The 144,179-nt window shown below is 39.8% G+C and overlaps 8 protein-coding genes across 10 annotated transcripts; 6 read left to right on the forward strand and 2 right to left on the reverse strand.

Moving 5' to 3' along the window:
* Positions 1 to 27,369: 27,369 nt before the first annotated feature.
* Positions 27,370 to 35,062, reverse strand: lnpa (limb and neural patterns a). Of its 3 annotated transcripts, none has more exons than XM_088416116.1 (13): positions 34,832 to 35,062; positions 34,255 to 34,340; positions 33,978 to 34,019; positions 32,604 to 32,791; positions 32,457 to 32,515; positions 32,339 to 32,379; positions 31,375 to 31,458; positions 31,246 to 31,297; positions 30,934 to 31,152; positions 29,192 to 29,282; positions 29,007 to 29,077; positions 28,554 to 28,706; positions 27,370 to 28,126 (listed from the first exon to the last, which is right to left on the reverse strand). In XM_088416116.1, exons 2-13 carry the CDS (start codon positions 34,279 to 34,281, stop codon positions 27,984 to 27,986), a joined length of 1,170 nt encoding a protein of 389 aa, XP_088272242.1. In that variant the 5' UTR covers positions 34,282 to 34,340; positions 34,832 to 35,062; the 3' UTR covers positions 27,370 to 27,983. The 3 variants fall into 3 exon arrangements, with proteins under 3 accessions (XP_088272242.1, XP_088272241.1, XP_088272240.1); XM_088416115.1 differs by having other exon boundaries at positions 27,370 to 28,123; positions 29,192 to 29,297; XM_088416114.1 differs by having other exon boundaries at positions 29,192 to 29,297; positions 34,832 to 35,059.
* Positions 35,063 to 41,785: 6,723 nt separating this feature from the next.
* On the reverse strand, positions 41,786 to 44,605 carry evx2 (even-skipped homeobox 2). Its single transcript, XM_088415700.1, has 3 exons — positions 44,215 to 44,605; positions 43,883 to 44,121; positions 41,786 to 42,633 (listed from the first exon to the last, which is right to left on the reverse strand). Exons 1-3 carry the CDS (start codon positions 44,603 to 44,605, stop codon positions 42,004 to 42,006), a joined length of 1,260 nt encoding a protein of 419 aa, XP_088271826.1. The 3' UTR covers positions 41,786 to 42,003.
* Positions 44,606 to 52,782: 8,177 nt separating this feature from the next.
* hoxd12a (homeobox D12a) lies at positions 52,783 to 55,085 on the forward strand. Its single transcript, XM_088415651.1, has 2 exons — positions 52,783 to 53,266; positions 54,844 to 55,085. Exons 1-2 carry the CDS (start codon positions 52,783 to 52,785, stop codon positions 55,083 to 55,085), a joined length of 726 nt encoding a protein of 241 aa, XP_088271777.1.
* Positions 55,086 to 59,618: 4,533 nt separating this feature from the next.
* Positions 59,619 to 62,408, forward strand: hoxd11a (homeobox D11a). The gene is made up of 2 exons (XM_088415540.1): positions 59,619 to 60,168; positions 62,173 to 62,408. The coding sequence occupies exons 1-2, from the start codon at positions 59,619 to 59,621 to the stop codon at positions 62,406 to 62,408; spliced, it is 786 nt and encodes a 261-aa protein (XP_088271666.1).
* Positions 62,409 to 64,779: 2,371 nt separating this feature from the next.
* Positions 64,780 to 70,138, forward strand: hoxd10a (homeobox D10a). Its single transcript, XM_088415468.1, has 2 exons — positions 64,780 to 65,440; positions 67,956 to 70,138. The coding sequence occupies exons 1-2, from the start codon at positions 64,780 to 64,782 to the stop codon at positions 68,228 to 68,230; spliced, it is 936 nt and encodes a 311-aa protein (XP_088271594.1). The 3' UTR covers positions 68,231 to 70,138.
* A 1,062-nt stretch (positions 70,139 to 71,200) lies between these two features.
* hoxd9a (homeobox D9a) lies at positions 71,201 to 72,429 on the forward strand. Its single transcript, XM_088415518.1, has 2 exons — positions 71,201 to 71,763; positions 72,030 to 72,429. The coding sequence occupies exons 1-2, from the start codon at positions 71,247 to 71,249 to the stop codon at positions 72,275 to 72,277; spliced, it is 765 nt and encodes a 254-aa protein (XP_088271644.1). The 5' UTR covers positions 71,201 to 71,246; the 3' UTR covers positions 72,278 to 72,429.
* A 10,608-nt stretch (positions 72,430 to 83,037) lies between these two features.
* hoxd4a (homeobox D4a) lies at positions 83,038 to 86,158 on the forward strand. The gene is made up of 2 exons (XM_088415427.1): positions 83,038 to 84,445; positions 84,678 to 86,158. The coding sequence occupies exons 1-2, from the start codon at positions 84,088 to 84,090 to the stop codon at positions 84,974 to 84,976; spliced, it is 657 nt and encodes a 218-aa protein (XP_088271553.1). The 5' UTR covers positions 83,038 to 84,087; the 3' UTR covers positions 84,977 to 86,158.
* Positions 86,159 to 89,300: 3,142 nt separating this feature from the next.
* hoxd3a (homeobox D3a) lies at positions 89,301 to 94,847 on the forward strand. Its single transcript, XM_088415425.1, has 4 exons — positions 89,301 to 89,585; positions 90,609 to 90,668; positions 92,486 to 93,064; positions 93,970 to 94,847. The coding sequence occupies exons 3-4, from the start codon at positions 92,608 to 92,610 to the stop codon at positions 94,713 to 94,715; spliced, it is 1,203 nt and encodes a 400-aa protein (XP_088271551.1). The 5' UTR covers positions 89,301 to 89,585; positions 90,609 to 90,668; positions 92,486 to 92,607; the 3' UTR covers positions 94,716 to 94,847.
* Positions 94,848 to 144,179: the final 49,332 nt, after the last annotated feature.

Genomic DNA, 144,179 nt, shown 5'->3' on the forward strand with positions numbered 1-144,179 from the left:
GCGAATGGCGCCTTTCCTTCATGAGGCTCAAGCGTAACTATCTCCAGGAAAATAAGGACGCCGTGACATTAACTTTCATTACAAAAGTCATCCGGCCTGCCAGAGCCAAAGGGAGCTCGGCTCAGTTTGCGGGAGAAGGTATGATACACAAACCTGCGCAGGTAACAATAGGCTTGTCACCATTATGGTGCGATAAAACCACAGCAATAATAAGGCCCTCACCATTCCAGACGCTAGCGCAATAAAACTCCAGCCCGCATTGATTTTCCGGCAAGAGAGCACCATTAAAAATATTATATGGAATGAGTTTTAGCTGCAACTTTAGATTTAGTAAGCTAGTTATTTTCAAAATGCTAGTACCACAAAAGCTTCCGCTTGGACTACGCAAAAGATTTGCTAAATTCTAACAGTGTTTACGCCTCTATCCCATTAAAATTTGCAGATTTTGACATGGGGGTAAACGCGCCTTCACGAGAGGGATTTATCATGGGTCATTCGAGGTCAAAATAATTCTGAAAGCAAATTCTGAAAGTCTTCCAAATTTACTTGCCACCTGAAAAACAATGAAACAATTTCAGAACAACTAAAACTGTTTCAGAATGTCTTAAGAACAATTGCGACCTTGAACGAAACCTGAAGAGAATAAAAGAGCGACTACCGTCACTAACCTTTTGTTCGAAACTTCCTTGCGACAAGAAAAACAATCAAAGGACCTATCCCACTGAGGGGCAAACAACAAGTGTCCGTGAAGATCAGTCTTCACCAAAATATACCAAACATATCGCCGGAGCTTGCCAAATGTTCGCCGATAAATTTTCTTGCGACCCACAGGAAAGAAAAAATTAAACTTTGGAGAAATTTTGGCAAATGTTGACGACCTTGAAAGAATCCTGACAGATCACAAGCTGTTTTGGTCATATAGACTTGAACATTTTCAATGAACATTTTGACATATTAAAAATCGCATCGTGAAATGAAAAACCAAACTGTTTCACAGCAATTGAGACTCTTTCGGAATGTCTTTAGAGCAACTGCGACCTTGAGGGAAATCTGATGAGATCAAAAAAAACTCTGAACAAAGCGACTTCGTTTTGGGTTAACGGCGAGTGGCAAAATGGCCGCCTCCTGAGATGATCGAAAACAGGTGGATTTTGTTGCTTAGGTCATTTTCCACAAACATAAAATTAATCTGAATACAATGTGGAGGTGCATAAAACATATTGTAAGAAAAATGTTGGGTTGACTTCTCAACCTTATCAAAACCTAAAGCAAAAATGTTTTGATTGTTTACGTTTTAGGAACTTTTTAGCCTACATCTATTATAATTCCATTTTAATGGGACTTGAACATGAAAGCATTCTTTGGTATAAAAAGTAGGGCCTGATATCGATTTTTTTTTTTTTAGGCTGATGCCAGTTTTTGGCAGAAAAAAATACAGTTCTCTGCTTAATCGATTGATTAATTTTAAAAATTAGAATGAACATTTGTTTCAGTGCATTTGAATAGATGTTAATTATATGCAAATGCTCACTATTTTTGTCAGCAATAAAAATGGTTAAAAAAATATATCATTTTAGGTTCACACCATATAATCCGTGGCGCAAATGATAAGCAATTATGATATTAATACTTGTCATTAGTGTTTTTGTTAGCAGTAGTTGAATGGTTTTCCTATTTAACACAATTTAGCTTAGTTTATGTTGTGCTAAGTATCTTATGATTTTTTTAGACTGTCTCTAGGTTTAGTCTAATGGCATCCAGGTTACTCCTAGTTCCTCATCTCATTCTTGCTGGCTAAAAGTAACATTTGATTTGTTTTGAATGCAGAATTAGATCCGTTTAATAAAGGTGTATGTATGTCTGTCACTTGTATAAAACTGCTGCAAAAGGGTAGAGTAAACAACGGTATACGGTTAAAATAATGGGCGAATATTTGCCGAATGCTCCATTATTTTCGGCCAATGTTTGAAGGACCATAATCGGTCGGGCCCTAATAAAAACTTTGCGCGCCGCAGCCTTAAACGATTTCCAGGAGGCGAGGAAGGGAAAGCGCGCCCAGTGTGGCTGCATCGATTCCGCAGTAATTGATCTGATGGGTCCTTGTGATAATTGACAATTATCCCTGATTAGCAGACAGGGGCTTAAAATCCGTTTAAGAAAATGACCAACATTACGGGATGCTGTACGCCGGCTGAACAAAGATAAATCGATAGACCGCAGAAAGAAGAGGAGACGAGACGAGCGCATGGCGCCCTGCCAATAAAGGGCACAGTTCATGGTACACATAAGACAACGCTCAACAAGGGTCTGTAATGAGCACGGTAATCATTTAAGATTAACACGCCGACTAATGGAGATAGTTGTAAATGGAAGCTTGTTTGGGAGCGAGGGCATTTATCCGCCGCAAAAGCGCCGCGTCTGCACGCCGGCGTGTCCCCGCGCGTCTATATTTCTCCATTACTACGCGCGTGACCCCGGCCGATTGCTCCTCTCGATTCCGCCAGACAGATGCAACTCATCGCGGCTTAATAAATATAGGGCCCCCGGGGAGCTGGGCTAAACAGTTCTATTAAGTTGGAAACATGTCCGCCGATATAAAAAGCAGCCTGACCCCGAGAAAGGTCAGCTGTGACACGCATGTTTACCCCGGGAAAACAAAAGCGGGGCTGGAAGGTCTGCTTTTGTCGGATGTCTTCATACGTGAGGGGGTGGGCGGGTGGCAAATTGTTGGTTTTCAGGCGGTGTCCTTGAAAGAACGACATAAATAGATGGATGAAAATGCCGGTATGTTTAATAAGCACATCAAAACATTGATGCGGGGAAATTTCCACGCTTGCTGAGCATATTAGAGAGTCGCCGCATTAAATAGCATTGATGAACTGTTTGCTTATGCCGTAATAATTAACTTACATTACATTACTTTGTGTGATTACTCTCTTAATTGGCTGAATTATGCATCAATTTAATATCTAATAACCAGTCTTCGAGTGTTGAGACACAAATTGCGCGTAGTTTCCGAGCTTTAATTAAACACTCCAGAATAAATGGAACGATGTGGGATGGATGTCTTGCAGTGATTTCCTGGGTGCTTAAATATGCTATTTATTATGAAGGGCGTATAAAAATTCACTTTCTCCTCAGGAAAGCAAACCGCAAGATGCCAATTATGGTATGCAAGTTGCTTTGCCGGGGCTTTTTCGGAATGGGGGCTAATAAATTTGCTGCGTGGGACTCGTTATTATATAATACAAATACATTACTATGCCATTTTTCAAGTTTCAAATTTTGTGTGCAGAGCAAAATAAGGCCCCTAAAGATTACTTTAATTACATAGCACAGTGTGCTTTTTTTGGTTGTTGTTATTGCAATGGGCTGAAGAATGAGTGAGCTGGCACAATAAGTGAGGATTCGTTGCAGGTATTCAAATTACTCAATTAAAAGCAGCGATTAAATATGGCCAAATTGTGGAAGTGCAGAGAGAGAGAGAGAGAGCGAGAGAGAGAGAGAGAGAGACCTTGTCATGAATATAAATTTTAGAGGAATTTTGAACCACATATATTGATTATTTTTGCAATTAATTGTCATTTTAAAAATGGAACATTTGAAAGTTGGCTACATTGTGAAATCGAGGTTTTGCATAATAATTCATAATGTTTATTAGGTACTTTACTTGATTGTGGCATTTAAGTAGGATATCCGCTATTTTGCTATGAATACGTTTAGGTTAAAACTGATTTTAAATCAATATACATTATTGATTGAACATTTTGCACATGGCTTAAAAGCTATTTCTAATCAATCAAACCTTCCTTAGATATACTTGTTGGTTTTATTACTTTGATTATAATCAAAATGGGGATTTTATTTTGGGGTCCATATCGCACAGCCTTATATGAGCATGACTTGGGGTGCACAGTGAGATTTATTAATAATAAGAGACCGAAGAAAAGGCAAAAACTCAAAAATAATCTTTTGCAAAAGAGGGAAAGGGCAGCAAACAAGGCGGTTGCAAGTTTCACAGTAATACCATATAACTTTTTCAGTATGATTTTATATTCATTTATTATCAGTAACATGAAAATTGCACGTAGTAAAATCAGCATGAAAATGACGTGGACAACGTATTAATGGTTGAAAATGTTGTCGTATTTCGACGGGGGTGGTTGTAACACGGTTCAGCAGATCAACAGTATGCTAATCCAGGTGAGTGTTGTTGGAACCTGGGCAGGATCATTAGCCCGCTTTTAAAATGATTTCCAAGGTTGGACAGAAACCCACGGCAGCGCGCGGATGCTTCGCAGACCTCGTGATAGTTTCCGTCTGTCACTTACATTTTAGTCTTTTACGTCTGACTGGTCGCGTCATGTCAGCTACCGCAAGAAAGCGACCCCCCCCCCCCCCCCCCCCCCCCTCCCCTCGCCGTTGGCATGCAGTTTGGTAAACCATTAATTCTTTGCTTGGCTACCTTTAGGTGAAGCTTGCCCTCCCATCAACGAGAGATCAGCTCACCTGCTTGCTATTATACATGCCCGCGTACTTCCCGAGAAGCTGGCAGAGGCGCGTCAATTTCGCATCTCATTTGACTAACGGCATTAAAAGCAAGCACTTGAGGATTTAAAAATCTACAAGAAGGGCTTGTGAATAATTGCATGATGAATATTTGAAATGTTTTCCAGTTACCTTGAAGTATTCGACATCTGTCAGCATTAGTTAACGCGGCATGCTAAATAATGTTACGGCCTTTCAGGACTAATCAACGGACGAAACGCTGAAAGCCAAGCCGGGAGGCACCTCCGGTGAATTTTCCTACACAACATACAAATTCCTTTCACAACAGTTAAGTCTCAAAGCGGGAAGACGCCCATTTATCATAGCGCAAGCCATGAATCAAGTCACACCGTAAAATCGAACATTGATTCACCTTATTCCCTTGTTTTTCCATCTGAGCCACATAATGATCATTAAACTGACCGCGACACGTCCAAAAAATGGATTTATAATACACCCGGCTCAGCTTGAAACAAGAATGGGATCCCGAGGAGGGGGCACAGATGCGGCTCTAACAAAAGCAACATTTATTTAGCGGTTATTAGTAGCGAAGCAGGAGAAAGAAAGGGGCTCAGGACCACTTGGCTCCAGTCCATCTTGATGCCATGTGCTGGTGAGCCTAGCCTAGATGAGCGCGCTTTAATGGGACTGCTTAGCCCCATCATGACCCAATGAGTGCCGGCTGTGGAGTGGACGTGCTCTGTGTATGTGTTCCCAGCAGGGAGACCGTGTCTTATGAAGGTCACAACTGCAGCAGTCAGGGCTCTCTAAGTGAACTCTGGAGAGAATAACAAGCCACATCCGGCATTCTCTCTTTGCGCTGCCGCCGCCACGACACGCCAAACGGGACAAGCTCAAACGCAGAATCCCGAAACTACGCAACTGCCGATGCGGGATAAACCTTGTCGGCTTGCAAAAATGTTCAAACGTATTGCAAATACAATCAGAATTATTTACGGGAAAGAATGCAACATGAGGTCATTTAGCTTACAAGTACGTGAAAAATTCTTTGCTTGTATTTTTGAACATCCGTCCATCCATTTTCTAGAGCCGCTTTTCCTCACAAGGATCGCAGGCTTGCTGGTGCCTATCCCAGCTGGCTTCGAGCAGTAGAGACACCCTGAACCGGTTGCCAGCCAATCGCAGGGAACACAGACACCAACAACCACACAATCACACCTAAGGACAATTTAGTACGTCCGATACTACATGTAAGTTCTTGAAGTCTGGGACGAAGGCAGAGTGCCCGGACAGAACCCACGCAGGCTAGGGGAGAACATGCAAACTCCAAACAGGAAGGCCGGAGCCAGCTGGATTCGAACTCGGGTCCCTTTAACTGTGAGGCGGACCGAGTCGCCACCGAGTCGCCCCGATATGCTCTTGAATATATGATGTTTGAAATATGTGCGAGTGTACTTGTAAATAAATTCAAATTGTAAGCTAAATAATAACAAATCTTAGCGTTCTTTCCTATAATGCCACAGGGATTTAAATCGTGCGTTCTTAAGTTAAAAAAATTCTTTTTAGCAGACTTATTTTGTAATAACTTTGGCAGCAACTTGGCAGTTCCACGCTTCCATACGAAACACGCGTTCCTCAAACAAAGAAAAGAAAATGCCAATTCCAATTACCAAGGCGTGTCAACGTCATCAGTATGCAATCCAATCGAGAAACGTAGCGTTTTGTAAAGCAATTCGGAGCGTCGGGCAAAACGGGAAATTAGCCTCGATGGAATTTGAGTCCAAACCCAGTGTGTGACAGCATTGGGCAGTGTTATGGTCGCCTAATGGACAACGTAGCATTAATTCAGCTTCAGATGAACAGTCGGGGCAGCCGAATCACAAATGAGGAGGGGGCCCAAGGTGTATGAATTATGCATATTACATTACCATAACCCTACTATACGCTGCGCGGCTAAACAATGCCGTATAAATTGGATTTCGACTGAGATATTGAACAATTTCCTACATGGTTCTTGCCTACCTCGCTCGTGAAATTGTATTTGGCTTCCCCGGCAGTGGCAGAGCCCATATGAGATTTGTATGTCCGGCCCCAACGCCATGTAAACAAGTCAGCGATAATTGAAAAGAAAGTCTCTTGACTGCTTTCCTTTAGACCTATCATTCAAATAGATGGGAATTTGCTTAAAACGAAGGAGAGGAATTACTTTTCCCATTGATTTTCCTTCAAACATTAAAGGCACATAAATGAAATGGAGCAATTTACTTTGTCGGTTGCTGAAATTGTGTTCGGCAAAACATGTCAGAAACTATTATATGCAATCATGCTGCTCTTATTAATCCCGCGGAAATCCGATGGATGAAATTTCAACCGGTGCTACAAAGCAGTTTTTCTACTTTGTATTGTGACACAGTCGCATGAACAGTTATTGGGTGAAAACTGACTTGCAACTTGTAAATAAGCGTGAAAATTGATTTGGTTCTTTAGAGCAATGTTCACACATTTTGTTCACAAACTATAAACGAGGAACCAATGGCATTTTGGTGGACTACTCATATAATATTGCAGATATATTTTCAAAAAAATTTGTCGTCTTTCTTATGTCGTGAGGATATAAAATGTCTATACGTCCCTGTTTAAAAATGTCAGGTTTTTATGCGGTGAAAAAAAAATTGATAGAATTATCGAAACCTATAGCCAGCACAACGATATTTGAGATGAGGGTACTACTACGAATAACATAAATATGATAAGAATGAATAACTTTATAACTTCATTAACTGTGCCACACAATGCATTTCGTAAACTGAAAAGTTTTTCTTTTTTTTTATGCCAATATATTAACTGATGACCTCTTCTATTTGTGGGGAATTGATACCAGACCAGTCTGTGAATAGTGAAAATCCATATATAACTAATAACTATAACTAATAAGACTTGTTTTCATTATATTTTTTTAATGAATATGCCGGTCAATAAACAGTATTTTTTTTCAGCCTAAAAAAAATGGTCATCAATCATCAATTAAATGGCATACACCCCCAAAAATGCTTATCTGCTTCAAGAGCTACTTGGAAGATCATTTTGACCATAATATTTAAAAGGAAATTCAGATCTGTAGAACAAGATAAACAAAACTATCCCTTTGTTTTTCAATGGCATTAATTTAATGCTGAGAGCACACTTCTGATTTGGAGATGGTATCTGCAGTTCGGTTTGCGTTTAACCCCCCTGCACACCCTCGCGGCTAGCTTTGTGAAATGCGGCATGGCTAACTGCCTCTGCTGGAGTCTTGTAATCATTACCTGGCATCTTATTGCCTTTGTGGCTTTTAAAGCCCTTGTTGGACTCCCAGAAAACAGCAGATCTTTTATTAAAACTTTAGGAGAGCGTCACCCAGCCATTCCTCCCCAGCGCGGGGGTGGGGGGGGCGAAGGAGGAGTGGGACAAATTAGTGTTGACAGTAGACACTTAAAGCAGGAAAATCACAGGCCCGCTGGGAGGCGGGAGCCACATGGGGCCCGGCGCTTGTGTAAAGCACACTCCAGATTTCACTTGAGATGCAGTCACCTTTTAACAGAGCAGGGGGAATGTCAAAAGACCCTCTTGAATGAGCCAATAAAGCCACTAAAAGGGGTGGATTAACCAGCTGATATCAAGGACAGCGGTTTGTTTAGGGAGAGGACGCCCCTTTTCTGCCGGAGCACACTGGGCGGAACATTTGCTTTTCTAAGCACGCCGCCGCCCGGCCAAAATTGTATTGACGTCTTAATTCCTATTGTGCTCGCAGCAGTGTTATCCGAATGGCGTTGGTGTTAACATGTAACCGACGGGCTGAATTGCTTTCTCCTGACCTTAGCTTTTGACGGAACAGGAGCCCCTTTGGCCTCCTTTGTACGGTCACGCGCGCTATCATTGCCTTTATGGCCCATTCGTCAGAGAGCGCCGCTGGTGGAAGTGAAGCCGCACAATATGAAACACTTAATTACAAGACATCAGGGGCTTTCAATCTCCTCTTAATTTCCCAGCAGCTGTGATGAAAAACCCTTTATCCAATTAATGCGTCAAAACACGACCCAACAATGTCACGGCCTCCTCGCAACCCCATAAACAGCAGATTAAAAAAAAAAAAAAAAGACAAGGCTTAAAATAGGAGTATTTTAAGCTACAAGGACACCCCTGTATTTTGAAATGCAAGGCAGTGCAGAGCATTATGTTTTGACGTTTGTTATTCTAGCTACATTGTTGCTAAAAAATCCAGTTTGCTCATTGGTTAACGAAAAATATTGTTTCATTTTCAAATTGCCTTTGTTGTTTTTTCACTTTCCTTTCTTGAGGTATAGTAAAGATCATTAAACTCCAGAAAATATATTTCTTTTTTACATATCGCATAGAGTGGTATAGGATCATTTGCCGCTATTAAAACCTCCTCAATTTATGTCTATATTTTGGACTAATTTTCTGACATTGTTGCTAAAAGTCAAGCATGCTAACAAATCAGTGTTTCATTTTCAAAATCACGCCCCCAGCAAATATTTGACAATACTTTTTTTCAACTACTGTGTCCTGTCAGTAAGATCATGAAAATGCTTTAGCATGATTAGCCTTAAATGTTCATACTAATCAATGAATGGATTAATGAAATCAATGAATTCCCGACTGTATGTATATTTCTGTAACAATATGGAGTAGTATTGCACCATTTGCAGATATTAAACCTCAGTTTTTGGCTACATTGGCCTATTTTTTTCTTTATTAGCGTTTGCACTGATTAAAATAGTGCTAGCTAACAAAATCAAGTTTTTTTTAACAAAGACGTTTCATTTGTTTTTTTCTGCTTTTCTTCCTTCGACATAGCAAAGTTTGTTAATCAAATGCCTCTGAGTGATTAGCCTCAACGTGTTATGTTGATCAGTAAACTAGCTGTGTTATATTTCTGTAATTTAACGGCATGAAGTGGTCTTGGATCGTTTGTAGATATTAAAAGCACTCAGTGTGCGTATACATTGGTCTAATTTTAATATTAATTGTCGTTGTACCGCATTTACATCTTGGTGGCTAACAATGCTATGTATGCCCTGCTCTATACAAAAAACAATTTCTAACCCTTCAATTTACCAAAAGCAAGTGAATTGTTTCAAATTTTACATCAGCTTAGTGCACATTTTCTATATTATTGAAACCCCAGCACTCGGGTGGCCTATTAAAATATAGTTTACTGCTTCTTTGTTTCTGCTGGTTAACATTTTACAGTAATGACAATCAAGTATCTTTTATTCCCTTCATTAATTTGTTATAGAGGAACAATGTATATTAATGAACATTTCAAAAATCAAATTTAATCGCACTAATTTGCATGAGTAGTTTCCAAGCCATCAGAAAAATGGCTAAAATAAAGCAAAAAGCAACAATTAAAACACACTAAAAATAAAATGCAAACACATTACATATACAGTTAAAAAGCAACACAATGCACGTTACTAAAAATCCTGCAGGTATTAATGTTGATTAATTTGGTTGACAATTTATACTTTCTTTTTGATTAAATTAACCGTGAGAGATTGAACTGGATTAAACGAAAGATTTTTTTTTAATGTTATTCTTTATGTAAATCTGCGTGTCGTGTTAATTTAATATTGTTAATTCAAGATGATGGTTAGAAGTGTGCTTTTTTTTTTTGTGTAATTTATCACCTTGCCTCCGTGCCACATTGGGTCTCCCATATTATTCGGCCCTAATGCATTTTCAACGTGTCCTAGTGTAGTTACAAGGCATTCAAGGTGAAACTTTGCTCTCTCAAAGTGCTTCCACTTGAGATTTATTTCACGTTGTCACAACACCAACTACTAAGAATTGTTAGTTTATCAGCGACGGTTGTCACATGACGTCCGACGGCGCTTCCGACGTAAGTTATCGTAGCTTCAAGACAGCGGCGGGTAGTTTTCGGAGCGTTTTATTTTGTTGTCTGATATAGTGCTGCTGGGTTATGGCAACGCTAAACCCCTGGTGATAAATCAAACAAGCGGCGGCTGCCTCTGATAACTCAATAAGCACCTGGACTCCTCCTAACATGTCACACCTGCACTTCTGCGGAGAGCGTCTTCCGTCTCGGGCCTCACTTGGGGGCTGGAGACACCTGCCTGGTGGCTTTCAGAAGCCTAGCAGCTGGGAGAGGAGCATCATGCATGCTTAATTAGGAGAAACGGCAACGGAAGGGAGAGCCCGTATTTAACTCATTCAAGCTCAAAGACATATTTTTTTTAAAAAATGTTGAGTCCAGACCTTCAGTCCCAGGTACTTATTGTGATCGGTTTTCACAAAATCAGGCTTAGGTCTCTGAAATTGGAGAGATTGTTTTTTTTTTCTAATTCTACACACTTAACACCCTTTAAAAGTATATATAAAAAAAGGTACAGCAATTTAAATGTTGCCAAGTTGAAATCCCTGGTTTGCAGAAAAACACATCCATTTTTGAATGTCGCGCTTCGTCTACTAATCCCTTATTTTAATTCACTTTGATTACATTTTGAACCTTTTGACTGCTGGAAAATGAGAGAAAAGACCTTAAGGAAGTTGTTTTTGCTGAAACCCCCAAATGGACCTCCAAATCTCAGTTGAAAATTTGTATTTCGGCATGAAATCAAAACTGATCTCTTCAACGTAAGCCCGGTTTTGTGAAAATGCATTACATTTAAATATTGTTTATTATTTTTCAAGTGTTGAGCCAAAGGAGTGTCTAAAAATGGCTGGGACTACTTTGGTATTTAATTACTTTAGTATTTAATTACTTGAGTACCAAGCATACTTAGAACTTGATTTAGCTAAGCGCTCGAGAGAAGAAAAACAAATCCAAGTTCCTCTCTGGATTCATAAAAAAATGTAAACATGTTTTTGGGCTTGAATGTGTCAATGTAGACTAATATAGTATATGTTTATGCAGCTGTTGAACATAAAACGTTTTAAGTATGTAATGGGAATTTCACATTACCGGTAAAATAAAAAGTAAACACGCTTGGTTTGTTTTGTTTTCACTTTTTTTTTGCATTAATTTGGCACGTAACATTTTCTTTATATCGCAGTCGATCATCAACTTGATTTAATGAGCATATTTAACAAGAGCTTGCCAAGAAAGATGCTACATTTTTGCTCAATATTGTACACTTTCTATCCAATCAATGGCCTATATTCCTTTGAGCCACTGTCAAGTGTTTGTTAAAAAAAAATAATTATATACTGATTCTTAAAACCCAAAGGCATTTATTAAGTGATAGAAAAAAAATGACTCCCAATAGCGGAAACTCAGCATATTTTGAAAGCGTTGTTTTATTTACAGCAGGGCATGTTGCTGAAATCTATGCTAGTGCTTTTGCAACTCTTGATAATTGAAAAAAGGCAGCTACTAAACAACGCCGTGACTACCGTCAAGTGTGAAAGAACATGAGTTGCAACGATTAAGCGATTGTGAAGTTAATTAATAAGCATTATTGATAATCGGTTAAGCTCCTACCTCATGAACCTCGTGAACATTTGTGACTGCTGGCGAAATTTCTGAAAAACGTTCAGATATCCTGCAATACTTTTAATGATTATTGTTGTCGTTGAATTCTGCAGCGATAAGAACTTTCACGAACATTTGCGTAGGTAACCAATTTGAGACCAACATTAATTTACATTCTTTCAGGCTCTTACTATTAAATGTTCTCCTAGTTCTGTATTGCTGCAAATATTAGCTATTTACAAATAAAAATCCATTTTCCTGACAAGTTACGGACCAAATTAGAATTAATTGGTGTCTTCTTTTTTATATTTTACTGATTCATCGATCAATTGACATATTAATCAAGAGATAAATATTTGTTAGTTGCAGCCCTAACCATGATGGTTATTTTAAGTTATGGTAGTTATCTAGCGGTCACAAACACACAGCATAAAATTTGCATAAAATTTGGCAGATGGTGTAAACGAGACCCCATTAATGATTATGGCGTGAAGCTAACAATTGTTCGTTTAAAAGTTTGATTTACTAAAAAAATAAAAATGAAAAATAAATAAAAAATTTAAAAAAAAGAATTAACTTAATACAAAACATTCAGACATCATGAATGTATAAAACCAATAAAAATAACTATGCAAAATATAGCTATTAGTAGCTTGTTTAAACGTTACAATTAAGTAGTTAGCGACCATTGTAAACATGTCTCATGCCACTTGTGCAAAACCTTGATTTCACAATTGCGCTAATAATACATCCTACTATAAATACTATAAAACTGAAGTCGCCCGCCTGGTAACACAAAAAAGGAGAACAATGTCTTTGTAAAGGCCTTCAAAATAAAGGCCTTTACTGAAGGCCATGTCTATTGCTTCATTTTTGTCAAACGAGAGAGTGATGGACAAACAAACACGGTCCTCGACTATTTTTTTTTGCTCAACCTTGGCCAAGGAGTACGCGCTTTACATCCAATTCCGAGTCGAGGTCTTCCATCGCCGCGGAGGCTCGAAACCCCATAACAGTATAAGAAAGTACGAAGCGGCACGATAACTCGGGAGCGTCCTTCTATAATTATGGTATTCATGAAAAGATGAAATTGAGTGCCGACTAAATCTGTAGCTCCGGGCAAAATCAACAGCTTCTGACCCCTGACTACCCGGAGAATACAACATACCAAAAACTTTGCTGCTTTCCTTTTTTTTTTTTTCCCCCACCTCATCCCAACAGTCAGGTCCGGGGGAATGAAGTGCATCGATTGCTTGTGATTATTAACTAGACTGAGATAAGCCCTCTCCTTATTATGCAGATTACTGAGGCTCCCCGCTCCAGCATGTTGTACAGATGCACGGGAGCAGATGCTCTTACAGATGGTGGGTACACGGATCTATCATTATGCCTCCATTGTCTTCACTTCAATTGTTTGAGGGACAACAGAACGGCATCAAAGAGGAATCCAACTGCAATGAATTAAGAAAGGGAACCCAACACAATCAGGCAAATTTATACACCGGAGGCCACGGGATGGAAAGGAGCGTGAAGCCGAAAGCCACTTCATACATACGAGCGTGGTGTGGCCCAGTCATGTATACTGCAACCAAATCTGTTGGATGCAGCACTGTGCACCAGACATATGTTGCCTTTTCATTAATAACTGCAAATTAATTCAGGAGAAGCGTATTAAGTGGAATGTGGGAGCTTTTTTTTTTTTTTTTTTTAAAGGTACACACCAAAATCAACAATGTTTTCTTTTTCTCCAAAAGTCAATTTTGATCACACGCTCCAAGGTGCCTTTGAGACGTGTCTCCAATTCACCCCCCAAGAAAAAAGTTTCGATTTTACACTGAATTTAAATTTACCGCATTAAGTGGGTGTTATGTTGGTCAAACCCCCACACTTTTTCTTTTTAATAAATTAGCTGCTATCTTACAATGTACTTGCAATCTTTAAAATATGTGAGCTTGCTGACAGGTTGGACATTTTCAGCTAATGTTAGCATTTACTAAGCATCTTCGCTTATCATCACGCTTCAGTTAGCAAGTTAACTATGTCATGTACATTTTTGAAAGTTGTTCATCTCAATTGTTTTACTTTGACAGAGCAGAGATTAGCATTAAATCATCATTAATTTCCCATGACAGAGTGGACATTAACATCTAATAAGGACAGGGTGGACCCTGACTTTACAACAAGCTTCATTTAGCAAGTTAACTATGTAATGTTTTTTGAATTTTTGAAAGTTGTTCTTCCCAATTGTTTTACAATGACAGAATGGACATTAGCATTTTATAAGCACAAGGTGGACCCTCAAGCTTCATTTAGCAAGTTAACAACTACACAGTTTACTATGATTGTTTTTTTCTTCCCTAATTGTTTTAACTATGACAGAGTGGACACTAGAATTTAATAAGCACAAGGTGGACTCTCGTTTTACAAGAAGCTTCATTATTCAAGTTCACTATGTAATGTTTAACAACTAAATTGTTCATTTCTAAAAGTGGATTTTCCCAATTGTTTCACTATGACAGAGTGGACATTATAATTGAATAAGCAAATGGTGGACCTTTACTTAACAAGCTTTATTCATCAAGTTAAGAACAGAAAGAACATAATATTTGCTGTTGAGAGGCTGAAATTTTGAAGAACTTTATACCAGGTCTTGCAACGATTATCAATGACCAAAAATGATGATACGTGAATTGCATTACCGATTAGGTGTTGTATGGATTAATGAATGGTTGACATTGACATTTAACTACTTCACATTTAACTACAGTATTTTTTTTTTACACACACTGTTCTTTGCAAAACAGTGTGTACAATGAAAAAAACAAAAACAAAATGAAGGCAACATTTTTCAGGAAATGTAATACTGTACAGTAATTTTAGCTCCCGGTACTACTAAAATTACCTGAACGTTTCATTCATTTAGTACATCATCCTTGTGATGGGAGTGGATTTAGGAGTAAAAAATGTTTTACTCAAGTTTTTTTCTCAAACCATTTAATACAATTTCTTAATAAATGTCTGGACAAAACTGTTCGTGACAATTTTGCCCTTAAGGGTGACCTCTTCAGCCCATCTAAGCTGCTTTCACTTACGCACTCCTGAGATGAGGACACGAGTAGCTCCTCTGATCAGACATGACGTTACACTCCGGAGAATTACACGCTTACATTACAAAAAGAGAAGGTCACACGCAGACTTGTAAATCACCATTGAAGTCAAACACTTTCAGATTTACTGCAAGAGCTCGCATGATTTAAAGAAAGAGTGAGCAATGTTAGAGAAGATAAAAAGCTCAGGAGGCAGTGACTCTACAAAATAGTAATTTTTATTAAGGCACGTCCAATGTTTTGTTTGTTTGTTTTTTAGGATGATGCCAATTTTTGGCAGGAAAAAACCTAATTAGCATTTCATGTTAAAAAATGAGTAAATAAAGGTTAAAAAGCTGAAATAATCGACAAACACCAGCCACTGAACGATTACTTTTGGCCGATGTATGAAGGGCCATATTTGGCCGATTTTATTGGCCAGTCGATTAAACAGTAGGGGCCTAAAAGTGACATCACAGTTGCTCATTTTTTGTAGTGAATCAGTGTTGAAATGGCCGACCCTGAGATGGATAAAAATGGGTAGGTTGTGCTCATACTCTCCATATATGCCTCATATTACTTGAACGACCTTCATTCTGTCTATAGTTTGAACTTCAGCCGTTGTTTCTTTTTGTTTTCTTTTTGCCTCATATTCTTCAAATGCAATGTTAATCAGAACACCTTGTTTGGACTCTGGATAGATCGATATTTGGCATTTTGACGATTATTAGCATTAGCCTATTCTACCGTTGTGAGCCCATAAGTTGGCATCTGCGAATGTAGCAAATTTGGGGGTTCAGTAAGGACTTATAAAAATTCGCAGACATGATTGCATACGGTTTTTATTTATCGAAAACATTGAGATTGTTTAGAGTACCGCAGAGAAGATATTACTCGAAAAAAACTTGGGGTTGACTTCCCCTTTAAACCAGGCTTGCGCTAAATGTAAAATATACTGTACGTAGGATTTATGCCGACAAGACAAAGGGTTTTTATTTGTTTTCAGGCAGCGCAAACAATCAGTAAGGCCGGCTGGTTTGGCTTTGGCTGCATTTATTTAGTTGGAAGTCAAACATTGATTACAAAGAGTCAACTCCCTTAGCACCAAGATGCTGGAGCATCCGAACAATAAATATTTTCCTCGCCGTAGTGAAATCAAAAATTCTATTCTGCGCTCATGTGTCATGGGTGGATACATTGAGCTCTTGTCAGAGCACAAAGCTCGGCTCCACGTTGGCCTGTCTGTCGTTAGGACGCGCAGGTCCACATGGGGCCCACATTTGATTGGAAAGCCCAAAGGGAGGCGTTCCACCAGTCACAGGGGCATTGTTAGTGCCTGCAAAATGGCCAGAGAAGAATGACTGATTATGCAACCACAGCCAGGGTTACTAATAAGAATTCTATTTGAATTTCTAACAGAACAGATGTTTGCTGGGCACCTCCACGGAGCGCGCATACACACTTATGCTAATTTACTAGTGTTTCCCCTCAAGTTAGCTCGCAGTCATTAGAGCACACAACTAGCTGGGATCCCTCTGTCAAACTAATAATTGGCCATTATTGATATTAATTAACATTTTTGCTCTCTATGTCCTTTTTGACCCGCTATCTGTTAGTAAATCCAGTTACTGAGGCCTATTAGAGCAATAAAAACCACAGGACTCAGTGGTAGTGGCAAGCCATTTATCAGAAAGAGAACATAAAGCCAATTAGGAAAGGCTGCAGACAGTTGTCTTCATTCTGCACTGACTACTTCTTGATCTCCATTATAAATTGCTAATAGGACAGATACCGGTTTGCAAGGGAGGACGAGTAAAGCGCTGTTACTGTTGCCCCCCCCTCCATGATGACAGGAGAAAGAGATTGGTAATGATACCCTTGTTTGATGAGGCTAAACCATCATCTGCTCCTGTTTTTTTTCCCTTTTGGTCTTTTGTGCTTAGGAAATTCTCAGTCTCAGAGATCATGCGACTGACAAAAATGACCAAACTGCGTGGAAAATATGACACAAAGGTGTATGCGGATGTAACAAAAAAGTGAAGCGTGGAGAATCTCTGCCGCATCCATACACACTCATTTTCAGTGCATTTTACCATAAAAAGGTTAAATGTAGTCCCGAGAGTAAAATTTCAAAGTAAAATCTACACTTGAGAGTAAAATAATCAGTTTAAGTCCAACTGTAAATTTGACTGTAAACTTAGACTAAATATACATACACTTCCAAGAGTAAAATGTGAAATTTGATGTGTAGATCTGGAGCAATAAGCGCTATGAAATCTGTGACCACGGACACATTAAACAAAAAACGATGATAAACGAAATGGAATTAGTTTTAGCTAGCTGTAGCGCAAGGCACTAGTTAGCAAGCAACTGGCCCATTAGCCCGTATACAGTAAACATCAATTATTTGTGAGGGGGCTGGAGACCATGCCCCACCAAAAACAGTGTCAATGATTCACAGATTTTAGTAGCAATTGGCAGACTTTTCTACAGATGCCGGAAAATGGTAGCAAAACACCTCAAATAGAGCAGATCATAAAGCAGACATATCATTGAACTCATGTTAAATTGACAACTGTAATTAAATTCACCACAAACAAACACTTTCACACGAGGCTGCCAAAAGTACAGTACTAGCTTAGCATACTACTCTGAATAAGACTTTAGCAAAAACGTGATATCACACACAGGCATCATCACACTAATGAATTCAACTGACATCATTTCTTTTGAGAATAATCATTTCAAATCTTCCTACACAACTCTGGTCCACCAGTTTCCAACTGCGTTCGACCTTTAAGGTTCTATCGCGTTTCCAGTGTAATGCGGGTCAATCGAATCGATTGTTCTAAAATAACGCTATTTCAGCAAGCCGCTCAAACGTTGGTGGTTCATCTCAGAAAAGTAATAGCCGCTGCTCCCGTTGCTATTATGATGCAATGAGCATCGGAAACACTGTACAGCGCAGCTTTATGGGCTCAGATCAAGAAATCCTAATAGGTGTATATTGACTGGTTTATTTTCCACAAAACTCCAAGGGGACCGGCGCTCGCTGGAAAATATATCAAAGAGGCTATCAACTACACGCGGGTCTTGGGTGTAAAATCAATAGTGAGCCATAGACGGCTTGAGTTTTCACACTTTGCTCTCGTCATTTAAAAAGGGACTATTAAAGGCGATATGATGCCTATGAGAGACCCGTGAGAGCGTTGTGCGTTTTTATGCTCTTAATTCACACGACCTAATGAGAGTTGACGTCGGTGAATACGCAGTAGGCTTTCCGCATGATAACAGGTTATTTGTTGTTGGTAGTTTTATGGAACAAAGAGTGGGAGGACAAAGGAGGAGCGGCGACTTGAAGCTGCCGGGTGCCAAATGTAACCTCAGCAAATTACAACGTTGGTTAGTGCTCCCTAAATCCAGATGCTCCCGCGATGGCGAGAGTTTATGACGAGCGCTATAACAGCAGTACCGTAAATGAGCAACTACTTAACAGCCTAGATTCTAGTGTAAAGGCTTTTCCCCCTGTGATTTGCACCAAGAACCTAATTACCACTTTCATCATCAATCATGAGCATTATTTATTCAGTGAAATGAATTTCTAATTAATAACTGATGAGCATTATGGCCTTGAAGACTGTAAAGCAATTAATTATGGTTGGCAAGGGGGAATATTCCAGTAAAAAGAAAAAAAAAATATCTGGCACAGAGTTGCCATACCTACAGGCTTATCATGTCCACAAAGAGACTTTAGAGGTTTTTTTTTGCATATTCGCTGAAATAATTACTTGTGATGTCCTGATCCCGATCATATTGTCATGAAGAAGGCACAATCACATCGTTTTCAGCCATCGGAATCGGAAGGAAAAGATCGGAGTTAGGAATATTGAATTCCATCTATTTGTTTATTTTTTTAAGGACTAGAAAAATGCAGTCACATTGACAAGAAAAAAAATATTCATGTGTGCTACATGCTAAATCCTGGTTCAGTTATTGTGGCTTCGCTCTATCACAGATTTTCATTTACACACCTAAGTTTTTTTATTGCTATTTTATTTTTGCAATTTCTTTACTTTAAGTCAATCCAGTTTTAAGAATATAAATATGTCATATGTCATATACATTTTATTCATTTAAAAAAAACAACCTCTACTCCATGGATTTTCAATAATGACCATACCAATTGTAGGTTTACTTCTGATTTTTTATTCAAATTTTCCCATATTGATCTTATAATTTGTACTTATTTTAACAGAAGAAAAAAAGTTTTTTTTTTAAAAAGAAACAAAATAGGAATAAACAACAAATAATAGTTCACTTTCTACTTCATGGATTTCTGTTACTGCAGCTGCTCATATTACACATTTCAAAGTGTCATCTTTGAGGTTTCGCACCCTCTTTTTTTTTTTTCTTTTTTTATCTTCACTGATTTGTTGCGCTAGAATTTTGACTTTGCAGACTGCAGGAGAGCCCAGAGAGCAGTTATGGCCTAAATATAGCTATAAATCCTCAATACTATACACTTGGTTTGACTTTTATGTGACGAGCATCACACATTAAAACATCAAGGACACTAGCAAGATTGCCATTTGGGTGGTTTCTGAAGAATTTTCTCCTTGAAATCTAAAAAAAGTGTGTGAGTGTGCTGAGTGCTGTGTCTGCTCCTTGCCAATCATCAAGCTAAAATTGAGCATTAATGACCATATTGTCATCATTCGTTTCAAATGTAAGGCCTGATTGTGTGTCGATCAGAAATATTACAGAGGTGCAAAAATAACTGCAGATAGAAAATGTAGCGAGTAATCATGCAGTTCAAAACAACAATAACAGTGCATAATGAAACAAAACTGGCTTAAGTCATTTGAATGAAATGGAAATTTATTTTATTATTACTGTACATACTTACTGCGTGGAGATATGGAAGAGTACAAATGAAACAAACCCTGTCTGTCTTTATGAAACAAAAAAGCTAAAGAATTATCAACGATTCAAATTCAAATTTAGAACAGCACAAATAAGGTATCAAGGATATAATAAACAATTTTGCCTAAGTATTCTGAAGTTTTTCGATTATAGTTTGAAGTGCACAAAAATACACGAATGATGCTGTGAATTGAGAGTCTGCAGAAATGTTGCAGTTGTTAGGGCGTCTATTTCTGTTTTGTTTTATTGTCGATACATTACGTCATATTACTGTCGACATGATAAAAATGACGTCTGAAAATATAATGGGGTCGGACTCTATACGTTTTTAATTGTGAATTATTCATTTCCTTTTCGTAAAGTGTTCATTGTTTAAAAAAAAATCGAATAAAAATCAAGGAAGTGACGGGTCGTTTCGTAATATAAATTAGCTATTGAGTAAAGTGCATTTTTAGGAATACTTTATTGTACAATTCTTGCGTTACGTGGGGAATTAGCATTTGCTAATGACACACTGCTAGCATACACCTGTGATCTACTTACCTGGCCTGTCGTTTTCAAGGAGTGCGCTTTATTCCTTCAGTGATAAAATGCCGACGTAAGATACATTCTTCACAACCTTGAAGAAGAAACCAAACGTCACATTTTATATCAGTCGACCGTCGTTTTGGGTGTGGTATCCAGGCAATATTTCCTGTTGTTCCCAGGTGGTGACATACCGTTCACGAACTATAAACGCGATGGTTGCTGGGTTTTTGTTTGTTTGTTTGTTTGTTGAAATAATATTACTTTTAAAAAGAGTGATAATAATAATTATAATGTGCTACCAAATAAATACATAGCACTTATTTAATTATTAATTCTAGAATCGAATAGTTCTTAATTGTCATTGTACGAGATTGAAATCATTATTCAATAAATTGTCATTCATAAGTTGATTTATTTAGTTTTATTATTTAATACATTTCATATTGCATTTATATTATTAATCAATGCAAGCACTCGCAAACAATTTTGTATCGATATATTTTCGATCCTTTCTTATTGTTAGCCGCTGAGATAAACTTACATGCATTTTAAATCCGTTTTTTTATGTAGCGTTAGCTGCTAGCTGCTAACATTTCACTTGAAAAACTGAACTTTGAGAAGTCTCTCAAATATCTCAAAACTGATTTTTTTATTGATCAAAGCGCAGTCATTTCTACCCAACTTCATTGTATATGTTTCAGCTATCATGTATCAGGTGTGTCAAAACTACGGCATGGGGGCCATTTGCGGCCCGCCATCCACATTTTGGCAGGCCTTGGCATAAATTTAAAAGTACATTTTGGACATGGCCCGCAATCCTATTAAGAAAAAAAAGTAGCAAAACTGTTTGATGTTAGGCACTAGGAAACAGAAGTTTGGAGAAAAAATAGCGTCTACTGAGAAAAACGTTTGGACACACCTGCATAATTACAATTTAATGAGAAACATCTCTCTTGCAATTTACTACACTATTTGTCAGCTGATATCATCAAATAATCACATTTTATCATTTTTTTAAGGGCTCAGATAAGCTTGTCATAATGGAGTTTGCTACCTGAAAAAAGAAGTGCTCCAGTCAGCAGGTGAGCTTAATATGCATTAATTCTCTCTTTTTGACGCTAGCAATTCGCCACCAAAGCATACAGTGTGTCATCATTCAGCTAAGATGCGGCTCATCCTATCAGCGTCCTTGTGTGCACATCTTCTCAACGTTATCCACACACGCACACACACTGCAAGCTCTCATCTCTCCGTGTGCTAAAGTGCCGTGATTGATTTGTGTTACGGGCTCGCTCTCTTTTCCCTCCCCTTTCCATTTAAGTGAAATAATGTATGGAAGCAATCTGCCAAGAGACATTTTGGAAAATCTATTTGAAATCATTTCAGCTGTAGCCCGGGCACTTTGTCTTCTTATGGCGAGAGGAGCAAAGTATAATTGTCTGCAGTCTAGTAAAAACACAGTATAACTGCCATCACACTTGACTGAGCTTATGACCCGTTCGTCCCATGGCCTCTAGAAGATAGAGCAGTTAATGTTGCCTTTTATTTTAGAGGATATGTCACTTGTATGCCAGATTTATACCATGATACAGCAATTTTGTCCAAACAGATGGATAACAGTGTCGCTGTCGGAAAAAAAATGTGTTATATATATATATATATATATATATATATATATATATATATATATATATATATATATATATATATATATATATATATATATATATATATATATATATATATATATATATATATATATATATATATATGTGCACACGTGGCGTTTGAGAGCATATTGTTGCGATAGCGGGCTGTTTGGAGCAGCTCCGTCTGCGCTTTTCTCTCTTTATCTCTCTAATCTTGCCTGTATTAGATTTGATCATTTTTGTTTGAGGGAGCAAAATGCGCTTGTAATGGCTTCCTAATAGCAAACGCTGGGGATACAAATCCAAGAAAGGCTGCTGTGCAGCGCTTCCATGAGCACCGCTGATTTATCGAGGTCTTTATGACAGAAAGGAAAATGATGTGCTGCAGGTATAAATCAGGTGAGGAGTAGGAAATTGAACTTAGATATCATCTTGTCAGATGCTTAATGCTCTTCCTCCTGTCACATTCGATAGGACCAATTTAGAGAATCCTGCCGAGGTAAAAAGAAGACAATTAACAATGACAGAGTGGTAATAGATGGAGCCATAAAATGAACCTGCTGCCTGCAGGATGCTTTGTATGATTTCCACATGAGCTACTTATGCAGCGCCGCCTTGCCTCGCCTCGCCTCTTCCTTATCCCGCTCATGTTTCTGTAACCCTTTATAGGACACCGAACCATAATGTGTAACCTCAAACTCAAATGGCTGCCACGTGCCTCACTGTGATGCCGTTTAACCCAGCCAATCAATGGACACAGGTAATGATAATTTGATTGTTTTGGGGTCATTTTCCTCCACATCATTCTCTCAGCATTTTAGCCAATAATGGCACACTTCACTTTGTGTGATTACTAAGCAATAACTATCTGGGTGAAATTTCAGCTCGCTGGTCACTTCTTTCAATGCTTCCCTTTGATGTGAAATGCTTGTGTTGTAAAGATCAAAGGATTGGACAAAATACTGTTTAATGATCCAAAAGTGTCAAAAACTCTAGTTTTTATTTTATCATATTGTATGTCATATCATTAATTAATACCTGTGTGCGTTACATATAGTTCTCTGCAATGGTAATTGATCCTGGGTCAGTTTGACCCAAGGTCATGAGAAATTATCATTAACCATTTTGTGCAAAACAAATCTTTTGACCCCGCCCAAGACTAGCAAAAATATTCCTGGGTGATCGTGACCCAGAGGCATGTTTGATTATCCAAAAAGTATCAAAAATGGCTTTTTTGTCAGGAAACACACTCCCAAAGTAACAAGGCAATAATTAATTTATACCTGTGTGTTATCATTATTTCTCTGCAATAATATTACATCCTGGGTCAGTCTGACCCAAGGTTATATCTCATGAACCAAAAGTTTCAGAACGTTTTATTTTGTGTGTAACACTGCAAATGAACAAATCTTGTCACGCCCACCTCCCTTCTCCAGAAACAGCAATAATATGCCTGGGTCAATATGACCCGCAGGTGTGTTTAAAATGGTCAAAAACTCTTTTTTTTTATGCATGGAAACCCACTCACAAAGTAACAAAGGCAATACTTTATTTATACCCCTAGTACAAAAATGTATACTAATACTGTGCCAAGCAAAAATCTTGCACGAAAAAAAGACATTCAACACTTTTATTCACAACTTTTAAATGGGTCAGTTTGATCGACAAGGAAGGTTAAAACAAAAATGAACACTAACTAGAATACAAAACCAAAACAATCACCATGATTGCCAACCAATAAATTGACCTTTGACCTTTAGCAGTCAGCAAGGATGACATAACACACAGCTCAACCCTTTCGTAAAACTACTTTAATGACATTCAAAACCGTGTTGCATTCGGAAGCAACCTTGGATGGAAGCCTCGACGGTCCATTTCACGCAACAACGCTGCCAATGAGTTTGTAATACAAGAGCATCCTCGCAGTTGAGTACATAATTACAATGCGGTGACATATGGTTTACAGTAATAATTGTCAAACAGCGATGTCATCGCTCTTGCGCGGTAATGACCTCAAGACAGGGCAGACAATGACAATGCTCTCTGATCCCTGAATGTCATTCTGCCCTATAACCATTGTTCCATCACGCATTTGTCATTTGACGGATCGAACATTTTTGTTTTTTCAAAATGAATCCAATCCAATCTGCGCACGTCGTATTTAAATGGCTCGACTTTCTCGAGTTAATTTCTCGGAAGAAGCTGATGACCTTTTGCGCCGAGGCTTTTTTTTTTTGTCAAGCGGCAAAGGAGGAGCGAGCGGCACAATAATGGGCCCGGCTGCTCAGAACCATCATCCCTTCAGCGCTCATCAAGGCCGGCTCTCGTGTGCTCTAATGCGATTTTAATGCCGCTCTCAAGGAGATGCTGCTCTTATTACGGTGTAATGATGCTGTTGTCGAGAGCCCGTCGTTACGTCTAATACGGCGAGCGTGTTTACGGCGTCCGTGACACTCATCTCAGCATTTAGCGCCGACGCCTCCATCATGACTTTTGTTGTTTGCTACTTAATGATTGGGAGAATCAGGGCAAATCTTTAAAAGCCTCCTTTGCCTGATATGCTCTTTTTTTCCCCATTCAGTACAGCAGATAGAGCATAACGACGAAGGTCTCTGCAGAGATGAGGGGAGGATTTTTTTCAAGCGCTCTCGCTCGGGGGCAGCAAATGGAAAAGTGACAAGCTTGGCGCGCTTGTCTATTTTACTTATTCGGGGGGCCTCCGTTTCATATTCCGACTCGCACCGCGGGCTTATTTTCCTCCGGGGTTCAGGAGGGCGCGCTCTTTCATTTATTCAGAAAATTGTTTCGCAGGATTTCAATCTTTGGCTGAGAGATATGACAGAACACAATATCAAGAACGCTTATGTTTCTTATCTGCCATTTTTTCTGGGTATAAATAAAAGATCAGTATAAATTTGAGTCAAGTGGCCTCCAATGCACGCGTGAGAGATGGGAGTGAAATAGAACTATGAACCTTGGGACCGCTCCTCCGCGCCTTTTCGTCGCTTGGACAAAATTACCTCGGCACTGGGCTTTTGTCTTTCATCAGTCATTTGTTTCAAGCGGGATTCTGTTCGTGCAGCCGTGACAGAAGTTTTAAGTGCAACTTTTTCCACGATCCCCCGTTAATCACAGATTCTTTCAATGCGTCCGCGTCTAATGTACTAACTTCCAAAAGGACTTTGACCATCTAATATCCAAAAGATTCTGAACACCTTGAAAGACAAGTTCACTTTGTTCCTTGACCACGCTCATAAATCAAAACACATCAAATCATCTCTCCCCATTGAAATGAATAGAAATGTCATTTATTTGTTCCAGCGTCCCCAAAAAGATTTTTGTTGCAATGTTTTTAAGGGGGAAATGGCAGTGTTTCTCAAATAAAGTACAAGAGTATGTACTGTATGTTCAAGCATACTTACAAGTATGTTCAAATGTATTTTCAAATCCATGCACACGTACATGCAAATATGTTTGGACGAACGAGCAAGATATTTGCGAGATACTTGCGAGATACTTGCGAGATACTTGCGAGATTTTTCCATAGTATTATGGTTACAAATGCTACGTTTTTAGCAATTAGCCCCCAAGTAGGTTTGGCTGTATTCACAAGTATGTTTGAATGGATTTGAAAATACATTTGAAAATACGTTAGAACATACTTGTAAATACATTTGAACTTACTTTCAATACATTCGAACGAGTTTGCCTGTGAAAACAGTTTACTCCACCTTGCTTGCTTCACCCCCTTTGTAGAATTCTAAAGGGGTGTTTTATAGACTGTACTGTCTCATTTCACAACACGAATCTGTAGTTTGGAATGAGATGTATAACATTTTTGCAATACTTTTTTTTTTTTACAATGTATCTTATTTGAAAATGCATGATTTGCTGGAGGCAATGACATGGGTAACATCAGACAAATGTAACAGCGAAGCCCAAAACAAAGAATAATTTCAGTCGGTGTCACAGAGCACTAAAGATGACACGCATGCACACGTGCGCATGTGTATGGCGGAACAAGCTCCCAGTGGTGTAAAAACATCCAAACATTGTCCTATTGATGTCCCATTTTTTCCCCCTTTCGAATCCTGTCAGAGGTCAACCCCAAACAGCATGCGGTGGAATCGGGCGTTACTGTGCATGTCACAGTGATGCATTACAAGGCCCCGGAGGTCACATCTCTGTAAACATACATTATCAAAACCCATAGAAGATGCGGCGCCTTGACCTCCCCCCAAGTTTACAGTGCACGTTGAGGGGAAGGGGGTCAGGCGCTGGCAGCAGAGCAACTTTGGAGGCGCGATGACTTTCTGCTTGCAAATGAAGAGGGTCAAGCAATCAAGACTGGTCGGGCTCCATGTCAACGCCATTATGTTACGCTGTCTCAAATGATCAATGAGCGAAAGTAAAATGATCACAAGCTAAAATTGGCCGGCTAATGAAAATGGACCGTTGAAACATTGGCGGGGAGGAGTCCAAACAGGTTAGCAATTTGGAAAGCCTGACACACATTCGGAATGCTATTTACATGCTCCACGTTTTTCTTTTCCCCATTTAATATTTCTTTTAAAACATGGACTCAACAATTGTCTCGCTAGCTAGTAGCGTCGCTCACAGTGTGGCTGTGTTCGGGATCATTCAGTAATGAATCATCGTAAGCTGGTGGACTTTGCGTCAGAAATATACAACAACCATATACTACACTGTTTTAGTATGGAAATTAGCTTTACATCACTTTACTGTCCATGCATACCCACAAACAGGCCTGGACAAAAATGATGGTGCTCCGAGAAAACAAATTTGACCATAGTAACATGCTGAACCAAGTTGGGTCCTCTAATTACCATTGAAAGTTTTTTTTTCATACTTGTAAGCAGTCAGTTGGCCTATTTAAAGAGTGACAAGTAGGCCACTATACTGTTTGGGGATATGGTGTGCATTACATGGACTAGACTAAATGTAGGACGGTATAGAGGGGGGGCATAGTACAGAAACTATCATTTTAGGAGAAAAAAACAATCAGTATTCAAAGATTTTTGTCTGGTATCATGCATCACAATGCTCTACTGACATTTTTTTGGTTTGTTTTTTTTCCAAGCCACAGTGCAATGCATCCTCGAATGTATTAGGGGATTATAGGGATTGGGGATCATTTTAAAAACGACAATAATCATTTACAAATGTTCAAGTTTATTTTAATATTTACACTTAAACGCATTCACAGCAAACACATTCGTACACTTGAGTGAAACCAGTTAAAGGGATTGTCCAAATGTAAATAGGTTGCAAGAAAAATACTCACGCCATTTAAAATGTAAAAGGCACGTGCACCAAGGCGCACAGTACCAACAAATCTCCCTTCCCTGCTTGAAAAAAATAAATACATATTGCGAGTGCTTTCTATTGTATGTACCATTTGTGTAAACATGTTGGTTGTGCCGCTTTGCTACACAATCCTCCTTCACCACCTGCTTAAGGCACAGCAGTAAGTGGACCTTATAAATAAAAACATATTTCAACAATAGTTTCCTATTAAGACATGAAGTCAAATACGGAAGTAAACAAGTACAAACACAGCATAACAAACTACAGAGAATCAAAGGAGTTCTCTTTTGAAACCCGCTTGGTAAGGAGTTTCCCACCAGATGCTAGTATCAAACAATTCATCGCTTACTGTAAAAATACTTGCCAAAGCAAATGGCCGAGTACACGCCAGATCGTGTTAAATGGATTTGATCAAAGTTCCACATGATGTGAAATGTGCTTTTTTTTTTTTTCTTTTTTTTTTTAGTCTATCTCCATGGCGGACAAATCGTGCTCTCTGTCAGATTTCTCTGAAGGCCCGTCTTGTGACTTGGGTGTGCTTTGGTGGTCGGATTCAGAACTGGACCCTGGGGGGGTCGGGGGGGTTGCATGTTGCGTGTCCTCTGCTAATGAAACATGTGCAAGAAATGCGGTCATTAGAAACAACTATTCTATGTGGGTCCCCGGCCGATAAATCGGCATCGTCCCAAAATAATTTGCCAAAATTGGCAGATTTTTACTTTTTACCTTTATTTACTCTAACACTGGTTTTTATTATTTATTACACATACATCATCATTCTACGGACTTGTCTTTCAAAATAAAGCAAATGTTCATTTTTGTGCAACGAACTGACCTGATGTCACTACATAAAACACAACATGAAGTCACGCTTTGTTTGAAACTTTTGTCAAATGAATCATGATACTGGCCGGGTTTTTTTTTCTGCCAGCCAACGCCATTGACAGAAAAAAAAAAAGCCATATTGGTCAGGCCCTAATTGTACATATTTTTCAGCAGAGATACGACTTCAAATTTCTATTCTGTCATCACCTTTATCAGGTTCTGCGGAGTCTTCGTCAGCCCTGGAGGATGAGGCGGGTGCCTCAGAAGACTTGAGGTCACCGGTGATCTCGGGGAGCCTTGGTGCTTGAGGTCTGGTCTTTCTGGCAGGGTTGAGGAAATAACAATATGCGCATCGGAAGGCTGAAACGCAAATAAAAAACCGCACGTGAATGTCATCTCACAAACAGACACATACATGAAGATGAGCCAATTTGGTTTGTTAAAAAAAAAAAAAAAAAAACGGCCCGAGGAGCATAAACACACACAAGATTGATGCGCAGCATCGCTTTGCATATTCCATCTTGGTGTGAATTTGCTCGCAGGGGTCGTCGGTGGCGGCGGAGGCGTTTAAAAGCCACATGATATAGTGCGCTGCCAAGTGCTAGAGGGCAAACGGGAGGTGCAGTATTTGAGGGAGCCGAGTGCTTCGCAAAGTCTTACCGACGTATTCAAATTCCTCTTTTAACGCCATGCCGTTGTGGGACAGGCACTGCTGGCAGATGAGAGCAAATCTGAGGGCGCAATGAAAAAAAGACTGTGAAGAGTGGAAGCTAAAAAAAGTATAAACAAAAACTACTGATGCGTCCAGCAAAAGTGCATAGTGTAAACCCATTTCTGGTATTTACCTGTTTTGTGGGCCATCTCCAACAAGATACTCGATGACTCTGTCCATAGCGCCCCTGTGCCTCGGAAGCAGTGGTCTGGCCAAGGGCGGGCCTGGGGGGTGCATCCCTTTTCAAACAACATTGACGCGGTTGTCAAAACGAAGGAGCGGGAGATTCAGGGGACGAGAAAGAACGAGGTACATTTCATCAAAATCCGTGTTGTTAATGACCGGTATCTCCCTCGCAAAGCACGTCCGGATCCCCCGCGGCGTCGGAGAGTAGTAATTAATATAATCTACCATCAAGAGCAATCATAGGAAGATGACTGGTCATTTCTGTGAGACTTGGCACCGTCTCAGTACCCCGCTGCTTATTAATTCGTCGACATATGGAAACTCTGCGGCGACTCTGTGTATCAAATTGCTTTTCACTTTCAATTTTCAGCAGAAGCAGGTGATATCAAGTCGTGTAAACCATTTGTGAGGTGCTGCCAATGCCAAAGGCAATTTTGCCAAGAAGACATTTACTCAGATTCCAACACCATTGCCCAGAGAACAAACGGCGCTGCGGCTAATTAATCATAGTTAATGTAATCCTGCTTCGTGCATTGCTCACAGTTGGCATTCCACATGGCAATTACGGCTCGCGGCTTCCTCGAGGAGCACATTTCCTTTACTGTTTGCACCCATTTGCTTCTTCTATTGAGTGTTTATAGTCCAGAAATAATTTATATTGAATATGTGCTGCATCTATACGGCTACGCAGATGTCTCCCACACAGGACAACTGTTCCATGGAAACTCTTTCTGTTTCTTCTTTCGTCTTTTAATGCGCCGGCGTTTTTGACGCAAAAAAGCACAATCACAAGGGAAGTCAACCCCAAAATTTTCAGTATATTAAGTTCTATACAGCCCGGACTATGTCTATATAGAATCAAATATCTGTGCAGACAATCGTCAAAATGCCAAATATTGTTGCAGATAATCGTCAAAATGCCAACTATCTCCACCTGTAAATGGGGAAATTGCCGAATGCCGGCACCGATAATGATCAAATTACCAATCACTCATAATGGTCAAACTGCGAAATGGCAAATATATGTAGATGATGGTCAATTTGCCAAATATCAGCTCCAACGATAGTCAAATTGTCAAATACCGGCGTCAGCAATGGTCAAGATGCAAATACTTGTAACGGTCGAAATGCCAAATATCGGCACCAAAAAATGATCAAAATGCCAAATATCAGCAAAAATAATTAGCGTGTCTTTAGAATAAGCATGTGATCACTATTGTGTTTTTAGAGTATGAATCAAACAAAAAACCCCGCTGTTTTTATCCATCTCATTGCGCTCAACTGAAAATGACACGCAGTTAGTGGCTCAACTAACCACCAATCACGCCTCAGCTTGCCATCTTCAGACGACCAAAGTCCGAAAATAGTTGAGCCATGATTGGTCGTTACTATAACGTCATTCTCCATCAACAGCAAAAGACAAAATGGCCGGCATTGACTTTGCTGCTTATTTCACATTTCATGTACGCAAAATTCATGTTTGGACAAATAAGGGCCAACATTTTAGGGTTGACTCCCCCTTTACATTTTTGTGCTTATAATCTGAAGCAATTCATACGACAGCGCCTATTGTTTCGATTGAAGAACTGGTAAAGAGACTGAGCAACTGGGGAAAGAGAACCAGGAAGAGTAAATCAGGCCTTAATTGGCCACATTATGATGCGGTCCCCCTGTGAGCAGGTAACTCACCAAATCCTGGAGCAGGTGTTCCAGGGGTCACGGGCTTCCTCATCAAGCTCTCCTGAGCGCCCGCGGCCGACAGGCCCCTCTCTGGGGGTCCTCCCGGAGCAGAGTGGGATGATCGTCCGGGGTAGGTGGGCCCGCCGGAAAGGGGAGGGAGGTCCGCCACGCTGCTCGTAGACGTCACCGCCGCCGGGGGTTTCGGGTTGACGTGGCGCTGGCGAAGCTCTAAGATACGAAAAAAAAAGTGAACCTGTTGCTAGATGCGCTAACGTAGGAAAGGACCGCATGGTAATCCGAGCTGCGAGAACTCGCTAATACCTTGCCCCGGTTTTGGCGTCGCCTGGGGTGCGAGTGGAGTCGATTCGAGTTCCTTGGTGAAAGAAAAACTGTTAGTTGGGCGAGACAAATGATTCAATGTTACATTTATTTGGCGATTACAACGCTCACCGTTCTTCGCTTGGAATCGGGATCAAATCTTTCCAGAATCATCTTTGCGTTTTTATACGTCTCTGTTTCCATGACTTCTTCGAGCTGAAATGAAGAGTTGCTTGGTGAAAAATACTGTACACTCATTTAATGCTCATCTAATATCTAATTATCTAGCTGTAATAAACTATACCTACCGTGACATTAGAAGTGACAGAAAGCGCCTCATCTACATTTACAGTAAATACCAAAGACTTCTTTCTACGTGTTTACATGTAGTACGAAGAATAATTACGTTCACGACTTCGATAATGGAGATGGTGAAAATCCATCAGCCCTAATTATTGAAAGTTATTAGACCCGACAGAGGATGACAAGTCATTTCTCAGATTTATTTCGTTCCGGTGCTACGTGCCATTAATTACTCTGCCATTAGCGGAGTACTTGAGTGGGTTAAGTCTTCAAACCCATCCGACGCCATCTGCGCAGAACCTTGATTAACAAATACAAAAGACTGATAGGATCGATAAGAGCCATAATGATAGGTCCCAACATGAGAAGTGCGAAACATTCAAGAGAACTGGGATTTTTAGCTGCTCGTGTGCTTTAGAATTATGTGCATACTTTCTGTGGGTTTGCGCAATAATGAACAGTATTTATTTTTATTTTTCTGAGGCCAATGTTGATATTTTTTGGGGTGCGGGAAAAAAAATTGGGATTATTGACCAGGCTCATCATTGCTTGTAAAAAGTAATTTAAAAAAAAAAAAGTACATTTGCTTCGTTTTGAATGACATCCACAGAAGGGCCAAAATTCACGTCATGTATTTAATGATACAATAATATGGATTTATGAGTAGTAAACATCGACATCTGTGTTATTTGTATACAACTGCTGGAATAAAGGTAAAAAGTTGAAATAATCCGCAAATATAGGCCATTTGGACGATTATTTTGGGATGATTTACAAAGGGCCAATAACTTACTATTTTCTTCTTTTGCACTTTGAGAGTCTCTAGTTTTTCATCTGAAAGAGAAAAAAAAATCATGTCGAATCTAATTCAAATTCAAATGACATTGATGAATGAATCAAAATTAGCATACTATTCTTTTCCGTCCTCCGTGAAAATATTACTATCATGAGTTTTCGAAGCAACCACACTCTGGAACAGGAAAAAACGAAAAACGAGATGTTCGTTGGCTTGATCGTTGGCAATATTTGGTGTAGAGCTGACTGAGTACTGCACTTACAGTAAAGGAAATATGACAAAGGGAAGAGCGAGAATAACGCGCCCCATCAGCCGTTCCGGCAGGTACCAGCAATACACCACCGCGCAGGTGATGAGGTAGAGAAGAGCAGAGTACAACAGCAGTCGGCCCAGCCAAATCTTCAGCTGCCTTTGGTATTTTTCACCGTGCTCCTCATAAAGCTGAATGTCCTGGGAAAAAAAAAGAAACAAAACAAAACAAAAAAAACTAACGTTTAGGGACATTCGATACAATAGTTTTTTTAGACCGATACCAGTATGGTTAATCACAGATTGGCTGGCAATGAACGAGTTCAAAACCTACCTATTAAAACATTTTTTCTTCAAAATTAAATAGTAAATTCTATATATTCCTATATAAAATTTCTCTTGTATTCAGTTAATAGTCATTTCCCAATCTTCCAATTTTTAATTCCCTCGCTTGTGATCATAAAATAGCTGTAAGTGATTGGCCAATCAAAGAATCGGCTGGCCATCACGAGTATTGACACATTGAAATTGGAATTGGCCCAGTATTGCTACTTGATATCGTTACTTACTAGTAATGTCCAGATCCCAGTCACATGACAGGAAATCAAACTCAATCATTTTCAGCAAATCCGAATCGGTGAAAACAATCGCATTTTCATCTTTTTTCTATGTATATTTTTAAGTGCTCCAAATCAATAAAATAATCCCGAATCGCACAAAGATTGATGACATTTACATTGTGGCATGAGACATCTACTGGAGCTACTGAAGCCTTTTATAAGCATGTAAAACATTCCTTCATGCACCCCTTAAAAGTATCACTTATCTAATCCACAAATAGCTATTGAGGTCATGTACCCCACTCCAAGCTAACATGTGTGTCTGTCACTCCACAACCAATGCATTACATCCTCCCCATCCGCTGTAGTAACAGGATGATGTTGTGCAACACTCCACAAAAGTTAAAAAATAAAAAGAACAAAATCATCCACAGCAGTAGGAGGTAGAGTGTTTTCGTAAGGCGGATGTTTTGTTGCTACTTGACCTGAGCAGTGTCAAGAGCTCCAAGGAGAGATGGCTGAAAATAGCCAGTAAGCTTAACTGTTGCGGTGCACTAAAGCCCTGTCAGTTCTCAAATGAGGAAGTGTTTTAGATACACAAGGATCCATTTTGACTACATGTCTATTACTGATTTGAGCTTTGTTATGACAGCACCTTAAGCTTGGCAATTGTCATGAAAACTGTCACACCTGATGGCCTGCCCCATAGCGCATGGCTCCCACAGAGCCAATTAGACACCACGCTAAATCTTAAAAGTATTTGATCAATCGGCATGTGGAAAAAGAGCAATCCGCGCCATACAATTGAAAGCAAAGTGTTCCTTTACCTTATCGAGTCCCTCCAAAACCTCCACAGTGGAAGGTTTGGCCTGCAGGGGAAGAAAATGGGAATAAATAACAGTGCCATTAAAAGAGAACATTGAACTTTCTGTTGCAAATTCCTCTTTCTGCATGTGATTTACACATGCCTGTTTTGAAGCCACAATACTGCACTCGCAATGCCAAGAAAACACTTTATAGCGGCACAATTGTTGGTACTTTATGTATCGTTAGATTATGCAAGTGTAGGATGACCTCAACATTTTGTTTAAAACAAACACAAACCCTCCATCGAGAGATGGCAGCCCCCATAATGATGAAAGTAGAAGGTAGCCTCCTCGTCAGTGTTTTCACTCTTTGACGTCTTCCACCTGTGGACAAAATAAAGCATCAATGTTTCACTCAAGTTGTCAAACTACTTGACAGGGAAACACTTAAGCCTGTCACTCCAACGTAAACTGCTTCGAACTCCTCGAAGTGTCAAAATAGTCTAGTCCTAAAGATACCATGTAGATTGTGAACAAAATAGTAAAGGGAAACAGAGCCACATGCTAGCTTCTAGCATACAGCTAGCATAACTCAAAGTGGACATAGTGACTCGATTGGCTTCATTTGGACACTGCAATAAAGTCACATTGTTGTTACAACAGATGCAAACCTAAAACGAGGGATCTGCAAGGATTTTAAATAACTTTAATCTACTTTTCCAACAAGTGTTAGCTCCACTAGCTAACTTTGGCTAGCAAGCGACTCGACGCTAACGTAACGTGTTGCATTAATGTTACGTCTAAAATGCTACTTAAACGGGACTTTGAAACGGGAGTGAAAATGTAGCCGTGTTGAGAGATTTTATAAAACATACCTTGGGTGGAACCGATTTTTTTAACAGCCCTCGGCTTGTACTCTGGTTACTGTCTGCAGCTCTCCTGGTTTAGATAGTGTCAAGATTAGGGGGTGTGTCCCATTGCAACACCCAAAAAGAACATGGAATATTCTTTCTTCGGTCCACTGTTTAAAGCGCTCTTTCTGAATTGGTGTTGAGGAAAAATAGTAAAAGGTTAAGTGGGTCCTTGGTTTAACATAGTGAAGTGAGTTCTGAGTCAGTGGACTTAGCACAATAGGAAGCACTGACCTACTTTTTACGGTTAGTTTTATTGTAGTGTTCCTTCGGTTATCGCTGGGCCACGTCCCCAAAAATACCCGCAAAAAGCAAAATCCGCGAAGTAGATTTTTTTCGTTGATTTCTTTTGTTCAAAGATAAATACATATTTTTTTAACAGCAACGTTATATATATATATATATATATATATACACATGAATTTTTTTTCAGAAAAAAAAGTGGTTCCAACAGTACCGCAAGAAATTGCCTGTTGTTCATAAAACTTTTTGCAAATCCCCAAACATATACCTACATAATACATTTTTTTAAAAACTAAAAATCTAAAGCATAGACGTCATCCCAGGAATCCTAATTTGTTGCAGCGCCATTACCATATGCAGAGCAAAAAACCTCTGGAAGAATTAATCGTTAACCCACTAAAAGCAATTTCCAAAGATAATTGAGAACACGTTTTGATACATATGCATGAAAAAAATCCTGTATGCAACACGCTGGCAGCCTCCAGTAATTGATTGAGGGGATGACCCGTTATATTAAATGTTATTTGAGAAGCATCAAAACGCACAAAATTGCAATTTGCCCAGCTTGTATCAGAATTAAAAGCCCATTCATCATGATTATGACTTGATAAGCTAATTTAACCATTTCGCTCCGTCTTAATGAGCTATAGTTGAATTAATGCCATGTAATATATGAAGGTAACATTTGAACAGAGGCAATGATTTGAGACAAACAGAGCAGAAACTACTTTGGAAGCGTAATGGCGGCATAAATCTCGTTAAGCTCTCGTCTTGCCTTCACGTTTGGGGAACATTTTCAAGCATTAAATGGGATCTTATAGGTGTTGGAAGCTACCTGATGGTCTGAGGCTCCATGGAACAGCTGCAGTGTGCGATTCAAATAGTGAACCAAATGGGAGGGGAAATTATCGGCCTTCGTTGGCTTTGCATGTGATAATATGGAACGATTCAACAAAATTGGTCCTCATTCACCATCTGTATTTCGCAACTCGGTTTTGTTTTAAGTCCCCTTTACAACATTTTGCGTGTGTTCTTAGCATCAAGATAGCTGCTCATTGCCTTTGGTGGAACTTTCACAAGATCTTCTCAAGTCTTTCACAAGAGCGTAGGAGAATTTGACCCTTCTTAAAAAACAAGTTGGAGGGAGCTTAAACTTTACAAGCAGATCTGCAATTTAAGATCTTTTGAAATGAACAAAGTCACACATTTCTTGGCTATTGCTGTTCTCTACCCAACGGTTCTCGAATGGGGGTATGAGTACCCCTGAGGTTATCTGAAGGCACTTCGGGGCTACGTTTTAACGCGGTTTGTGCAAGCATCGGCATATCAAATGCAATGCTTTTAAACGACGTGATAGGAACATTTCAGTTTTCAAATGGAAAGCAAATTAATTGGAAGAGAAATCAACCCATCGCCAACTTGTGTCATTAGTGACACTATTTTCTAGCGGACAAGTCAGAAATAAAACATGATGTGAAACAATTTTCAGAAGTTGTTTGGTTGTTTGGTGTCAAACAAACCAGAAAGTTATGTTAAATACATACAAATACTGGGTTGACCAGTTTTTGACTTATAATTCCTGACACTTTTTGGCAAAACTAGTTAGTTTGTGTGCCATTATCAATAACCCACAGATTCTTAACATATATAGTTCACCTCGTTTTTTTGTTGTTGTTTTTTTTCCAATTTGGGTAAACCAATTTTCCTTTAGAATATTTATCAGTCCTTTGCAGAAAAAAAAAACTTTTATTTGATACTACTGTTTCTGCATGCATTTCACTGGGCATCAGTCGTTACGGGATTTTTTTACTCTGCTAAAATTATCATGTAAAACCCAGTATATACAATATTGACCCTTGTGCAGTATTTTGTCTTTTCCTTTGGTCCTTACATCAAAAGTATTTCACATTAAAGGAAAGCACAAAAAGAAGACAATAGGCTAATATAGTGCAAGAATGATGAGGAAGAAAATGACCCAAAAATGGGCAAAATACTGCACAATTATTCAAACTTCAACGTTTCATTGAGGCGCTTATTTGTCAAAGCGAACAGGAAGTATCACTGCGCATGCGCAACGTGCCAGTGATTTATATTTAAGGAATTAAAGTAACTCCAATTCTTTATTCATATTTAAATGAGTTTAAACAGTAGGTAAACACAGTGGTTTCGTCTTTAAAAGAAACGTAGCCGAACTTCAGGGATCTTAATTTACGCATGCGCAGACTCGTCTGTCAGTGCCTCAGATTTTCCGATCGTATGAAAATCCATTACCAAAAACTGGAAAAAAAACACAAATTTGACTTAATCCACAATATCACTCGCTCGTGTATACGCGACTGTTGTGCCGCTACGTTCCTTCAACGCGTTTTGGCCCCACTTACTCCCTGTAGTTTACCCTCCCCCCCTTACACCCCCCCCCCTCCCTTTTTTGTCCTCCCGCAGCAGCTGTCACCCCGTATTACTCGCAGTCAGCTAAATGAAACATTATTCTAAACATATGCATCGTAATCAGTCCGGTCACACTTACAAGAACACGCGTTAATAAGGCAATCAATCACCGTGGAACAAGCGAGTTGTGCAGTAACAGCTCATAAACAGTGCGTAATGAAGAATTGGAGGTGAGCGTGACACGGCGCTGATCAGATAATCAATGTCAAAGACGCGATGAATGTCAGTAAACGCACTTTTCGCGTCGTTTCTATAAAATCGCTCAATTTACAACAGGCCGTTCAATTACCCTGAAAATACAGGCAATTAAGCGGCGGCCTGATTGGACAGTAGGGGCCGCATCATCGATCCTCGCCTTTTTTTTTTTCTATCTCAGCCGCTGCTGCGCCTGGACATTTAATTTGGCTTTTCTATTAGCACCCAAATAAAGTAGAATATAGCAGAATATTAAACAAGCCGGAGATTTATCCCCGTGCCAAAAAAAACATTCAGTGAAGGTGACAGCCACTCGACGACGACGACTCTTGTCGTTGGATGCAAAACTAATGGCGTTATTGTGGCCGGTGCCCCCTCCCTCCCCTCTTTTTTTTCTTTTTTTTTCCACACCCACCATCTATCTCAATGCAAGGCTCGCTTTAAAGCGCCAGGAAACACGGCGATACATCACACCCATGTTCGCAGCCTCCTAATCCCGCTTCTTTAATGGGCACGTTCAAAAACAGCAACTTATCTTCGGGTCCCGGGGGGCCATTCTGCTGCACGTTGAGCGTATATTTGAACCGGGCGCAATTAGCGACAGGATCAGCCAGTATCATTTAGAGGTAATGTACAAATAATGGTAAATGATATAGCTGGAGTGACCCCTCATCGAAGGCCCCCCTGTTCCAGCATTTGCATGCATTTTTAATTAGCAGCGCGATGGAACTGTGTCACGCCATGCAAACAAATTGAGAGCTACTTATGTCCTCCTGAGACACAGCTTATTCATTTGTGGCCACTGCGGTGGATATTTGTTTTTTTTTTTTTTGGTTATATAGTTTGACTCATTCCTACCCAACTAAGTCCTAGTGTGCTTAATAGAGGACACCCTGGCCTCTCCGGTGACGTCTAATGTGTTTGAGTAGAATTGCTGTTTTACTGAGACAAAATGTCCACTGCAGTTGACACAAATAATCTGCGTCCGCAGGAGGACATGCAGTCTAAGAGGTGGAAATGTGTGAAGATTTTCTATTTATTTTTTTTCCCCAAGAACAAACACGACCAATAAATAACAGCATTTACATTTCATATTGCACATTTTTTTTCCAAGTTAAAATATTTCAAACCATACAGTCATTGATATTTTAAATACAGCGATATTTATAGAGACCCCAGAAGGTAAAAAGTTCAATATTATTTTTCGTCATGTGCTCGTTTAACAGACTTTAAAAAAAAAAACATTGAGTGGCCAAGTTAAAAACAAAATAATCACATATTGTATTTTTATGTTGGGGGACATTACACTGAAAAAATGAGCCAATAATTACACTCCAAAAAATTACTGGGTAAAAAAAAAAACTCAATTGTTGATCAATAAAGGACTCGTCCAATATTTGACCCAAATGGACCCAATTTCCAACCCTTGGTCGTTGGATCAAATTGACCCAAATATCGGGTGTGTATTTTTTTTAACCATAATTGTGTTGCACATATATTAAAAAAAAACAGTTGGGTAAAAAAACAACAACAAAAAAACAGTTTGGCTCAGTATTTGGACCAGTTTGAATTGTTTTGTACAAAGAAAATTGAATTGAAACTGATTTTAATGAGTTATTTTACTCATAAAGGCCCGATTTCGGTTTTATTTTTGAGAGTGTCTAGAGAAAGTAACGCAACTATAGTTGCATCAAATTAGAGTCGTTGGAACAAACTTTATTAACACAACGTTAGAATAGAATTTACAAACATATTCTTTAAGGTAACGTAAAAAGACAATATGTTTGCTCTAACTACTTAATTTGATCCAATTAGGTGCATACATTTTAAAAGTAGTTAGAGGGGCCATTTTTCAGCGTGCAAATAGTTGATTTATTTTTATTTTTTTGTCTGAATTGTCTTTAAAATCCAATCGATTTTTTAACCCCATTTTTTAACTTAAAAATTGCAATCGGTGTTGCTGGCTCACATCCAGTGTATTCAACATTAACAACATTCAGAGTCACACAAATAAAAAATAAAAAAACATCCACATTTATGAGGCATCTCCTCCTCAATAACTTATTTTGCAAAATAGTCCACAATTTACAATTCACATGTTTCAAAATTAACATATCGGTGATGTCCCATATAGGAACGAATTAAATAGCACACGCGGAATTTGTCAGGATGTGCTGAGGAGCTCCTCTACACGGGGAAAAAAAAAAGAAGTGTTTTTGATGCAACGGCCTTGTAAATAAATCAGTTACCGCAATCTTTTCCATCGCGGGCTTTTTGGCCATCCTATTTGCAAGCTTTCACCAGTTGACTTATTAACCATATATACAGAGTTTTCTTTGTCTTCTCCTTGGCTCTTTTGTATGTCTAATGACTTCCCTGCGCGGGTTGTTAGGACTTGACAGCGGGTCTCCAAACGAGCGAGTTCGCCTATTCAAAAGGAAGCTCCATCTAGGGTGCATGATTGGCAATTTTTGTCATCATGCTCGCATTATTAAGAGAGGAATTGACAAGGAAAGAGGCGATGCAAAATGATGCGCGCCTGCAAGCTGATTAGAAAGGTCCCCACAGAGCAGAGGTGCTGCTGCAAACATGCTGTCTGCTGCCAAACGGGGCTTTGGTGGTGTCGACAGAGACGTGGGCTGCGGACCGGGCGCTGCATGTCTTTAAAAAAAAAAAAAAAAAAAGAATAACAAATAAGTAAAACAATCAAAAGAAAAACAAGAGAAATATTAAAACATAATTTAAAAAAAAGGCTTGCAATAGCCTCCTGAGACCCAGTTTAGTTTATTCATTTGTGTCTATAGCAGTGGACATTTTTTTTTTGCTATTGACTCATCTGAGCTATGAAACGAAGACCTATTGTACTCAATGGAGGACATGTTAGTCTTTCTAGTGATTTTTAGGGGGAGTGCAATTCACTTTGCTGAGACAACATGGACACAAAAGTGGACAGCGATGCAAGGGGACTCAAAATGTTGTAGTTTTTTTTTTTAATGCAAAAATTGGGGACGATAGAAATTGAAAATAGGTCATTAATTTTGAAGGCTTAGATATACGTGATTGTTATTTTGAAATAGATTTGGCCTTAAAATGTGCGACTGCCATTTTCGAATTACCCAAATGCAAAATGGGGTCCTTAATGGTAAAATTTCTTGATCTTGCAAAGTAGATCACAGTTGATGAGAATTATATTAATACAAAAATATTAAATATAGTATGTGATTTTTTTTGTTTTAATCTAAAATATCTTAAATGAACAAAAACGGACTTGCATTTTGCAACTCACGATTCAAATTTGACAAATTGGCCATTGAGAGCTAAATACGCATTTTTTTTTAATGCTTTAAGGATGACATTTTGAGTTCAAACACCAGATGAAATGTCACTATTAGGTGACATGGAGTTTTATTGTGGAGTTATTGTTATCACTTATTGTGAATCATTGAAATTGTGGAATGTTGTTAATGAATGACACTGAAATAGATATGATATAAAATCAAATATAACATTATTTCAAAGTAACTCATTAGTGGGCAAATGTCACCTGCAAAAAGGTCAACAATGACTGACAATCTATTTGAATTGCTTTGAGGTTTTCTGTAAAAAAAACAAAAACAAAATAACACTTTTAACGATTTGTTGAGATGCAGTCAGTGTTAACTGAGGTATGCAGCCAGTGTGAGTGTCTGTTTGTGTGGCATTTTTCTTCATGATTTGAACCCGGAAGTGTCTATAAATGGTAATGATTTGCTATTGGTCGAATCATCCATTTTTTTCTGATTTCAGTGAGATTTTCAAAAGATTAAAAAATGCAGCGAGGACTGACACAATTCGCGTGAGGGAATGCAGGGTGAATTAAAAAAAGGAATATTTTGATAATTACTTAAACTGTGGTGTGTTTTTGAAAGGTTAACGACCTACAGTGCGTATTTTTAAGCAGAGAGGCAAACACTTTTTTGTCAACATGAGTACACTGACTGTGTTCTATGTGTTTCATGGCACTGCATTAAAATAAAATAAAAAATTGGCAAGTCACTTGAAGCACGGGACGGTTTGGGGAAAATTGGAAATTGTGTGTTATAAGTTTCACATTGGTCTTAGCTTTTAAACGAGTTCCAGTTTCGATCAATCAAATTTCCAAAACACTTGAAAAAAAATAAGAGACAGGATAAGTTTGTGTGGAAATTAAAGCTGCGCTCGGGAAGAAAAAAAAAAACATAAACAACAAATGTCGGGCCGCTCGTTCACAGTTATCTGTTGAGCGACGTTTCCTCTCGCTGGTCCGGCGATGGCACCGAAGTCTTGCTAAGCACAGCCGCCGAGTAGGGCAAAAATCCACTCTCGGACCTCTGTCCAGAGGCCGTGCACGTGAAGTCGGCGCCGCCGCCGCCGGCACCCGCGGCCCTGGAGCCCAAGGCGCCGGCCGCCTGGCTGCTGTGGCAGCTGAGGCAAGAGCAAGGCGCGCCTGCCGACGGAGCGCCCACCGCCGCCGCCGCCGCAGCCGCGGCCGCGGCCGCAGACGCCGCCGCGGAGCTGTTGAGGCCCGCCGGCGACTGGTAGAGTCCCGGGTGGCGGAAGCTGCACAGCAGCTCCGGCCGGGAGTAAGGATGCGAAAGGGCGCGGAAAGTGTCGAGGGGCCGGATGGAGGTGGCGAAGGGCGACGACGCGGCCCCGGAGGCGGCGGCGGCGGCCGCGGCGGCAGTCACGCCCACGTGCGGGTAGTAGTGCAGGGGCATGTGCGAGTGGAACGGGTACGGGAGGCTCCCCGTAGCCGCAGCGTGGGTCATCATGTAGGTGTAGAAGCTGGGGTCCGCCGGGTGGGGCCACGACATGGCCAACCGCTGCCGCTTGTCCTTCATGCGCCTGTTCTGGAACCACACCTGCGAACGAGGACCGCCAGAACACGCATGCTTCTTATTTCCGTCATAGTATTAATCATCTCTGTCATTTTTAACATCACGTCCTACGAAAAAACTAAACACATTGACAGCATATTTTAGCACCACGAACCGACATTTTTTGCAAGCGTTTAAAAAATACTTTGCAATGCTTACAACCGGGGAAAAAACAAAATCATTACTACTTTCAAATTGTAAGTTGACTACCGTTGAATTGACTACAGAAATCATGCAATAATAGCAACAGTAATGGTAAAGTCCAAGAATATTTGTGCAACCAAAAACAACCATAATAATTATCTTCCGTTTAATTTTTAAATTCGCCACAAATTGACTATTTGCGTGCATGCATTTTTTGCATCAATAGTATATAATATCAATAATAATAATGGTATAGTTAACGATAACTACAATATCCGTGATAATAATATATGTCTAAATAAATAGCACAAATGCAACCTCAAAGCTTTTATTTTGATTCAGCCAAAACATTGTTAAATTGCAAGCATTTCTTGCATTTCATTGTTGCAAATTGTATTTTATAATAGTGTAATAACATTGTATTACAATAACACGATAGTATAGACCACACCCGTTTATTTCGTTTACATTATTACATTTCCTATAAAACAACCTTGTAAATAGGTAGCACCCCTATAAAAAATGTATCCGTTTTTACACTTTTGCAGTGCTAACGATATTAATATAGTTTATGAAAATGCAGTAGCAATACAATTAAAAAATGCTTTAACGAAATACACTACACTTGCAACTATTACTTTTAATTCAGTATGCAATGACTGTGTAAAATAAAAAAAACGGATACTAACCCCAATATACCAAAGTGGATATATTTTTGAAAAATCCTTGAATTAATAATAGTAGAATAGTATATTTATTAATAAAGTAACAACGTATAAGTAACAATAATATAGTAACATATAGTACATACCACGTCACTAACCAAAACGATCACCTTTTAGGTTACGTTTACGATCTATTGACTATTCGTGTAAAAAAAAAAAAAAAAAAAAACTATACGTACAACAAAAATCAATTTCGTTTCTAAAATAATCAAGAATTTCATACAATCATACACACACAAAAAAAAGTAAAGTCGCCAAATTGCTGACGAAAAGTAGAGTATTTAGTGCATTTACAAATTCCACCCCCCCCCCCAAAAATCAGCAATATGATCTTGAAAATTGTGATAAATTTTTAATCCCTTTACCTTGATGGTGGTTTCAGGCAGATTGAGAGCGGCGGCCAGTTCGCATCTCCTCGGCCTGGAGACGTAATTTTCCCGGTAAAACTCCTTCTCCAGCCGGCCGATTTGCTCCCTGGTGAAAGCTGTGCGGTACCTCCTGACTTGATCGGCGTTGGAGTTGTTGTTGGACGCCCCCGTGGAGTTCCCGTTGAGACCGGATAGGGAGCTGGAACTTGTGTTGGACGATCCAGAATCGGAATAACCTGCAAATGTTCGGATGGTTATTTTAACAGACGACACGCGACAGGGCCCCTTCGACAACCTTCTTCTTTTCCAATTTAGCACCGTAAGCTCACCTTTGTTGTTCTCCTTGTGCTGGCTCGGCGAGCGATGCGTGGGGCAGCCCACTTCCACATCACTGTTGATGTCCGATTCCTGGGACACTTCCGAGTACAGGCTCATCTTCTTCCGGCTCTCGGACGACGAAATGTCCGCCGAGGGGCTGTGCTCGTTGCCCTGGTGGGTCCCGAAAAGGCTGTCGATCTCGAACTTGCCTTTGCTTGGCATGTCCGCGAGACTCCCGTGCAGGGACGCGGACGTGATCCTGGGACTGAGTCGTCCTCCGTGCTGGGAGTTCTCCAGGGCCTCCAGCACGGAATTCCCGGCCGAATCCGCGAGCCTCTTGGCGGCCACCGGACTGTGCAGCCCCCTCTCCATCAGTATCATCTCCTTTCTTATCCTCTCCATCACCAAGGGGGGTGAAGGGGAGGAGGGTGAAGAGGAGGAAGAAAAAAAGTGGTCCTGGCGCGGTTCTGGGTGCGGGAGCTGAATCCGCATGCAAGTGTCTCTGCGAGCTCTCTAAAGCTTTTTATAAGCAAGACGCAATAAACGGAAGAAATAGAGGAGAGCGCGCTTCAAAATGTGTCTGGCATCCTCCCCTGCACGCCGGCGATATGTCATTCATCCGAAGGGGGGGAAAAAAATGAAAAATGAAAATAATGCTCTCTGCAGGCTGACGCGGTTCCAATGATCATTTATTGTAACAGGTTTATAAGCGAATAAACAGGAGAGGGCTGTCAGTTGATGATGGAGGCGGCCTTCGGTCAGACGAATAATATCCAAGAGGAGAGGAGTGAAGAGGAGTGAGTGAGGAGTGAGCTCGCAGCTCTTTGGCTTTTTGGCCTCGCGGCTGCCTCACGTTGACAGTCTGATTAATAAAATGAGCGCTGCAACGTTTCCCTCTTCATTTAGGAATATTATTATGCTTTGATTCTCTATTGTTTCCCTCCCCTCGCAGATTCGTCGGCCCTCCCCTCTTCTTGCGAGACTTTATTGCCACCCCCTACCCCACCTAGTTTATTTAGCTTTATTTTGGGGGCTGCCCCATTTTCTTGCATGTGAATTTTGATGCTAATTTCTTTTTTGGAAGTTGGGTGTTTATGTGTTCGCAACTTGAGTTAGCTATACTGCAGCTGCCAGTTTTCAATGCACTAATTCACATCGACTTTCATATTCAAAATATCCATACATTTATCTTGGAATATCAATTTACATGGTTTACATAGTTACTGTCGTCGCCTTACGAAAAAAGAGTCGACGTGACGTCATAACAAGACTTTAAGAGCCACTAAAATGAAGGATTTATGTATGTGGTGTGCATTTCTTTTAGTTAAATAAAAAAATGACAAGCACTGTTTTTTATTTGATGCGAAAAGTATTGTTTGTTTGGCAGAAAACGACAAATAATAACCTCACACACAAAGTACCCGGATGTTTCAGTCCATATGTGTATCAAAAGCATAGTCTTGCAATAATATCCCGTTTCTCCAAGGGACTTTGAAGGCATCACAAGAAAAACTCATTGGGGCCGTCTGACGCCCTCTGCAGGTTTGTTAGTATAGTGGATGGGCCTTGCTATAAAAGTCGTTTGTATCGCAAAAGAGTCCCTTGGCTTAAAATAAAGAAATAAAGAAAAGACAACTTGTATTTTTTTCCGGAAAAAAACGTTTTTAAAGATTAAATATTTGACATTTAACGCAACAATGTTGGTTAGCAGTCAATGAAACAATTGTTTGTTATTATTTTAAAGAGGAAGTCACCAAATTTTCTCACGTAATGAAATCTATCCCCATCAGTTTAAATAGAGCAGTTTGATTAATATTGCATTAGTAGACAGTGAATGAAGCAGGAAAATCCTTTAATTTTTATCGATCTTTTTGGGCGGCCATTTTCTCTCGAGCTGTCAAAATGATATGAGTTGTTCAAGTAACAACCAATCCCAGCTCGCCTATTTTCTGAGTTCGGTCATGTGACACTCACACTCTTAAGTGGTGATTGGTTGTTACCAAGATTTTCAGTTAAAAGCAAAATGGCCGCCATTTGAGATGGATGAGGTCAGGAATTTGCCTCTTAGTTCATCTTTCATAAATGTAGTACAAATCATAATGTTGTGTTTAGAATTTTTAGGCTGTATAGAATATGTTATTGTAAAAAAAGTTTTCCTTTCCTCTTTAAAGTCTTCTCGTTACAACCGATAACAAACAATCTACAGTACAATATGATTATAAAAAGTAGAGCATTCCAATGTGCTCTTACGCTGATTGCAGCGAGCTGAAGGCAACAGGCCCATTTGGCTGAACTTCTGTGGACTTACTTCCATCTAGTGGTCATTACGAGAACTACAAGCTGTCGTGACTTCAAACCTCTTCACTCACGTGTTCAAGTTGGAATTTAGGGTCATTGGTCATGGGGCGTCCGCATTCAAGTTGCCAACCGCTTCGAACTGATTGAAATAAAGTTTCTCACTTCCACTAATATAGTTTGACAAGATTCAAACATGGAAATTCTTAAATCTTTTAACACCTTTACTGAAAGTACTGGAGTAGAATGAATGTTCTGAACTGTACAGCAATACTAATTGTACATAAACCAAGAATGAAAAATGGGTTCACCTCCAACGCTGTTTCCAAACAACTATTACTGTGTGTTGATCAAATTAAAGGTGAAATGTTTTTCTAAGGTGGCAGGCATCAAAATTAAAATGAATGGGTACGAAAATACATCTAAACATTAAATAAATCAACATGAGATTTGATCACTGTATTGTATATTTGTAATTAAAATGAGTGTTGATTAACAGGAAGGTGCAATCACATTCTGTTACTTGCATCTTCTTGGAATTTGTATTATCTAAATTGAGAAAAAGCATGACTAACTCTTCACTGATGGGTGAAGATAAGGACATTTTTGACCTTATGCAAATTTCACGGCCTGCAGGCTCTGGTCAAAAGAATAATTGGATCAAATTTGATTTCGTTTTTTGAAGACACTGCGGGGTTTTGTTTCATATTATGAATGCTTTCTGCCAAGGCGTCTGTGGTCCTGTTTGCTTGCGTTAGCTTACCATCTAGTGTACATTTGCTGAAATTACAGCCACGGCCCATATAATGAACCAGCAGCCTCTAGTGTCGTAATGGTTTCCGCAAATGGTCCCGCATTGCAATTATTACTCCCAAATGGAACACTGTCTTGTTTTTTAATTCACGGTTAAAAATGATTCAAATAATTTATTAAATTCATGATAAATGTCTTAAGATGATATAAATATGGCTTTTCATCTGCAGAAAATGAATATAAAATGTTCTGCTCTGTTGCTAGTTTATTAGTGCTCACTTGCTTAATGGCTACAGCTTGCTAGCCATCCTGCTATTACACCATAGATAGATGGATATAGAGCTTTTTAAAATTCATCATAAATGTCTTTGGTTCAAATAAATATGGATTTTATCAACAGTAAATTAATATATAATTCGCTCGCTACCTAACTTGATAGTACTAACTCGTTATCTAACGAAAACTTTATAGCTATCAAGCTAGCGCAAGCAAGCAATCTTGACATAGATTCAGAGCTTTTTAAAATTGATATAAAATGCCTTAAGATCAAATGAATACAGAATTTTACCTACATTAAATACTCATAAAATGTTCAATTCGCTAGCTAGCTTCATCGGGCATGTTCGCTAGCTAGCTTCATAAAGCTCATTCACTAGCTAGCTTTATGGATGGATGGATGGATGGATGGATGGAAGGATGGATGGATCGACAGACAGACAGACAGACAGACAGACAGACAGACAGACAGACAGACAGACAGACAGATAGATAGATAGATAGATAGATAGATAGATAGATAGATAGATAGATAGATAGATAGATAGATAGATAGATAGATAGATAGATAGATAGATAGATTTCACATCGTCAAGCATGGCCATTATTCATGCTTTCTGGATTGACTGTTAAAAGTGTGAATTACTAGTATCTTAATGGAATACAGGCCAGGGGATACTAAACTGTTATTAATTTAATATGCACAGTTGTGCTGAATACAAATGAATGGCGGCGAGAGAGTTGGCGGTTGCCTATTGGTTGTAATAATAAAGTGCTGACAGGTCATTTTCGGAGCCAGTTAGTAATTGCGTTCGCAGGAGTGCAGAAATTGCTGCCTTCTCCCTTCTCCCTCTTCGTTCTTTCCATGCAGTTGCATACTGAAGAAGTGCTATGTGTCTATGCACCACAAAAATGCACTTTAGAAGTTGTCACAACAGAGCAATTCAATAAAATAATAATAGTTTAAAAAATATGGAACGGAAGGACACTCAGAATTCCTGTAATATGTTTTGTTTTATTTTTACTATTGGTCATGTAGCACGGATGCATCTATAGCCTATTAATTGTTTTAACTTTTGGGTATTTAATTCGACCTAGCTGAATCCCTGCTTTAAAAAAATCCCACTTAATTACACACACTATTATTCGAATGTTAACATGAACATGATGAATATATTCCCAAGACACAATCCGTTTTTAAAGGGGTATTTTGATTCCAAAATTTTGGTCCTATAGGCTTGGACGTGGAGAGGAAACGCATTTGGGTTAATTTAGTTTAGCCATTCGATAGTAACAATGATTCCAACAAAGTGCATTAATCCGATTTAATAATCAGAAAAACGCCGCTTGCTTTTATATGGAACCAGGTTTTTAGTAAAACGGGATGTATCAGACCCAAGTGATTCGAATAAATAAATCTAAAGGGGGGGGAAGCTTTTAAAAAACTGAATGCATAAGAACGGTGAATGAAGTTATACTCAATCCAAGCTGAAAAATAGAAATATAGTTTTTGGTTCGACTGAATTGACATTTCTTTAATTGAAAGTATTTTGCAGAGTAGCCGAAAAAAATACAAACATATGCTCGATTGTATTTTACTGCTAGATGCGTTTAAATATTATTATACAAACTGCATCTCGAAATTTCTACAATTGTACCAGGCCGTCTTGGAAGCAAAAATACGTGCATTAGACGCTCGGCTCTTCGTTCTGCAACAAATAAATCAAATGTCTCGTTTTTAGGTTTTCGCAGTAAGCCTAAATCAAAATATACGTGCTTGCCAAAAAAAAAAAAACATCTTTTTGTTCCTTCTGTGTTTACGTTTGTGTAGTTCCCAGTTAGCTCAAAGTAATCCGCAAAGTAATCTGTCATACATCTTGTATTTTTTTCCGTGCATTCCAAAAAAGGCTCGCTGTTGGACTAAAGATTCGTGATCGTATCACAACTAAAGCTCAGCTCAATTTTGAACGAAAAGCGCGCGATAGGGACGCTTAGAACGAGTGTAGATTTCAACAATACTTTCAACTTTATAGTCTATTAACAGCGTGAATTGCATTTAAACGCGTCACCCTTGTAAGATTAGCCCTTTAAAACAGTCTCAAGTTGGCTTTTGTAAACCCTTTGGAGCACCCCCACACACACCGTCACACACTCAAGTCTGTAAAAAATCTCTGTAAACCATCCTATTAAACCCTTACAACAAAAGATACTTTTTTTGTAGGGTGGGGGAAGGTGTTGATTCATCTGATTAATTTAACGTTACGTTGCACGTTAAACACAAAACGTGAACGCCTATCAGGAGATTTGAAGAGTCGTTCCTTTTTTTTGTTGTTTGTGTGTGTGCTGGGTGTGTTTGTGTGTGTGTGAGAGTTGCAGACAGACGTGCAGAGCAGCAGAGAACTTGAACGAGAGAAGCAGCATGCATGCAGCAAAGCCAAGCAAGTTTATTACCAAGGACAATAGTGCAGGGGAGAGCTTCCTTGCCAGGAAACCACTCAAGCCTCTCACACAAAGAGCCGTAAAACTACCACAACACCTATTTTGCAGCTACCGATTTCAGTTTGGCGAAAAAGAACTTTTACCAATTTGAGAGTGGCTAATTTGGCTACATGAAATAGCGAGTATGTGAAAATATGTGAAAAAAACGCTTTCTTGACAACAAAATCAATAAACATATTTTTAATGAGTTCGACATTCCAGCAGAGACATTTTCTTTTCAATAAAATTCGGTATGTTGAACATGTCGATGGTCGCACGAGACCTTCGTTTATTCGCATTATCGCTTAAAAGAAAAAAAACAACGCGTGCATCTGTTTTTCTGATTAACCTGCCTTTCTTGGCCCTATAAAGAATTTTTATGGCTTCAACCATACAGGATGTGTTTCCAAGTCTTTTTAGCTTTTCATACTGCTCATTTAAAAAAGTAAAATGGTGAATATTTACGCTGTACTTTACACGTTCAGAGCAATGCCCCGCCTCCAATATTAAAATTTTTTATATGATACCTAATATGAAAACAGGGGTGAACTTTACACATTATATCGACTCCGGAGACAAAATTCAGTGCGTCGTCCGAATTTGAAAAAAAAATGAGAAAAATAGAGCAGCTTGTGAAACGTTCTTGGTATATGGTGGAACAAACCAACAATTTAAGCAAATTATTATTTGTTTCTGGTTTTGCGTCACGCAAGTGCAATAAAAGGTGCGTGACCGCATATCTCAAGGCCGAATGGAGCATTGCTGCAGAATAAGTTCATTGTTGCTGATCCGCAAATGGTTCACAAAGGAAAATATGAAAACATGATAAGAATTGTCTAATGTCCTTAGGAGGCACGAACAACGTTTTATAATAAGGTCGACGGTAAAAGAAATAATCATTCTTGGAACGTTCCATTTGCTGGGGCGTTTTGGATTTTGAAATATTTCACGCTTCCCTTTGTGTTTCCCAAGGGTTGCTAGACAAAATTACGTCTTAGTCCCCATTGTGCCTTTTGAGGGGTCGAAAACGATTTTGTAACTTTTACGTTGGTTTAAATGCAACTGCATTCAGATGCTGAATCACAATCAAAGCCAATTGCGAGGGAAATTTGGCGTTAAGCACATTTGTGTGGAGTACAGTTTTGCAAAATACCAATGATCAGGATCGCTTTACACAAAGAAGTTTGCTTATTTTTATTTATTTTTATATATATACGTGGTTATGGGATAGTGTATAAGAGAGCATTCGTGCTATAAATTATCGCGGGAATATATGCCCCAAAACTACCAAAAAGAGTAGCTATTTTTCGGTTTTAGCTTTAAATTTGTATGTTCTTATATTGCTTATGGTTTACTTCACATACTGCACGTGGTTTTAGGAGGGAAAACATGGGAGGCTTTGGAGTTATTTTAAACGTCAACATAGGCAGTGACAGCAAAAATATTCACGATATGCGGTTTTAAAGAAAAACGATTGCGTGATTTTAGAATTATTTACGGCATTATTGTAGGGTACGCTTTAGAACATGAATGTTATTTCCTTAGAAGAGTGACATAGAAGTCACGATAACGTGAAAAAGGAGTCACAACGTGCTGCGCAGACGTACAATCAAAAACTCATCTATTTGGTTACAATTATAACCAGTATATTGCTCAAAATTTGACCAATTTGGTTGGTAACATGATTTTATTGGTTAGAATAAACAACCAATAAAATAGGTTACAGAACATTTTACTCCTTGGTTTGTAACTGGCTAAAATTAGTCAAACTTCTTGTGGTACGAAAGTCGACTGGTCTGCCAATAAAGATAATCTGAATTCAAATCCGAGCTGTTCCCTGGTTTCCTCCCACATTCCTACGAAATACGTAATGTTCGAAACTGAAGGTGTTAATAGCTTCAGGTGTTTTCTGTGTTTTATATATATATATATATATATATATATATATATATATATATATATATATATATATATATATATATATGGATTGTTTTTGTGGGGGTCTGGATTGGTCAAAAACACTATCAGACTGTTATTCTCTTTTAAAGGCAAGGATTGGTCAGACGCGTATACTGCACCAATTACATCAGTCAATTTTACCCAATTCTAGATATATTTTAGAGAGAAGTTGGTTAAAAATACTAAGGGAAACTCCAATCATGCATTTTGTGTTTTAACAGAATAAAAATCAAATCAAAAGTATCCCCAAATAACCTGGGTTGCCTCAATAAAAAGTGGAAAATAAATCAAATATAGGCGTTGCGTTTTGATCGTGCATAATTTTTAAAAATCAATTCATGTTGCGACCTTAACATTTGAGGGCAACTCACATTTCAACTTTTGCAAACGTGAAATGATCGCCGGCTTTCCCATGTCTTCGACTAGGAAAATACAAGTTTACAACTTCTTCCAAGTTAAAGTACCGTTTACATACGCGGAAAAAAATGCAAGTTTGTATTTTTTCCCCGTGAGCAGTATTGCACCAAAGGAAAAGCCCTTGCTCCTGTCATAGAGGCTTTACGGTTTTTTATGCTCATAAATCAGACGAAAGGTGAAAATGGATGAATTCACACACACGCACACGCGCGCACACACACACACACACTGAGCATGGCGGACTGATCAGTCTCGCTCTATTTGGAGGTTCAGCAGGGTGGGGCCGCCGTGCGCACTTTGCATATCACGTGAGCGGCCGTTGACAAATCACCAATTAGCTAGCCGTTAGTCTTGAGAAGTTGCTACGGCGCTCCGGGAGCAGCGTGCGCGCGGCCAGCTCCATGGCAATGTGCGAACGGAACCCTCTCAGCCCACCGGGCTACGTCGGACCTCTGCTCCCCGAGACGCTCTACTTGTCCAACTTGCGGGGCGCCAACGCCGGGGGGCACCACATGCCCCCCCTGCACCACCACCACCATCACCACCACCACCACCTCGCCTACAACAGGAGGCCGGAGCTGTGCACGCTCCCGTGGTCAAGTTCGTGCGCGTCCGGGCCGCCCGCGCAAAGCCGCGCCTTCGGAACCTACTGCCCGACGTTTCGTCCCAACGCCACCGCGCCCGGAACCAACGGCGCCGACCCGGCCAAGTCTCCCATGCGGGACGAGGCGGCGTCGCGGTCCGGGTCGTCTCACGAGCTTTACGCGGACGAGCTGCGGGGGTACTTGGACGGGACCGGATCCGAGTGCGCGCGAAGGCTGCATGTCAACAACAAGCAGCACGAGCCGGCTCGGCCTCCGTCCGCGCTCACGTGTTTCGCTGAAGGTCAAGTCGCTTTTGCTTATTTTTTTTTTTTTTTTGCTTTGCGAAACTACTCCCTGTTGGAAATATCCTGCGATTGTGTCTATTTACAACTTTTTTTGTTGTTGTTTTTAATGACCGCTATCGTATCTGTTGACTGCAGCTACTGCTCCGCTGTAAGAAATGTACCGGAGCACTCGAGATACTTTTCAAGATCAAATTCAAGCACTTTTCAAGCACTTTCAAGGTCACGAACAGAGATAAATGCACTTTCCATTTCGGCTCCTTAAAACTAAACCGTCGCTTGTAGCATGCGCAATATCATGTGCAGACAGTCGATAATCTTATTTGATCTTACGTGAGATTTTCTTTGAAAAAAATCTGTCTAATTAAATGTGTATGAAATAGTCTTACTCGTTTTCAACCGATGTAATGCAACTAATTTCATTTTTTTCTGAAATATATGGTTACCCAAAAGCACTGTAATCTTTATTCTTCTCGTAAATGTTTGGCATAGCTATTCAAGTATAATAGAAGTCACGTGTTTGTTATTACCATACATTGGTTATTGTGAATAGCTCCAAAAAAGAAAAAGAAATTCTTTTAAGACGTGTATGGATGTTAAGTTTAAGCCATTACCAGTATCTCCAAACTGTGTCATTGCTAGTTTCTGGCTTCTTTATTAATATCACAAATGTGATATATGGTCATTTTGTGGCATTCTTCTGCTTCATCAGAAGACCCCCAAAAAACGGACCAAATATCTCATAAGGGTTCAAATAAGTCATCGTGTCACATGTCTTAAATTCCATTCTTGTAGAATATTGTTCTTAAAAACTGGTTTTCAAATGCACGTTTGCTTTCAACTATATTAGGTCTATGTTTTTTTTTTTTGTTTTTTTATCGAACTGCCATACAAGAATAGAAGTAGAGTGGGAACTGTTATATTGTTTATACTCCCTGGAAACTCCCAGGAAAGCAATGTATGTTGCTTTTTAATTTCAACGGATAGCACGTTCCATGTTATATTACTGATTAATAATTTATTTTCCATACCTTTATTATTACATTTGATGATGCTCAGTTGCTACTGCTTCTAAATTGACCTTAGGGGATAAATAAACTATACATCGAATGGCTAGTAACCCCGCTGTATAATGCTAAAGCGCAAACAGTAGAAAATCATCATTAGACATAGTTCCAATAAAATGCACTGAATAACTTATTTATGTTTATATTTGATCTCCTTTCGGCCATTCATGCGCAATTCCTTTTCAATTATTTTTGCTTCTATCATAGAGCTATAGGGATAGATCGCTGCTTAAGCGTCACCTTCACGTCACATGGCAGATAGATATGTACAACATAGAACTTTCTTCATATCAATCGCTTGAATTCCGCGAAATATTTGTTGAAAACGACATAAAGTATAGTATCTGTTTATTTACACTACTCTTAACGGGGTACGCGTTGTTTAAACAAAGTTATAAGACCCATTTTCCAAGCCATTTGTGGCTCTAGCTAGCTAGCTAATGCTACATCAGAAAGCATTATGGCTTCCACCTGGTGTTAATTGCGCATGCGCGCGTTGGTGCTTGCAGGTGGTGCGTGGTGCTCGTCGCAGCAGGTGAGGAGCAGAAAAAAGAGGAAGCCCTACTCCAAGCCTCAGCTGGCTGAGCTGGAGAGCGAGTTCCTGCTCAACGAATTCATCAACAGGCAGAAGCGCAAGGAGCTGTCGGACAGACTGGACCTCAGCGACCAGCAGGTGAAAATCTGGTTCCAGAACCGCAGGATGAAGAAGAAGAGGCTCATGATGAGGGAGCAAGTCTTTGCTCCTTACTGATGGACGAAAAAAAAAAAAAAAGTGGTCCATCAGCGCCACATGTGCTCCTGGCGTGGGCTTTTATTTATAAACGTGTGTGAAATGCTTGCAATCCCCGTCGCGGAAGACATTTCACACTTGGCGGTTGGACGGCCGCAATCTTCACAGTGACTATTTCAACCATGTGCGTTTTTTCGTCTTGTGTGTCGAGAAGCTCAAGTTCACGTTTACGCCCATTCGCTTATATACCTATTATACATATGCATGCTTGTCTTATATTTGATCTCATACATTTTACTGTAAATAAATACGTCTTTTTTTTTTTTTTTTACTCCCAAAACGGGTTGAGGATGTAGGCAGTTCTAATGGTCACCGTTTCGATGTGATTTATTTTTTTAAACACGTGACGTTAGCTTAGCTTAGCTGCCGTAATCATGTTTGAACATTTCATCGAACAAACGCATGACGTTAGCCTATTAGCTTAGTTGCCCAAGACCTGATTGACCTTTCAAAAAATAAAAATAAACAAGACGAGATAATTGAGTCGATGACTCCAAAACGTATAAAAAATACAATTAGTTCCTTGTTCCTTGTTGTGTTAGCAATAGGCTATGTTTGCTTAATAGCATAGTAGCCCTTGAATATTTTTGGAAAGCGAAAGTATGAAGAAAAAAGAATCCGGCGAGTACATTGGGGTTTTTATTGTCGTTTTATTGTGACACAAAGTTAAAAAATGTTTTCATCATCCCTTTTTTTCCAAAAAACTTTCCACTGTGACAACCATGCTCTTGTGGTAAGATTTGGCAGTAAGGTAAACAAAAAAGTTATGCAATTCATCCATTGGCAATTGCTTCCGTCAAAAAATACCAAATGCTTGTTATAATTTATTCTCATTTTCTGAAAATATTCAAGTAAAACATAACTAGGCGATATGCTTTTATGCTAATGTGCTAGCAATTTAAGGACATTGGGCAATTGTGCTACTCCGCTAATGCTAATGTATTCACCACAAAAACGTGATTTTATTTTGATTCTGATGATTAAAAGCAATATAGAATTCAGAGTTTGTGGCAGTTTTAAGTGTGTAAATATGCAGTAATTTCTTATGGAAATACATTATTAGTATCTGTCCGTGACATTTAAATAGTAATAAAATTGAATATTTACCCTATACCAATTTAAAAAAAAAGAACAACTTTTTTTGCCAATCTGTTCACATATGTATTGAAGTGATTCACTATTAACGTACATGTTTTACAGAATGACGTCATGTTTATATATAATAAATACTAGAAGTCAACGAGTATTCACTATGGAGTGTTTTTAAACATTTCCTATTTTTTCTTTCCTTGTTTTCTTTTTTTAAAATTGTGAGCAGGAACGTTATAAGGCAGCTAGCTTTTAAGTGTTACTTAAGTATTTCTTTTACACAACCTTCACGCCACAAACTCGTGCACTTAAGGAAAAAACGCTGCAAAATGGGCGCTTTTGTTTTGCCACCCCCAACACACAAACAGACCCCCCCCCCCCCCACACACACACACACACACACACACAACCTATAGTTGCAACTGCACTGTTGCAAAGTCACTTGAAGGTGACTGCAGCTACATTTAAAGATATTATTTACAAGACCCTTTTTTCGCATCGTTAAAATAGCCCACAGCATTCGAATAATTTATTATGATAAAAAATACAAAGAGATGCAATTAAAAAAAAAATCCACATTTGTTGACGTGAACATTTAATTGTAATAGGAGGCTACAAAGTCTCTTGAGCTGGCTCCATTTGATATTAAATTTAAAACAATTTAAAATATCCCTCTCCCAAGTCATCTTACGCTGTTTTCTTCAGTATTGCCCTCAGGATGCTAAAGAAGACGTTAGAGAAGGCATCTCTTTTTTTTTTTTTTTGGACTTTTTACTGCTGCGGCAAAGGCTCGCTTCCTCTGTGCGACGATTCCGCCCCCCATTTTGTGACTTTATTGCTTTATTGCGGCAAAACGCGGCCAGACAGCGTCATTTAGCTCTGGACACTAAAGACAGTGGGGGTGCCAAAACAAAGTTAAGGTCAAGTTAGTGGACTGTGCAATACAGCTTCCCACGCATTCGAATTTCGTCTTGTCTTAACGATTTTTTTTTTTTTTGGTATTCATTTTCTTTTTCTTTATTATTGTTTTATGTATGCGTCTGTGTGTGTATATGTGTGTGTGTGTGGTGGGGGGTGGACAACATTAGTGAAATAATAAGCATATAAAAAAAAAATAAGCTCGGAACCACATCGATCTTTTGGTAAATAAATGCTGCGGTTGTGAGGACAATCGGCTTTTTATTGTTTTTATAACCAGACAGAGCTGATAAATAGCTGAGTTAATTTCGTCACATTATGACTGAGAGACAATTATTGATCCATACAGACAGGATCTAGTTTTCGAAAAGGACTATTTGAGAAATAATTCCAGGTCATAAACATGCTCAAAAATGTGGGCGAGGCTTTTTAGTAACACTGCAGCAAACTCTATATATTTCTCACATCTTCATTGCCGGGGTTTATTACAAATAACAAATAACTAAAATGGAGAGACGACAAATAAAGCAAACAATGACTAAACTTAGTAAGGGGTAAAGTAAATAAAATAAACACCACACTGTTACACTGTTGCAAACATTTAGGTTAAGAGCAATGTTTATTTTTTTAAATTCATTTGAACCAAATTAGCTTGAAATAATTACAACTATAGTGTAAAAACAAGGCTTTCTAATCGCTTTGCGTTTAAAAAAAAACGTTTTGAGTTTGGAATTAACACATGTAAGACAGCATATTTTTAATATAATAATTGCAAGATATCATCATTTGTCCATTAATGAGTCTGAAAGGAGAACATTGGTAAGCAAAGTTTTACGGGTTGAAGTAAATAATTCAAATGGAATCAAATATATTTTCTCGGCAACTACATTATTGCCTTTTCCATGCTGAGGTTTTTAAACTTAATGTAATTGAACGCCGCGATCTTTAAATGCATAATGTATTTAAAAATGTGTGTGAGTGTGTGTGTGTGTGTTTGTATCGTCACACACAGTGAGCGTGGTGCAGTGAAGGATGAACACAGAGCAGATATCCCCTCAATAACAATAAAAGGCCTCCAGGCACAAGACTCCAACACGTTTCTCCTACTGTTCCCCATTTTGTTACTTTTGCAAAACATTACTTTTTTTTCTTTTATACTGTGCAAAATGACAGCATGTACATGTGACAATAGGCGGTTTATCGCGCTTAATTTTGACTTTTTTTTTTTTTTTTTTTTTACAATTTTACCTATATGTCTGGTAATATTTGCTTTAGCGCATAATACATGGTAAATAAAAATAAAGCGCAGATAGGATACATAGCCTACTTATTGCTTGTTTTATTTGAACAGTTACTCATTTATTGACATGAATGCTGCAGACATTTGTGTGTGTGTGTGTGTGTATGAATGTGTATTAGTTTAAACAAAAACCATTTTATAATAAATCAAACATATGCATATATGCATATATTTAGCCCAATAGAATAAATCAGAGATTGTTTAATGCAAAACGGATTTTTTTTTTGCTTGTGTTAAAAAATACATGGGAAGAAAACCTCGAAAAAAAACATGGTCTCATATGTAATTACCATATACGCACACACACACGCATATATTTAAATATAAATATTTTTTTTTTCAATCCTATTCAATAACTCACTTTTTTAACTCCGCTGAAATACTGCGGTTTCCTTGCGTCCGGGCATCATCTTCATCCTTATTTGAGCACTCATCAAGCGTCTTAATTGCATTTTAAGTGCAAATTCCTCGAGTTAATTTCTTGTATGATTGCTTATCTCCTCGCTCCTGAGGGGCGGGAATGGAAAAGGGGGGAAGGGTGGTGGGGTGTGGTATGCGTGTTGTATTTATGCAAGCGTCTGTTTTACAGCGCGCGGGACAATAAAGAACGTCGAATTAGAAGCCATCATGCGTTTTGTTTAAGTGCGCCAAGCGTCATATCGCCTCGGCGCAATGAGGCTTCAAGTGCGCGTCTTTTGTGCCTCTCGCTGTTCCAACATGGACGTGGCATGTGGCCTTGGCGTTTTTTTTTTTTTTTTTGTCTTCCCGCCCTTCATTAATAAGGCTGGAGGTCAACGTCAATGCTTCCTGGGGGGGGAGAAAAAAACAGGGAGGATGTCAATGTTGTCAATGAGCGAGGCTGAATGAAAATATTCTTCTTTGTTGTTCATGATGGCGAAAGAGAGGAGTTCCCCAAGCATCCAGGGAGCCAATGGAGGCTCTCCCACGGCCTCACATGAGTTTCTCAGGAGCACCCCCCCCCCCTTTTTTTTAATGACCGATATTGATGTATGGTAATTTCTTGGCCGGCGGATCACATGACACAATTACCTCAAGAATCGATCGAGATGTATAGCGAGCCCGCTCGCGCGTGTGCGCCGGCGAGCCAGACGGGCCAAGTTTAACCTAGCCGAGCCTCCTTCCTCGTCCTCCTCCTCCTCCTCCTCCTCCTCCTCCTCCTCCTCGACATGACGGACTACGACGAGCGCGCGTCCAACATGTATCTGCCGAGCTGCACTTACTACGTCTCCACGCCCGATTTCACCTCGTCCTTTTTGCCGCAAAGCACCTCGTGCCAGGTGAATTTCCCCTACTCGGCCAACATCGGACAACCCGTCCGCGAGGTCTCCTTCAGGGACTACGGACTGGAGCACCCCAGCAAATGGCACTACCGGGGCAACTACGCGTCCTACTACTCCTCGGAGGAGCTCATGCACCGGGATTTCATCCAGTCGTCCTTCAAGAGCGAAGCCTACGGAAGCGGGGGAGGTGGAGCCCACGCGGGCGCCGGCTCCCCTTGCAACCTCTTCCCCGGCGTGGGGCGCAACGGGGTCCTGCCGCAGGCGTTCGACCAGTTCCTCGACGGCTCGGACAAGGGCGCCGCCGAAGCGCCGCCTCCGAGCAGGCAGCTGCAGAAAACCGGCGAGGACGCGGCCGGGGACGCCAAAGCGCACGACGCGGCGGCCAGCGTGGACGACGACTCGTCGTCCAACTGCGGCGACAAGAGCAGCCAGCAGAGTGGGTCGCGTGTGCGGGAGCCCCCCCTTTTAGCAGCTCGGCGGTGCGGAGTTGGCCGCGCTGGGACAATGGCTCGTCCTTCGCCGTGCATGGCCGCGCGCGCTCCCGTGCGGCTTTATAAGCATGCAAAAGCCTTTTATATCCCAATAAGATGTTCTTTACGCTTGTAAAGCTATTTACAATGGCGAACTGTTAAGTCATACGCGCGCTTGTGCTCCGCGGGCAAGCTTGCTATAGGAGCTATACACAATAGAGCTTTATTTACATCGTGAGTTCCCTGTGGCAACAGCGCCACGAATAGCAATTTTGGAAGGCCACTTTTGCTCCATTAACTTCTCTAGTCCCGTTTATAAATGTAAAAAAATATATACACACATACAGACATGTATATTTACAAAGAAACATTTACAAACATGATAAATAATAACAGATAAATAAGTAATCAACAATAATTTAAGGGTAAACTATAATAGACTGGGACGAAACATAGCGTAGAGTATGTGAAAATATTCAGCCATTTTAAAAATGTAGTCGAAAAAAATGGGCAAACACGGCTAAATGTTGCTTTCATCGTTTTGTATTCATGGCACTGTAAATATTAAAAAATGCGTTTGGTAGTTTTGATTCAAATTCGTGAAGTTGAAGGTATAAAATGTATTTAATATACGGCTATATTTACTTTATTCACTCATGGCTATACGAACGTAAGACAGGCTAAGACCTTAATGTTTTTCTTTCCTTTTACAAGAAAATATAAACTTTTTATATCACTGTTTTGAAAGAAAGCAGAGTTTTAAAGAGTACTTTCCTCTAAATGAATGCATTGGGTCTCACAGTCTATGACTTCGAAAATATAAGGATGCATTTTACACCGGTGTAAATTTTACCACGCCTGTTGGACTAAATACACTCTCAAGTGTAAAAAGTAAATGCCTTTATTAGAAAAGTCATATCCAAGCTGAATATTTTACTGAAAATAATTGTAAAGAGTTAGCAATTATGCATGTGTGTAAAATTTAACCTCGAGTATTTAATAGCCAACATTTGGGCTGTGCGTAAAATAAATGTTTTGGCTTGATAAAAGTCTTTTTTTTCGTGTTTTCTATTGGTACTTTCAACAATACACTAAACATTTACAGTTGTGCTTATTCATTTGCACACCCCGGAAGAATTTTAAACTGGAAAAAAAAATAAAATGAACGATTATTAACGAATTCTTAAATATTTTACGGCCTTAAAAAGATATTGTCGTTTCCTTTGGGTAAAATCTTGAGAAAAGCTTCTTTTTAGTGCCTCTTTTGGAAATGTAACACTCGTAAACAAGCGGCGCCATATGCGTTTAACATTGGGGCAACACAAGTGGATTGTTGTCAAACTGAAAGAGATAAAGTCATTTGTGGGGTGGGGAATTTTTTGGCAGTCATGCTGTTTGCACATGCTTGCAAACATGCGTCAAAACATGCCCGGACGAATGCATCGCCTACTGCGAAATATGTGTTTTAGTTCCAACATCACAGGTTTGTTTCATCTTTTATGGTGTAAAATTTGACGTTCATAATTCGAAGGGTCAATTTTGGTCATGGCGTTCTTTCAAAAACACAAATCGTGTTTTGAACATGTCCATTTCTCTGAAAAAAAAGTTTCACGTGTCTACAGGGGCAAAAAATTGAATAATTTATTGATGAGATGGGGAACCAACTGGAATAACCCACAACATAATTGCTACCTGGCGGCCATGTTTAAAAAGATGCCATGGAAACGTAAGATCTTGAAATGGATGTTGATTAGTTTTATGCAGAACGCGTCACGTGCGGAAAAAAAAAGGACAAATCAGATGTGTGAATTGCAGAAAATTCGAAATCGGGAAGTAATCTTGATTGAAAAAAAAAATCCCAGCTATATGTTAGATGTAAGGCGACAAGTGCCACTTTAGCGTATATTTGAGCAATTTTGTTGGAAACCAAAAAACTTGAGAAAATATCAACATATTTTTGTCCTTTCCAGCCTCATCCGGCAAGTCGCGAAAGAAACGATGTCCCTACTCCAAGTACCAGATCCGAGAACTTGAACGCGAGTTCTTCTTCAACGTGTACATCAACAAGGAGAAACGCCTGCAGCTCTCCAGGATGCTCAACCTGTCCGACCGCCAGGTCAAGATCTGGTTCCAAAATAGACGAATGAAGGAGAAGAAGCTCAACCGCGACCGTCTACAATATTTCACTGGCAATCCCCTCTTCTGATACACCGCAATACCCTAATATATATACATACAGCCACACGCCAAAGACTGCTTCATTCCGTCAGCCATGTATTCCAAACGGTCGTGTGACGTCACCACTCCATTTATTTATTGAGCTATCTTTATCTGGTCAGGATCAAACAGTATTTTAGCCGGCATTATTTATTCGTGTGTGTGTGCGTTTGAAGGGGCATGTCACGTGATGTCTCAATGTGTCAAACAAAAATGTATAACAAAACAGGCAACTTGACAGGATTTTTTTTTTTTTTTTTTGGGGGGGGGGTGGCGCCTAACGCCTTTATTTCCCCTCCTTTCACACACTGGATTGTTTACTAAACCTTGAACCGTCTAGACACAATCATAAAAGGAGTTGTAAACGGCTAAATAAGGGGCTATTGGATTTGGACCCCCCCCACCCCACCCCCCCTCCCACACTATCCAACTTCTCCCCATGCAGACCTTCTTTCCCTGCCTCAAAGTACAGTTGAAAAAGTCCAAGGAGCTGGATGTTTTTTTTTTTTTTGGAGGGTGTGGGGCTATTTTTTGGACATCCATGGACACGTGGATGTGGACTTCAATTTTCTCAATGGACGTGAGTGTGACTGCCTCATTCTTTTAAATCCCGATGTATTGATGCATTTTAATTTCGAATCTCTCTGTCACGATCGGTCGGAGGTGGAGGGCTGCGGGGATTAAATTCCCAATTTGTCCAAGCGTTTAATTGTCATTGCCATTAAATCCCAGCAGCGAAGCCACATTAGCGACAGTAGTCGTTTACCTAAATGGCCACAAGAGGGCAGTCTTGCAGTTTGAGAGTGGGATGAAGCGGTCTCACAAGACAAAAGTAGCTTGATGATTTTAACACATGTTGAGGTTATTTTCAGATCTCTCTGTACTGCGTATGTTAGAAAACATACTTAAAAATTATAATCATTACATTTTAAGACAATTAAGCTTTCTTTTGAACATCGGTGGGGAGTACATTGCGTCACAACAACACGCGGAGAATCTATAATAGTGTAGCTTGATGATTATATTAAATGTACGTACAATCTTTTATTTTTACTTAAACGCACAATTTTTCCGGATGCTGGGTTTTCAAGAGGTTTCACCTCAAAATGTAACATGTATATGTCACTGACGCACTCCACCCGCAATTGTATTTTGCTTTAAGACATATTTAAAGTGTGCAAATATACTCACTCGCACGTGTTTTCTTTTTTTGAAATATTTTGTGTACATAATGTGTGTGTATGGTGACGCATGTAAAAGGTAAATAAAACTATATTACATTTCGGCATTTCGGTCATTGGCAAAAAGGGTGTAAAACGTAATAAAACGACCAGAATCAACGGTTGAAAAAATCTGGGTTTTTGTTTTTGGTTTGTTTGTTTATTCCAACAAATGTTTTGTGCTTTAAACCAAGCCCCGAAAAATTACTATCACTGAAATTTGTTTTCCAAGAAAATAATTTATATTCTACTGAAAATAGTTTTCCTGACTATGCAATTTTCGTTGTATGTTTTTTTTCCGTCACCGTATGTGTAAAAAAAAGGGTGCAAAATTGACCCATTTGCATGCAAAAAAAGGGTGCAAAATTGACCCAATTGCATGCACGTGCAAGGATCTTAATTAATTATTTTTGACCAAAACAAGTCATCATCATCATCATCCTTTAGGAACCATTTAACAACTTTTATTCTTCTCTCTCATTTGCGCTTTAATTCCTGACTAACAAAAATAGAGTAAACACCTCCCGTGCAATATTTCAATTTTAAACGGACTAATTGAATGCCGAATTTGTGACAATAACATCTGAAATACCATTAAGTATTTAACTGTAATTAAATCCTCGTGCTTGACCGCAAAACACGATGCAAACATTAACTACACCGTTTATTGATACGGGCTTTTGTCTGAGTGATTGCGCGGGAGTGTGTGCGTGCGAAAGCATTTGAAATCTGCGAAACCAGTAAAACTAAAAGCATTTGCACAATAAATCGGATACTGTTTATTGTAATTGAGATGAATGTGTGCTTGTGTTTGTTGATGAACGGACCATGAGGCCCATGGAAAAAAATAATCGCATACTATATGTACGTGTGTGCGCGTGCGTGCGTGCGTGTTGGACTTTTCCAACAAGCTCTTTGTTTTTTTTTCGCAACAACGACATTGTAACACATTCAGAGGCTGCCAGCCCCCCCCCAACCAATTTCAAGTGCTGGTTCTAGGTGTCGCTGCAGACTGCGCCTCCGGGCTCGGCTGCAATGCGTGTCAAGGCCACTTTCAAAGCTCATTGGTGGGCTGGTCATGTGGTCGCCGCGCGCACCGACTCCTCAAGCAGATATGTCAGCTTCCACAGGACGACAAAAATGTCGTTCCCCACCAACCCCGCTGCGGCAAGCCACTTCTTAATGGACCCTTTCGCTTACGCGCCGTCCGCGTCCGACTACGCCATGCAAGCGTGCGGACTGGTGCCACCTTTCGCCAAAAGAAGCGAACTGAGCCCCGGCGGCGCCGCCATGGGGGTCCCGTCTTACTTTGCCCACCAGTGGGGCGAAACGGACCGGGCGTGCAGAGCAGAGGCGCCAGTTAGTCCCAACTACACCCAGAGCATCAAGGAGGAGGCCAACTGCTGCCTGTTCACCGAAAAACCACTTGAAACCGACGACCCGCACCTCCACGCCTACTCTCCCCTCGCGGCCGAACCGAACCGAGCAGACGCCCCCGAAGTCCCAGTTCCGGGCTATTTCAGACTCAGCCAAACGTACGCCATGAGCGGGAGGCAGCAGAACTACCGGCAGCAGCAGAGCCCGACGTTAATGCAGTTGGACCGGATCGGACCGCAACCGCAACCCGCAACAAAGGACGCACCGCCACGCAGCCCCGTGACCGCGGGGAGCCCGAATGAGCGCTGCACATCCAGCCTGGAAGACGAGGAAGAAGAAGAAGAAGAAGGAGAAGAAGAGGATGATGAGGAGGAGGAGAAGAGAAGGTCCAGTCCCGAGCTGCTGGTGCCGCGGGATGGCAAAGGTGGGTTTGGCCTCCAGTGTCGTAAAAACGGGAAATAAAACACAAACAAGCCTCCGCAGTCGTAAGCTTTAATGAGAGGCTTCGGCGCGCGCTCTCGTGCTTATTCTCCACCGCCGCGCGCGTACGCGAGACTTTGCAGTCGTGTTACACCGCAGCCAACTTTTTATTTTTTTAAAGGTTCCACTTCGGACCCTAATATTCAGGTGAAAATTATTTTTTAAATCTTCGAGGTCCGCTTATTTTTAATCAAACAACATTACATTTGAGTGCAAAGGAATGAAAACATTTATTTACAAAAAAGTCGGATGAGGTAAAATAATATTTTTTTTAAATCAACATCCCCGAAGGAACGATTAATCTTTCCCCAAAACGCGGCCAAATGCTTGCGATATTCATAAAATGTTACACGAGAAAAGTGTGTAGGGCTCGACGCATTACGTGTTAAGGAAAATAAAAAATCGTGATGGAGTGGTGAAAACTTTGATTATCCATCACAATGAATTGTGTGATTTTGTGTTTTTAATCAATTTAAATAGTACAATACCGGTAGATTATTTTAAGTGTATCCGAGTACATGAATACGAAACGGTTTCCTTTCCAAATTTAACGCTGGAATACAAATAAATGATTTAAAGGCCTGATAATTTTGTCCTTCTTGGTCTTTGTTTTGTGTGTGTGTGTTTTACTGTCTCGGTACACACTCCGGTTATGTGAGGCAATCGCTTTTTTTTTCAATATAATTTTGAATGGGATAATTATCACAACCCTTTCACATTTACACCCCCCTCCCGCACACACACACATAAACATTTAGTACTTTTTAGTCCTAAAAGAAAATGTGTAAAAGTGAATAAAGGCATGTTTTAAGATTATAACTGACGGCATTCACTAATTGGCCGTCAAATCTTAGTTATTTTTTTCTCTTATTTTCCTTTCTAAGCCTTCACACTTGACTTTTACTATAGCCTTGCACCCACCCCCAAACTGCGGCTTCTATTAGTTGAGACTTTGCGTGTAAACAACATTTTTTTGGCTTTAGATGATCGATAATGCCTACATCAAGCAATTATTTAACCTGCAGTGATTTTTTTTTTATCCCATGTCGTTTAATCGCTTTCTGAACAAAAGGCTGGCCCTGGTTTGCCCTTAATATGATTTTTCTTACTTGCCACAGGCCTTGGGAAACGCAAATAAACCATATTTTTCATTTACTTCCCCAAAAAAGTCGCTGTGTTTTGAAGGCAGGGGAACGTTTACTATCTGACGGTTGTTCAAGGTCGCAAATGTTCGTCAAACGTTCGTCAGACGTTTTTGAACTGTTCAATAGTGTTCAAAATTGGGGCGAATTTCCGGTGAACCTTTCGAGAACATTTGCACAACCCCGATCAACTCTGACTTGAATATGGATTTTACTATCGATATTAACAATAAAAAATGTTCAAAAAGGTCCTACTTGGCATAAAAAGAAGACACTTAATTTTTGGCCTTCATTTTGGACATAGCCTTGACTTTTAACCACTTCTTCTGACACCTATCACTAAATTTGGTCAATAGCATATAGTTTAGGTTACTAGTGATAGATTATAGAATAAAATGAATTAGATTTGAAATCGTTTGAAGCCTCGGAAAATGGACAAGAAAAATTAAATTTTTGCAATGGCTTGACACGCTTTGATGTTCCGTTTTGTTCATCCATGACTTTAGCCATATTTTGGCCTGAGAAAATAAACAAATAATACCACAAATAGTCTCTTTTCAAGTTTAGTTTAGATGACTTGTAGTGGCTTGGGACCGTCAAGTGCGTTTCTCGTTTTTGTGTTCTTTGTACAGCAAATGAATTCACCATTTTTTCAAACAATAGTTTGCATTGTAAAGTGCACTCATTAACAGTATTTTTTTTTAAACGCTCAACATGACTTTGACCACTTTTGCCCTTGGGGAAAAAAGGTACAGATGTGCCCCAGCTTTAGCATGAAGCACAGAAATGGACTTGTTTACTGGCGAGACTGTAGGCCTGCATCTATTTTTGTGAGAGTACATTCACTGTGGGTATATTTAGAAGTGCATTGCTTCTCCCTATGGGCGGTATAGTCTCCACGGTATTGACTTTTGCACTTTAGGAAACAAATATTTGGTCCCTGGAATATGAGGTGTGACCGAATGTTCGCAAATGACTTGAAATCCATCCATAAACTACAAGCTTTGCTCTATAAAGTTATCTGATGCACTTTCTTTTCGACCAGGAAGTGTCAGATGCTCTGGTTAAAGCTCGTTTCTTCATTGAACTAAACTATTAAAACGAAAAAAAAGTCTAATGTTGCAAAATATTAAAATAAATATCAGATAAATATCCAGGATTTAATTTGTGGAGTCTTGCGGAAAAACGTGAAACTCCGTCTTTGGGATTGAATGAGTTAAGGGACAGAAACAAACTCCATTTTTGAGCATGTGATAGCGTCTCATACTTGTGTGTGACATCATTAGTAAATTCCGGCATGTTGTTGTTTTTTTCCAGAGCACAAGCCCAACCCCCAAAGCGGCAGCTGGTTGACGGCCAAGAGCGGCAGGAAGAAGCGCTGTCCCTACACCAAGCACCAGACCTTGGAGCTGGAAAAGGAATTCCTGTTCAACATGTACCTGAGCCGAGAGCGGCGGCTGGAGATCAGCAGGAGCGTCAACCTGAGCGACAGACAGGTCAAGATCTGGTTCCAGAACCGCAGGATGAAGCTCAAGAAAATGAACCGGGAAGGTCGAGTGCGCGAACTGAACTGCAATCTGGCTTTTTCCTGAACTATCTTGTGGATTCCATGTAGTAGTACTGATGAAAACTTAGAACATTACACAGGTGCCTTGAGATACGAGATATAATGCACTCAAATCATCTACTCCAATTGAAGTGAATGGAAAAAGTGTTAATCCGTTCCAGCAACCGCCCCAAAACTTTTTTTGCGTTATTTTTTTCTTACAATACGGAAATTATACTTCATTCAAATATGGAGTAAATAACATCATTGTAAAAAAAAAAAAAAAATGGTGACCCACTATTTTGGTCAGTTTGAGTCAACTTTCTTAAATTATTTTGGACAAAACAACTCCAAAACTTGGGTCATTTTGTTTGGAACAACCCATAACAATTGGTTATTTTGTACAAAACAACCCAGAATGTTAGGTAAAAATTACGCAAATATTGACCTAAATTGGGTTATTTTTGACCCAGTTGTTTTTAAAGGGCCCACTTGGGACAAAAATAATCCAATTGGGGGTCGAATAAAGGACCAAGCGATTATTTGGCTCGATTTGAGCTCCAACTTCTGAGTTTTTTTTTTTTTTTAAGTACAAAACATCCCCTTTATGTACTACTTAAAGACCCGTTATTTTCTTATGTTTTTTTTTTGTTTGTTTTGTTTTGCAGAGAACAAACTAGGAAGTTGGATCAACTTGACCCAATTTGGTAATTTCTTGACCCATAATTAGGTTATTTTAAACCCAACAGTGTAGTAACCCAATTCAAAAGAATGTGAAAGCTACAAACAGATGTTCGTCATAAAAGTCTTTCCTGCTATGCTCGTTTTGGCCACTGGGGGCAGCATTGTATTACATAGCCGACGCTTGATTCATTTTTCTAGTAAATTATATTGTTACACATTTTGTGACGAGGGTAAATAATGTGTCTGTTCATATTGTTAAATTATCCGTCTGCATTTATTGTGCCACCGTTTGTGTTCAGATGTCAATCCAAAAGAAAATAAACATGACTATTATTACTTATTGCTAGCATGTACTGTATATAGCGTTTTTTGCTTATGTCAGCATTTAGGTCGCAGAGAGTGTTATTATTCTGAATACATTTGATGTACTTTGGTTTTGTTTAGTGTGACACGAAACGACAAATGGAATGACATTAAATGGCCTCTTTGTTATTTAAGTTTATCAATTTGCTTCTGTCTACACTTTATTCATCTAGGTCACACCAAAACAAATGACAGTTTGTTTCAGGGAAAAACTCCTAAGTCAGGTTACTTGTATCTCAAGGCACCACTGTATTTTCTTTTTTTTATGTTGACTTTTGGTTTATTGTGGCATTGGATATTAGGTGTCACACTTTGGAACTTTAATCATCGGACACTCAATGGTCAATTTATTGAGTAAACCCGCAATGCGATGTTACAAAACTTGTGCTGAATCATGGGACACAACGTCCTCAGCCTTTTTATTTGGGTCCATTTTGTTTCAGCAAGACACCAAAGTTAATTAGCTCCCACTCAAACACATGGAGAACTTATTGGAAAGGCCAGGATGTCCTCAAATGAGGACACTAGGACTTAGTGCGTCTTAATATATCAAACGAAATAGACCAAAAAGAAATGTCCACTAGAATCTCTCTGCCTGTCACAATACATCTCTGGCATACGTATAGATAGATGCAAACATTATATAATATGCTAATTATTTTCCCCAAATATTTAAAATTTGGCCATGTCTGAAAGATATTTTTGTGATTGTGATTTCTGTCCAACTGTTGAGCTATTTGAGTTGTCACAATGTATTTTCGTGTGTTTGTGTTTGTGTGTGAAGCGTTATCCGAGCATAAACGTGTTCCCACTGGCCTGTGAATGGACTCCTAAGCAAGATTCACGTGTTTTTATGTGTTGCATGTATGTGGCATGTACAGGCTCTTGCAATAAAATGATCATCACTCCTTGTTTACAGTCTGTTTTTCCCGGAAATGAAAATAAGAATAAAACGGTTAGCACTTGCAAATCAAATCTTTTGCAAAACTGCAATTTTTGCAAAAGTTTTACGAATCATGAGGCCTAGAAATAACATTTTATTTTACAATTGAAATTATAAAGATACTTTGTTGTCTTTCTATATCCTCCTCAGAGCCAACCATTTGTTTTTTTCTGTTGTGTCCATTTTGTTTAAGCAAGAAAACAATGTGTGTTGCATCTCACTCAAACACATGTGACACAGTTGGACAGACCAGGATGTCCACGAATAAGCACACTGGGACTTAGTAGAGTAGCTCCAAAGAGTCCAAAAATAGTGACCAAAATCAAATGTCCTCTGTGGACACGAATGAATGGACTGCTCAAAAATAAGTGTCCGCTACAGTGAACAGAAAAGCTGGGACCATATAACATGAATTTAAAAATTTTGTTTGGTCAACAGAAAGTCTAGGTTTGAACACATAAATGCTTACAAATATTTAAATTGCGACCTGGAGAAGTACTTTCTCAAGTCTGTTCTTTTTTATAGGTGGCATGTATAATCACACGCACCTCATAAAACATTTATTGATACACATAAATATATATATAAATAAGACCGATAGCACCATTATCAGAACTATTTCAGTAACGCCTTTTCCGAATTTGCATAAATTTAGCAAAAAAAAAGAAAAAATGTTTCAGAATTGGTTTAAAAAAAAAACGTCATTTTACAACGTGTTATTACATCATTTTACGAGGATTCTTCAAGTCCATAAAGCTTGTTTTACTGAGTGCACGAGTAACGGAAAGAGCTCTTTAGCTTTCATGTGAGTGTTCTAATTGCTGACCCAACATCGAGTTTTGTTTATTTTCCCCATTTAAGAGAGGGGGGGGGGATATCGGGAAAAAGTAAAAGTGGGCGCACAAACCAGCGTAGGCTTGATTTACGGCAGTATTGGTAAATATGATCACGTGACCCTCGTAACCAATCCGTGCAGACGCAGGCTAGCAAAAAATACTATGATTGTTCATCGAGGGGAGCTTCCCCTAACAGTGCGACTCTTTATTTTGAGTGCTCGCATCAAAACAAAAAAATGTCCTCCAGCGGCGCAGTGGCCAGCTGCTACGCGGACGCGGTTCTGGCTCCCGACTCGGAGGACGTGTACGGTTCCCGCTTCATGCAGCCTCTCCCGCACACCATGGCCCCCACCAGGCCGCCGGGCGCCGGCGAGCACCACGCCGATTTCTCCTCCTGCAACTTCGCCCCCAAATCCGCAGTCTTTCCCCCGTCTTGGCCGCCGGTTCACCCGCAGGGGATCTACCACCACCACCACCCTTACCAACCGGACCCGAGATGCATCGGGGGTCGACCGTGGATGGACCCGGTCCCGGAGCTGGTCCCCCGCTTCGCCGGACTCCCCGCCGGCCGACGCGCGCAATGCGCCCCCAAGCCGGAGCTTTCCCCGGCCAAGATCCGCGACGCCAAGCCGGGTCACGAGCCTCGAGCTCGGCCATTTGTGGAGGAGCTCCCCGAGGGTTCGGAAAGGGCGCAGAGTGGAAGTGAGCTTTCCAGTCCCAGCGAGCCCAAAGAGGAGAATCAAGTTGACCCAAGTAAGTGTAAACGCATGCAAATCGCCGCCAACGCTGATTTATAACTGTGTGAGCTGACTGCGTAAAACGGGATGTTTTACTGACCCATAAAAGTGTCCTGGAGCCCACTACACACCGCGGACGGAACCGCCCTGCTTTTTTTTTTTTTTTTTAATCATTTTGGACTTATTACGCACGTTATTACACCTTTATACGACTTTTTTTTGGGCGAGTGAGGGTCAATCAAACCGCTCCCGGAGTCAAATCTTTTTTTGTGTCCCGTGCAGGCAACCCGGCAGCGAACTGGATCCACGCGAGATCGAGTCGCAAAAAACGCTGCCCCTACACCAAATATCAGACTCTCGAGCTGGAAAAGGAGTTTCTGTACAACATGTATCTGAGCCGGGATCGCCGTTACGAGGTGGCCCGCATCCTGAGCCTGAGCGAGAGGCAAGTCAAGATCTGGTTCCAGAACCGCAGGATGAAAATGAAGAAGATGAACCGAGAGCGAGCTGGCGGGAAGGAGCAGCTCTAAGGATTGCACTTGGGACCTTGTTTGGATTTTTCTGAAAGCACTATTTCGATTATTTTTTATTTCCAAGATGGACACTGCGGATCACCTAACAAGTGAAGCCATTATTTTCCCATTTTGTTTTTGCAACTGGATGAGATGACAAAAAAAGGGAAGTGAGTGTGTGTTTCTACGTGTATGTGTTTGCGTTATTATATATATAAAAAATTTCACTGTTCACTTGTCTGACTATATCTGTTGGAATGTACAGGCACCGTGCATTATACCTAAAAAAATGCGTTTAATTAGTATATCTGAAGATTTTTATGACTAATACAACAGACATTTTTGATAAAAATCCATGTTATATATATATATATATATATATATATATATATATATATATATATATATATATATATATATATATATACACACACACATACGATTTTATTATTTTTCGTGTAAAGTGTAAACATTTTTCGCTGCTCATCTATTCGACCTTTCTCATGGAAAATACGGTTGTGTACATTTGAGCTGCATAAAGTGTGTGTGTGGGGAGGCACATTTTCCAATTGGCGGGGAAAAAAAAGTGTTTAAAGCATTTTTCAGAAATACAATACAGTATGTACATGTGTCATATATATATATATATATATATATATATATATATATATATATATATATATATATATATATATATATATATATATAGACATTTACACAGATACAAATGGTATTAGTTATCTGTGTATAAATTGTGTATATTAATATACACTGTGTATAGATGTACTGTGTCTACACGCACACAAAAATACTGTAGTAGTTTATAGAGGTGTGTATAGTATAGCGACACACACACACGCAGGCACGCGCACACACACCATCGCATAGGCGTACATAGACACTGATACACTCAAAACACACACGTAAATATACTCATTACAGGTATATAAATATTTATTTAGTGTAAAACCCAACAACGAAGCTGGATATTAATGTCGCCTGCTGAGAAGGAGGCAGACGAAAAGGATTAGCGAGTGTCCCAAATACCTTTCACCGGAGACTTTTCAGTGGGGGTGTTTATGATCGGACGATATCATTGTCCAGCTTGTGGGCTTATAATGACTTTAGAGCAGGAAGAAATAAAGCTATCGAGATGGCTAGACGTCTGGCCTAAATGAGTTTATTGGCCCTGGTCGTCAGTAATTACAGCGAGTCCCTTTGAAAGCTCCTTTTTTTTTTTCCCTCTCCGGGCCCTTCTTGTCTTTGTGCGTGTGTTGCTGACGATCAAAATGTGGACACGGGGGTGTCTGGCAGATGGATTGTTGCGCAGGAAATCACCCCCGCGTCTTGACGCTCACGTGAATTCATCAACTCTGCTTCCCACCGATGGGAAACCAAACTTCGCTTGGACTAAAGTACGTCATTTTTATTTCTTTTTTTGGTGTGCCAGATATAGATTGTTGAATCAAGACACAAAAATCAATTCTGTTGGGTAGAATGGTTGCAACCCATCCAACAATTGTAATGTTATGCTCTCACCAGGTTTATAAAAGCGCCTCTGTTTAGCGCTAGAGGGCGCTGTGGTTCTTTTCCCAGCAACCGAAAATGGCAACAAAATAGCAACAAATACAATTGGCTAAATAGTTGTTCAAACCGCAACCGTCAAATTATACTGTAGTAAAAATAATAATAATTAAAGACATACATTTTAAAAGCCAAACCAATAAAGGAGGTTAAGAGCAATTATGCTAATTTTGCTCACCAGGTAGGCTAATTTAAAAAGAAAGAAAAAAAAAAAAGCTCACATTTCTGGCTGATTGTGTGCGTGCCATAAAAGTGAGAACTACCACGAGGATAAATGTTGTGCCCTCTCAGGAAATATAAACTAATGGAGCAGTATAAAGCTAATTAACGCTTATGTTATATTAAGGCTGGGCCAGATTAGTCGCTTTAGTTACAACTTGGATCAATCACAAGGGCAAATTTATGCATTTTATTTTCCATCTTCTGCACCAACAGAGCCGAGTAAAAGTACAAATTTGAAATAGCTCATCACTATTATGATATACAATCTAATAAATATGATTAGAAGATCCCTGGACATACGATGGCATTGGATGCAGACACACTTAAAAAAAAAAAAAAGAAAAGAAAAGAAAACCCCAGAGGAACGGTATGGAAAATTACTAAAACGTTAAAAAAGTAACAAACTTATAGAAAATGTTCATACAATTATTGTGGCCTCCAAATAATAGGAAAAAAAGTTCCTCACTCAAGTAGCTAAATTTGATAGTAATGTCTACAATACACTCAAATCCATATTTTACGCTTGAATAATTAGTCATCACACCAACAATAAATTATTATTATATTGGCTATAATAGCAGTTAAATTTGCAAATAGAAGGCATATTGCAATATGCAGACTAAAATTGGTTACTATGACGTATAATAATTTTAGCATTTTTTACTGCTGTATTATCTTGCTTATACTGCCTGCAAAATACATCTAATACGGTGAAAATTCCTCTTTTCGAGGCCAGGTAGACTAACCGGCTTATTATTGGCGCACGTGTCTCTGACGTCACAGAACAGCGCCTGTTCTGTTTGCAAAAGAGTGCGAAAGGAACTGAAATGCAAAATACTGAAGTTTAAATTTGGATGAGTCGACAAATGTTTCAAGGAGTCGCACGAATAAACTATGGACAAGTGTGAGTTTAATTAATATTTTTGCTTGTCAACAAGCTAATTTATTAGCACATTATTTAAAGACAAAACTTGTCAAGAGCTAATGATTTTCGGTAACGCCTCGTTTGAGTTTGATTTTAAAAAGGACAAACCAAGCTTGAAGCTGGTTATAAACTCCATAAATTAACTCCAAATAGAAAAAGAAAAAAAAAATCAAACTGGCGTCCCTTTCTACAAGGCCCTAGAGTCATGTGACTTCTCCTAGCCAATCGGAGTTGATATCCTCAAGACATTGCATATAACCACAATACAAATGAATACAAAAAATCAAAGAATGACTTCAAAGATAGAAATATTCCTAAAATACAACGGTTTTGTATCATTTAATACATTCAAGATGTAATCGTCTAGCTGTTATAAAAAGAAAAAGAAAATCGGATAACAATGTTGAAAACATGACCAAATGAATCTGAAAATTGAGTGCATCTCGCAAATCTGCGTCCTTCGCTTGCTTGTAAATAATATTCTATTCTCACCACCAACATGACTTTTCCTTACCACACACACACACACACACACACACACACACACACAAAAACACACCACTGTACATACATATATGGCCTGATAGCATAGTAGCCAAAATCATACTTACAGCAACAAACAAGAACAACGACAACAAAAAAATGAAATAAAAAAAAGTGCACATTAGTTGCGGATTACTTTGATTAGGGTAACATTAAAAAAAATGATAGTGTGACATTAAGTCAAAATAACTTAGCTAACGCAAATTATGCTAGCGAGCTAAGACATAGCTTTCCTGTTCCTTAAAATAATTCGTTGCCGTCTACTTTCCATTTAGCGTTTTATTCCGCTTTGAAAAGACAAAAAAAGAAACATACAGGCACGCACGCAAACAAACACCAACACTAGACGTTGACGCCAGGTTAGCCTGATAGCAAAGTAGCCCAAGTCATGATTACAACAACAAAAAAAAAAAAATGCAATACATGCAACAATATGCAATACAGCTATATATATATATATATATATATATATATATATATATATATATATATATACATACACTCTGTCAGTTAAAATAACGAAGACAAAAAATATCAGACTCTTCCCTGTTAATTAATTTATTTATTTTTTTGCTGGCGTTTTTTTCCAACCTAACGTTTTTATCCTCATTTAATAAAAGGAGAAAATAAAGTGAAAATACACGTCAAGTTAGGCTGTTGTGCTATCAACACACAACAAATGAAGAGTCCAATTGCCTCGATCGAACCATTCGGTCTTACCTTACCCTGACAATGAAAAAAGTTGACATTATAACTAAGCTGAGCTGATGCATAGCAAACAAGCTATCATGCTAATGCTATAATCACCTCCAATATATTACTTGAACAATTCCATTGCCGTCAACTTCCAAGGTAACGCTTTCATTCTCATTTGAGAAGACAAACAATTGAAACACACACAAACACTTACACACGCAAACAATAGGCCCGCAGTGCGAATAAAAAAAATGCAGCTGCGGCTAGCCTACACGCCAGGAATATTAATGAAACAACAGCACATCTTACGACATAGATATCGGCTGCAGGTGTGTCATTTTGATTTGTTAAAAGCAAATCTCCCAAGAGGAAGATATTTTAGTTTTTTTTGTACTGGTCTGCAAATATTGCGTATAGTAATTATTTGGTGGATTTTTTTTTTTTTGGTTCTTAAAGATTACAACGGACCAAAATATAGTATATATGTATAATACTTGATCAACTTTAAAATGCATTCCGCAATATCATTTTTTTGAGGTTACATTTAGATTTTAGGCATGCAGCAAAAGGAGCTTGCTAGGGGCCCCTCGCCTTTATGCGCCAAAAAAAAAGGAAGAGTTACTGCAGTGCAAATTCCTTTTTCTGTGAGAGGACAATTTACAACTTGGCACTAGACGCCTTTATGGGCTCCTTCGGCCTGTCATTGGATGCCACCGGTCATGTGTGCGAGGCAGCAAACGTCTTCATGGCTCTTGCGCTCATTTCCCATGCAGACAGGCCTCCTCCTCTCCCCCCTCCTCCCCCCCATCCCATCCTACGTCCCCCTCCTCTCTCCATCACCTCATTCTGCGTCGATTTGCTCTCCAAAGCGATACGACACGGTGGGTCTTCCTGTCAAAATCAGTCGTCTGCCGGCTTCGTCCAGGTCAACTTCACACCCAGCAGCGTCCAAAGAGTCAACGTCGACCGGTGAACATGGATTATCCGCCATCGATTTGTAAGTTGTTGTGTACGAGTGTCTGCATGGGAAATGTGACAGCTTCCTGTTGCGTGGTGTGCATGGCAGTTCGTTTGAACGTAATGTGCAGACATGCTAAAAATAAGCATTTTCCGTATATAAAGTGTCATGTTTTCCAGAAACAAGGAAAACAGTGTGTCGATCGATTGCTTCTGTCTGAGTTTTTTTTCCTGCCATTACGAATGTGTTTGAAATGCGTTTGAAATGATCTCATAGGTGAAAAACGGACCCATTTTGAGAACCTAGCCAATTCTATCAAAGTTCTTCTCACTACCATGATGCAACCCTTTTTTTTTGTGGTGGTGGTGGTGGTGGTGGGGGGGGGGGATAGACGTTTTCTCGCTGCTTTTCAGCTGCTGGAGATGAGGCCGAGTGAACAAAGACAGTATTTCAGTGGGGCCTGACAGGCAGCTGCGAAAGTATTTACAGCCTGACTGCAATGCGGCAAAATGGAGGCTGCGCAGAACACAGCCGCAGCAGTAGCTTGCACAAAACACACGCAATCATTCGATCTTTATTACGCTACTTCGAAATGTATTTTACTTCTAGCTTTTTATTACTCTTTGATGATGAGTATTTTATAAAAGGGCTTGCAAGTATCCCTTCAAATATATTTTCTCATATGAAATGCAGAAAATTGTATTCAATGTTTGATATTTACACAATACTTAGAGTCATATTTTTACTGTGTTTTTACTGCATTCTTACACCTATAAATCACACACTTTTAGATTGATGTTCAATTAGACGTACATTAACACGAAGGCCTTTAAAGGCGTTTCAGTAAATATAAATGCACGATTTAAATCACCCACTGAAGACAGCAGCAAAAAAAACTCAATAGTAAAACTGAACGAAATTGAATCCAAGTTTATGTCAAATTCAAACAGGTGCCTGTTTAACGAGGTCTGGCATCAAGTCAGTTAACATTTGGACGTGGAAGAGGGAGGGAGGTGAAAAAAGGGGCGTGCAATACACAAGCGTCCAGCAGACGGCGGTGTTGCCCAACAGTCAGTCTCTTCTTACCGATGGGGCCGCGCTGTGATTGGCTGGGATGCACTGTCACGTGGCTTGTTCACAAAGGTTAGGAGAGAGTTACTGGCAGTAATGTTGGATTTGCCTGCATAGATTTGGTTTTAATTCAGAACAATGAAGCATATTCGGATCACATTACTATTTCTAACAATGATAATGATGATGACGACACTTGAAACTTACATCTATATTAATAATTATCATCATTGCTACAGCAAAGCAGCTACTACTTTATTTTTCGATAAATGCTACTTAAACAGAGATGACGATGATGATAAGTGACAATAAATTAAATCTAAAAATAATATGTATTATATATAAATTAATCGACATTATTACAATCTTTTAGGTTCGTTTAAGGTTCCATTTGGATCAAGCATATTCGTATCCTACCACTGCCACTTATTATTGTTATGGAGATAATATTAATAAACAAAAATAAGATCTACTTATGATTTTTTGTTATTATTAATGACACAAACAAAAATAAAAACGTACTACAAATCTAAATAACAAAAATAATACAAATTAATGTATGTGACAATAATTACAATAGAGGCACGTGATCAAGGACACAAGTTCGGTACTACTAGAACTAGCACTTCCAATAATTTATAAATAAGCAATATATGTTACATAAAAGCAGTAGAGCAGGTATCAGTATTGGTGCCGATACTAGGCTGCTTGTACGATATCGTTACTCGCTAAAACATCTGACACCATTGGTCTCATGCCGGCTGCGGTTTTGCAATCAGGAATTAGAAATTATGAATTTGAAGATGGAAATATATCGAAAATTGACGATTTTCTCTGTATAAGATATAAACATGTTTTTTTTTTTAATCAATAGATACAGCGGTAGTGACAATCACTATCAGTGTTTACACAGGATTTGAGTTTCTGTATTGATATTGGTCTCAAAAAAGTTGTATCGGACATCTTTATTGCTATCAATGTTATCATCATTAATATTATTGTTGTTATCGTTAAATGACAAATAAGCCAAAAAGCCAAACTCTAACAAAACATAGTTTAACAGTAATGGATTTCACAATATTTCAAATTGGGGTACTTAAATGAATTGTCCTTTCTATTTGATGATACAAATGTTGATACTACTACTACTAGTACTACTATACGACCTTTGCTGCTGCTACTAGTACTTCCACTAATATTAATAATAATTATAATATTAACAAGAATAATGATAATAACAACACAGACATAATCGATTAAGCCATATAATTGAAACACAGAATGGGCGATTACCGATACCAAACACAGGTATTGGGCTGATATCATCCCAATTTTTAAGTATTGGTACTTGGGAAGGAAGCGATATTCATTTCATCTTGGAGTATTTTTAAATCACTGATTAGAAATTACAGATTAGAAGAATTGAAAATGGATTAAATGGATTCTAGAGAAAGTATTCGATTGGAATCTATAATTTTTGTTTTTATTTTGTGTATCAATATAGTAGTATCGACACTTAGTATCTGTGACCAATGGTTGTAGACTCATACTGTTGGTTTGAAAAAGTGGTATCGAACATGCTGAATAAACTAAAGCTGCTTAAATGAGAAGATGTCCATTTTAGTGCACGTGTTCCCAACGGTTGTGACCTTCCTCCTTGCTTGCCTTCTTTCCTCCTTCCTTCCTTCCTTGTTTCCTTCCTTCCTCGCATGCTCCTCAGCCTCACAGCCATTAGGGAGGAAGTGCAACTTTGGAGTGTTATTTATGGGCCCGCGCGCTCTGCTGAGTGGCTGCGAGGAAACACGTGACGCCATTAAAGTTTGCTTTATGGCCCGTGGCTTGACAAGACAAAATAGAATTGGCATTGTGTATCGGCCAGCGGCTCTGCTTGGGCCGGAGAGGAGCGCGTCTGCTCGGACGGACCGGACGGCATTTGGTGGTGCAGGAGATTGCAGAGGAGCTCGTGTGTGTGCGTGTGCGCATGTGCGTGTGTGTGTGTGTGTCGCCGGCACTACGGTAAGACGGCGTTTTATCATTTGCTGCATGGCCGTATGATGTCACGCACAGCTAGCCAGCTAGCTTTCCGTTTCCTGCGTGGAAAACTGGGTGGTGTTGGGGGGGGGGGGGGGGTCTCTTTACAATTTCTTTTATATTCAGCGAGTGGTTCAGTATACTAGCGAACCATTATCGAGTTGCATCCCAGAACTGTTTATCTGCTCATCTTTCAGCCCATTTCTGAATGTTCTCTTTTATAACCGGAACAATCAAATTATTATATAAAAAAAGAGTCACATGTGTCCTACTGCTGTGAGGGCCTGATGCAAATCTTCAGTGCAGTTGTTTACCGAGAGAATTTGCCTTTAATATCTACTTTTTTATGCACTGCTATTTTTCAAATCCATACGTTTTTTTTATCATAATGAGGCATTATTATTTGGATTTTTTTCAACACGGAAATACCCGAACTAGAGCGAAAGAGGCCAAGCAAAGACGCTTGCTCAGGGTGTTTCGTTGAAAAACGCTGACTGTATGATTCTTTTGTGCTGCATTTGGGCTTTGACCCGTCTCAAGTGCTGGCTGGCCTAGGCAAGGTGAAAGACAGGTCAGCCTGTCTCACCCTCACACGTGTCCAAATACTCTTGCATCATCATCATCATCTTTTTTCTCGTCTTTATTTTCGAACTGTTTACGAATTTCGATCAATTAAAATGCACTATACAAAATGTCCTCCTCTTCATACTCGTTGTAATTCGTCCCAACAATGTTTATTAAGCATATGTTTAACAACGTTTTGATATGCATGCTCATTTCAAATGGATATTTTTGATTTCTGATGCAAAAGAGGGGAAAATATCTGTTGGATATGCAAAATAATTAATCAGTCAGAGTGAAAGCTTGGCTGCAGAAGCTGCCACTGAGCTAAGCGAAAAATGGAATTGGTCAACTTGTGCCCCCTTTGAGCTGTCAGGGAGTCTGAAAAATATATTTTTAGGGGGTGGGCTGGCCTATGTTTGGAGAAGCTATCATTCAGGGCGCATATATAAGTCCAAGCACCATCTGATAGATCAAATATTAGGACTGTTATAAAAAAGAGGGCGGCTGTAGTCAAAGTCATTTTTTTTAACACAGCTAAATAGATTAAAAAATCTTCTGGAAGAAATGTCGCATTATACATACTGCTAACTCTGGGACGCAATATTTGGTGCATTACTACGTTAAATAAAGATTTGATCACTTCCTAAGAATGATTTTTTTCACGCTATATGGACGAACTTTATACTGTAAAATAAACAAAAGACTTCAATTAACAAAACAAAATCGACTCGAATGCAAAGTGATTAAATAAGTGATTTGCTTTTGTCCCCTATAATGGTTGATCCCTGCATAAGAAAATACTCAAACTTAAAGAAAAAACAATATACGCATGTATACATATATTTATATCCAAATATACATTCATTAATAATACTCTGTAGCTTAACTGCAGGTTGAAAAGGAAAAACATGTTTTTCGCTTGACAGATTTAATGGAGAGGAATGCCAAGATGAAGCCAAAATAACTAGGTCATTATCAACAGGCAAATGGCGGAAATTGCAGAACACACACACACACACACACACAAAGAAACACACACATGCACGGGAAGGAAGTCTTTTGGAGGGAAAAAAAAAGTATTTCCAAATGAAGCAGTTTGCACGACTCGTCTGTTTGCTAGCTCAAATTTGTTTGATTTGGATTTTTTTTTTTTCACGAGGAAGGCCTGCCGTCGTCTATATATACCCTGTAGAACCGAATTTGTGTGATGCAAGCCCAGTCACAGATTCGATTCTAGGGGAGTATATGGTCGATGAAAAGACTTCGATATATTGACTTCCTGGTTGACGTCATCCTCTGACACTTGGCGCACCGTTTGGTTGATGAATGCAAGAAGAAAAAGTTGGAGGAACTCAGAATTTCGAGGCTAAGAACTTTGAAGAAATTTGAAGTTGATTACATTAAATGTTTAATTTACATAAGTGCAGTTACTACCTAGAGAATTTACGGCTCAATTTCTGGAATGATTTATTCGAAGAGTTTGTGCACGCTTAAATAAAAACTTGTCAAAAACTGAGCCACTAACTTATTTTCACTTTGACCCAACTTTTGGGTTTTTTTGCACAAAAAAAAAAAAAAAAAATGCCATTGGTACATAAGTACAGATGAGGTTTATGACCAGTAGATAAAAAAAAGAATCTCAGTATTCTCACTTATTTCAGAATTCTGACTTTATTCTCATGAATTCTGCCTCAATATGATGACTTTAAAAGTGAGAATTCTCACTGGAATTTCAACTTCATTATCAGAATTCTCGCTGTTAAGTCACAATTTATACTTCATTTATACTACAATTTATACGAAATTTTTCTTTATTATCATAATTATGACTTTGAAGCAAAATTTAGACTATAGTATTCTCAGAATTCTTGCTTTAAAATGAGAATTTTGACTTGATTCTCAGTATTCTTACTATAAAATGTGCAATAACATTCCAACTGCATTCTGTGAATAATCACTTTTAACTTTTTTCTCCAAATTCTGCCCCAAGTGAGTAAGTCAGATTTCTCAAGTGAGAAAGTCAGATTTCTCAAGTCAGATTTCTCAAGTGAGAAAGTCAGATTTCTCAAGTGAGAAAGTCAGATTTCTCACTTTCAAGTCAAACTTTTGACTTTCATGTTAGAATTTGTACTTGAGTCAGAATTTTGACTTGAAGCAGAATTTTGACTTTTAGAAAGTCTTTTAAATAGACAATTTTGACAATGAGTCAGACAAAGACTAAGATAATTCCAGTGAGAATTCTGACAAAATAAAATTCCAAGATAAAAGGACAGTTGGCAGAATTTTGTACCTCAGAATTTCTAACTTTACTCTCTCAGTTCTGACTTTAAACCCAGTTTTGTCAGAATTCTGGATTTAAGTGTGAATTTTTACTTTGAGAATTCTTTTTCCCTTTGCTGACTATTCATCTTTCTTACAACACAAACTAATCCAAGCTTACTTTTTCACAAAACAACCCAACACAATGTGTCATATTGTTTGAAACACCCCCCAAATGTTTTTTTTTTTTTTTTTTAACAAAACAACCCAGAAAGTTTAATCAAATGGATCCAGTCGGTCCATTATTAAGCCTAATTGGGTTCTTTTCGAACCAGGTATCGAATTTATAGCTATGGGCAAAAAAACAAAACCACAATATTTTGTGACGATACCTTTCATTGATATCAATGTCCATGAATTCCATATAAGTTTTGCCAACTTTTTGTTTGACTATTTTAAAAGCGAGTGGCACATGTCTGCCCTCCTCTTGTTTCTTAATGAATGATTCCCAAAGGCGGCCAATTGTTTGCGTGTCCTGGCAGCAGATGAAGGGATGAGATTGGTGTAACTTTTGGATGACCCCCCTTTCCTTGACAAAGACACTCGCCAGCAATTGTCCTCATTGGGGGATTCTTCTTTTATTTGGCTGTCGCTTTTTAGCACCGAGAGCCGGGCGGTGGGTGCCTTATACTGTTTTTTTTTTTCTTCTTCTTCTCCGTTTTCCAGACGTGCATGCAAGCAGATGTTTGAAGGTTTATTTTTCCTGCAGCAGTCTAATTAGGGGCATATTTGGAGAGGATGAAATTGCTCTTTACTTGTCTGTTTACCCGTGCGAGCAGCAGCGTCACCTCCATTGGCCCGCACGGTCACATGGTCCGCTAACTTTATTCAGTTGACACCAAAGTAGGAGGGCTTTATGGAGGGAGGAAAAAAGACAACTGGAGAAAAATTTGTATTTTCTACCTTCACAAATTAATGGCCATGAGTTCGTATATGGTCAACTCCAAGTATGTGGATCCCAAATTTCCTCCCTGCGAGGAATATTCGCAAAGCAACTACATCCCCGAGACGGGTTCGGACTACTTCAACGCTTCGCAGGACGCTGACTTTCAGCACCCGGCCATCTACCCTCCCCAGTTCGAGTCTCCGGTGCCGCCGCGGGGTCACGTCCAAGACAGAGGCGCTCGGCCGAGCCCGTACGGCGCGCAGACGGAACCGGGAGAGCCCGGAGCCAGGACGTGTGGCCAACAGAACGCCAAGAGTCCGAACGGGATTCAAGCCAAGCAGCCGGCGGTCGTTTACCCGTGGATGAAGAAAGTGCACGTCACCACGGGTGAGTTCGGGGGAAAAAAAAAAAAAAAAATCATGCCGTGTGATGTTTATGGGAGCCTTTGAGAGGCCTTGCCAATTACACGAGTCGTAAATTTGATAGCAGGCCGCGAAACAGGAGAGCCACTAAAAAAAGCGCTCAAGGGTGGTCGCGATTGCGTAAAAACACCCCAAAAATGACCCCTCTTGTCCACGCTCCACTTACGAAACAACAATCCTCTTTTCGTTCCTTGCAGTGAATCCGGATTACACCGGTTCTGAACCCAAACGCTCAAGGACGGCGTACACGCGCCAGCAAGTTCTGGAACTGGAAAAGGAGTTCCACTTTAACCGCTACCTGACCCGAAGGCGCCGGATCGAAATCGCCCACACGCTCTGCCTCTCCGAAAGGCAGATTAAAATTTGGTTCCAGAACCGGAGGATGAAATGGAAGAAGGATCACAAACTGCCCAACACCAAAGGCAGGTCGGTGCCGAACCACGGCCACCTGCAAAGCCTCCACAAGGACAACGGGACTGATATCACGTCATTGTAAACAAATACCAATTCTTTTTTTTTTTTTTTTTGCATGGACAAACTTTTTTTGTATTTTTTTTTTAATTTAACAACTAAATCAGTGTTGATCTGAGCCTGAGACAAGTAAATCAATCAGTATTTTTCACCGACAAACTTACTGCCACCAATTCAAGCTAATATTTTTGTTTTTTCTGGGTTATTGGTTGTGTGGATTTAAGTAATCCCGTTTAAGTAGCTTTATTTAGCACGGGGAAGACATTCGTTCCGATTACACACGCGTGCGAAAAAGGAAAGCAAATCATCGCACAATTTACTTGAAGGAAAATGGCAAACAGGAAAACTAAATTCATTTTATATATTTTTGCTCGTCTTCTTGTTTTAACTTATTTTGTACCAAACATTCCTTTTATAAACGAATAGCCATGATTAAGCTTGTTCATATTTTTCTTCACCGTCATGCCATTTCTTTAAAAAAAAAAAAAAAATCCTTCCTGCATGACATCGTTGGAAATACTGCGGATATTTAGGAGAATGTTGAATTTTATTTATTTGTTTAAAAAAGTGTACATTTTCGCGCACACATGATGAAATGAATGCAATCTTTTTTTACATATTACATTCGTGCATGGCTTTACGTCAGCTTTTGTCTTAGTTTAAATGTATTTCGTCTTCTTTTATAGTTACACAAAAGGGGTAAGGGGCTCACGTCAGGTTAAAAAAAAGACATTTTCCCCGCTTTTGGGGTTTTCTTTTTTTGTTTCGTTTTAAAGCAGTCATTGTGTGAAGAGACAAGAAAAGGCCCCAGAAACTGGCCAGGCTCCTGGAGGTGTTGCCGGGGAGGTATTTGAGGCGAAGGTCGGTGGCAGGTTCATCCAGGGGACACGCTCAAGCCGCGAGGGATGACCCCGACTCCCCCCTGACCCGGCCGGCCGGCCGGACTAGCTGCATTTTCTCCCTTTTTTCGACCCCTCGCCAAAAACTCCGTCGAACATTCAAAGCAAGTCGGTGCCGGATTACCACAACGGAGTTCTTTATGCCGCACACACAACAACAACAACAAAAGGCACAGTATGACTTGTCTTTGCCAATATAATGTCTTTTACTGGTCTTATTTTTGTACATGCTTTCTACCTTGTATTTGTGCATCGGGATGTGAGAAGTATATTGGAAACGAATAAAGATTTCTACTGATTATGCATTTGATGGCGGAAAGAGTAACGTGTCTGATTTCGGTTGAAGCAAATCATTTAGTAATTTATAAAACGATTGAGGAGTTTTAAAAACCTAAAAAGATGTTCTTTTTGTGTGTTTTTTTTTCCTTTTTTTTTTTGCACGCCTGAGGTGCGTTCTGAAAACATGGTCCAAATGTGCGCCTTTTGGTTGCTCGCCTTTCAAGCATTTGCAAGGAACGTGAACGAAAAAAATTGACGTGAATTAACAAAAATGTGCGTATTTGGAGAATTACGCACGACTAATTTTCAACAATATGGAACAAATTTCTTTCATAAAAAAAATATAATTCCAACTCCCCACTCTCAACTTCCTGACGTATTGTCCCCGTTTTTGTTTTGCCACATTCCCAAAGACAAAAGCAGCCTTGTTTGAGCACAAAAAACCATTTACAAAGACTTTAATGAGCGAAATTCTCAGGTGATTTGGAAACTTTTTTTTTTGTGAAATCAGAACGCTTTAAACGCAAATCTGATCTGGGACGGGGGGGGGGTGGACTTGGACCCGCTATTTTTAATATATAGAATGTAATTAATTGTACAGTGAATAATAGCAGGTTAAAGAGAAGTATGAAAAACGTAAATACGTGCCTTCAAATTATCATGCCAATTCATCTTGTGGTCTATAACGCTGAGAAGTGGTGTGGAATTTAGGCAGTTTTATTTCATCTAGTTTTTTTCTCCTCTGAAATAAAATCATACGGATCCAGATACTTTTTAAGATGATGATGCATCAATTTTAAAATGTATTCGATCAAGTGTGGAGCCACTTGATAGGGAAAAAAAAAGTAAATTCGACACAGTATTTTGAACAGTGTAATACCAGCTTAAGAAAACTATAAAAATGAATGCAAAATGAATGCAGTAAAAAAAGAATATTAGGCTAATAAAGTGGGCCTGTACACGGTAATAAATAAATAAGTAGATAAAATGGATACATACTGTACGTATTGCAATGGACTCAAATTTCAAGGCAACAAACGATCAAATTTTAAACTTGGTAATTCAACAATAGGTTTTTGCTTTGGACATGAGCTTCCTCGCATTTTCAATAAAAGAATAAGAATGTATATAACTAAAACTCCCCTGTATAAACCTCAAACAAGTACAAACAACACTCTCTTTGAAAAAAAAAAAACAATTTACGGATAAAAACAAAGACCGACCCTCGGTTTTTTTTTCTTTCTTTCTTTCTTTCTCCCAACACCCCACCACCTCCCCCATTACAACTGGGTCGTTTTGTGCACAAGACAACCCCCAAATGTTTTTTATTTATTTATTTTTCTAATAAAACATCAAATTGGTTCAAAATGACCCACATATTGGGTCGGTTCCTACCGAACCCATGCGGATTTGAGCCAACTGTCAGCATTGTAATATATATATATATATATATATATATATATATATATATATATATATATATATATATAATGTATTTAATACCACCCCCTTCTTTTAAAACAATCAATGACCCTAACCCGCAATGTGTTTTTTGTATACTTTGAGCGTCCTTTTTGAAACATGGAGGCGTGATCACGTGATGATTTGCTGCATTTGAGTGAAATGCAGATTTCAAATACCTCGATAGTGAAAGACCTCCCATCTCGCTGCAGCTCATATCACACAAAAGGCCTCGAACGAGACACGTTGGCATACACGCATCCACTCCACAATCGCGCTTGACTCCAAATCAAATCAAAGCGATGTCCTTGAACGCATCGCGCCGTCCATCCACGATGGCCGGATGGATGCAAGGTCCCCGCGCCCTCCCCCCCTCCCATTAGTATTCGCATATGATTGCATGGCAAAAGTGTGTGATTGGACTACACACGTTGGGGTGAGCATCAGCGCTGACCTACATGTGCGAGCACCAATAAATGGCAGCCATAGGCGCCGTGCCACTTCCAATGACAGCCGCATGCGCCAAGCCTGCCGCTTCTTCTTCTTCTTCCCCTATTTCTTCTTCTTCTTCTTGCATTCGGCCATATACTCGGCTCCTCTCCTCTCCTCTCTTCTCCTCTCCCTCCGCCCTCCTTTCTTTGACAACAGCATCGTCGTTTTTTGGGGGGGAGCATTCGCAGAAAAATCCACGCCGACAGCATCTCGCTGGAAGCATCGCTATACCCCTCCACCCCCCTCACTCCTCTCGCATCACGTGACCGGCGCCGATAATTAATGCAGCTCCCCGGCACCCCCCTCGAAGCTCGGCGTCGTCATTAATCGCGAGGACTCTATCTAGACTTGAAAAACTAAAAAGATCTTCCTTAGGAAAAAAAAAAAAAAGAAAGAAAGGGGGGAGGGGGTGGTGGGGGGCAATAATAGCCTCTAAGCAGCGTCAGGAGCGACACATCCGAACCTATGGATGCTCGGGTAGGTCCGATTATTTACTCCATCTTGCCTGCCCATTATTATTATTATTATTATTTGTGGATTTATGCATGCTGTTGCCCAAATATTTTGAATTCAATTTAGAAATCGACACTTGTGCATGGTTGTAAATCATTCCCTAATTCCTGAAAGGGTGTGAAAGGAGGAGGGGGGAGGGGGAAGGCGAAAACTGTAAATCTTTCACTTTTATGACCCTGTGAACATATGCTGAATCTTTTTTTCCAAGCAGCAAGCACAAAAAAAAAAATCTCGCTGTGTTATTGAAAGACTATTTGTGACCACAAGAGTGAATATTTGCATCTTTATATATTTTTACCCATTTGAAATACCTTACTAAGTCCTAATGTGCTCAGTAGAGGACATCCTGGCCTTTCCCAATGATGTCAATTAACTTGGACAAAATGTCCACTACAGTGGACGCAAATGGGTCTCGGGACGATACGTAAAATGGCAAAAAAAAAACAAAAACAAACAAATGGTGATACAAGATTTTGTGAATGGACGAAATACGAGCGCATCCCTTTTCTCTGTCCAAATGGATCGGTGAGGTGGAGGAAGAACAAATCACGTGGACAAATATGCTCGCATCTTGCAGGGCAGTGCCTTTATTTGTCATCATAAAGCTCCCCCCTCCTCCCCAAAGCAAATATTCCACTGTTTAGCTCCCAAATCTACACGGGGGCCTTACACTTGAATTCCTGCTATTTCATTTGCTGATTGATTGCCAGCGAGGTTTTTTTTCCCCCCCTTCCTCTCCTTTCCTTGCTGTGCAGAAATAAGGATACCCAATGTTGGCTTTTTATTGGTAGCTGAGTCCTCGCACTCTTTCGGGAATACTGTCTCCACCGGTGTATGGAAATGTCTGCAAAAGAGCAAGATCAGGTTTAGGACAGCATCGCGCGCACACAAAAGGCGGGCTGAAGGATTTATTCGACAAGGAGTCGGAAAGCCACGCGATCGTTTTTTTTTTTTTTTTTTTTAAAGCGTAAATGATGAATTGACGCGCAGGTAAGCAAAGCAACCTTTAAGGAGGTTAATTTGACGCAAGCGTGATTTATTCCAAGCGGAGGACGCTCGTTAGACCTCCGAAAAGGACGCTTCTTCATTTTTTGGGGGGGAAAGGGGAAGAAAAAGCCAAATATGATGGAGACGGAACCCCGTGCACTTTTCAGCTCATTTCCACGCGAACCAACACGAAGGGAAAAGTAGAAGGCACTTTTCTTCTTTTTGACTCCCGGATCGTAAATCACATTAATTTGTTGTCTTATCGTCACAATGGCGGTGGCCGTGATTTATGTGCTTGGAGCTGCGCGGCTTTGTTAAAAAACCTCAAGTCGTGTACGTTGGGAGGCGCGGACAAAGGACAAGCGTTGAGATTTTTGCACAGTTTTCACATTTTCTCCCGATTCCTTGATTTAAAACAAACAACTCTAATGTTAATTTTCCGTCACAAGATTTACATTTTCAATTCGATTTTTGTATTTTAATTGATGCGATTTATACAATAATAGCGAATATCCAATTTGACGAAAAAAAACATCTTATACTCGTTGTAATTTCTATTTTTTCCACTCTCGACTTCATCGATGGAGCTAATAAATGTCTATATGGAGTCGGGCCCATTGTGTGCAGCAAACTCACCGTAGCAGCGCGTAGGCGAAGAACACTGCGCCATGAATAGGCGAGCATGTCTGCTACTAGTCGCCCAGTGGGCCGAGGCACTCCAAACAATCCCACATCCGAGCCGTCTTTCAGTTATCCCGCACTGCCGAATTGAACTATTTGCGGTTCTACTTAAAGCTTTCCGAACTGCACCTCGTTGTTCATTAAACGTCGACTTAGAAAGCCGCGTGACCCAAAAGGTCAGCCAAAAAAGCTTATGACTGCAAAATATCGTCTTTGTGTTAAAACTGCAAATGCGGGACTTTTTCAGGGGCATCACGTGACACGCTGCATTTTGCAACAAGAAGTTTTTTTTTTAGATTTATATTGACAGAATATGCAGTGAAAAAATGTATTTGTGTTTTGCAGGTGGAGCTGGGAACGGCGATGAGTGTCTAAAGGGCGTCACACACATTTGCGCGAATTTTGGTGAGTAACTCACACACAACAAACAAAGCCTTTTGTTGTTGTTGTTTTTTTCCCCAACATAAAGTGAACCTTCAATGACCTAAACAGGAACGAGGCATGGAAATGCCATTAATCGCCTACAAAATTCGTGCAGCTGCAACACACAAAAATTGGAGGTGGCTAAATAATAAACTGCGAATTTTGTGATTATGGCGCAAAAAAAATCAACGCGAGTGATTCTGCAGCAACCAAGCCGCTTTTATACGAGCAGCCCGGCACCATAAGAAATTCTTTCGCTTGCCTTCCACCTACGCTTGGTTGTTTTGCACTTGTGAGTGGAGTGTGTGTGTGTGTGTGTGTGTTTTGCTTTTGCGCTCATAAATTTTGCCGCGGCGGTCCACAGTGACAGGTGCAATTGTTATGCAGCACGACGAGTACTACCACCAACATACACTAAGGTCTGCTTTTGATATTTACGAGGTGACTTAAGTTCACAGATTACGATCTGATCAACCGTGTTGCATTCATTTCATTTCTAATACTTGACTATTATAGTGTAGTATTCTGATTATATGGACTGTATATACTCGCATAAGGTACAAAAAAAGCATTGTTCAAAATAATAGCAACACATTTTCGCACTGTCAGACATCCGATTAAAAAATAATGGAATAAACACGCACACACTACAAATGTTACGTATTGAATAGTATTGAATTATGCAAGGTGTGTTGAGAGAAGACAAATGATCATATACAATTGTGCCAACCACGCCCACACCAACGACTCACGATGCCGCCCCCCCCCTTTCCACACATGCGTTCCATTTATTGATATCACAGTATCACACATCTTATTCTGACAAACGCGCCAGCAGATCTCCATCTTGAACAATGCACGACGCGCTTTGTCAGAGCTTGCGATTGGTGAAAAGGCCATTGTGTGTTGCGGTGTCAAATGCTGATTCAGCTTCACACCAAAGCCTCACAGAGAACCTTTTGGAAGCCCAAGTTAAACTTTAACTGTTCTGTGGAGGGAAAAATAAAGGCCCAACTGGCGGGAATATAAATTTGTTTGTACCCTAAAACGGACTCGTCAAATTGACTGAAAATAGAATGAATGTGCCCGACCGGTCGTGTGGTGAAAACAATCTATTTTGCTGATATAGTAAACCGATACAAATTGGTCATTTTTTACCAAGATATTTGTTAAATGTCCCCCGTGTCAGCATACCTAGCACACGTTTGATTGGAACGTGAAAAAAAAAACAACTAAGAGAACACTATACGTCCAAATTGCCGTGGGCCGTAATTTAAATAAGGTTATTGAGATTACGCTCCAAATTTGCAAGATCGCGTATAATATAATGTGACAATCAATTACAAACCGGTAAAGGGTACTCATGTGGTGTTAAAACTATGGCAGGGGGGCCTTTGCAGCCCACTATCCACCTTTTTGCAGGCAGGATATACTAAAAAGACATTTTGTCATGGCCCGCATTGCCATTTAAAAAATATTATTTTTATGGTATAGGCAGCGTTATAAATGTGGAAAACAAATATTTGCCTTGTCAGCATTATTAGAAAGCCTTGGTAGTTTTTCATCACTCCATCATCGTTGATTTTTTTAACCTTGTTAAAGTTTAAAAATAAAAACTATAATTCATTATGCGATTTTCAAAGGAAAATATTTACTCAGGTGATTTCATTGAATGCTTTGTCTAAGAATCAGTCAAATAGGTCCAATTCTGACCAACATATTAGCCAATGTAACCAAAGTGACGTTTAAATCAGTTTTTGAATCGTTTGAACCTGACCAAAATGTTACGGGGTGTTTAGGTGACAGACTGGAGCCGAAGTGGGGGAGGCCAATCACGTGAAAAAACAAATCGCGAGCACCCACACTGATGCCATTGGAGAGACGCTCCCTGCTTGATTGTCTTTGAGTGAGCCAAGCAAAAATGCAGAAAGCGACATACTACGACAACTCCGGACTCTTCGGGGGCTACACGTACCCCAAGGCCGACTCGTACAACTACGCCCACCAGTCCTACCCCGCGGCCAACATCGACGCAGACTACCAGGGCTCCGTGTGCCCCATCCAGACCCCCGCCGTCAGGCCGCTGACCCTCAAGGAGAGCGACTTAAATGGGGACTGCATGCGGCAAAGCGGCAGCCAAAGCAACAATAACGCGGCGAGCAACGCCAGCGGCCAAGCGTCGAGTACCGGCGAGCAGCAGCAGGCCGGAGCCCCGCTGCCGCCCTCGCCCGGATCTAACGGAAGCGCGCCCCAGAAGAAGAAGCCTGCGCCGGGGAGTAGCAACGCGTCGCCCGCCCTGACCAAGCAAATCTTCCCGTGGATGAAGGAGACCCGGCAGAACGCCAAACAGAAGACAAACAACAACTGCCCCGCTGCAGGTATGTGCGTCTGACTCGACAGGTGTCAAAGTCAAGGACCGAGGGCCGGAGAAGGCCCCTGTATCGTTTTTACTTGGACCGTAAATCGAATCATGAATTTTATTTGTCTAAGAATTGGTGCCGCAATGGACTTCTTTGGTATTGTTGACATGCTGAAATCAAATTTATTCCCAAATCCCTCTTTCAAATTCATTGGAAAATGGTTCCTCTATTTACATACTTTACCATACTGATTTTTTTTTTAATTTTCTCAGTTTTATCTCAATCCACATTTATTAAATTCAATGCAACACTTGTTCAATGAGTATACACATATACATATATGTATTATACATTATATGTTTTATACATATATGTATGTATGTATGTGCACACACACACACACACACACATATTTACATGAGCAGGATATTTACATATACTGTACAGACACACACACTTTAATATATATATATATATATATATATATATATATATATATATATATATATATATATATATATATATATATATATATATATGATTATGATTCAGAAGCTGGCGTGGTCTTTGCATTGCACAAGTGTTGATGATCATCTGCTTGAGTAAAAGCTGGTGTTTGCCAAATAGTTGTCAAATAATTTGATGATGAATTAGTCGTTGATTTATCGTTGCACTTCTTTGTAATACCGTCTATATATATACTGCATTCATGTTTAATTTGGGCGATTCCCACCTGCATTGTAGTTTAAATATCGCCTTTCTTTAAACAAACAAACAAAAAACAATAAGCTATATGACCCGCTGAAGAATCCGATTGGTGGACAATGGTACTATAATTCATCACATTTATTTTAGTAAAAGTGGATAGCGTCATGTCTCAAACAATGCCTCACATTGTGCGTGTGTGTTTTTTTTTTCCGCAGGCGAGGTGAGCGACGAAAAGAGCCCGAGCGGGCCGGCGTCCAAGCGGGTCCGAACCGCGTACACCAGCGCGCAGCTGGTGGAACTGGAGAAAGAGTTCCACTTCAACCGCTACCTCTGCCGCCCACGCCGAGTGGAGATGGCCAACCTGCTGAACCTGACCGAGCGCCAGATCAAGATCTGGTTCCAGAACCGCAGGATGAAGTACAAGAAGGACCAGAAGTCCAAGGGGATCGCGCACTCTCCGCTGGGCCACTCCCCGGACCGGAGCCCGCCGCTCAGCGGCGCCAATCACATGGGCTACTCGGGCCAACTGGGCAGCTCGCTGGGGGCCTACGACGCGCCCTCGCCCCCGCCCCCGCCTCCGCCCTTCGCCAAGCCCCAGCAGAACATGTACGGCCTGGCCGCCTACACGGCCCCGCTGGGCGGCTGCATGCCCCAGCAGAAGCGCTACCAGAACCCGGAGTACGAGCACCACGGCATGCAGGGCGGCGCCACCTTCGCCGGTGCCAACCTGCAGGGCAGCCCGGTGTACGTGGGCGGCAACTTTGTGGACTCCGGGCCGGTCTTCAACCTGGGCCACCTTCCCCACCCGTCGTCCACCAGCGTGGACTACAGCTGCGCCGCCCAGATCCCGGGGAACCACCACCACGGACCCTGCGACCCCCACCCCACCTACACGGACCTCAGCTCGCACCAAGCCACTCAGGGAAGGATTCAGGAAGCCCCCAAACTCACGCACTTGTAATACAAGCGCGCCCGTGTGTGTGTGTGCGTGTGTGTGTGTGTGTGTGTGCCGCTATGACGTCACGCTCATTTCTTACCTCACTATTCCAAGAACTCCGAGCGAGTCACGCGCATCATCACAGTATTGATATGACTATTAATGTGAGTTTTGTTTTCTAAAAATAATTCCCCCACGTGAGAGTTCCTTTTCTTCTTTTCTAAATATATCAATATATAAAGTGCAATGCGCATTTTGGACTGTATTTGACTTGAAGTTGTAGATGATGAACGTAGAAACTCATCAGTAGTGAAGAAGGACTTTTAGTCCCGTTTATTTGTCTCTCATCCTCATCATCCGATTTATTTATTCTCATGATTATTGAATAATCAAGCTCTTATATTTATTATTTAATGATTGCACATTATTTATCGTTTATACGCGAGTATTTATACGTGTGTTTTTCTTTTTTTTTCTTCCCTCGACAGATCAGTGCACTTGATGGCAAAACAGGGTTGTTGAAAAAAAAAAATCTAATTGTATATCGGGGACAAATGGGGCATTTTATAGTGTATAAGCACCACTATGTGTCCATGGTTAATCTTGTGTGGAATTAAGCAAATCGTAGACTATCGAAGTATCAAATATTGTACACACCAGCATGTCATTTTGGTTTTTCTACTCATCGTTTCCCGTCGTTTACTCATCAAATTATCAGACCCCGATGATATCGAAATGTTCTATTTTATTGTGTTGGACATTTTGTAAATAAAGTGCTCAAACTTGACTGTTTTATTTGCACGAGGCGACAGCGTGTGTTTTCATCGTGAATATTTACGATATCCGCGTCTTGTTTAGTTTGTTGGCTATCAGGAGGCCAATTGAGCGCCACTGGACTTTGCCAACAAGGAGATCGGATCGATCAATTAGATACAGGCGTATCCAACGTAAAGTGCATTTCAGCGAAATATAAAAGGCCCGGGAGATTATTGACGCTTTATTATTTTTACGACACTGCCGTCTGATTATTACGAAGAAGAGAATGAGCTCCATTCTTGTATCGATCGGCTGGATTTTTAAAACATATCCAATGTATCGACGAGGCAAGCAAAGGGAAAGTGCACGCGTGTGCGCGTTGTAATGTGTATGCGCGCGTGCACGAGCGAGAGAGGGAGAGAGAGCAGTTCATCCTTTATTGCTCCTGGAGAGCCATTTCAAAGCTCATTAATCAAAAACTCGTCGCTTTCAGACTCCTCGCTGATTCCTCCTCCTCGCCAACAAAGCATCTGCATTCCAAATCCAAGGAACACACTTCAAACCGAGCGGGCTAATCTTTAATGGGGGGAGGCCATAAACACGCTGCGAGCATGTTGGACCCGCTAATGTTGCATTCGATTCATCTCCGGATCTGGCCCAGCAAGAATTAAAACATTTGGCCACTTGAGTCTAGAATTAAATAGAATAGCCCGTGATTTTTTTTTTTTAAACACGTTTTTCTTTATTATACAACCAAAAATAAAACAAAGAAAAACCTCTCATTCATTAAAAATAGAAGAAAAAAGTAAAGGTAATATTGTACCAAAATAACATAGTAAAAGATTAAACGCTGTCCCTTATAATTAAATACAACTGAACTATACTTAAATGTACTAAATTAGATTTAATTATCCATTCTTATACTATACCACACTTTGAACATTAAACCCATACATCCTTTATGTTTCTCGTAGTTTGGGTTGAACAACTAATGCAGAGTAAATGATCAAATGCATGTATTGTCCCTCAAAGTTAAATACAACTGAACTGCCCTTAGAAAATGTACTCAACTAGAATTTTAAATCATGATACATTATTCATCTGTGCACACTTTGAACATTTGGCTGATACATTCTTTTGCATAGCAGTATAGCAATCACATTTAGAATATACTATTAAAATCCTAATAGCTGCAATTTATTACATGTAGATCTTATTAATGTATTTTGTGCTTAAAAACTGCAATACATGTTGTCATATTATTGTTTCATCATACGTGAAAAAATATAGTGACAAAGATACAGATTCGTTAGAAATAGGCATGGGTGAGGCCCGATATCAGGTCGATACTCAGCGTAGTTTTCATACTTGTGATGATGGCAAAAACTGGTGTCAGCCATCTTCTTTTTCTTTTATGATTGAGAATTATACTGACAGATTGATGCCCATTAGAATGCAAATTTGTTGAGAAATAGAAACGATACACATACATCTGCCATGATTTGCATGTAGCCTTAAAGGAAGCTGGGATGCTTTTGTTTGTGTGTTTATTTGTCGAAAGTGCTAGTGGTATTGGTTCTTGATATCGGTGACTACTTACTGGTATCCCTCAGGAAAAAAAATCGTTTGAACATCTAGTAAGCAAAATTGCTGAAATATGTTATACCGACTTCTGTTTACAGTACACTTTAATACTTGTTTGCTTGAATTTTTTAACTTTGTATTTGGCGAATGCTTAAAAAAGTGCAGGTTAAAGTGTTTGGTATGTTAACAATTCATTCTAATTTAAGTAGGCATCGTTCCCATGAATTCATGTTTTTTTTCTGCTTGTCTTAAACCTATCCTAGAAAAGACAACTACGTATTTATGTAAACGAGATTTGGTGTTGATTATTGTAAAAGATAATTGATCGAAAACTAGTGAAACAATATTGAGGAAATCATTCAATATTAAAAGGGCTTTATTTAAAAGAATTGTTTGTTAACACGTGGCCAATTGGACTCATTGTAAAATGCACCATTGAGCTAAATAGCCTGTCAGTTAAATACGATTTTAAAACAGTATCAACGCGCCATCTAGGCACATAAAAATCTAGAAATGGATCTCGTGGGAAGTGAAGAGCAGCCCTCGCGCACATGCCGTGAGCCTGATTGGAGCTCCATTCGCACATGCGCAGTGGCTGGACGCAGACAAGGTCTGCCCAGTGCTGCGCCGCTGTCTACATGTCCACCAGCACGCACTGCTAACGTTTGTGGCGTTCTCTCGCGGATTCCGGTGATCTCGAGGTGAAATCAAAAGTATTTTAAAACAATGCAAATCGAAGAAGAGAGAAGCGCTCAACGGACTGCAGGAAAATCTCGCGATAACTTCCGGCTGCATCCTTCTCGATCCCGTGAGGAGGAATGTTTTTTTTCCTTCCTTCACTGAGAGGAATACGGACAAGCTTTTTTCATTATTTTTTTTAAATCTTCAATTGATTTTTTTTAAACTACGTAGGTAGGTTTATTGCTGTTAACCGGGTCTGTCGGATCAAGAAGTAAATGACTGAAACGGACTCGCTGAAGGAGAAAAGCGAGATTGTTCGGGTGGTTTCAAGTGAAGTGCTCTCAAGATCTTTTCTTCTGGGACTGATGCACGAAGGAGGATGGACAAAATGCTTTTGTTTATTGACCATGTAGAGTGTTCATTTTTTTCGAGCATTATCAGCTTAACCTCCAAAAAAAAAGTGCGAATGACATTTGCAGTGTATTTTGTCTGATAAATATTCTTGATATGGACCACGGTGCATTTTTCATTTAAAGAAGGGTGTGTAATATACATTATATTCTTGTTTACAATAAAGTATTTAAAAAGATTTGTGATTGTTACTCTATCGTTTAACATTCAAAATAGCAGTTAAGCAAATCAAAATGCTCTGATTGGAAAAACATATTTATAAAACTGGAAAAATACGTACAATATTAAAGCTTGAGACACTAGACTACAACAGCAGCTTTCATCTCGATAGTCTGTATTGTGATAGTAAACTATGTCATAAAACAGAAACTATTGCTTTAGTAACTACCAAGTGGGTACAGAAAAAATGTTTGGGAATATAAAAATAAAAAATGCACAATAAGGTCTTAAATGGTTGGATTTAATAAACCTGGGTAACAGAAAGCTTGTGTTATTGATATGTACAATCTTTTGCTGGTTGACTTTAATTTGAAAAAAATTCACAATGACAGATGCATGTTTTAAGATTGGTGGGGGGGGGGGGGGGTACTCCACTGATAAACTTCAAGAGAATGTTATGCATGAAAACTGTAAATAAACTGAAAAAGTGAAAGTTGTTGTGACAAAAGATCCTTAAAAAAAAAACCTTGTAATGTTTACATAATTTTGCATTTCCTCATTGGACATTCAGACAGAGAATAAATATTTATACCGATTTGCAATTTTCATCATATTTTGTGCATAATTGGGTGTTGTCAAGCTTCACATATTCACTAGTGCAATATTAAGAGTAGGACATTAGATTTATTTTGCCTGAGCCAAGTTGATGAGTGACAGTCCACCATGTCCTCATTAAACCTTGAGCCGTATTTTGTCCAACCCTTTGACATTTACAAAGTCATTTCACATCAAAGGAAAATGAAAGAGGACACTAGGGAGCTGAAATTTCGCCCAGATGGTGACAACATGTCAAAGTTAAACATGGCTTGGCCACTAGGTTAAAACACTACCAGGAGTGCGCCATCCCTTGGCTAAAATTTGCAAACAGAAGAAAATGTCCTAAAAATGTCTAAAGTACTTGACAAGGACCAAACATCATCCAAAAATGCCTACCCTGTCACTAAGCTCACGGTTGCCATTTTGCAAACCAAACATTTCCTTCTTCTTCCTCACACAGAGGCTTGCAGATTCATAAGGCGGCTGGAGAGTAACCATCTGAGAAACCCCAAAGCTGAAGCGCGGGGATTTACGGCAGCTCTTACTTGCGGCTGATAGATATAATTGTAAGTGAAATAAATGACTGGCTCTCCCGCGGCTATGATTTAGGAGGGCCCGACCAGGAAGCTCCTTTCTTCCTCCCCGGTGAGAGATAACTCCGTGACGGGAGGAAACCTGAAGCAACTCTCACATCAGCCACGCCTGCATTACAAAAGACGACGATTTGCGCCCGCACTCTTTTGGTGATGCTCATACAGATTTCCTCCTGGATGAAATTTATGAGTGAATAAATTGCGCCTTCATCTATCTTTGGAGAACCCCTCCTGCGCTCGGCGCGATACTCGGCTCTCGGCGCTTTCCATAATGACATTAGTCTTCTGCTACACAGCAAAATTGATTGCCCGGGAAAATGAACTTGGCTTTGCTATAAATTACACCTATGGATCATAAGAAATGTGTTATTTTGTTTAAAATAGTACCTAATATAATTAGAGTTCTAATTCATAGCAAGCTACAAGTGTGCCTATTACAGTAACAGGCTTTGGAATTTAATCTGTCTTCTGGATAAAGAATGATCCCGGGACATTTTCATTTATAATCCCAGACACATTATTTCAATAAAGTAGCCTGCAACATTACGATACCGGGATGATTGGCGAATGAATAACAATATTCTTACGTTTCAATCAAAAAAAGTTAACGATTCATCCGAGGTAGGAAGTTCACAAAAGTTTTCAAGTGAAGCTCAACACCGGGGATGTTCGATGCCACTTTTTTTTTTCAGACGATGCTATTACGAACGCTCGATTTTTAGCAGTCACCGATACCAACTACCGATACCATTAGTATTTTGCTACACAGAGGTTCCCTCCCAAAAAACTGACAGATCTATTTATTCAATTGTCTTTCCATGAAGTTAATTACAATTTTCTATTTTGTCTAATTTGTCATTTCTATTTTATGATCTGACTTTAAGGAAAACAAAAGAGAAAAAGAATTAAAGATGGCGGAAGAATCAATCTATAGAAAAGACAGACAAAATAAATAACAGGGTGTTTTTACACAGAGCATCAGAATTCAAAATCCACAACTCAAAATGACAATAATCAAAAATAATATTTTTTTTGTGTGTATTTTTTCCCACAGTTGATTTGAACATATCTTCTAACATACTTGCAAATATGTTCATATGCACTTGCAAATACATCACAATATATAAAAAATGTTAACCGCATTAGCAGCTCCACACCAGTAAAAATGCTTTTGCCTTTCCCCGTCTGAAGCTGAGCACAGCAGCAGCTTGCGGGGTTAAGTAATTCCGCACCACTGAGGAAGACATTTGATTTCATTTGTCGAGTGTCTTCCAGCGGGCGGAGGTGAGTCCACCTTTGGCTGCGGGAGGAGTGAAGCGCCGCACATATCTAGTGTTCTTAGACACAAAATTGACAATGCATTCATCTTTGAATAATGTAAATGCCGCGAGAATATGGCGGCGGCGGTCCGAGAGCGTCCGCCGGGGGGGCGGGGCTGTTTGTCGCCGCCGGAGACCTTGTGGCCCACGCCGCAGCAGTATAATGTGGAGCAGCGGGGGGCCGCCTCGGGCCCCGTATTCCTATCGTGGCACAGTGCTCCCCGCTTAATTTACTTTCCGCGAGGAGAGGGCGTCATTGCAGAGGAGGCTGCCGAGTGGGGATCTTATCGACTCGATCGTTTTAAAAACGGAGGCGGTTAAAATGCAATTTTTGTAAGTGGAGGGGCCACACAACATACGTGTTTTCCGTTCATGCGATGTTTGCAACCTGAGTCATGATTGTTACTTAAGCTTTGAGAGATGATGTCGTTTCAGTCGACAGGAAGTGACCATAATAGCACCCTTGAGGTGAATCAAAGCAATTTTTTCTAATTACCGTATCTTCCGCACTATAAGGCGCACCGGATTATAAGGCGCACCCTCAATTAATGACATATTTTAAAACTTTTTTCATATATAAGGCGCCGGATAATAAGGCACACCCTCTAGTAATGACATATTTTAAAACGTTTTCAATCACAACATAGTAATACGCAAACTAATAATAATAACTCAAATAATAACTCTAAACTCTCAATAGCATAATAGCTCAATGTCAATATGAGCAACCTTGTTCAACAGTAAACACACAAAAGAAACAGGTAAAGCTTACTTACTCCCCATCTACGAATCCCAATCTCAATATCGATCCATATATAAGGCGCACCTGATTATAAGGCGCACCATCAGCTTTTCAAAAAAATTAAGGCTTTTAGGTTCACCTCATAGTGCGGAAAATTCGGTAATCCAGTCAAGTCCGCCTTTATACTAGTAGGAGCACATAGAACATATTAATGTGAAGAACATTTTGGGACTTGACTTCCCCTAAGGGGAAAATATACAATAAAAAATTAATTGATTAAAATAAAATTCCTTTATCTGCTTGTATTATGCATGACTACTGCTGATTTCATTTAGTTCTGATTCTTAGTTATGCTACTTGAGTAAAAGGAGTCTTCAAGCAGTTTGAGTACCGCGGTCAAACTAAAAAATGGTATCCAAACTCGGTCCTTGAGGGCATTTGTGATTTTAAAGTGATGTGTTATGTAGACAAAATGGGGAAATATTTCAGTAAAACCTCACTGTTTCTACAAACTAAAACAGTCTGCCGCTAGAGTTAAAATCTAAGTAAAAAGGAGACTTGTCCAAAAATAAAACTTTAAATACAACAATACCATACAACCTTATTCAATCAAGTGAAAATGTATGATTTTTGTCCCCTGTATTTAATTTTTTTCTTGAATTCAGCAAAAACATTTCATATTCATTGTATTTTCAGTATCTGAAAACCAAAATATTTGATGGTTACAGCCTTATGTGATGAATTTAAACGTATTTACAACTTCATTGAATATGCAACAGAGATAAGAACTCTGAGGTCAAATCAAAGACCGATCGAAGGTTTTATGTTGCACACTCAGTCACAATTTTATTTGAATCCAATGTTGCGTAAAATCCATCCAAATTCTGAGCCTAAAAGCGTCAACCCAACAATTGAATTAAAAAAATCAACCCAATAGTTTTGTGGGTGTAAAATAAATACCACACGTGTTGTCTTTATGTCAAAGTGTAGACGTATGCGTCTTTAAGAGGTGGAGCCTGGCTGAAAAATGCAAATGAGATCCTTTACCACATCAAAGCACATTACAGTAAGTACACTATAAAAAGACCTTAAACATGATATGGGGAATCACCATTTTTGTTTATGCGTTTACTCATTTCAGTTGATGAAGTATGTCTAAGATGATACAAATGGACATGAGGCACCATTTATATTCTGAGATGGGCTCTTCCAATCATTCACTGTAGTCAAACTTGCAAGAAATACAAATAGATCTGCCAAACTGCATCATTAGATGGATCAGCACAAAAATTTCATGGAGAAGGTACGTCATAATCTTGCATGCTAGTTTGCCCGCAGCAATCAATACAGAACCTGACATAACTAACGATAATTCACCGAATTTAAATTTCAGCGTGTGAAAAGTAATAATAACAACAATAAGTACATCATTTCCGTGTATTTATTGAACGCGGTGAGTTATTGTGGCGCCCGGAGACGCAAAGATGTATGGTTTTTAAAATGGATGCATCCTGGCGGGCTGACAGTGCTGCTCAGTGAGGCAAAGTGCTAGTAAATTATTTGTCTTCCGCAGTTCTGCCCTAATTCCTCTGGGAAGCTCAGCTATTGTGTTTGCCAAAGAGAATAATGATAAATGGCCTAACAATCAAACTTGATCATTTTTGGGATGCGCTCAAGCCACCAGGCACATTCTGAATGCATTTTGTGGTCCCCTGAAAGAACTGCGCCAATTGTCACAACCCTCGGGGGCGCTTGATATTTTATTATTATTTTTTTTTAAATACTGAAAATAGTGTCACTTTGGCCCTTTCTCTGGAGGAAATCCATTCTGTATGTATATTAGGTCTTCAGTGTGACTACAGGACAATGAAAATAACGATACTGGATATTTGCCACATGGTGGTTATAAAACCTCCAGCAAAATGTATTTTATATAAGTAGGTGGAGGTATTTCAGGGGGTACGCGAGATTTGAACAAAGTCTAGTTTACTTTTCAAATTGAGAGCAAAAGAACTGGAACATGGAGTGATTTATTGCTTAAATGTGGTATTGTGACATTTTTTGGAAAACATTATTTGCCTTTTATTTTGTTATACAGATATGCATTGTTATTAGTGGCGCAATGTTCTGTCAGACAATGCAAAAAAAAAAACATTATGTTGGATAATCTATCTTCGGAGTTGCTGAAAAAAATCTACTTAGAGATCCCACTACAAATGTCTTTACAAAGTTTAAAGAATCAGACATGGATGACAGCGCTCTGTGTCATTTTTCAACCCAAAAATAATACTAGCAGAGGTTCAAAATGGCTCGTTCTTCAATGCTTGCAATTGGAATGTATTTGATGGCAAAGTTTGACTCATGTTTTTCATCCAAATATGCTTTGCGTTTGTTAGAGGGTTCTCAGCAGAAAAAAAAATCATAGACGATGCATCATCGATAAAGGGTTGATAACCTCTGGTCCATTCGCTACATTTGCGCTGCTAATCTCCTGGCTTTTTAAACCTTCAAGCGTGAGACCCAAAATTACCATCATCCTTTTCTCGACTGCGGTCGGCTCGTTCACAAGCACCCGTCCCCATCTGTTCCCTCTCGGGAGTGTGACACAATGCAAAACCTCCTCTTCACTGGAGCAGAGGTTTTCCTCAGCCATATTTAAAGGTTACGGGCGGGGCTAAATGCCACCGCCGTTTGCTCGCAGTTAATCAGGTCTGCTTTTGCAGATAAAGCAGAGGCAAAAACTTTGCCGTAAATCTCCAAACGTGCCATCTTAGCTTGCGGGCCTTCGCTTGCCGCGGCCGCATTTCCGCAGGATGTGAGGTAAAGAGTGCGGCTGTCAGCGAGGTGTGATTTGTGGCGCGGTCGCTCTGACCAACTGTGAGGAACCGAGGTGTGACCGTAGAGATGGCGAATACCGCCGGCTGCCTCAGGGCCAGCCAGTCAATTATACAATAGTGTGCATGCCGAGCGATGACGTGAGCTCAGTAGAGCGAGGGCAAAGTGGGAATGCATTTCTGAGTGCTTTATAAACCACAGTGGCACCTTCATCGCAGTAATTTTGTCCATGTACAATTGCGCCCGTCAAAATTTGTCTCTATGTAGGCATCAAGACAGCAGCAAGATATTTTAAACCAGCCACACAATAATGCCAGAAAGTGACAGTTTAATATATTGTAGCTAAGAAAACTTTACGCTATTAATACCATTGAGAATGCTACAGTGGACCCCCGGGTAATGGCGTCCCTGGCTTACGTTCTTTTCACATTACGAAGTGGAATACTAAGTTTTTTCGTCCCCTCTTTACGGCATTTTTCCCGCTTTACGGCATCAACAACTGTCATGACTTGTGGGGTTGGCTGTGTTTATGTCTTTTGCCTCCCTCTTCAGGAGTTTTTCGGTAATTGCTCTTATTGTCTGTTCGCGTCAAACTGCGTTTGCTGCAACTAAAATACTGGACTGCTATTGGTTGGTGTCACAGTGTCACCAAGATGCTGACATGCTAAAGACTTGATCTCATATGAGTGCTTACAATTTCATATTTATTGTGCAATTTAGTGCTTATTTCCAACTTTAATTGGTTAGCCATGGGTCCCAAGATTGCTCGTGATGTTAAAGAGAGAAGTAAAAGATTAGCATGGAAAGGAAGCTGGAGATAATCAAGAAATACAAAGAAGGCTAGGCTAGGTTACCCTCGCTAGGGATTACGGGCATAAGGAGCTCAAGTCAACGTCACCCAAAATACATTTTATTTTTCTTGTATATATTTTTTTTCTTTATCACACAATCCTCACCAAGAACTATTTACACCAAATTAAATCATCTGATTGAATAATTTAGCTAATGCTAAATGCTATCATCTGGTCTGGTCACCTGAAGCTAGTGCATTGCTAGTTGGATTTGTAATGGTTAACCTAGCTAGTAACTGTCATGTTAATATGTCATGTTTGATATTGAACGTCTAAGAGCTTGTGAAGACAAACATATTCCAATTTCAAATTGCACAAGCTAATACTGGCTCAAAACTGCATATGGAAACAGATTTGGAAAAAAAAAAGCGCCTTACAAAAGCTGTCTACCTCAGACCAAGGATATTTCAGCCACTTGAGGATCTCATCTGTTTATGAGGACCATGTGTGGAAATCTCCAAGAGGGTCCTCGTTCAAAGCGAGCCGCCACTCCTTTGAGAAACACGTTATCGTGTGCATGCAGATGTGCTTTTTGTTAGAGCCTTGCACCTCATCCATTACCCCGGGCCTGCCAGCGAGATAGCGCAGAATGAATCTATTCAAAAAGGACCATGACAGAGCATACAGCTCATCTGAACTCTCCATGAACTAGGCTCAACAGCGAGATCCATGCATCAACCCCCCTCTCCCAAATATAATTTCTTGTTGCCGCTCTGGCCCACGTTCCATACAGATTGCTACTATCAACATGGTCTGGCATCCTCATGTATCAATCTGTCATTGTGATATTTGCTTTGAGCACTGACGATCCTTCCTGTGTCAAGACAGAACTGGCAAGTTTGTGATCATCTTATCTTGCTGAATCAATGTGTCACTGTGTGGCCTGCTCTGATATAAGTTATACCAAACATAGCGACTCACTCGCAAAAACACATCTTCTTCATCAGTTTAAAGCCATCTCACTATGATACTCAATTCAACACTACTGTCTACTACACTTAAAAACGACAGTCAGCGTTTTGTGAATCATAACTTTGGACTGGTTTGTGAAGGTTATAACACCAGATAACTAGCTTTTTATCTATCTATCTATCTATCTATCTATCTATGTATACATAGTGAGGTAGCTAGTAAATTAGATATATACAAAATTACTGTTTTTAGCTAGCTAGTTAGATAGGTAGACAGATATCTAGTTTAAGTTAGGTAGCAAGTTAGATAGCTAGACCGCTAGCTAGCTAGTGAGACAAATAGCTTGACGGCTTGATAGTTAACTAGCCATCTAGCTATCTAGACTGGGAGCTAGATGGCTAGATAGCTATCTACCTAGCGAATGAGACAAATAGTTAGCAGTCTAGCTAGCTAGTTAGACATATAGATGTCTGTCTAGCTAGCAAGACAGCGAGTTGGGTAGTTATTTAACTAGACAGAAAGTTTGATGGATAGATAGTTAGCTATCTACCTAGCTAATTAGACAGATAGCTAGATAGTTATCTAGCTAGCTAGATGTAGCTAGTCAGATTGCTAAATGGCTAGATATTTAGCTATATCAGTAGATACATAAATATCTATCTATCCACAGATGATAGCCACTGTGATGGCCACACGTGATGACAGAAAAAAATACATTTCTCGTTCAGTTGGCTCCGTGAAGAGGATCTACACATGAATGTCACATAAAAAATCATTTTGTCTGCCCACTGCATTGATATTAAACGACCAACACAGTATCTTTATTCATGCTCATGCAGATTGGTGAGCATGAAAACAAATACCAGGGGACAAATAGCAAGACCAGGGGCTGCAGAGAAAAGCAACACCGACAAAGCATGACAACTCCTACTGCTATTATCGTTGCACAGCATGTGCTCGAGGCAACAAATGGGACAGAAGTAACACCACATCAGACGTGTTGTTCACTTGTAAACACAACAAGTAGCTAAGTGTTAACTCGGAAGACAAAAGACGCTTTCAAAACCATTTTGGTGGAACGCTGCAAAAAGACTACTTAAGCTACTAATAAACAGGTCACCAAACTTTGCTTCAGTTATGTACTTGCTTCTGAAATAACACATTTTCTCTTCGCACAGAACTTTTAACTGTACGTTATTATGAAGAAATAGTAATATCCTCCCATTAATTATTAACAAGATAAGAGATGAATCAATATGCTCCACTTCTCTAAATTTGTGCAAGTATTTACACTAATGTTCACTTCTACATTGTTAGGAAATCACAATGTGCAATCGCTGGTAAGCTATTTTTTTTTTACAATAGGCTGCAGGCGCCACACAAGTCTTAAAAAAATATTCTACTCCAATTTTGAGTGCTTCAAGTGTCACATGTTATCATTTCAAAACAAATGCCAACGAACACCACAGCGGATGCAAGAATGTATTATTATCATCATCTGCCTTCCAGCGAATAAATGACTTTGCCTATCAAATTTCTAAACACCACTCGCTTCAAAACAGCAGCCAACAAGCTTAGTGACATTTCACAGAACATTTGCAGTTTTCTAGCAACTTTCGGACATAGCCACCAATCTCAAAAGCAAGCAAAATAAGCAAATGACCAAGAAAGAAGCAAACTCACCAAAGAAGCCACTTTTATGTCCTATGACGAGATGGAAGTCCTAGAAGCTCCAGAAGATTAAATCCACAAATCCATAAAGGTATATTTGAAGTTAAACATGCATAATAGAAACAAAATCACCAGTATTAAAACAAACAAACAAAAGGATTAAAGAACACCTACAGGTGAGCGTGTGTTTTCTGCTTCTTTTACTTCCAGGTCGCAGGTGACCGTGACATCATTGATTGAGGCAGTTTCTCTAATGAGATCAGCCATTCAGATCTCTCTAACTTCAAACGTTTACTCTTATCTCACGTAAATGAAAACATATGGAGTTTTTTTACTTTATTTTTTTTAATTTAATATAAATCACGCATAATTGCCTACTGTATGTTTTTATTTGTTTGGTGGCGTTGGCTGCTCTTTTTGGAAACAGTGAAAGTAAAAAGGTGACATTTGCAGGAGAAACAAAATAAATGTTTAGCTGGCACAGCACACGGAGGATGTGACATAACACACACACAAATTGTATTTCTCTTCACTGCCTATTACTCCAAAAACGAACCTTATTCAGAGGTCGGAATTTTAGATTGGAAGAACAGGTCTTTTACTGTGATTTATTTATTAGTTATTTTCGTCGTCGTGCATGAAATAACTGTGGATTTTTTTTTTTATATATAATTGAAGTTTTGATGCGGAATATCAGGAAGCAGTCACATCCATGCATCGTGCTGAGCCAGCAAAGCGCTCGCTTTGTTTCCACTGCAAAGGTCACCTTTTCACTTTCACCTCAAAGAGCAGCAAAGCAATAATGCAAAAACACGTCATTAATAAAATGTCACATTTAAGTACAACCGGAATTCTTTTCTTTTTTTTTTTATCTACGATAATTAATTACAGGATTCGACATTCTAAAAACGTATTGCGACAAGACTGACTACATAATTCGTCGTTGGTTTTGAGTGACAGAAAAGTTGTCCAATGAAAGAAGAATTCACCTGTCTAACCGAACGCGTAAATAAGATGAGTTTAGTTTGTGAGTTTTTAAAATGTTTATCTCCGACGGATTATACATTTAGGATCCTGGAGGGGACCACGCGAGTGATCATTTCACTTTGAGCTTATATCTCAACTATGGACGTCAAAAAGAAGTCTTAACGAGTGAGTTTGCTCCGTTTTGTGTGTTTGTGGGGAAAATGGAGGAGAAGCTCGTTAAACGTTGTACTGTGTCTCGTAATGGCTTGTTTTGTAACGCGCTGCATTTCTGGATTTCTGGATTTCTTTGAATGTAAAATGCGCCAGTCGCTCAGCCATCTATTAAGTGATTGAAACTGTCACTGGGCTGAACTAAATGAACATTTTGAGTGCTTGTAAGTGCCCTCGATTGACTTCTTGTTAACATCCCCTCTCTGATTATGTGGGAACGTGAATTTTCGGTATTGCTTTTAAAAACAACTTTCTCTACAGTAACCATCAAAGGTTGGTAAACATCGATTTCCCCCATGTCACACATGTATTTTTAAATGACATCCAATCTATCAAACCGAAGCGCATTATTAACGTTTGTTTATTAATTACACGCGGTTGTTGATTAGCTACCTTCAGGAATTAAAAGTAATGTTTTAAAATGACCTTTAAGCTATTCATTAATACAGTAACCACCACACCATGTTCATGGCCATACATTTCAGACCAACGCGAAATTTATAACGTTTAATATGTCTGTGTACATGAATGTGCCTGAGTGTGTCTGAGCGTGAGCCGTGGCTAACAGCAGAAAATGTCTTGATGCGTTGAACTGTCCTCCCAGTATACTGTAAAACAGTGGTCCCCAAGCACCCTAAAATTCCCCAGACGAGGAAAGATAATCACATAGAAGTTTTTTTTTTTTCTTTTTGCTAGATCCAAGACATGATAGGGTCACCATGTGCTTGCAGTTGTAGGGCAGATATTTGCTGCAAGTGGTTGAAGTAGCAAGGAGGACATGATGAATTGAGAAGTGGTCTATGTAGTGGTTTCCATTTGAAGTGCATCACTTGTGCCTGAGTGCTTTGTTATGCACAGTAGCTGCGGGCGGCTTCATTTCATTTAGTCCTGGGAAGAAGAGAACGCCACTGAGGCCATCCCGCCTTTTGAAGGGACGCTTGCATGTGTTCCTGTTTCTGTGTGTGGGGGGGGGAATTATAATTAATCTGTTAATGACAGTCTGGGCTGTCATAAGCTCGGGGAGTGCATAATAAATTGCCGTAATAAAAATTAAGATTGCATGCATCATTGAGGCCTTCAGAGGGTTTGTTTAATGTAGTTGGGGGAGAAAAAAAAACGGCGGCAGCCGACGTGACGTCCGGCGCTTCGGCAGGAGAATGCTAATTTCTGAATGACACTTAACCTGCTGCAGCTCAGCCACAGTTGAGGGAGTTCAGGGGGAACCTAATGAGTTTTTCGCCATCCCATTTTGAAAGTGGCTCAACTTGATGGCCTTCTTTGTATCCGCAAGGCAAGAATGATAATAAGAAAAACTTGTGGGATATGACTTGGTCTTTTAAAATATTCCGGCCAGTTCCGTTTTGATTGATGCTTAGTGAATATATCGTCCATTCACCGACTTTTCATTTTGGAGCTTCACTGTAGTTCGATATCTCTTTTTTTTCCCAAAACGGTACTAGTACAAGTATTCAAGTTAAGAATTCCCAAATACTGATACCAAGTACCGATACCATTAGTACTTTGGATACATGACATTTCCAGAAAACGAAAACGATGACAGATAATTTTGAAGAACGACCTATACATTCCTATAAAACTGCAATTAATTTTCTATTGGGTTGTGTCGAATCACACATATCCTCCCCACGGACACTAAATCAATAAAATATTGACATACATCACCCATTTTCAATTGTTACCTGTGGCTTGGGATGCGTATTGCATGAATTAGCTACTGGGGAAAGATTTGATGGACATGGATTAAGATGTCCAATCTTTTAATCTTTTCATTAAGGGAATTTCCCACCAAAGGCTAAGCATCGAAAGAAAGGCACCAGGGAGCTGAAATTTCACCCAGATGGTGTCAACATGTCAAAGTTCAACAATGCACAACCACTTGGTTGGCACACTACCGGGATTGTGCTATCCTAAAGAAGAAATTGACCCAAAATTGTCCAAATACTGCTCAAAGGTTGAATTAAAAAAAAGTTCAGAACAAAAACTGACAAAAATGTTCCTAATGTCATGTCTGCTGAGCATACCTACTACCTTAACTCTGAGATATAACTTAGAGGTCAAAGGCAGCGTTGTTGGCTTGTTCTTCTTCCTCCTAAGTGAAACATGAAAGATGCCGCTTGCTAGGGTCTGGAGGGGGCATGGCTAATGTCAGCAGCTGGCCACTTCCTCTTCTTTGATGGGAAATAATGCTTCCACTGTGGTGCACTTGGCATTCCCAGAGGAACTGAAGTCATGTGGAACAATGTAAAGGCATTTAGTCGGCTTTTTTTTTTATTTTATTTTTCATGTTGAATATATCCTGAATTTAATTGACGTCGGTTTTTGGGATCAGGTTGATTTTTGAGGAGAATCAAAATAAATCTGTCTGGATACAGTAGGAGGCAAATATTTAATTATCTGACGGTATTATCTGGGACACAAGCGTCTCCGGTTTGGAATTGAGCCTGAAGGCCGGCTGCTATATTGCACTTGTAGCCTGACACCATGTTGACACAAAATAGTTGGCCAGGTCACTCTACAAAAACATCCCTCTCTCTCTCGCTCTCTGGGCGAACAACGACAAATAGACAGACAGATATTTTGTTGACGGACAGCTCGCAGCGCTCCAAATGAGTCCAAGCTCGGCAAGGAGGACTTAGTCGTGAACTTTAAAGTGACAACATCCTTCCTGTCCCGCTGTTCGACTTGGCGAGAGTCTCTTCGTGTCGGAATGATTGTAGTGAGGAATAAATCAAAAGCAAAGTCTGATCGAGCTTTGAACGGGAACTTGAGGCTTGGCTAACGTAAAAAAAAAATATTGCGAAGCGTCCGCTAGGCATGAAAAGACGGCAGAATCCTTCTGATATTTCAAATGAAGTGAAATTTAATAGGAATGTTGGACATACATCTTGGCAGTGATTAATGGGTGCGGGAAGACGAGGTGTCAGTTACTTTTAGCTCAACGGCTTTGTGTGATGGCTAAACATTGCTTTCTACATCCTCGCAAGAACATACTTTAAATAAAGTCTTGGAAAGGTGCTGTATATAATTTAAACCACTAAAAACATCAGTTATGGTGGAGCCATCTCTCTTAACGAACAAGAGTTTGGACTAAAAAAAAAAAAAAAAAGACTTAAAACAAAGCCAGTCAAGTCTGATTTTGTAGTGGTATTTATCTTCACAAAATAAAGGCATGCAATATTTTAGTTGATGAATCCATTGTTTGAGTACTTAAAGTAATCAGTTGCGAGTACTTAAAGTAATCAGTTGCTTTAGCACCCTTAATCTAAAGTAATCAATTACTTCACTACATATGTACCTAAAGTAATTGCTTGCATTCGTACTGTAGTACTGAAAGTAATCAATTGTTTTAGTACTTGTGGTACTTATAATACATTAGTACTTAACTATCTAATGCAATCACTTACTTAAGAACATTAATTACCTAAGGTAATCAATTACTTCGGCACTTAAATACCAAAGTAATCAACCACTTCAATAATGTAGTACCTAAAGTAATCAATTACATTAGTACTTTTAGTTTCTAAATTAGTAGTTAACTATCTAATAAAATCAACTACTTAAAGTTTAGTACTTGAAGCAATCGATTACTTAAGTACTTAGATACCTAAAGTAATTGATCACTTCAGTACTGTTGTACCTAAAGTAATCAATAACAATAGTACTTTTAGTACCTAAATTACTTTAGTATTTTACTATCAATCAACTTCTTAATAACTTTTAGTACTTAAAGTAATCAATTACTTAGTACTTATGAAAAACATAGTTGGAATTGAATATCTGGACTTAAAAAAAAAACTTGAAGAAATATATGTTTGGGATTGACGGAGTTGAGAAAGTGATACATAAACACAAACGTAACAGCGCATACTGATAAAAGAAACGTAAAAAATAACTGAAATTGTTTGATTTTTCAAAATCATTCAGCCCTATTAAAAATATGCATGAACACTGCTAATGTGCTGCCATAGAAAACGATGACAATTCTACAAACCATCGTAAAATTCATGGTGGCGATGTTGAGTTCCGTACAGAAAGTTTCCACAAAGGACACGAGGCAAATAAGCAACGTACATTCTACATTAGAGCAAAGCAGCTTTGCGCCGCCCCACTGGACCGTTCCCTTTTTCATACATTTCCAGAAAATATAATCATTCTTTTTAATTACTGCTCCTAGGCACTCTATTAAAATTGTAATTCACCTCATCCACCTCGATTGATCTGTTCACAGTGGGTGGCTGTGGTGAAATGCACTGTATAATATTCACGCCGCTCCGCCCCGGTTGTGCTGCGTGTCAGAAGGCATCTCGCGGCGAATCCCTCAGCCACCTTGGAGCGCAGCCTGTGGAACTGATGAGGTGAAGAGCATCGCTCTGCGGCTCCGTGCTAGTAATCACGGGACTGAAGAAACACATACATCATGTGCCACGCCGCTTGGCGTGGCGGGAGAAAGGCCTTCGCGTCACCTAACGTGTCGGACAAATGACGGCCGCGCGCGTGTTTGTCTCCTCGCCGGTGTGGAGGAAGGGAGGGAAAAAGAAGGAGCTGAGCCTGGCACATCTTCCCCTCCCCCAGCCCGTTCGCTCTTCTTCTCTCTTTCTATCCATCTTATTGTTGCACATCCCTGGCTTCTTGGCCGTCTCCCCTGCAGGAGCAACACGCTTATTGCCCCCTCCACGGAAATAACACTGGAAAAGATGACATAAATGATTTGGCAATCGTTTGACACATGCAGGGCAGTGTCCTCTTCGACCACCGTCAACGCTCTGGCACCCGAAGCTACGGCCGCCGTCTTTGTGTCTAAAAAGCATATGGCTCCTACCAGAATTGGAAGACACGTTGGCTTGAGAATTCTTGAAAAGCAAAGCTTGATTTTTCTGATTTTCTGCCACGCGTTCATCAAAACACGTAATCAACTATCATAGGTTTGAGAAGTATTGCTTACAGATCAATGGTGTAACGTTTATTACATGATTTAATAAATGAATACGTGTACTTTAATCACATAACAGGGTTATAATAGGAAACGGGGTTGAAAATCTGCGCTAATGTTAGCTTTCTCTCAAGAGTAGAAGCTGTTAGCTGTTAGCTAGCTCTAGCTGCTGACCAAGAGGACATCCATCCATCCATCCATCCATCCATCCATCCATCCATCCATCCATCCATCCATCCATTCATCCATCCATCCACCACAGCTGTCTACAGGCTGTAGGCGGAGGACACCCTGAACTGGTTTCCAGCCAATCGCAGGGCACACGGGGACGAACAACCATTCACGCATGCAATCACACCTAAGGACAATTTAGTGTCCAATACACCTACAATGCATGTTTTATTTTTAAAAAAAAATTAAAAAAAATCCCTTTTCCTGTTTCCTTTAAAGGGCCCGGATCGTGGTACCACTTTTCACAGTTAAATTTATGCATGGAATCACATTTAGCACATTGTCGATAAGATTTTCTCATCAGGTGCAGAATCAGCTCCAAATATTAACATTTCATAACAAGGCCCTTTCAATGAATGCTGCCTTAGGTTATGGGCCTCCTTGACTACCGATAACTGGTAGCGTATGGGCCCCGTAGCATATTAGTTTATCCCTACGACAACTATCTGCTTTATTATTTGGAACAATTCAAACATTTGGAATCTGTGATGAAATTGCGACCGGGGATGCATGGTGGAGCATATGTTGCATCCTAAGAAAACAAAATGGTCTGAAACCTTGCCTGCGCTGTACTGTTATAGTGCATGGATACGAGACGAAATGCTAGAGCAATACTTGATTGGCTCGGATGAAGAATGACGCGTAGCCCGGAAAGAAAGAAAATCCAGCGGTGGGTAAAAAGAAAGCACTCGTGAAAGCTGTTCATTATCAGTGGGGGAGGTGTTTTGTCTCCGTGTAATGAGCTGTTGTCATGCTGCGGTACAGTGTAGAGCAAGCGGAGGCAGCCCTGTGCAGCCTGTACCGTTCCATAATGTCCTTGCCCTTGATCACTTCCCGCTGCCTTCAATTGCACTGAAACGCATTATGAATTAATCACCTCGCCTAGTCATTTGCATAAAGTACACGCGCGGGCACGGCGCACCCTCACTAGTCACCTCTGCCACACCGAGAAATGCTTCAGGAGAAGCTGCATTAAATGGCACAGGAAAGAGGAAACAGATTTGTGACATTTGGGGTTTGGTTTTTGTCAGTATAGCTTCTCATCATCAGAAGGAAGCGCTGGGTGAATTCTTTGCATAATATACAAGAGGTGTGCCATATTTAGTTTCTTGTGTTCTACAGCTCCTTCTGAGTCCCAGCGTAATCATTTTATACATGAGTGTGTGTATATATATATATATATATATATATATATATATATATATATATATATATATATATATATATATATATATATATATATGTGTATGTGTGTGTGTGTGTGTGTGTGTACTAAATTTTATCTAAATCAATCAATACTTTAGCACTTAATTATCTAAAATAATTGGTCACTGCACTACTATAGTACTCAAAGTAATCATTACTCTTGTATGTTTGTACCTAAATTACTTTAGTATTAATTATTTAATGCAGTTATTTACTTAAGAGCTTGCAGGACACAGAGTAATCAATTATGTTTATACTTTTTATACCTACGGTACCGTATTTTCCGCACTTTCCATGTATAAGGCGCACCGGATTATAAGGCGCACCCTCAATTAATGACATATTTTAAAGCCTTTTCAATCACAATATAGTAATACTCAAAGTAATAACAATAATAACTCAAATAATAGCCCTAAACTCTCAATAGAATAATAACTCAATGTCAATATGAGCGACCTTGTTCAACTCTAAACACAAAACAAACAGGTAAAGCTTACTTTATCACTTCATTCCACATCTACGGATCTCAATCTCAATATTGATCCATATATAAGGCGCGCCTGATTATAAGGCGCACCATTAGCTTAAAAAAAAGGCTTTTAGGTGCGCCTTATAGTGCGGAAAATACGGTCATCAATTACTTTAGGTGCCTTAAGTAATCAATTTAGTACTTAAAAAGAAACAAAAAACAAGTGAATATCTGTACTCTTGAAAACAAAATGTAAAAATAGACCTTTAGGATAGAGACCAAGAACAAATGTCCACAAAGGAATAGGCTGGGTCTCAGAAGGATATAAAAACACATTTCCATGACTTTCCTGTCGTGTTTTCGGATTGCCTGTGTAGCTATGCTCTGACATGAGAACAGATCTGCCCTGCAGTGTACAGGGAGTTTTTTTGTAGCTATTGCAATAACAGAGGAGCTGAAGATTGATTACAGAGTTTTTTATTTAGACAAATCACAACTTAGACAAAAAGACAATTCATTCAATAGGTTTTGGTGTAATTTCTCTTAGAATTGGCAAGTAAAAGGAAGCAAAACATAAATCATCTAATTATGCTGGCTGAAAAAACATCTGATGTTTCGTTGCTTATATACGTTTGTTTACTCGTGAGAAGCAATTTTCCCAATCTCCAATTTTTCCAAATGCATTTCGGAGATTTTGTCATGATGCACTAAAACCAAGGTGGAACTTTTGACCATAATTCTAAAAGAGCTTCTAACCTTCTTACCTTAAACATTTCTGTTACCTTATTTGGCTTTATTTCTGTGACAATGGTCAATTTGACCATGAATGGTAATCAATACAACGTTTGTGGTTTTCCACAATTTCAAAAAAATAAAATTCAGAGTGGGTTATTAGTGAGAAAACTCCCCAAGTTATTTGAATCATAGCGCACATGTTTTGCAGTTTGGTCTTGTGACGTTCTCAGGCTGAGCCCAACGTGACTGTGATGTCATCATTAGTTGACGGCAAGTGACAAAATGGCCACCCCTTGAGGTGGATAAAAACGGGTGGAATTTGTTGCTTCATTCATATTTCACAAATGCAAAATCAATCACAATATCAACATGATAGTGTAAAAAATAGACTTTTCCTTTAAATATTTGCGTAACCTTATTTAGCTGCATTAGTTTGAATAACAGCTCAGTTTGAGCATGAATGGTAAACAATAACAACACTTGTAAATTCCCAATTCAAGAAATCTAAATCAGTGTGAGGCAAAATGCATTTAAAAAGTCATCCAGAGAGGGCCGCACCGATTTGGCGCCGTGACTGACGCGGTGCTTGCGACGCTTCCAATTTGGTTTGGCGCCGAGCGAGCGCATTAGCGACCCGACTGCGGTCCTTCTCCCACTGCTTTTGCTAAATGCCTCCGTTTGCATTTGTCACATTGCAATGTATCACTTGGAGGGGGGGCGATGGGAAAGGCTCCAAGAGTTGAGCGAGCGGCAGCCAGCGGGCACGCGACTACAGTATATTTAAACACGTGCCGACACCCGAGGGGCGGAGACGTAGCGCCCGACCCCTCGGAAAAGATCCCCTCGCAAGCGAAGGGAGAGGGGAAATTGTTTAATGAAGATGGATCGTCGTGATGGCTTTACATTTCATTTCTTAACAGCGGGCATACGGCTTTATTACAGCCAGCCTCACCTTTGACCTCCCAGGCGAGCCTCTGCACTCCACTGCACTCACTTTGCACAGCTTTTTGCGAGTTTCTATGTGCGCACATGCGGAGAGGGAAAAAAAAAAAAAAATCTGCCCACATTGTAGAAATGGCTTTGCCGGATGGTCTTTAGGGAAATGTTGACAATTTAGCCGAGTTCCATCTGGCCACATTTTGCCTGCTGCAAGGTCTCCAGTGAAGCCATGTCCTCTATCGCCGGTGAATGTCACAAGCCCTTCACCATTAGTGAACATTGGTTTCCCTGCAGGCTGCGCATGGAAGAAAAGGGACTCAACCTCTCTGTTGCACATATGCTTTTCTCTCTCAGGTTCGAAACGCGAAATAAGATTCACTATATGCCCGTGAGTTACGTTATATGCTTTGTTTGTGTGTATTGTAGCAGTTATTGGTCATTTCCATGAGCTTGTCCGTTGGGTTTCTTAATGTATGTTTAGCATTGAGCTATCGTGCTTTCGTTAGATGTGATGATATGGTTCATGCGGGTTTTGGAATATCAAATGTTTACTTCTGTTTTTGCTTTGCTTTTTCAACTAGAAGTTACAAATGACGCGAAGGAAGCACACTTATTCGAAGGTCTGTGCTAATTGCCCATAGTCTGTTAGGTTTCATATGTTAGCATCATGGTTTCATTAAATGTAATGACGCTTCTTGGGTTCTAGTTTTGGTGTTGGAATAGAAAATGTTTCATTTTGATTTGTTTCAAGTGTGCCAGGGGTTTTTAAACTATGGCTTGGGGGTCGTCTGCGGCTCGCCATCCACAGTTTTGCGGTCCTCTTGGGCCTTTGACATGGCCCGCAATGCTATTAAGAAAAGTAATCTAAATGTTTGATAGTGGACAATTAAAAAGTGTGAAAAAATATCCGAAATTGCCTCATCGCCTTTAATGGAAAGCCGTGACATAACAGATGTAGATGTCAAAAACAAAAACACACAAAAAACACTGATTTATTCAGACAAAATGAACTAAAGTTAGAAAAACAACAAAAACATGGCCACCATGCTTTCATATTATTCTGTAAATTTTCATTAGAGGTAACGCTATATTTTGGGTTCTATTTTGCTATTGAATTATACGATCATATGGTTTAATTCACGTTCGTTTTACGTATAATTTTTTACTATAAATCACAATCAGGAGTGACAAATCAACAAAGCTAAGGAATAGTTAAAAAAGTATATCTTAGAAATAAAATGTAGCTCAACAAGATTTGGTAAAACTGTCTTAAACTGCTGCCTCTGGAAAATCGGAAGACATGTTATGGAAACTGGTACTGGTAATGGTACTGGACCCTTTTGTCTGATATGCTACTTATGGAAGCCTTTTCACTTTTGTCTAAAGTGTCCATCTGCTTTTTGTTAGCTTGTACAGCAGAATTTGTAAATAACAACACGCTAACAAAGTTGTATTTTGCAGCAGTGTAGAATTACTGAATGTCGCTTGGAATGTTATATGATGCAACGGCTTTTACACTTAACAGCTGTACCCAATGAATTGCCCATTGAGTGTACAGTGAGATAATTCATTGCCAGCTGCACAGGGACTGTCATAGCGACATACAGAAATGCTGTATCCGACACACAACCTAACCTGAAGGCTAAAAGAAAAAAAAAAAAAAAGAGACAACAAGAGTTCTGTGTGGTCGTCCTTCATAATCGTCATGCCGGAAATATTTCGTCGACTTGTTTTCGCCGCATTCATGTTCTCAAGTAGGACTTTGTCATCAAGCTGAATAAGTGTACATTATCTCCTCACGCATGAAAAGCAGGTCATATTACGCACACAGCATCGCCTTTAGTGTGCTAACTTAATGCTAATACTTACAACAAATGGAAACCCTTCAATTAACTGAACATTAATGGCTCAGCAACACGTTTAAATATTCAATTCAACTACTTAGTCATATATTCTTTATCCTCTACACAGAGCTTATATGTCTAAAGTATATGCTCAGAATGAGTAGCTGCATAAATATTAGCGGCAGGTAAAACCTGTCTCCTTTTATTTTGGAAGGATTTTGATTCAGCGAAGTGATCTTTGAGTCGCACGTTTACCCCACTGCAGCGTGTGCCTGAGTTCGTCTGAACCTCTGAACCTGAAACCAAAGGTCAGGGGTTCAAACGGACAGTGACAGGCCCTCCGGCAGCAAACGTGAACCCTCCTCACCTAAGACGAAGACACTGAAGAGCAACTCGGGGTCACCCTGAAACCCATTACCGCTCAAGCTGTATTCATGTTTATTTAATCATTTATGCAACATTAAACATTCCGAACGACCGTTTCCTTGATTGGATTGGAATAGATTAATTTACCGTCGTTGTATAAGGCAGTGCTTCTCAACCTTTTTTCATTAGTTACCCTCTGTGAAATATTTTTTTTTTTCCATCCCCTAATAAAAATCAAGTATGGATAGAAACAACGAGACTTGAGACAGATTGCTGTCTGATTTATTAAACTTTGGAATTACATTTGCAGTGCTATTTTAGTCCTCGTTTATCAGCAATTCCACAAGATTGATCATGTGACATCATCTGTTTTATTTCTGACTCGTATGCCGAAAAATTGCAAAGGAGTCATAATAACAAAATGTAGCAACAAGTTGCTTCATGAGCCAGTTAATTTGCTCTTAGTTTGAAAAGAAAACCTGTATTGCTAGTGTCATGACATTAACATGCATACATTACATTTTGTAATCCTTCAAACTCCATTTGTGTAGTGGTCACTTGAACTGTTCGAAAATAAAGATATAAAAGATAAAAAAAAAAAGAACTTATATGAAAAAATGCTTATATGGTGAAAATGCAAGATGAATGAAGAAGCAATATAGAAGAAGTTCACTCTTTTTTTCAAGTTCTGGTCTCAAAAAGAAGCTTCGTGTTCCAATGAATTTGCTCTTAATTTGAAAAGAACATACTTTTTCTGTCGTGGCATTAGAAAGCATTAAATTAGATTTGCTCACATATGCAGAAACACTGGTAAACTCTTAGCTGCACCCTAAATTGCCTTCTTGTACCTCTATTTAAGAACCATTGGTATAAATGTCCAAAAAAAAAGCCTCAAGGTAAAGGCTGCATATGTTAATTAATAGAACAAAAATCAAAACACAATCACATATTCAATTCGGTGGCAAGAAGGAATCGCTTTGATGCATTATTTCAAGATGTATGTGGAGGAACGCGGAGATGTGTTAGCGCCGCATTAAACGAAAGTTAATGAAAGTTGGAGTCATCATAAAGCTCTGAACTTGCTCTGGTCATGAACCAGCGGGCGTCGGGGGGCATTTGTCCGATATAACACAGATTTATGAGTCTTACAGTGCACAGCTCGCTAGTCCTAATTAGGTAGTTACCGTAAAATGGGATTTGTATCATCACATTGGTGAACGTAGCCCGGAATGCTCGCCTCCCTTAACCTTATACATTTATGAATTTTGATATCATCGGGGGCATGGAATACTTAGAGGAATAATTAATGCGGGACTAAATTGAGTTTGAAAAGCCTGCGGTTTAGCCTGTCACTGGTCCAGCGTCAGCCGTTTGCAGCGGCTGAGGGATGGGGAGGGTCAGCGTGGAACGTCTGTTGCATGAGCGGCGCTGCTTTACGACTTCCATTTGGCCAAGTGCACGCCGCCTGGACGCTTGCTTCTCCCTAATGACGCCTCCCTAATGCTGCACGGACCAGCAGAGGAGTGTAATATAAGGAGAGATAGGGGAGGCAATAGGGTAAAAATTAAAACGCCATCATTGATCATATTGCAGTCTTCCATATGATATTCAAGCACTTTATTGGTGCATAATTAATACGTCGGACGTGCTGCACAAGTAAAAGATTCCTACGCATTCTAGGAGCAAATAATGCATTTTAAAATCAGTACAAACATCAAATAAGAATAGATTTTCCACAATGAAATGAAGTAATGTGCAAAATAACAGATTTGTCATCTATAAATAGGTAACAAAAATAATGTAATGTAAGGATGCTAAAAACCTGTTTTAATTTCCATACCTTTATTCAAAAATAACATATTTTTTCCTAATTACAATTGCAAAAATAGAAGGATCTAATGGTCTGGACCGTCATACGATCATTATTTTCCAAAATAACGGTGGATGGTTGTAAATGTTTTGTTTTGATTCAACGCAATGATACTGGACTGAAGACTGCGGGGCTCAAATCATGAGAAAAAAAGCTGCAGCTTATAGTCTAAAAATGACAGTAATTATTTCCCCCTTACAGCGTGTTTCCCGTTCAGTTTTCCTCATTTATGTCCTCGTTTTTCACATAATTTGTCCCTTTTTCATCATCTAACAGCAACATTGACGTTTTCGCATGGGTGTACAGTTTTTTTGGTAGGTACACCGCAGGGAGGCGAACGGGTTAATGGGCGTCCACGCGCGGATGAACCGAAGGAGTCATTAGAGCCGAGCCCACGGCGCGGCGACGCTATAGGCCCTGGTTGTGTTATGCTTGGGAAGTAAAATAATTGCAGGAAGCCAGGGACGCGACTAAATCACGGCAGTCTGGGACGAGAGGGCAGCAGACAGAAGCCCGACTATTCGGGCGGGGATGCCTCCAAGCGCACTTCCCGTACTGCGCCCCCCGTCGGTCCAGCTGGCCCCCTTATATCAAAGATGCTCTGTTTATGTTTTGTAATCAATTGATATTGCGCATGATGGATGAGCCGTTGCCGCAGCTGCCCTCTCTATTGGAGCCGAGTCAGAGGTGGCCCGGCGTAATGGATAGCTTGTCCGCTCCAAAACTAAACGCGCGACTATACCGCAACATGAAATATAAAGCCGGCGGATGGTGTTGTTAGCCGCCGATGTCACGACGGCGAACGAGAGTATGATGAGTGGTGCGACGCGGTCTCCTCTTCAATTCAACGCGCTCTCGCGGGGGATATATTTCATTTCACGTCCTGGCGAGCGTCTCGGCGCCGCAGATGTTAGATTTAGATGTGAAGGGAGGCGTAAATCCGTTTGAAAAGACACAATGTGACTCGAGTTATTCTCCCACACATTATAAATGCAGACACTATCGCGCCACACGCTACTGAAATCTCGTCTTCGGTTCATTATTAGGCGCTAGCTTGCTTTTTTATTGGACTTGCTTGTACGTCTCCAGTCAGATAGCGCAGGAAATAGAAGACGGATAGCTTGCCTAGATTAGATAAAGATGTGTGCGTGTGTGTGCATCTTCCCAGTCCTAGGATGGTCGTCCACTGAACGTGCACTTTCATCCTGGTGCTTTTTCTTGCCTCCAGCGATGGGAGTGGATGACCTTTTACTGTCAGCTCCTAACATGACAAATTACAGAGGCTGGATGACCGGGTTTTTTAGGAATGCGAGAGTTCACTGCCTGGTCAGGCCACTGGCAGGGCACGGGACCCCTACACCGGAGGCCAGTCGATTAATTTATCAAAAAAGCTGCATAAAAGTGGACGCAAAAAGTCTACGCGCGCAAGGGGCATAGAGGCCGTCCTCGGGTTACGCGGTACTCCGTCTACGCTGTTTTGACTTTACGACTCCTGAGTCTCGTCCGCCGTTTTGTCACCAGTAGCCCACCGGTGTTGATCGTCTCCGCCAGTGTAGAGTGTCTGTTCGGTATCCTCGCGGTTTTTACCCTTTTTTACAACATGGCCCCAGAAAAGAAAACAATCTTCTAACGAAGCTGAATATCATCAAAAAGTTGGTGATTTGCAGAGCTATTTAGACATTTAGGGGGTGTTTAGGAGTATTAACTCATTAAGTGCCATGGACGATAATTCTCGTCTTTTAAAATAGTAATAACAACAATAAATAACAAAATTCTCATCAAATAGGTTTTTTTATGGAGGGTAGCTGACACCCTTGACGAATGCTTACCTAATATAAGCCAATTGAACACTGTAGTGCTAACTGTAACCATTAGATGGCAGTGTTTCCACACTTTCAACACAGCTCTTACCCACATCAATTCTAACTGAAGAATGGAAGTCAATATTTCATATGGCAGCACCCGTATTTACATAGACATAGCACACAACATTCTGTTGGCCTTGAAAGGTGAGTGAAAATGCTACATATATTTGCCCTCTAGTGGTTTCCTTTTGAAATAACGCATGGCAGTGAAAGAGTTCAAGGGTTCATTCTGACAGATGGGGAAATTGGTGTTCCATTGCCAGCGTGGGAATGAAACTTGTTCATATACCCAAGAACTGTAATAAACACTTTGAAAATACGCATCGTGTTAGCACGATAGCGTCAAGCTTCTTTTTATTAAATTATCTACCTGCATTTTGATTCCAGTATACCTTCAGACTTCACAGCTTTAAGATTTGAAAAAGGCAGCAGAATTATTTGTATCTTGTTGGCTTTTTTGCGTTTAACGGCATGCGCGGAACATCTTGGCTGCCCCTCGCGATGCCCATGCCCTCCTTAATTAGAGCTCAGCTGGGCCAAATGCGGCCGACGGATTGCTTGGTGACCTCACGGGCCCGATGCTCGCCATCCGCTCGGCCCCCTTGCATCCACATCAGTCAGTCCTGTCAGTTTGCTCGAGCGGCCAGCGAGTAATCATCGCGCTGATTATATCCCCTTCCAGAGGCCTTCCTCCATAAGTTGCAAGCTCGTTTCAGCCTCCTTCTTCATTAGAGCTGAATTCAACCTGCAAAATATTTTATCACGTTGTATAGAAATGGCATTCAGATTATCGTTGTTTATTGAATATAAATTACGCAAGAAGAGTCACCCAATTTTGTCACTTGCTGTCGACTGAAAATAACTTTGCACGTTTGCTCAACTGGCGCTGGGCGAAATTGCCCAAAAATAAAATCTTGATGAATTTTCAACTTCGTCGATTACGTTTTCACTTAAAAAAAATTCTTTCTTTCAATACCGATTGATCATTCTGACAGGCCACGTATTTTTTTCTGTGTTGATTGAGAGCTCCTATCAATTTAAATGAGTTGTTGAGGTTTGTCTTATTCAAAAAATTGTCCCTTTTACTTCAGCAATTCCTCGAAATAAATATCAGCTTTAAATATTGGTTATCGGCTTCTTTACGACCTGGAATCGCTATCGTTTCGGACCTGAAAAAGCATATCGGTCCATCTCTACCGTTTAGGTCAACCAGGCTGACAACCGACAGATCCGAGTCAGCTAATTTGCTTCAGTAAAGACTTGTTCCTCATGTCACGAGTGCAGCCATGTGCAAATCATAACATATTTACTCGCAGGCCTTATTCAGGCAGATTGCTTCATTTAATATTCCTAATTTGCTGAATGACAGAATTGTATTATGCAAATGCTCATCCTAATGGATTTAGTCCCACACAGCAAAAATGACTGGTGTAGTTATCCCATAGCGCCGTGTAGCCAACAGTTAGTGAGGTGGGAAAATGAAATGGAGAATCGCCCATCGCCCTGTCCACTTTTATAGAGCGGAGCATTCGGCATAGTGAGAAAAATGATGATTTCATCCCCGAGGGGGGTTCGCGACGCTCGTAAACAGCTGTCCGCGCGCACAGAAACTCATGTAACCCACAGTATTAGTCTGTCTTCAGCGAGCTAATTCTGCGACAATCAATTATACTCAGTACAATAAGTGTCTGCTGTGCCAGGCCGCGCATTTTAATTGGCCGTATCCTTCATCATAAGCTGCTTTGGAAAAAAAAAAATTACAACCAAAGGTAGCGCTCGGGGCGCATTTATCCATTGTAAAACTGCGGTAACACTAAGCAGGCTTAAATACAAACACTCATCTGCTCGCTGGAACCACGTCTGTGTTTTTAGAGAAAGGAAACAAATGCTTTCAGATGGAAAATGCTTTCATGCAGCTCTGAGTCTTACAGCACTGAAGGCTCCGTGGATTCATGGCCACTCCTCTGTAGAAATAAACAGCTAGTAAAATATCAGGCTCAGGCTCCCCTGACAGCACTTTAACATCATTACGCTTTCAACAGCCTTCCAGTGAAAATGAATATATCGTTAGACTAATCGCAAAGTATGTGCGTTTGTGTGGCGTGGGGTTGTGTGAAATGGCCCCAGAAATAAAATCTCATCTTTTTCTCTACTTAGTCATCGTTCTGGATGGGTACCATTTTCATCAAAGTAATCAAACTAACGCATGTATTTAAAAATTCAAAAACTCCAAAGTAAATCCCGGACAAAACGTTTCGACAATAAAAATGTATGCTAATAATCAGGGATGTCCCATTCCAGATCACATTAATTTCAGCTGATCCGAATCGGAAATTTTGATTTTATCAGAATTATTTTTGATAATATAACCCTATATTTTTGTATACATAACCCTATAATAAATTGTGTCCAATTCTTTGGTCTCATTTCATCTCAACTTTAGCTTCGACCAAGCCCAAAAACAAACTGTTGCAACCCTACGCTATCTTTTTCCCCTTTAGCAACAGCTCACTTTCTGCGAGGTTAATCCCTTTGACCTTTGCTCTGACTACAGTATTTAACCTGGTGTGTATACAAGGGCTTTAAAAAGGATTACATACGTCTTTAATAGAGTATTAGCCAAATCCTTGTGTTGTTTGCTCACAATTGTATGACACTCAAAAGATGAGATGAGGCACCGTGGCCAGATGAATGGGGAGCTAATTTTTCAATCCATTTTATTGGATTTGATGGGTATGGTAGTTAATAAAAAATAGTAAATGCAGTGCATGTGTGTTTATATGCATGTGATGTGAATGATGTAGCGTTGGTAAAACCTGAAAACATTCCCCTCTCCTCATTATTTGAGTTGCAACTTGCTGTTCAACATCAGCGATTACAAGCTGCTGACAACAGACTTACATGAGTGTGTGCTTTTGTGTAGAAGGCAGCAGTGATGCCAGACGCCCCCTATAGGCTATTACTTGTCACTACATTGAGTATTTCTCCTTTTGTGTTCTAGTAAATATATGATCATATTTAAACAGTTATATAAATTGAAAGAAAATCAAATTTACACACATTTAAATGTAGAATTTACATGTCATTTAAAATGTACATGCATATTCACAGATTCAGCATCATCAATTGTGTGCACTGTTGAGTCCAATTTGCCTTAGCAAGACAGAAAAGTGAATTAGATCCCGCCCAAACACTTGAGATATCATTGTAAAAGTCAGGATGTCCTTGACCGAGCACACCAGGCCTTAGTTGGGTAGCTCCAATCCATCAAAATATATCGACCAAAAACAAATGTTCGCTGCCATCGTTTACGTCGAATAGTCACCCATCACCTTTCTTTTCGTAAACCGCCGAGTTAATGCTAAGCTAACTTGCGCCGCACTAGCTATGAGCAGTGGTTAGCTAGGTAGCACGGCTAAAAATGCAAAGCCGCTCCTCTGTTACTAATGTTAGGTGAAAATCAAACTTTAATGGGCCTTGTTTTCTCTCAAGAACGAGTCGCAAATCTCATAACATTTTGACAGTTTGACGACACCATAGCTTTGTTCTTGCTAATTTTGACTCCTTCGAACGAATAAGTCAATTTGTTTGCAAGTCAGCATTGCGGGATTCATCAAGTGATATTCACGGAATTTGGTGAGTGAGGCTGAGCAGGAACGCCAAAAGGATGACGGCGCTAACGGCGATAAAGATAAGTGCAAGAATGTGACGCTGTAGAAAGCCAAAGGCACTGGAGTGCCGCATTCGGACTCCTCCCTCATTTTGGGGGAGTAAATGGCTGAGGGGTAACACACTGGGATTCATCATTTATTCCTCTGTAAATCATGGCCTTTAAATCCTGCCTGCAACGTTACATAAACAAAGTTGACCTGTAAATCCACAAGGCTGTTAGAAACCATTTCATCACGTTTTGTTTTAGTAATGGCTGCTGTTTGAATGCGCATTTGCAGCGACATCAACGTAGGACTGGGCGATATGGATGATTTTAATGGGAGGAATAAATCCCCAACATTTGTTTAAGGGTTTGATTTATTTAATAAAAATCCTGTGGAAAATATTCAGACAGAATTAATACTCATTTTAAATGTGTTGTAACATAAACGAAACGCAGTTTGTGCATAACTTAAGGACGGGACATTTATTTTGTCTTTTTTAGCAATAAAATGTAAATATTTTGTATTTAATTGATTTGATAACTAAATTATTTTTCATGTTCTGTTAATACCTCTACAAACATATTGTTTACTTGCTGTCACGCCAAAATGACATCACCTTTACTAACAACCAATCATGGCTCATCTGCTGGTCATGTGACTTTCATAAGCTCCACCATGATTGATTGTTACCTGATGTTAAGAGTCCAGACAATCAATTCCATTTGATATGTTTTTCAAATATTTTGTAGTGTTTGTGTAGAGTGTCTAAAAATTGCTAGTACTAAAATGTTGATGTTTTTTTAATTGTCTTTTCAAGTTGTGGGCTTTTGTTCCTTATGTTGTAGTTCATGTTTTTGTTGCACTGGTGTTCGTGTCTCATCAGTGTACTTGGGTCCACCTGACCTCGTTACCATGCTTCCCTTTTATGCCAACCAATCAGCTCCCTGGTCCTATTGTGTCATGCCCAGGTCTTCCTTGTTTGTGCCGTCAAATCTGAGTGTATTTCGTTTCCTGTTTCCGTTCAGTTCTTGTTGCATGCGGTAAACCTTCACAGAGCATCTCTCCGCAATATGGCTTATTTTATTTATTTATTTTGAAAATTGCGACACACCGAGGGTGCTATAGGCGATTCAATTTATCGGGCAGCCCCACTTCACCGTCGTGACTTTCTTTTTTGGTGCCTCTCTCCCTTGCTGAGGCGTGGCCAACTTAAATAGCTTTTTCCAATCCACAGGATCTCTCAAAGGAAGTTGGGGCGGGGCGCTTGGACTGTGTTGGTGGCCAACGGAAACAGGATTCAGAAATGATTCCAGCGCCAAGTGGGAATTCCAGTATATATCTCAGAGCGTGCGCTCCCTCACCCCGGCTCTGTCTGTAAATATTTGCATGACATGGGCCGACACACGAGATCCTATCATAAGTACAATGTCCATTATAAGCGCCGTGAGACATACAGTGGGCTAAGTTGAGAATAATGGAGCGCTCCTGGCCAGAGTGCAGCTACAGTTACACAGACATGGGATCGTTCTGTCATCACGCTGTTAAGGAAAATGTCATCTTGGCTCTTGGATCGTCACGAAGCCCCGCCCCCAAACTCCACTTGACTGATCGTACTTGATGCCTGGCGGCGGTTGCACGCCCGCGTCCTTTCCCACGTACGTCAACCTGCGCGAGTAATGTGTTTTGGACAAGAGCCTCTTTGTTATTTTGGGTGCATGAATGTGTCCGCAAGCTGCAGTATGTGACGCGGGCCCGTTCATTCTGCTCTTGTCCGTCATCACCTACTGTAGTGGGAGGAAGGCCCTCTTTTTTGGGTCGGTTGGCGTGCGTGCAAGCACGTCCTTCATTTAAAAAAAAAAAAACTTGTGACAAGGGACACTTTCAGGAGGAAAAAAGTACTACTTACTTAAAGTGGCATTTTCACAATAATTTGACACTTAAGTGAAGTGTCAAATTATTTGTAGCAGACTGGTGATGAAAGTTGTGAAATTTTATCAAGTCATGTCATCGTAATCATTTTGCATGAAAGCAGAATTCATCAATCAAACACGTTTTCTTTACAATATTTTGCGAAACCACGATCAAAAGTTTTTGCACATTTTCTGACACGTTATGAACCACAACAATAAGTGAGTCATCATTCATTTTATGTTTGTGTATTCCCTGTATTATGAGTCTGACAATATCCTGTTTTTTAATGGATGAGAATTAAAACATGATTTAAAAACTAATTCATCAATTAATTGAAATTTTTTTTTGGATGATTGCATCGCTGAAATATTTGTTACTCACAGCCCTATTTTTTGTATGTATTTTAAATGAAACTACGCCATGATGTACTAGCCTCACGCTAAGCTAGTTTTCCCCTCATTTCCATCATAAACATGTACAAGCTCCCTTTGTTTTTTTCTCGGTTTGGAGTAATTATGTCAGACATATGGAGATGTTCTTCAATATTTTCCATCCTGCCAGAATCGTGTTGTTTACATCTTGTTACGTGGACATTTTGTTGCACGGTGTCCGTTGCCAGTGTTTAGCGCAGCCTCTGGCATAAATTAGCCGCTAGCTAGCGGTGCTCAAATGCCCGCGAGATTACTTTTCAGACGCAGTTGAAAAGACATAAATCAAAGTGCACACATAATTCTCACATCTTGCAGTTTGCAGTTGCTACTGATCACTTTTAAAATTAAGAGCTGAAAAATACCAAAAGCGTCTCTCGGATTTGTTTACATTTGTGCGCTAGCAGTCTGCTAAATAAAAAGAAAACTTTGAAAACTTCAAATTTGATGCGAGGCCATATTTTCAAATACACATTTTGCCAAACCTCAATCTCATCTCGTGACATTTGCGTCTCTTCCCTTCCCCAGTTGAAACGATCAACCAGTCCCGGAACTTTTCTGACATACCTCAGTTGAACTGACCACCTCTTCCATGCGGACGCTTCTTCTTTGCGTGATCAAGACGTAGATTATTTGCATGCGTGCATGCCGCGACTCAGCGGAGAATGATCACTGTCATCCCGAAAACAATGGCGATGATTTATGAAATGTGACGAGGCCGAGACGTTCACCGTTATTGATTGGTATTGTTAGCGGCTTTAAAAGAGCCATACGTCTTCATCTACTGTAATGGCGTACGCGCTACAAATAAGTTAAGCACACCGTGTGAGCTCAAGACCCAAAGCGAGCGTTTTAGCGTTCTGATACACACCACATGCTTTGCTTTATTACATCTTGTGCCATTATAGGGAGATTCTTGCATGAATTAGCCAAATAAATGAATATAAAGCTCAGACTTGACAAGCACATCAATAAAAACCTATTAGACAGGTGTGCACTTGTTCTACTGTTTATAATGTCATAATACACTTTTATAGTGCCGCTTATTGAAAAGAAACAAAGTGTGCGGTTTCGGGCCTCATGCGTCTTAGTCAAGAATCCATTTCTCTCTCGGAGATGCGTTTATGAAAATGATCTAGTCTCTATTTGTTTTGGCCTGTCAACGGCAAGAGGGTGTTGCATCAACATCCTCTCAAGGTTAGCGCCGTGTTGCAGATGAATGGCCGCTCCGGACCGCGCTCGTGTGTCAATGTTTCGCCCGTTCGCGACAGCTCCGAGGCAATCGGCCACTTAATACTGCCCCCGACTGTCCCCGAAAGCCCGGGTCAAAAGTTCAGCCACTTCCTCAAGGGTCTCATCGCATTCTTACCACATCTTGATTTTCAAAGCTTCGCAGAAAGACGCCGCCTGTCAGGACCGATACCGCAGGGGGAAAAAAAAAAACAAAAAACAAAAAACGGCCTATGATGGAACTGCGCTTGAGAGCCGGCAGGTCTGTCACTGACAAAACTGCGATTAAAAAGGTAGTATGGCGGTCCGGATCCCGCCGGTTCGATCCGGCGATCGTTGCGGATGCCGATGAAGCCGAAGCTCTATCAGTTTGAGGGAAGCTGACTGATAGTCAAATAATAGCAGCTGTGTTTTAACCACAGAGTTCAGCGGCATGTAAAAGTAGATCAAAAAGTCTTGATCCGCATCAGTTTCCGATATGACTTGTGATGCGGAAAGATCGTTTTTCATCGGAGGTCACTCGGCAGGCATTGTGCGGCCTATATATACTGTATCCAAACATCCTATGCGAAAAGGATGGATTTTGAATGCGAGCTCTTGTACGTTTCCTCATATTTCCTGTGGAGCATCAATACGCATGGAGACCAATAACCTGGGAGAGTTAATCGTGTTTGTGGGCTTCAAGATAAATATCCACTTTCATGCGTCTGTCGGGGAACCAAATCGGCCAAATAAACTGCATTTTAGTCATGATACTCATGAGGTGCACCGATCATAGGATAGGATTGTAGGACTTTGAAAAATAATAATTTCCTCTCCTTCAGGTTTTTGATTGTTTTTATTTTACATTCCAATCACATATGCGGAAATCAAACCAAATTATTTTCAGCTCGTCAGACAAAGATCAATGTCAGATTTTTTTTTTTTTTATTACAGCATTTTTTTTGTTTTGTTTTTTTGTCATATTTTTTTCATTTTTAAGCACTAGAAAAGGACATAAAACCGCCAAACAGAAGATATTGCCCCCTGTATGTATATATATATATATATATATATATATATATATATATATATATATATATATATATATCTTTTTTTTTTTATGCTATAAATTTTAGACCTTAAGCCACAGTTTTTCTCTCATGATCTGAGCCCCGCGGTTTATATTATGCTTTTTTTTTTTTTTAATAGTCAATAGCGGGGTAATCTCATCAACAAAGTACACCGAAGATGATTTCTCTTGTAGATACAATCAGTTATGTTACTGTTATGTTTGTGCAGTATTCTGACAATCTGAAGATATATGTTGGTGCTGCTCCTATTTCTAAACATGCAGGTATATTCAACCTGTGTTGAATGCGTAATGTTGTTTAACCATATATATATATTTATATATATATATATATATATATATATATATATATATATATATATATATATATATATACAGTATATATATACAGTATATACAAAACAAAAGACTGTATATTAGTTTTTCTTTTTTTTATATCGCTCAGGTCATTGTGTTTCATTCCATTTCATTCAATATTTTTCCATATTTCTTTTCAGCCTCTCGGCCTTTGGCAATTTGAACAGAAATTGCATTCCCTAGTCCTTGTACGTGGCTTTGATATGTTTGTAGAAGCAAAATGGTCAAAGAGGCAAACGGTCAATATTTGTTTTTCTTCTTCAACTCGCTTCCAAAACAATTCCCTCACTTGCTCAAAGTGCGCAATCCTGCTGGTCATTTGTTAGCTGCCGCATCTCCCACGTGGAGGCGAGGCCGCTGGCGAAGCGTCGGGGAGCACGGGAGGTGAAAGCTTATAGTAGCGTATCAGAGCCCGGGGATTTGCGCTCATTTATCTCCATTTCACCGCACACGGTGTCTAGTAATAAATGCTCACGCGAAAATAGTGTTTATCACTGGAATGACAACATCTCCCAGATGCTGCTGGAGAAATCTAGAAAATAGATAAGGCATTACACTGCAGAGAATCCAATTAGGGGAGCCTTACATCATGATAATCAAGCAGAGGTGGGCCGCTTCATTTAGGCTGCTGGATAACGGCGGGGAGGGAGGTCTGCTCCGAAAGATCAGGGTTACTTGCAGTTGGACCTGCTGCATACATCAGCACCCGTCTGCAGTACTGTGGGGAGCTTTACCCCCTAGTGGTGGACGGGAGGATTACAATCCATTTGATACTTTCTGACTGAATTGGAAGGCAGGAGCAAAAAACTGAGGGGAATACAAACCAAAATACTGACATCTCAGATGTTTCCATTACAAATTGATTACAAATACCAAAAAACTAAATCACTTAAAGTAAATCCATAAAATATGTCCTATCTTTATATCATATTTCATATTCACATCTTATGCTTGTTCCATTCCCATTTGCGTCCACTGTAGTGGACATTGGTTTTTGCTCTCTATCTTTTGACTCAACTGGCCGTTTCTATCATGTCTCATGTTTGCAATTCACTTTGCAGTCTTGCTAAGACAACCTGGACACAACTATGGACACAAATGAATAGGCTAGGATATATTTTTAAAATAATGAGCTGATTAATCATTTGTTGGAATTCTATCCTGCCCAAAACAATGTGAGATCGAGTAGAGCCGTACACGGGAGAGGACCAGCCATTATGTTTGCTTGTTTTGTTGCATTGCGGTGGAGTGGGAGCACCCTTGGGCTTGTCTTTTCTGCTGTGCTGCTTTCCTGCTCAGCATTTCCTGGGGCCTCTGGAGGGGGGGGCACAGGAGACACGCCATGGGAACTATATAGACATATGCATATACAGTATGTTCTGCAACAGATACACATCCGTTCGCCCTTTGTCTTCAGTGCTCCTCTGTGATGTTATTTGATTGCGTCAGATGTGTCACCTTCAAAGCTAGCGAGTGCACAGCAGGTGAACATGTGGCCGCAAGGACAAAATGGACATTTGTGCACTCAGCAAAGCTCTCTGCTGACATCACATCTTCGCAATACCCTCTACGTTTTGGTTACTCTTTAACACCAATGTACTGGAAGGGAGCGTTGGCGTGTTTTGTTGTGAGGATGAAGCTTTTGTTACCAAATGATGAAATATCTGAAGTTATTGGAAACGATTTCATGTTCTTCTGAGACACAGACTATTCACCTGGAAATGTTCACTACAGCGGGCGCAAATAAATAGTCTCTGGGAATTCTCGGAGATATTTTTTGGGTATCATTTTTGGGTCATTTTCATCCATTCTTGCAGTTTTTTTAGCCAAGGGATGGCAACATTACTGATAATTTGATAAATGGCCACGCTATGTTGAACTTTGACATGTTGCCACCATCTGGGTGAAATTTCAGCTCCCTGGAGTCTCTTATCAGTGCTTTCCCTTTAATGTGTAACGCATTTTATGTAACGATCAAACGATTGGTCAAATAACTGCACGGAGGTTAATGGATGTTAGTCGTATTACGCAAAATAATGACGTTCAATATCTGGAGAAAATAAGGCTGAGAGAGAAAATGATTTAGCTGTGCGCGTGTGTTTGTAGCTCTTAATGGCTAGGAGCAACTCGCAAATTGTTGCCGCGGGGCCGTGGCCTCGCAAATAGTAGACTTGACTGTACTGCCGTGGTATCATATGAGCATCTAGCATTCTCATCTGTGTACAACTGCATTGTTTGTGACGAGCATGCATTCTGACCTTCCACCTCTCCGGCTCCCTCGTAACCCCGCAGAAAGTTCACTGCGGGGTCAAAGAGTCCCTGTGCCTGCTCAGACACTGTGTTGATGGAAGCCCCCCACCCCCCACCCTCCTGCTTTGGAGGACTGACACACATACACACACACACGTAAAACAGTCACAGCACAGCGATCATGTGAACATGCTGGTTCAAGAAAACATTTTCAATCTGACAGCTTCGTATCTTCCTGTACATCTCAAGAGTTCTCCACGTGAACAATTGTCAATACTTGGCAAAATGATGCATGGATATAGTAATTAAGATTGATCGTATTATCCCTGAATATGGTGACGAAACTTTAGCATGGTTATTAATATTATTAATAGTTGTAGTGGTCGATATAGTAGTAAAGTGTAACCATACAATACATGGAATCGCCATTAACTCTTTTAGTGCCAAGCGTTATTTGAAAAGGAAAGTTCTAGAGGGCCTTTATATTTAACATTTTTATTCATCATTCAAGGCCGACAGAATTTTGTGTGCATATGTAAATATGAGCGCTCCCATTTGAGAGATTGACTTCCATTCATTACTTTGAATTGCATGTAGGTAATATCTGTTTTGTAAGTGTGGAAACACTGCCATCCAATGGTCACAGTTAGCACTACAGTGCTCAATTGGCTTGTACAGTATTAGGTAAAAATTAGCCAAGAGTGTCAGCTACCCTTCATAGAAAAATGTATTTGACGACAATTCATTATTTACTATTTTTAAAAGACGTGAATACGTGTGTAGTAATGGTATCGGTAACGAATCAAGAGGTGAGTACGGTCTAAAAAGAGACGTCCCTATTCGATGGAGTAATGTTGGGTTTTCTGTCCAGATGCCTCGCTAATGTTTGTCTTTAAATAGAAGTTGATGCTAGTTTTATTAGCCTTTCCTTTCAAATATGTGTTAGCTTTATCTATCTTTTTGGTGCGTGCGTGTTCAAAGTGAAGCACAATTCAAACGAATCTGATCCAGATTAGCTGTGTTTACATTCAGTGACAGTTTTATGCGGTTCTGGATACTCTGCAGTTTCAGGCAGCACTGCAAGCGATGAGGTTTACATTCTTCATCAGGGGTCACAGGCTGCTATAAGGCACACCATCCAGGATGCCTTCTTTTCATGCGTAGATGGAGCACGGCCATTATTATAATACGGGAGAGCTCATAGTTTCACTGTGTGGATTATTTTATGCAAAAGCATGGCGGTGGCATGACTGTGATAGTTTGTTTAGAGATCAGATTAGTCCCACTGTCATTTTACAGCCGAGATGATAATAATGGCCGCCAGTGGCGAGATGCGTGTTGACGCCATTACTCATGAGCTCTGCCATGCGCATCAATCTTCACATGCTGTACAGGCGCTCCTGAGGTGAATGAATTTTTCACTTTGGAGTTCACAGCCAGGTCACACAGACACGCGTGTGAGGGGAGCACAGCAGGTAAAAGGCAGGACATGCGCCGCTCATTTTTCTTTCTTTTCAATCTTTTCCCGGTTCGGGCCACACTTCCTGCTTTGCTTAATCTCCTCACTTAGCAGACTGATGCGTTTGCATGACGGCAACGTCTGATCCGAGATACAGATGTTTGAGGATGGCGAGGTGCAAGATGTCTGCTGTGATGCCAATAAGAAACTTTTATGCAACAGCGGTCAGAATTGGATGCATCCTTCAGAGCAGAGCATATTCAAGCACGGATGAGGGAGCTTTCAATTTAACATGCTGTAACCTCCGTGCATTAATATGCTTGTTTTATAGTCCCGGTGTCACTGGATTTCTCTCTCTCTCTCTCTCTCTCTCTCTCTCTCATACATACATATATATATATATATATATATATATATATATATATATATATATATATAATATATATATATGAAATCTTGAATCTGCTTTTACTTTGTAATATATATGATGAAAGTATTTCCTGATTTTGTGACGTTACAGATGACACCAGGAATCAGTTGTAGTTTCAATCAAGAAAATGTCCCCCAAACTATAATGAAAAAAAATGAAGATAAGTTCAAAGACAGATCTACTTCAGTTTAAATTTTCATTCATTTAAATAGCAGTTCTGTCCTAAGAATTGTAATTACTAGTCCAGGAGCGTAAAACATTGCCATCACCGAGTCCTTGAAATAAAGCCAGGTATCGATCTGATAACATTGCTTGGTATCCCTACTCCACCATCTCTAATTAAAATATGCTTTTAAAAATCAGATTCATTGTTAAGCAGCGAAATAATTGACTGTTTATTCAGTTAATAAAATCATTCACACTGCAACCCTGTGAGAATGAATACTGTATATATACTGTGTATATACTGTGTATATATATGTATGTGTATATATATATATATATATATATATATATATATATATATATATATATATATATCCTTGTTGCTCTCTTCGTAAGGTTGCGTCTACGCAATGGGTGTGAAAGCACTCATTAGTCGTGTAGCGGCGGAAGCAGCGGCATTGTCAGCTACCTGCTATTTACTTCCCCTCATTAGCGTAGCACGGCTGGCGCTGGTGGGAGTGTCAACATCATTAACACCACTGTCATTAGTACAAGTTGGTCCAGGGGAGAAAAATGAAGAGTTATTCAGCGTCAAGCGCTCGACTGTAGCAGCCATAGCCCTGTAAACACCTCTCAGTTCGGCTTGATTGGCAATTTGGTGTCAGGAAAATAAAACGCAGAAGTTAGCATACGATAAGGACAGCCACGCGAGATACAAATATAGTTAGTATAGTACGTAGTCCTATTTCAATGAATGAGAAAAAAATCCGCATGCGGTATAATACGTGTAGACATACTACATCTTAGTTTGATGACAAACACAGAAGTTGACTGATTCAGAGGTGGTATTTTACAAAACGTTTTATTCTGTTAGATCAATTATTAAATGAATTATTTGTCACAGCCATACTTTGTTGTAACGCTTGGAAATATTTTGAGAGGAAAATAAATACAACTTTATTCTTAGAGTTGTCATTTTCTTTCAATTTAGGTACCGTTTTATATCCTTTTTGTTTATTTCTAGTATCCAAAGCATATAGAAAATAAAATTACATTTTTTGTGATATCAATTTAAATGTCCAGAGTTTTAATAAAGGGAGGAAAATTTTGAATATTTAATTTTCATACTACAGTTTAGTTACAAGCCAAATCATATGATAGTTAGTTTCTTTTTTGCAATGTAAATTTGGAAAAATGTCCTGTTTTAATAAAGGGTTGGAAATGATAAAATTTGCTCAAATCTGATTCATTAAATTTAATAAATTAATTGGATTTTTGACCAAGCAAGATGAGTTGTCATATGAATTAATAAATACATCGTTAATTGCATCCCTCTGTTTTACAGATTATATTTTTTCGGACCGCTAAAACTCCAAATTTCCAATCTCTTATAACTCATAACTCGATATTTCTTTATTACAGTTTATTTCCAGTATCCAAATCATAAAATAATTAGGGGATTTTTTTGCAATGTGAATTTAAAATATGCCACACTAAAAACCAAACTTTATCCTTGTAACTTGTCTTTGGTGACGCTTGCCCAACGTCGCGCTGGCGTGGGAGTTTTCACCCCGAGCGAGCGAGCGTTAAACAAACAAGACTCCTCACACCTCGTCATCTGTCTAACTTGGCTGGATGTTATTAAAGCCAACTTCAAGGCCTCCGCAGCAGCTGCAATCACTTATGTCCGCCGGCCCGGCTTTCCAGACCTTCCGTGCCCTCGGCGGCATCTCATCAGCCTCGGGGGGGTTGGGGGGGGTCACAGCTCCTCGCACCTCCTCGCTGAAAGCCGAGGCGAGCGTCCGATGGAACGTACGGGTCTTTTATCCGCCGCGGATGGGCTTTCTTTGTTTCCGCGCGTAGAGCTCAAGTTCATAGTGGGCCGGGCTTCGGGAAGCTACCCAATGGCAGCCTGGGATTCCTGTGTGGCTTCTCTGATTTACGGCGCATCATTAAGTGTGTGCATTCCTTGTCCCAGTTGGCCCAGGTGGCGCTGGGACCCACAGAAGCACGGCACAGCTTTATAACCGGGAACCAAGTATCATGTATTACATTTAATTCACGTGCCTAACTATCCGTTTGTCAATCTATTCATAATTATGAAAAAGAGCTGATTTGGCGCAACCGCGACGCGTAAGTCTCAAGTGGAAAACACTTCCGATGTCCGTTTACGATTCGTCTCGAGTGTGAAATATGATTTTATGATTTATATAAACAGTGGTTTGAAGAAATAATATACAAATACTTAACCGTTTATGTAGATTTTTTTGGATATCTGGATCGTGTTTTTCAGATTATAAACTGCAACTTTTTTCTCATGATTTGAGCCCTGCGACTCAGAGAATGCAAAACTATGTATAAATTAAAAGTTTGTGATGTGTGCGATATGATTGTATATGAAGTATGCGTAATGTGTTGGTACGTTCACTAAAATCATCAATCCAGAAAATGATGCAGTGCAAGTATTGATTTTGAGTTTGAACTGCTTTTTAACTCTGCATTATTCTGTCAATGTTATGTTGAAAATATTCATCCATCCATTCTATTTTCTATAATAATGTTGGTGCTAAACCTGCAAACATGTTCAGTCTGTTTAAGATAGGATGTTGCTGTAAACAGACATTTAACTTCCATATACCATCTTTCAGGATAAACATCTGATATTATGACCAGTGATGTCTTTTTTTTTAACTCAATTTCTGCTGCACCTGCTTATAGTCGGAAAAATGTGGCAATTTCTCATTTTCGTGACTTTTTACATTCACTTGCAACATTTGCAAACAGGGGTGGCAGGGTAAAAGAGTTGTTAGCATGTGCAACTCCCAGTTCAGAGGTCGCAGGTTTGATTTTGGCTCCGGCCTTCTTCTTTGGATGCTCTCCATGTGCTTCTGTAGCTTTTCTCCTGCTACATTAAACATTATTTAGTGATATCACTGCAAAACATGAGCTTCTAATTTATTGAGCTGTCCTTCATTGATTATTAGTTTCTCATAGGTCAAAAATGGATGCCTACTTGTAATATTGTATTTCTTATTTACTTAAATGAGTTACATCACTTTATTTACTTTTTTTTTTCTTCACACAAGTACCCGTAGTTATACTCAAGTACTGTGGTATCTTCATATGAATATATGGGACCTATCCATGACAACATACGTGTCTGAGGTCATCTTTCACATCTCAGTTCCAACAGTCGAGTCAGTAAGATTTTTGGAGCTGCTTTGCCCTCTAGTGGCAAGGCAACACACTGGAGTCCACCACACCTTCACCCCCCATCTCATCCTCCAACACTCCAGCTCATCAGCCAGCCAGCACACAGGCCCACAAGCCCGCACTTTGAACATGCAAAAGTGGGTCTTTGATTTCCTCCTTTTCCATGATGACTTCAATATTTACACGGCTAGAAAAAAGAAAACAAAAAAAATCCTGGCACGCCTTGCTGCTCTAACGTAGATGAGTGACACTCTGTGGTCGCTGTTGACAAAAGAGGCCGCCCACACAAAGTGAGTGTTCTGTTCTGCTTGATTTATCGCTTTTATCATATTTACACTAACTTGAACACGCACGCTACATGGAGAATTAAAGACTGCAGGCTGCGTAGTATCAACAGCCCCATTTTGCTGATGAAATATCTTCTGTTGGACTTGTATGACGTTTATATTACATATTTCACTTCTGTTCTTTTCATTATGAGTCCTGAGGAGACGAGAGCGTTGAAGCAGCTCTTGGCCGCGGCGCGGTGTTGTGATGAGGTACTTCCTGTGTGTATACATGTGCGTGAGCGTAATTGTTGTTGGTGTCGGTGAGAAGCTCCTGTGACAGAGCTAACGTGAGACTTGAGTAGGAGGGCCATTTGCTCGGGTTTGACCGCAGTTGTCTTGACCCGGTCGACTGGACGGGGCCCATTTTTGAGCTCTGGCTAATCTCTCTCGCACAGGATTGGTCATTTCGCACCCAGTTGATTGAGCAGCACCGGCCAGTAGAATGCGCGTGTGGTCGGTTGGCATTGGCAAGCAAATCATTGTAGTTTTGTTTATGTTTGTCAAGCTCATAATTTGACTCGCGTTATACAGCATAAGTTGACCCAAAAAAAAAAACAACAAGTTCAAACACCACAACTTTGATAAGTTTTCCACCGGGCCTCATCTTACAGCTGCAACTTGTCCATATACATTCATAAAGTGATGCATATGCGTGCTAATAGGACGGAAACGTGTGCTCAAGTCATTCGAGCACTGCTGTTCAAAAAAAAAAATGCCTCAAGCTCTTTTTTTTCCTCTGCCTCGTATACCTGTTTATTCAGTGTACACTGTCTGGAAGAAGTCAAGCTAACCGCAACGACAAGTGTTCAGGTTATGCATGACAGTGACAGTCCAACTTCAAAATATAACCTTGGTGCATTTTTTTAAGCAAATCAAATGTGATTTATGTTCATGAAAGATGCTTTAAAAAGTCTTAATTGCCAGCAATTAGCAGCAGCTCCAATGCTAACAGCGCTAGCAGTGGCGAGTACTGCCAGATGCTAGCTGCGTTAGATTATATAGGTTGACGAGAGTCTTCAGATGACTTTCAAAAGCAGTTTAATTGGTCAGTTCTACTGGACTCATAAAAGCGGGACAAACAGACTCTTTTCCCACAGCTTTTCCCACAGAGTTATTAATGCTCTGAATAATAACAAAACAAGAATATAATAAAATAACTATAACGATTGCACTCCTGCAAAACTACGATTTTTTTATTTCATTCCCTTTATTTTATTTATATTTATTTAAAAGCCACCAATTTAGAGAAGCTCTCCTAATTGTACAAAAACAATAAAGTCATTCCATTCTATTCAATTCTTAAATACTTAAATGATGCCTCTTTTTGATTACTAAAAAAACAACCTAACCTAAAAGAACACAGCTAGTCCTTTCTAGTGGTTTCATTATGTCAAAGTTTGTAGCACACATTCCTGAGTGACACTGATATGAGATGTCCTGAAATAGAATACATAAATTACATTTGCCACTGCAATATGGAAATTGCTCGTCTCCCTAGTATGAGACATTCTGGCTTCCACGTGCGTCGAGGATTTAATAATGCAACAGTGCATTTTCAAGTAGGCGCATTTATAAACATATATTTACAAGAGTAATATGCTAATACGTATATAAAGCGTTCCATTGAGTGTGACTTGAACGTCACCAATTAAACGCTATTTAAATGGTTACCTAGTTTGTTGGCGCCGCGGCCAACGAAAATACATCTAACATTATGACAGTATAAACAAATAAACTGCATTTTGAATAATTCATGTTTGAACACTCATGTACAAGAAAGTATGATTGTGATGAAATGCAAGATTTCTTTTATTTGTTTTTTAAACGAAAAAAAAAACCTGACTCAACTCAATTGATTATACCGATGCTTTGCATGAGTAAAGCCCGAAACAATTATTTACTTTATGCCATAATGGGCACCATTATAATGATGAAGCCAGACTACCAGAAAGTGTGTGACCAACTAATAAAACTCGGGGAGAAAACCTTGTAAACAGCACACACACACACACACACACACACCCCAGATGATTCCCGCTTGCTGACACAGTAAACCAACAGCCGTCACCCAAAATAAATGTTCCGGCCAATAGGAAAGCAATATTGCAATGCATCATTTTAAGTGAGTGGACCTCTGTGCCACAACGCGTGTCTCTTAACCTTTCCTTTATTTGTCTTGCTGCGTTGGCTTTCAGCAACAGCAGTACTTAAAGTTCAGCCTGCCCTTACACCAGTGGCCCTCGGTGGATTTGCTACCGGGGCCTTCGGCGGGGGGGGGTAAACGTGGCTCAAATCCAACCATGTCACATTACAATTATGGATAACTAAAATTCCCACGCTATCGACTTTCAACCGAATATTGAGAATTCGCTCGTAAATATATTCGTCATCATTATGCATGACCAAAGTTGATTCATTTTTGATGATTTGATTTGAGTCAAATTTCTGTCTGTATATTTTGGTCGAAGAGATGACTTTGTTACGGCGCGTTTAAGTCAGGCCTGGTTTGTAAAAAAGTGATCAGTAGGAACAGAAACTTTGTCAGATTCTCCGCACGAAAATTTGCACTCAGTCACGTCTATCACGCCAGCCTAAATGGAGCACTCGAGCGTTGCTAGCTAGAGTGAGAGTCAGGGCTAAACACTGGCAACAGTTGCCGTATGTCAGGGTAATTAAGCATCCCGAATTGGCGAAAAAAACTAGTTTCAGAACAACGCCGGGAGCAACAGTTGCCGTTGAAACACTAGTCAAGTTGTTACGCTGCGACGCACTGCCGACAACAACTTGAAAATTTAATCGCAGCAAGCCCTTCGTATCAATATTTTATTTGGTAAATTCAGGTTTATTTTAAAGTTGGTCTTTTTTTGTCACATATGTAGCAATAAGCAAGTTTGCGGGGCAAGGGAAATGCCTCTGTCTTCATTTTTTTGAACAGACATAATTGAATTACGATACAAAAACACAACAACACACAAATAAGTTTTGCTAATTGAAGTTTAAACTGATCAGGCAATTAGAGGACGGAAAATTACCATTGTCATTGAGAACCCGCAAATATATCCTCCTGAGATAGATCTTTTTTATTAGCGTCCACTATTGTGTCCATTTTGTCTCAGCAAGACAGCAAAGATAATTGTCACACACAAGAGACATCTTTGGAAAGGCCAGAAAGTCCTCTACTGAGGACACTAGGACTTAGCGGCGTAGCTCCAATGAGTCCTAAGTTACAGCTCAAAAACAAACGTCTCCTACAATGGACGCAAATGGACAGGCAATACTTCTTTTCTGTTACCCATAAAAGCATACTTGAATGAGTTTGGAGCAAAGAAGAATGAATGATGACAACGTTCACTACGTGCTTCTAGCAGGCCAACATCAAATGTCTCATGTCAGCAGAAAGCCGATAAGACAGGGTCATCTCAGGGTGAAGGAACCAGTGAGATCCCCTAAATACCTGAAGCTAAGGTCGGCTTTAACGTCTTTTGAAAGGCAAATGTTCATCGTGCACATTCTTAGAAAAAAAAACGGATGAGCTAACCATCTGGCGGGGCGGTAACTTCAAAAGTAGAAGTTTTGCATGCTTGATAATAGACCAAGACTAGCGTGCGTGATGCATATTTTACTGAAAATATTTACACTTGTTTGTATTTTTTTTATTGTTATAGTAAAGGGAGTTTTACATTACTTTCTTCAAAATGGTCTGCTGCATCATTGTTTTTTGGGCGGAAAATTCAGAGCGTCAAAAGTACTAGTGGTATCAGTGCTTGGTATCGGAATCATGTCTGCTTGAGTTTAGTACTCGTATTGGTATCTGAGAATAACTTTTGAGTCGGTTGACCATTAATCGATAATACAATTAATTGATTTTTTTTTTTATATATATAATTAATCGATGAATCGTCACCGTACTTTTTTATTTGAAACTGCCGGAATTTCAGCTTCTCGACGATAAATGTTGACCAATTTCTCTAGCCCTGCACGAAAATAGACTGATTTTGTTGAATCTAATTATCAAAACATTTGCATCTTCTTAAAACAGCGGTCAAGATTTTTGGCTATTTTTCGATCAAACCAGTAACCGAAACTTACTTAATTCATATCACTTGTTTTCTTTTTTTAAATACATGGAAATTAACGTAAAAAATAACAGTTTGATTTTTTAATTCACAAAAAGAAGGAACGCTTAATTGATTATCAAAATAAT

Source organism: Hippichthys cyanospilos, chromosome 5 (genome assembly GCF_059441005.1).
Source record: "Hippichthys cyanospilos isolate Australia breed blue-spotted pipefish chromosome 5, RoL_Hcya_1.0, whole genome shotgun sequence".
In the NCBI taxonomy this organism is placed as follows: Eukaryota; Metazoa; Chordata; class Actinopteri; order Syngnathiformes; family Syngnathidae; genus Hippichthys; species Hippichthys cyanospilos.

Bases quoted from the DNA above. Each gene is read 5' to 3' on its own strand.
- hoxd4a (XM_088415427.1), top strand. From the start codon at position 84,088: ATGGCCATGAGTTCGTATATGGTCAACTCCAAGTATGTGGATCCCAAA. The intron at 84,446-84,677 runs GTGAGTTCGGGG...CGTTCCTTGCAG, and splicing joins GAAAGTGCACGTCACCACGG to TGAATCCGGATTACACCGGT.
- evx2 (XM_088415700.1), bottom strand. From the start codon at position 44,605: ATGGAGAGGATAAGAAAGGAGATGATACTGATGGAGAGGGGGCTGCAC. The intron at 44,122-44,214 runs GTGAGCTTACGG...GAACATTTGCAG, and splicing joins GCACAAGGAGAACAACAAAG to GTTATTCCGATTCTGGATCG. The intron at 42,634-43,882 runs GTAAAGGGATTA...CCTCGTTCGCAG, and splicing joins TGCCTGAAACCACCATCAAG to GTGTGGTTCCAGAACAGGCG.
- hoxd9a (XM_088415518.1), top strand. From the start codon at position 71,247: ATGTCCTCCAGCGGCGCAGTGGCCAGCTGCTACGCGGACGCGGTTCTG. The intron at 71,764-72,029 runs GTAAGTGTAAAC...TGTCCCGTGCAG, and splicing joins GGAGAATCAAGTTGACCCAA to GCAACCCGGCAGCGAACTGG.
- lnpa (XM_088416114.1), bottom strand. From the start codon at position 34,281: ATGGGGGCTGCCATCTCTCGATGGAGG. The intron at 34,020-34,254 runs GTTTGTGTTTGT...CTTCCCCTGCAG, and splicing joins CTGCCATCTCTCGATGGAGG to GCCAAACCTTCCACTGTGGA. The intron at 31,298-31,374 runs GTGAGCGTTGTA...TCTTTCACCAAG, and splicing joins CCGATTCCAAGCGAAGAACG to GAACTCGAATCGACTCCACT.
- hoxd3a (XM_088415425.1), top strand. From the start codon at position 92,608: ATGCAGAAAGCGACATACTACGACAACTCCGGACTCTTCGGGGGCTAC. The intron at 93,065-93,969 runs GTATGTGCGTCT...TTTTTTCCGCAG, and splicing joins CAACAACTGCCCCGCTGCAG to GCGAGGTGAGCGACGAAAAG.
- hoxd12a (XM_088415651.1), top strand. From the start codon at position 52,783: ATGGCAATGTGCGAACGGAACCCTCTCAGCCCACCGGGCTACGTCGGA. The intron at 53,267-54,843 runs GTCAAGTCGCTT...TGGTGCTTGCAG, and splicing joins GCTCACGTGTTTCGCTGAAG to GTGGTGCGTGGTGCTCGTCG.
- hoxd11a (XM_088415540.1), top strand. From the start codon at position 59,619: ATGACGGACTACGACGAGCGCGCGTCCAACATGTATCTGCCGAGCTGC. The intron at 60,169-62,172 runs GTGGGTCGCGTG...TGTCCTTTCCAG, and splicing joins CGACAAGAGCAGCCAGCAGA to CCTCATCCGGCAAGTCGCGA.
- hoxd10a (XM_088415468.1), top strand. From the start codon at position 64,780: ATGTCGTTCCCCACCAACCCCGCTGCGGCAAGCCACTTCTTAATGGAC. The intron at 65,441-67,955 runs GTGGGTTTGGCC...GTTTTTTTCCAG, and splicing joins GGTGCCGCGGGATGGCAAAG to AGCACAAGCCCAACCCCCAA.